Raw genomic sequence first — 120,783 nt, 5'->3', positions numbered from 1 at the left:
GGTAGTGATAAAGCGGGATATCAAATCCAAACTCTTCTTCTTTTCTTTCTTGAAGTTGAGATCACGCATATAACTTTAGGCAGTGTAATATTATACAGCAGTACAGCAAGTGACCTGGAGTACCATAGACTTCCTTTTATCCAACCATTGAAAATACAGAACATGCATTGGGTGACTACAGAGCATATTCCTATGCTGATCCTCCCAGTCTTCTCCTTCTTCCTCTGACCACTCCTTGTCATCCCACCACTAATCTCCTGGCTCTGAGCCTTCTTCCCTTGGGGTTCTCCAGCTGGTTCCTCCTGTGCTGGGCCTGGGGGAAAACCCCAAGCAATGCGGTTCAGGTCCGGCCCCGAATTCAAGGGTTCCACAAAGAGTCAGTCCAACAGAGTCAAGGCAGGAAACCAGGCTGGGTCAGGCACAGGATCACAGGCAGGTTCCAGCAAACAGCAACGTTGCTCCCGCAACCTGGGGCAGGGTCCGACAGCCTTTTATCTCTGTCGGGGTAATGGCCGGTCCTGATCCCCCGGTGACTCACCTCCCTGTCTCGCCTGAAGGTGAGCACACCTGCATTCAGGTCTCTCCTTCTCTCAGACCTAAGTCTCTGCAGCTTGGGAGATGTTGGTGTGTGACTAGGCCCAGAGGCCACCTCAGCCTCTCCTGACCCAAATGGTAGTGGAGTAGGTGTAAGTGATTGCCCAGCTGAGGTCAAAGAGGTAATCCCCTCATCTGGAGCCAGGGCAGGCTCAGGCCCCTGACTCGGCCCAGCTGGTGCTTGTTGCAGGGGAACCTGTGCAGACTGGGGCTCTTCAGAATCAGGCCCCAGACTTGGTTTAGGTGCCGCCTGAGGCAGAAGATCCGGTGCAGACTGAGACTCCTCTGGTTCCAAGTCTGAGCCCTAGTCCCAGGCCATCACACCTCCCACCATTCCTCTGTGTTCAACCAGTCCCTGACAGCGATCCCCAAATGGGCACCTCCTGTTGTTGCCCTGGCACTGTGGAATGCCTTTCCCTGTGTGAAGCAGCAACCACCAGCTCCTTCAAGGGTCCTGTGGAGGTTTATTGTTTTGCTCAGCTACTGCAGAACAAGGAGAGAGGCTATTCCCCACCCCCACCCAAGGGCTGCCATTGCTTCTCAATGCCACTTGCCAAAAGTGGGCAGGGCCAGAGACAAAAGCAGATGGAACAACTTACATGACCAGTGCTTTTTTTCTGGGCAGACGCAGGGGTACACATACCCCTAAACATTTTGTGAATCTAACAGGAGAAGAAACTAGGGGGGGGGGGAAGTTTCTTCTCTAGCATGGTGAATCGTCAGTTCCATTGCTACCCCTGATAGCGGCCTCATTTCTTGTCATGGTGTTTCCTAAGTCTCAGACGGAAGCGAGCATTTAATGTGTGAAGTAGGAGTTGGAATCTAGCACAGTGATTGGTCAGTTTTGTTGTTACCACCTCCGATGGCGGCTTCATGTCCTTTCCTGGTGTTTCCGAGAGAAATAGGGAAGACGTTATTGCACACAACCTCATGCCAATGTGGAAGTTACTGTGAGCTGTCAGCTGTGTAATGTGAGGTAATGCATGTTCTTTGTACTTTTGTCCATTTACTGTATTTCTTTTTCCCAGTTTGAACTATAAAATGGTGGTTTTCTTGAGTCACAATGAGAGTACAGTGGTACCTCAGGTTACAGACACTTCAGGTTTCAGACTCCACCAACCCAGAAATAGTACCTCGGGTTAAGAACTTTGCTTCAGGATGAGAACAGAAATTGTTTGGTGGCGGTGCAGCAGCAGTGGGAGGCCCCATTAGCTAAAGTAGTACCTCTGGTTAAGAACAGTTTCAGGTTAAGAACAGACCTCCAGAACGAATTAAGTTCTTAACCCGAGCTACCACTGTACCCCTAAACAATTTTTTTATAGAAAAAATGCACTGTGCATGAGTATCGCCTTTGTACAGTAGAATAGTTTCCACAGCAGCACACCCCCTTTGACCCCCATCCAGACAAGAGGCATGATCAAGAGTCCAGCGAGGCAAAAAGACTTGCGATGCGAAGGGGTGTGGCCTGAGGAGAGTTCTGCACATGCCCATAATTGGCACCCAAGCCTGAGTTTCCCCACTTATCAACACCGTTGAAGTAGGACTGAGTCCCCCGTGAAGTTGGGTTTCGTGCTTGGAACTCCAGTTCCAAGTATCGTCTTACTATCTTTTGTCTCAGGCGCCCAAGTCCCAAGCCTGAGAGGGCTGTAAACTAACACTTCAGACTGCATTCACTGGAAAGCCAGAGAGGTTCTTCAAAGTTCTGCTCATGAATGACCTCTGAGATACATGTATGTACGACAGCACGTTCAGAATCCCTTCGCAGAAGCTGGAAATAGCCAAGGTGACGGAAACGCCGAAAAGCATGTTGCTTATTAAAAATGTTCCCTTTTCCCCCTTCAAGACGTGCCAATAGGTGTTCCCTTTTGTTCCTGGTATTTGAGGATTGCAACAGTCTTCTTACATGTACAGCCAAGTCGGGCCCAGATGTTGTGTTCATATTTATGGGGTTCCCCCCTTTGAATAAATATTCCCCTGACATACCTAAGGAATAAGCGCATCATGTCATCTTAAATTAAGTTCTGCTGAACATTGTTATCTCTTCCCCACCCCTCAAAGTTATTTAAATTGCCAAGTTAGCTCACTCTGAACGTTAGCACACTGCCGGCATAGACTTTCTTGAGGGGAGAACTGTGGATTACTGAGGATCCCCACGGTACAGAAAGTTATCTTGTTATGACAAAGACCCCTTACCTCTTTGGGGACAGTGGTGGTTGCGGCCAAGTGCAGCTGGGGGGAGCCAGGGGGAGGGGGTCTGTCACTCGCACAGCTGGTTGATGTCATTATTGGCTTCAGCCAACCAAGGGGGCTTGTGGGATTTCCCACTAAAATTTTATTTGAACTGGCCAATCATGGTATTTGGAAGGTGGAGCTGAAGACAACGTAAATGCCAGCTGCTCCTGGAATGGCCAGCACAGTTGGCAATCAAACAACCCACCTGCCCAGCCCATAGGTTTGGGCTGCCTGGAGATAAACAGGAAGCATGGTCTTGATGTGGAATTAATTGGTCACCATATCTGAGGCCAGGACGGAATTCGCCTGCAGACAAATCGGGTCTTTCGGGTGGTGGGGTTGCCTATCTGATAGCAATTGTCACAACTTTGTTGGAAAAAAGGCATTGGGTTGGATCCATAGTCTAAGTCAGGCACCCCCAAACTCCAGATGTTTTGGGACTACAATTCCCATCATCCCTGACCACTGGTCCTGTTAGCTAGGGATGATGGGAGTTGTAGTCCCAAAACATCTGGAGGACCGAGTTTGGGGGTGCCTGGTCTAAGTTCTGGGCTGGGGAGAGAGCCCCACCCCCTCCCTAATTGGGATCGAAATTCAGGGGTCCAAAGTAAGGCTTCTGCCCAATGGTCCAGATGGACCCTAATGGCATCCTGGCAGGATCACCTCATTTGATCTGCTTCATGGGGAGATCCCTGAACCCAGGATTGACCCTGAAGAAGTAATCAATCAGCCGATGGGCCGGTTGATAAGGATACATACCCTGTGCCTATGCCAAAGCCTACTCACATCTGTAATCAATAAAATTGTGGCCAATGCTAATCCGACACTACTGTCTTGTCACAATTTCTGCTATTACAAATCTCTCACTTGGGTCACCAGCTCACTGCACTTGTAGTCATAAAGCTCATGTGTGCCTCAACTTCCCAGTCCAATAGAAGTCCACACCTCCATCCTTTTACATCAAGAGTGGGCACCTTTTCTTCTTTTGAAGGTTGCATTCCTTTGTGGGTAAAGATGGAGAAATCTGTGAATTTTCAATTTCTCTCACTTTCTCATTCTTCCAGCTTTTAAGTTCAACTCACTCCACGCATCAATTTGCAGTTTTTAACTTCTTTTTTAAAAAAACAAAAACCCCACACAGAAATCTGTATGCTTCTGGTTTATTTAATGCAATATTTGATCCTGATCTTGAGGCAAAAGTACTGAATGTACAAACGAAATGTCTGAAGCCAGCACTTCCTTGAACTTCCTTGGTATCAGCGTGTATGCCTGTGCGTCTTCTCAATTATTTACTTGAGGGTAATTGACTAGTTACAGGATTGCAGACTTTACGCTTTGTTATTAGTCTGTTCCCAGGGGTGACTTTGTAGGTACACAGCTGCCTCGCACTCTTGGCACTCTGGGCAAAAATATAAATAGCAGACGTTGCTCTTTGTCCAAAGTATTCAGAGACCATTTCTCAAGAAAATGCATATGGCATGAGGCATAGGGTGATGACAGATTGAAGTGACCCACATTTCCAAACCTGGAAGTGTAGTGCCACGTTTGTTGAGCTACTTAAATCAAAGATGTCTCAATGAAATGGTTTTAAGGAACAACAGCCTATGCTTCATTTCCAGACCTTATTTAGGAATGAATCATACAGTTGCAATGCAGGAATCTCAACTTAAGCATCCACAACAAATGGCCCTGCTTAAAAACCTCCAATGAACGAGGAACCACCAGTTGAAGGAGTCTGTTCCACTGTCAAACAACTCCTAGCATCCTGATGTTTGGTTGGAATCTGCTTTTCTGTAACATAAATCCATTGGTTCAGAGCAGAAGAAAACCAGCTTGCCCCATCTTCCATGTGGCAGCCATTCAGATATTTGTTTTTCACCGACATTGTGAGCATACTAATGCCAAGATTCAATTTTTTAAAACTAACCTGTTTCAAATGTTAATACAGTGGTACCTCGGTTTAAGAACTTAATTCGTTCTGGAGGTCCGTTCTTAACCTGAAACTGTTCTTAACCTGAAGCACCACTTTAGCTAATAGGGCCGCTGCACGATTTCTATTCTCATCCTGAAGCAAAGTTCTTAACCCAAGGTAATGTTTCTGGGTTAGCAGAGTCTGTAACCTGAAGCGTATGTAACCCGAGGTACCACTGTATACGTTGTTGAAATCTGGTTGTGAGTAGAGGACCCGCCACAAGGGCACATGTATTTTAGGTTAATTGGCTAAATAAGGCCACAACTTTATTGGTTACAGCATGTGAGTGGTATTGGCTTAGGCACTGGATCAAACTATCTATGCATGACTCCACCCCATTCACCGGGGAGTCATTTTAGGGTTAACAACCAGTGGGAGGAGCTTGTTGATGCAAATACAATTTGAAGCTTCCCCTGACATCACCGGGGGTTGTGCCATGGCCCTAGCCACCAGCAGGGCATCGGACAGGATCCACGACTGCCGGATCCCTTTAACGGAATACCCAAACAAGGAGGGGGGTAGGTGATGGCCACAACCTTCCTACAACACAGTACACATATTCCAATGCCTAACCACCAATACCAGAAAGTTGTGACGATTTGCTACTAGGTAGGCGGAAAAGAGCCTAGGACTTGCTGATCAGAAGGTCGGCGGTTCGAATCCCTGTGATGGGGTGAGCTCCCGTTGCTCGGTCCCTGCTCCTGCCAACCTAGCAGTTCGAAAGCACGTCAAGTGCAAGTAGATAAATAGGTACCACTCCGGCGGGAAGATAAATGGCGTTTCCGTGCGCTGCTCTGGTTCGCCAGAAGCGGCTTAGTCATGCTGGCCACATGACCCGGAAGCTGTACGCCGGCTCCCTCGGCCAATAAACTGAGATGAGCGCCATAACCTCAGAGTTGGTCACAACTGGACCTAATCGTCAGGGGTCCCTTTAGGCGGAAAACCAAGAGGCTGGTGCCAATTTGCCAGTTGGATAAAAATTCCTACCAGGCCCCTTGGGCAACCGACCAAAGTCCATAGCAAGGTCAAAAGCAATGACATGACCTAAGGGAGGGATCCGACGAAGCAGGGAAATGAATGGAGCCCCAGGGCTGCTGCTGCTGCGGCCGCTTAAGTGTGGCTAAATCCCGCCCACACACCAGCCCTATTGGCTGGCAGGAGGGCTTGGCGCAGCAGCTGGGAAGAGCTGACACAGGGGGCTGAATATGCCCCCCCTGCTGACGCGGGAACCGGCTCCCGCTCACAACCCCTCCCCTCTGGAAGGAGGAGAGGTCCTATATGGCAAAAGGGTGCACGGCGTAACATATATTTTAGCTTGGCCCAGGAAACTGGACTCTGTTATTCCTGAACCTCCCTGTACGTGTTTTCAGAATGCTACATTACATTACTGTTTGGTAGCTTTTCTGTTTGCAGCTCAGATTTTATGATGCTGTTTTATGGCTGCTTATGCAGTATTTTTGCATACTACTTAAGAGATCTTTAAATATTAAGCCGTTTCGTAATCAATGGAGTACAAGTATAAAACAATATCAAGTACAATAAAAGCACTAAAAGCTTCGGTATTCAAAAGAGAGAGAAGTGACAGGCTACTGGGTGGTGGGAAGGGAGAGAAGAGTGGTTCAGGAATTTTTGGGAAGCCCCTAAAAGCAATTGTCAAACAAAAGCACGCAGGAGGGGTGTGGATCATGGCTGGTGAAGTTTCTGGCAATGGGAGAGGACTGAGGGGTGACCTATAGAGCTGTGGCCTGGGGAGGCCCTTAAGGGCCTGGCAGAGTGTCCTGGAGGGCCACATACAGACCCTGAGCCAGAGGTTCCCTGTCACTGTTCTATGATATCAAGCACCTTTTCATGGGATCTTCCCTTTCCCCTGCCATTCCATTGGAAGAGGTCAGGACAGCGCTCCGGGTGCCACGATAAATAGCCAAGTGCAAAGGAAAACAAATCTCTCGGATTCTAAAACGAAAAGAAAAGCACACCCCTTGGCTATTAGTTGATAGGACTTGGCTGAGCTATCACACCCATCATCATAAATCAGGAACTCTAAATAAACTTGCAGAGTATTTTGCCTGAACAATGTCTCCATCATGGTTGTTGGTTGCACACATGACAGAGAACGAACTAGGCCCTGGGCTGTGCATCCTAGCACAGGGGTTTGTGAAGAGCACCACATGGAGCCATGTTTTCAGAATAAGCAAATGAGCACTGGCCTCTCCTCAGTCCAGAGTTGGGAGTTGACTTTGATTGCCGAGCTGAAAGGCCTCTATCCCCTCCCTCCTCCTGAGAGACGCTACTGTTTACTGGACAGTTGACAAGGCATTATAAACATCATGGGACATCAATGTTCACATCCTGTTGAGAAGGTAAGAACAAATGAAGGTTCCTTCTTGTCCAGCATCCTACCTAATCTCAGACATCTCCTCCAGGAAGCTCTCAAGATGGACATGATCCCTCCTGCTGTTGATCCTTCAGGGATTCATATAAACTCAGCTGAATACTGCCTCTGAACATGGGGATGCCTTGTAGTCATCATCACTCAGATAGCAAACTCAGGTGCTGAGAAGCACTGGCAGGCTAGGAGCCAAAATGGGCCACCAAGGTGTTTAGGACGCTCAGGATTGCTGCCTGAGGCCAAGGACAAGAATTTGGTATCCGTGACTCTTAACAGTTGTCCCTGTCATTGAAGAGTCACAGCTCAGTGGTAAGGAATAAATAGCTGATCTCCAGACTTCACAAGAAGGTCACAGGATCTTCAGGTAGGATCTGGCACAGATTCCTCTTCGAAACCCTGGCAGCCTTGTGTAATGCTGAGCTAGGTGGAATCAACAGACGGACTCAGCCTAAAGCTGTCTACCAGCTCCACCTGGTACGCAGGCTAAGTCCCTACCTGCCCGCGGACTGTCTCACCAGAGTGGTGCATGCTCTAGTTATCTCCCGCTTGGACTACTGCAACACGCTCTACATGGGGCTACCTTTGAAGGTGACCCGGAAACTGCAATTAATCCAGAATGTGGCAGCTAGACTGGTGACTGGGAGTGGCCGCCGGGACCACATAACACCGGTTCTGAGAGATCTGCATTGGCTCCTAGTACGTTTATGAGCACAATTCAAAGTGTTGGTGCTGACCTTTAAAGCCCTAAACGGCCTCGGTCCTGTATACCTGAAGGAGCGTCTCCATCGTTCAGCCCGGACACTGAGATCCAGCGCCGAGGGCCTTCTGGCGGTTCCCTCATTGTGAGAAGTGAGGTTACAGGGAACCAGATGTAGGCCCTTCTCGGTAGTGGCACCCACCCTGTGGAACACCCTCCCTTCAGATGTGAAGGAAATAAGTAGCTATCCTATTTTTAAAAGACATCTGAAGGCAGCCCTGTTCAGGGAAGTTTTTAATATTTAATGCTGTATTGTTTTTAATACTTGATTGGGAGCCGCCCAGAGTGGCTGGGGAAACTCAGCCAGATGGGCGGGGTATAAATAATAAATTATTATTATTATTATAAAGCAAATTTCTAGCTGACAGGCTATGAAGTTTCTGTATGTGTCGATTATCTGAATCCCATGCGAGACGGAAAATGCGCTTTTTAAAAATCTGTGCAAATTTCGTCGAGGAAGATTTAATGCCAATAATGCACGGCCTCCTAGGATGTTGAAGAATGTGCACATGTTTCCCTTCCCCCAAAAGAACTTCCATCACAATGTGAAACAGAAACCGAGACTTTGTGGTCATTCATTAATTCCTTCGTTGGCCTTGATTCCCCCACCCCACCCCCTTTTATAAAAAGGATAGGGGTTTTTCTGTTAGAAGAGAATATGTTGAATCACAGCACATAAATTTTAACTCTTGATAGATAGGATTGAAACTATTTTTGAGAGGACGGTGTGTTCAGTTCGCCTCCTGTTTCTGATTTTTAAAAATGCCTTTTCCGTAGAGAAAAGAGAAAACTCCCTACATTCCTTACTGAACTTGGTCTTTGATGTCAACTCCAAAGGAGAAGCACTAAGAAAGGTATCGCTTCTTAATGAATGCCTTTTATTCATAGCTATGCCAGCCCTTCATTCTCACAGGCTCCTTGCTTGCCTATAAAACTTGCTTTGCACCCTGTTCCAATGTCCTGGAAAGAATGACCACAACATCAATGTTTTCGGGGAAGCACTGTTCTTCCAGGTGCTATGGGCAAATGGCTTTGCTGCATAGCCAAGGCAATTTCAAATCGGTGTTATTGTTTTTTTAAAAAATAGAGTATTATGGATTTCAACTAGGGATGGGCAAGAAAGTTGATTTTCTTTCCATTTTGATGAGAAGCTACCTAAGGGAGCAGTCCCAAGCTCAGGAAGCTGGCATAAAGCACGCTGAAGTAACTTAAGCTTGTGTAAAATTAACACCTGATCCAAAGCCCATTCTGCAGCAGGGCCTAAGCCTGGCAGATGGAAAACAAGCCTTTAAAATAGTGTTATGGGCCAATTTTCCAGGTGACGTGACCAAACTGGATGGGCTTAGTAAGTCCTCCCTCTCTGATCCTGTCCTACTCTTGGAACAACCCTTTTGCGGACCAGTAAATCTAATAAATTGGCTGTTAGACTACGAATGGCTGCTCCTTGGGTTGTGTTGGGAGTATGGGTGCTTTGGTGGTCTCACACTTCAAATCTTACCTGCCTCCCCTCCATTCCTCTCCACCTGTGTCAAATTTTAGATTGCCAGCTCCTTCCAGCAGGGACCTGTCCTTTTCTACCCTAGAATGTCATGCACACCCAGGAAACTGTGGTAGCTGCAGTGGCAGAAAACCATTGCTCGCACAGCCAAGGTAGAGTGGAAATGATCAACACTGGTCCAAGAGCTTGACATTCGTTGTGATTCTTGTAATTGCTTTTACTCATTAAACATTAGTTAGTCACAACAGAAAGTGACATTCTGTCACTGAACAATGGGTCTAATTGCAGGGGGCAATCTCCATCTCTTGCTATTTGTTGAGATGGATGTCAGCTTTCCTGGAACTGCCAGTGCCCAAATGCCCATATAATGTTGTATGCACCGCAGTCTCCGAGCAGTAGAAGACTTCAGGGTTTCCAAGGTTGTTTCCTTGGAATGAAGGTCAGTGGAGACTGTGGTGTCTTCAGGATATATGGTTTCATTTACACATACAGTGGTACCTTGGGTTAAGAACTTAATTCATTCTGGAGGTCTGTTCTTAACCTGAAACTGTTCTTAACCTGAGGTACCACTTTAGCTAATGGGGCCTCCCACTGCCGCTGCACCATCGCAGCATGATTTCTGTTCTCACCCTGAAGCAAAGTTCTTAACCTGAGGTACTATTTCTGGGTTAGTGGAGTCTGTAACCTGAAGCGTCTGTAAACTGGAGCGTCTGTAACCCAAGGTACCACTGTATATACAAGCTAAACATGGGATGGAGAGGCTCACAGCATGTACACATCAATAGATCTTGCTTCTTCATTAGGTTTCCAGGGAGACCTCCATGCCATAGTTTGGTTTCCAGCTCAAAGCAGGACCAGCCTCTGTGTCTCCTGCTTCCAGCATCAGCCAAACTAATCTCCCACAGCCTCCCTTCACCTATGGTTCTCCATCCTAACATGATGTGGCATCCAGCCAAATGAGCTGGGGAAAGACATACCAGTTTGTCTCTCTGGCAGCAGGGCAACCTCTTTAAGATGCTGAGGGATGCTTAGCTGAGCAGCCATTACCTTAACAAATGACAGGTAAGTAAGGCTCTTCTACTAGATTCTAAACCTCAGGGACACAGAACCACAAGCACAGACCCAAGGATATCATCCAAACAGATCCCCCAATCCTATAAAGATATTGTGGGGTCACTGGCTATTATTGATGCATGGGAAATAGTGTTTCTGGGTGCAAACTGCCCCCTTCTTAGTTGTTGAACTATGTTTCTGCCCCACCAAAGTGGGGTTCTTCTGGTGGAAATGATGTCTGACTTGCAGCTCCTAAAATGTTAGGGCAGCCATCCCAGACCCAGTGTCCTCCAGATGTTTTGGATGACAACTCCCACTGGCCCTTGCTGTCCAAACATCTGGAGGGCACCATGTTGGGGAAAGTCTGAGTTAGGGATTCGAAGTCAGCAGATGAATGCCCACCAAGCTCTCCAGAGAAAACACCCTTTGGCCATCCTGCAGATAAGAGGGAAATACTTTAAACAAAAGATGCTCCAAGGCAAGCACTCCGGTGACATTTTGTTTGGAATCTGCCGTCATTTAAAGAGGCATCATGGGGTGGTGAATGGAATGGAAACGTGGATTTCTTTCGGCTGCTGGTGACTCATTAAGAATAACATCAGCTAAGCCCCTGATCGCCGAAGAATTGATGCTTTTGAATTTTGGTGCTGGAGGAGACTCTTGAGAGTCCCATGGACTGCAAGAAGATCAAACCTATCCATTCTGAAGGAAATCAGCCCTGAGTGCTCACTGGAAGGACAGATCCTGAAGGTGAAGCTCCAATACTTTGGCCACCTCATGAGAAGAGAAGACTCCCTGGAAAAGACCCTCATGTTGGGAAAGATGGAGGGCACAAGGAGAAGGGGACGACAGAGGATGAGATGGTTGGACAGTGTTCTCGGAGCTACCAGCATGAGTTTGACCAAACTGCGGGAGGCAGTGGAAGACAAGAGTGCCTGGCGTGCTCTGGTCCATGGGGTCACGAAGAGTTGGACACGACTAAATGACTAAACAGCAACAACAAGCACCTTTAACTCACATACTCGCTCCAGCTCCATTTCATGATAGCTGGAAGCTCTTGCTGAAAAGGGAGCATCTTGACAAATTGCAGGCATCTGAGGAGGTGCATCGCTTTAACACAGGAAACGGCCTCATCTAAGGCCAGGCGCTTTGTCAATCAAGCGCATGAATGTCCTGCCAGGGTCCCAGGGAGAGGCCTTGTCCACCACCTGCGACCTGATGCTTTTCATTGTTGGGGATTCACCTTGGCAACAACAACAACAACAACAACAACAACAACAACAACAACAACAACAACAACAACAACAACAACATTTTTTTATTTATACCCTGCCCTCCCCGGTCAGAGCCGGGCTCAGGGTGGCTAACACCAGTAAAATTACAATAAAAACATAATGGGGTGGGGACCAATTTAAAATACAGGTTAAAAATACAATTTAAAATGCAGCCTCATTTTAATAGTAGCCCATAGATCAAAACCATAAAGGGAGGGAAACTCAGACTGAGTCCAAACCAAAGGCCAGGCGGAACAGCTTTGTCTTGCAGACCCTGCGGAAAGATGGCAAGTCCCGCAGGGCCCTAGTCTCTTGTGACAGAGCATTCCACCAAGTCGGGGACGGTACTGAAAAGGCCTTGGCCCTAGTTGAGACCAATCTAACCACCTTGCGACTTGGGACCCGCAAAGTGTTGTCATTTGTGGACCTTAAGGTTCTCTGTGGGGCATACCAGGAGAGGCGGTCACGTAAGTACATGGGTCCTAGGCTGCATAGGGCTTTAAAGGTCAAAACCAGCACCTTAAACCTGTACTCCACCGGGAACCAGTGCAGTTGGTAAAGCACCAGATGAATGTGATCCCGCGGCAAGGACCTCGCGACTTACAATAATCAAGCCTGGAGGTGACTGTCACATGGATCAGTGTAGCCTGATCAGGGCGAGAGAGGTAAGGGACCAACTGCTTAATACAGCGGAGATGGAAAAATGCCACCTTTGCTATGGCTGCAACCTGCGCCTCCATGAGCAATCATTCCTTCCACAAACTTCAAGTGGTGACCACTGGATGTTTCCGTGGCAGGTGGTAGTGGGTGAGCTGGAGGTCCGCTGCTTGCTGGCAGCAGGGAGGGCAATGCCATGCAAAGTTGCCAGCAGGAGCACCAGGTGGGCTCTGCTGATGCATTTGCACTGCGCCTCCTCCCAGTAAGAAGCAGTGACTCTCCTGTTGGGCAGTTTTGTAAGCACCTCTGCCCTGACACTTGGTCTGCTACTAGTGGCTACGGGGGAGGGGGCTAGCCCATGGGGGCTAGCCTAGAACCCACTCACAAACCCCTTGGATATACGGAACTCATCTGAACACCCTCCTTCTGTTAGCTCAAGTTACAACAACGATATTTTTCCCAGTTACATACCCACAAGTGGGGCTTTTTTTTCCAGATGGAACTCTCCGGCACCTCTCGGGTGGGAACCATAGCCATTATAAGAGAACAAGGGAGGTGTTCATGGTGAGTTTCAGCACCTCTTTCTGTAGAAAAATACGTGTTATGTACTGAGTTGAATAGGATCCAAATTGCAGCAGTCTGATTGGTCCTAGAACAATAGGATTCAGAATGCAGCAGACTGATTGGTCCGCAGGAACCACCCAATCCAACTCCAGGTGGAAGTGAATCTGCAACCCGATTGGCCTACAGGAGAATCCCGGAATTATCCAATCACCTGGGGCCCATTGTGTGAATAATGTATATAAAGCAGACATTGTGGGGGAACTTCCATTCCTCCTCACCACTATGACCTGAATAAAGAGCATGAAATCCACACTCGACTCCGAGTATACTTCAATACCACTGCCCACTAATAAAACAAGAAATCAACACCTGTCCCATGCATATTTTGCCTTCTTGTTTTGAGGTCAAAAGATTACCCAGATTGGGGCATCACATGCATGAAGGGGGGCTGTGTTTGCTCTTCCACCACTAGCATTAAGGACACAGACCTAAATAGCAAATAGAAGCTGTGGTCTAAGGGAGACCTGCAGAATTTTTTATTTTTTATTTTGCAGTATGGAGTGCTTCTGTTTGGTATCTTAGACAGCCAGCCAGGCCCTCCAGCATATTATTCCATTCAATTAGCCTTTCCCACCCATTTTTTCCTCCTCCACCTGATCAACAGTTAGTCATTGCTTCCTTTCTTCTGAGCCCATGCAGTCTTCTTTGGGGTTTTCCCCCTACTTAGGGTTTTGCCCCCCGAAACAATGTTTTGGCCTTATGCAAACCTTGGAATTCCCCCCAAGCTTGCTGATACTTCCCTCCATGACATGGGTGGTGCCATTCTGGCAACACAAGCACTGGCGCTCACCTCAGAGCATCAGAAACGGAAGGGGATGATATATGGGCAAACCCAGATTGGCAACCTGTTGGCTAAATAGGCAGCTGTTCCAGATGCCTAGATGCATTTGCACCTTGATGAACATCCCCATTAGGCATCTTGGCTCTGCTGAATCACACCTGAGTAACGTGGAGTCCCATTAGCCCAAGGCTGATCAATCCCCATGCTTAAGAAGGTGCAACAAACACTTCCGCACAAAACGGAACTAGCCTACAGCGAAGCCTCATGAAATTAGGGTGAAACTGATGCTGGCATTAATTCAGTCAACTTGGTTTCCCACAAAATGTTGGAGCAATATATTATTGTTCCAGAGAATAATGTTATCTGCGTATCTCTTTGTTGCTGTTAAGTGATTCATTTCCTCCCTGGTTTTCTCAGCTAAGAACAGTGCAAGGGTGTGTGGAAATGTCACTCGTACCTATCAAAACAATTAATAAGCTTTCCTCAAAATTCTCCGGATATGAGGGGAAACCTCCTTAAAAACTTCACCTTGGTTGAAATCCAGTGGCCATTCCAGCTCTGTTTCTGCTCAGCACATTGAGAGACATGGAGATGTCTTGGGCTCTGTGTACACACTATGCCCTTAAAGCACATTCAAAGCTCCCTCCTCAAAAAGTCATGGGAATTGTAGTTTGAGAAAGATGTTGGGAACTGCAGCTCTGTGAACGGGAAATGACGGTTGCGTGGCAAGGTCCCAAACCCTCCCGGGAAATGGAATAAAGACACATGAAACTATATTTTAGGTTAATGGGTGAAAAAGGCCACAACTTTATTGGTTACGGAATGTGAGTGGTATTGGCTTAGGCAATGGAAACCACATGACTATATCTGAGTCCTGCCCATCTGCAGGAGTCTTGGAAGGGTTAACCACCAGTAGCGGGAGGCCTGCTGATGCACATCAACTAGGAACTCCCCCAGGGTCACCGCTAGGGGTCATGCCATGCCCCTAGCCCCCCGTCTGGGGCTTCAGACAGAGACCACGCCCCCGGATTCCTTTAATGGAATACCCTTGATTTCAGAGGTGTAGGTGATGGCCACTGCCTCCCCTCCCCTTCAACCTAATACTCTAATGCCTAACCACCAAACCTTACAAAGTCATGATGGTTTGCTACAAGGTAGGCAAAAAAACAAATGTATGGTGCCAATTAATTAATTTTATAATGAATGATTTTAGAGTGTTGTCTGTGCTGTACTTTTGTACTGTTTTATTGTTGTTAGCCGCCCTGAGCCCGGCTTCGGCTGGGGAGGGCGGGATATAAATAAAATTTATTATTATTATTATTATTAATTTTCCAAGTTGGAAAAAAAATCCTACCAGGCCCCTTGGACAACCAAGGCGACCAACCAAGGTCCATAGCAAGGTCAAGAAATAAAGAGCCTAACCTAAGGGAGAGAGGGAGGGAGAACTGACCGAGCAGGGAGAAAACAGGGGTGAGTCTTCGGCTGCGGGCAGTTTAAATAGCCCACGCCACGCCCCCAGGCCGTCTGGATTGGATGGCCTAAGGATGACATGGCCGAGGACCATCCAATGGCGCAGGGGCTATCCTGCCCAGTGTGCGTGGGGAGAGCTTGCTCCTAGTCTGCCATGTCATCTCCACGGGAACAGGAAATGGCATTCTCAGAGTTCTTTGCTTTGTTACTGTTTACAATGGTGCCTCTGGATGCGAACGGGGATCTGTTCCAGAGCCCCGTTCGCATCCTGAGTAGAACGTAACATGCGTCTGTGCATGTGCGGGTTGCGTTTCGCCGCTTCCGCACATGTGCATGACAACATTTTGAGCAACTGTGCATGCATGAGCAGCGAAACCCGGAAGTAACGCGTTCCGTTACTTCCGGGTCGCCATGGAGTGTAACCTGAAAACGCTCAACCTGAAGCATATTTAACCCGAGGTATGACTATTCAAATGCCGCCTTCCGGCCAAAAAGAACCCCAAGATTGCTCACAAAGAATAAACACACAAATGCAAACCATTAACATTCAGAACAAATTCTTAAACTTTAAAAAAAGTATTAAAAACCAAATGCATTCATGTTCCTGCCAAAAGGGCAAAGGGTATGTGTGTGTGTGGAGACATAATTTTTAGCGAGAGCGAAAGTAAATACCAGAGCTTTTTTTCTGGGGGGGAAAGGTGGGGGAACTCACCACGAAGTTTGTTTGCTTGTTTGTTGCTGGCCCAGTTGCAATGCCCCACACCCAGGCTAAACGTAAGATGTGATTAATAAACTCTAGCTGACAATGATCTTGATCAGAAATGGCCACAACTTTATTGATTACAGAAATAGGTGGATTCTTGGCTCAGGTATGGGGTGTATATCCGTTTCAGTCTCCTTGACAAAAAAAATATTATTTAATTTTTAAAAGGTAAGGAAACTCAGTTTCTCTAAGTTCCTGCTAAAAAAAACCCCCAAAACCCTCTTAAACACATCCTGATCTCACAGGGGCTTGAAGAAAAGTCTGCAAGCAGGAAAATTCTGCCCAGTTGTTATTCCCAGCAGTTCAGAAGCATGGTGCTCCCATTTACATGGAGCTAGGATTGCAACAAACACCACCAGCCAGAGGATCTGCAGTGCAGGATTGTGCCTTAAATGCATTGTTTCAATCTGTGTTTCCCATTTAATTTCTTCTGCGCGTTCAAAGAGACCAGCTGGTTGGGTTTTTTTGTGTGCCACCCTCCTCCCTTCCCATGTCTTAGCTAAAGTTTATTACGCTACAGGCAACACATCAAAGGAAATAGTTGGAGAGGCCTTGTGGAGAAAACCACAAGGGGCACACTATAACATTTGAGCCTTGGGAACAGTCAATATTTTTTCAGATCCTAGCAATAGGAAATATTTTAATTCTTGCTTTTTGACTTCCCTGGATATGTTTCTTCATAACACTCCACCCTTCTCCCCTCTGCTAGCAGTCGCCAGATATCTTATGGGTGGAATTTGAAACCACGTCCAGCTCCTATGGACAACTTCATATGAAAAGCCACAAAGGTGCAGGCTGAGCTTACCTGCGGTGATGATTTCATCAGGGGGATGACACCTACCTGGGATGGTGATGTCGTTGGGACTATATCAGGTCTACCTATGATCTAGAAACCCCAGATGAATCTCATGATGGGCAAGGCTCTTCATACCAGATGCTACTAGAATCACAATGTTGCACCAAGGTAAGCTAGATTCTGTACAAACGGACATATATATATATACAGTGGTACCTCGGGTTAAGTACTTAATTCATTCCAGAGGTCCATTATTAACCTGAAATTGTTTTTAACCCGAAGCACCACTTTAGCTAATGGGTCATCCTGCTTCAAACCACCAGAGAATGATTTTTGTTCTCATCCTGAAGCAAAGTTCTTAACCCGAGGTAATATTTCTGGGTTAACGGAGTCTGTAACCTCCAACAGGTTTTTTTTTTTTTTGTATTTCTATTTATTTATTTATTGAATTTATATACCACCCTATACCCAGAGGTCTCAGGGCGGCTGGCATAAAGACATCACAGTATATAATATAAAAATAAAAGCAATAACCCAATAATACTCAGACACACACACACACACACACACACAAAATAGAGCCACATTTTAAAAGGGTATGGGATGTTGATCAGGTCAACCAAAGGCCTGGTTAAAAAGGAACATTTTCCCTAGGGAGAGCATTTCACAGAAGGCCTGTTCTCGTGTTGTGCCCTTTGAAACTCTTGAGAAGGGGGCACACGAAGGAGGGCCTCAGAAGGTGATCTCAGAGTCCAGGTAGGTTCATACGGAAGGAGGGTTTCCCCAAGCCTGCTGCTTCTGCCTCCTCCTCCATGGGTGGTGCTGTTTTGGCTACATAAGCAACAGCACACACAACCTGAAGATTGGAAGGAGGGTGGGTGGGGTGGATTATTTCTTCTATGGAGCTCCTTGTACTTTGTGGCACGAGACTAGTTACCCAGGTGGGAATGTGCCTCTGGACCAGATACAGTCACCGCATCCAGTGGTGAATTTATGAGCACAACCCAGATAGAATGAGGAAGTCTTGTGGATGAGAAGGCTAGGAAGCAAGAAGTCCCTTGTTTAAATCCTGCCTCTGAATTCTGGGAGTCATAGTTTGTTAGGGGGTCCCAATTCCCCTCACAGAGCTGCAATTCTCAGGCGTGAAGATGAATTGGTTTTTAACCCACTCTGGGAAACGTGGCTGTGAATGGCATAGGAGCTTGGGGATTTAGACAGCCAATTGTGTTGAGGGTGGGAGCGGCCCAGGGCTTCAGAAATAGATATAAGCAGTTGCTTTGCCCCTGTTTGACTGTTCTATTCTGTTAGCCATCCGCTCAATAAAGTCTCTTGCTCTCACCACTGCGTCTTGCCTTGTAGAAACCCAAATACACATCACATTATGTACCCAGTAGGTTACTGCATTCCTCAGGAGAGCTGCTCCTCCAAGGGCCCAAAATATTGGAAGCTTGCTCCATCGCAACCTTGAAGCAGGGCTTTCACTGTAGTGGCCCCTGTTTTATGAAACAGAATACCTGTCAAGATAAAATGGGTGTCTACTACCTCCACTTTCCAGAAACAATGGAAGACATTTTTGTTTCAACAAAGCTTTTCCACCTGGATGAAAAGTTCTCTGCCATAGGTATTCATTCTGCATTGTTTTCCAACCTATCTTCAGTTACGTTTCGCACTGTTTAAAAAACTATTTTTAGCTGCTTTTGTGATATGCTTGTGAATCGCCTTGACACACGGGTGATTCAGAAACAGCAACACATATCCGTAACAACTTCCCATCAATAAAGCACATTCCTAACCCCCGGCACCGACTTGACATCATTTAACTGCACCAAAACAACTCAGCATAAAAGAAATTGTCTGTGTGCCATCCCATATGAAACGGCATAAACAGTCAGAGTACGCGGTGTGCCTATAAATGTAGAGCATGCAGTGACCTTTGGACCGCTCACCTTTCATCCTCCAGCTCAGGATGATTCTGTGCAAACAGATGAGTATTTATGTCCTAAGAGGAGGAGTACACATCTCACCTCTCAGAAACAAATCAGTAGGATTGCTGCAACAAAAGCAGGGAGAGAGTGCACAGAGCTGCGAGTGAGTTTGGGACCGGGGTGTTATTTGGATTCAAGCATGACGAAGGTCCCATTCTAACCTCCAAGGTTGCAAGGACAGCTGCACATTCTTGTGTTGCAAGGGGTTGGACTAGATGACCCTCAGGATCCCTTTCAACTTGAGTCTATGATTCTATGATCCACACTTCCGTTTGCCCTGCCACCTTCCTGCGGTTTAGCACTGAATCGAAGCAAACAGCAATCGGGTTTCCTGTGGATTGCCCTTCCTTCCAATAGATTGCTAAAGAGTGGGTTTTCCAGGGGAAAGTCGCTGGGAAAAGACAAAACCGTTTGGACCCATGCGAAAAGTGTGTACGAGCCCTTAGGTAGCAAGAAACTGGCGTCAGCAAGTCAGTGTAAATGAAGGCAGCAGGGCTGCTGTTCTTGCCTAAGCCTGGCAGAGGGAAAGCAAGCCTTTAACGTAGTGTTCTATTCCAGGTTGTCCAGTCACAGGATTGATCTGAATAGGCTTAGGACCCAGCCTCAGTTTCCCCTCCCTGGTCTTGCTGCCTCCACACACACACAATTTTGGGGGGACCAGCTTTGATTCAGTCAACTTCGGCTTGGCTGGCTGAACAACTTACGCCAGCAAATCTTTGGCTGAGCCAAGGTTGAGAATTGAATGCCGGAGATCTGCTGCATCTGAAGAAGAAGAAGAAGAAGAGGAGGAGGAGGAGGAGGAGGAGGAGGAGTTTGGATTTGATATCCTGCTTTATCACTACCCTAAGGAGTCTCAAAGCTGCTAACAATCTCCTTTTCCCTTCCTCCCCCACAACAAAAAATTTTTTTTTCTTCCAGTAGCACCTTAAAGACCAACTAAGTTAGTTCTTGGTATGAGCTTTCGTGTGCATGCACACTTCTTCAGATACACTTCTTCAGATACACTTCTTCAGATGTATCTGAAGAAGTGTGCATGCACACGAAAGCTCATACCAAGAACTAACTTAGTTGGTCTTTAAGGTGCTACTGGAAGAAAAAAAAATTTTTTGTTTTGACTATGGCAGACCAACACGGCTACCTATCTGTAACTCCCCCACAACAAACACTCTGTGAGGTGAGTGGGGCTGAGAAACTTCAGAGCCCAAGGTCACCTAGCAGCTGCATGTGGAGGAGCGGGGAAGCGAACCCAGTTCACCAGATCACGAGTGCATCGCTCTTAACCACTACTCCACACTTAAGCTTGGCAGATCTTGCCACCAGATTGCCCTGTAAGACGTCAACCTGAGGCGCTGTCACTTCAGGACCCTGAGAGAGGGGCAGAACTTGTAGCAATGGCCCTTGCCATCACGCTGAAGGAGAAGGCGCTGCTGCAAACCTACAGAGGTGGGTGGGTGAAGAAAAAGTTTGAGTGGGAGAACTTCATGGCTGCTAGTACAAAGCCACCTGCTTCCTCTCGATGTGCTAAAAGTGGCCAAGTGGTCATTTCCGCAGTTAGCAATTCTGCCTATGCAGGGCACGCTTCTAGGAAGGCCAGGTTGCCCTTCCCTTTCACCTTAGGAAAAGGCCTCTTTAGAATCTTCTTTTTCCAGCCAGTGTTCTGTAAAAGACACTGAATGTGACCAGAAAAAAGTGCTAGGCTAGGTTAGAGCTCCATCTTGTGTTGTCAAATGGGAAGAGAGCACACATGCTTTTAATGTGTAGTCTTTCTCTTTTCCAATCGATGCAGGAAACGGATGAGAACATAATGAAAGCCTGTAGAATCAGGCCAATGGCCCATCTAGTCTAGCATGCTTTTCTCACAGTGGCTAATGTAATAAACAGAAATCTGCCCTTATTCCCTTATGAGGGACACAAGAGCCCTTATAGAGTCCTTTGCGGGTTCTCCATCAGTCAGAGAAAATAACAGAGGCCAACCAGAGAATATTGAGAAGCAAAGCAGCTTGTAAGCCTGATATTTATTGAACTGTTGCAACAGGGTGCTCCCCTCACACGCAGGAAAGGAGAAGGGCCCAGGACCAAGGTGTGCCTGCCCTTATATAGACATTTTAAATTGCCCTGCTCAAGACCACCCCCAGAAACATCATACCTACATCACAGAAAGGGGTGTAGCTCAAGACCACCCCCCAGATACATCATACCTACGTCACAGAAAGGGCGGTCTACAACAGAAATCTGAGTGCGTTGTTTATCTCCTGTTTGGCAGGTTACCTGTTAGTAGTCACTTGATTGGATTACCTGGGGAGCCTGGCCAGTCTTTTGTAATGATAAATACATAGTTCCTGAGCCAGGTGACAGGCTCACCCTATTCATACACAGACATACCCTTAAGACAGGATTTGTGAAGGAAAAGACAATGGGGAGGCTTTTCCATTTCCCTTCAACTTTGCAGAGAAATATTTGAGGTCAGTTTGGGAGGGACAAAATGGTTTCAGGACCTTTTCTGTGGGGTTTCAGACATGTGGTTTATATATGCAGTTATGAACATTTATTATATATATAGAAGACCTTAATTTTTTTTTTATTTCACCAGCCAGATGCCCATTATGGGAAACCTACAAGTAGGACTCGAACACAAGATTTAAGGTCCCAGGTAGGGCTGGGGAAGACAACTGCTGGCTGGGTGGAAGAAGTCTGCGTGTGAGAGAGAATGAGAGGGAGGGGTCCTTTGATGGTGGTGGAAAGGGAGAGAGAAGGAACTGGAGGAGACTGGGAGGTAAAGGAGGCATTTGGAAGAATGAGGAGAAATATGGGAGAAAGGGGGGCATGTGTGTGACAGTTTTTAGGCCTCTGGAGGGAGAAAGCTGGAGGGAAGGAGGAACTGGGGCTGGGGCAGGTGAGCATGGTTGCAGAACAAAGGAGGCATTTTGAGGGATGATATGGGAAGAGGGAAGGGAGGAGGAGGCATGGGAATGGGGTGAAGGTACAAAGAGGGGGTGGCTTCAGAAATGTGGTTGAGAAAGTAAAAAGGGGCCTTAATATTGTTGCAGGAATTTATGTATAGGTGTGGGGGGGGGGTTGCCTCTCCAGCAGATATCATGCACATGCAGCCCACTACCAAAATCAGCACTTGTGACTTTTGTGATTTGCCCCCACAAAACACTTCATCACAGTTTCTTCCTATCTATTCAAAGGGCCTCTGCTGCACAATACCAACTGTAACAATTCACTGATAAATTTATCTATGTACTGGCTCACTGGGAAAACTTCAGAAATTCATATAGACATGTGAGCTCAGCTACTCAGCAGCCCCTCTGCCTGAGGGATAATCCCTGGCATCCTGATACCTGAGTGCCAGACAGGTAGCCATTCCAGAAATAACAAACCCAGATGTAGGCAAAAGGGTGTGATTAACTTGGCTGGGAAACAGGGAAATGTAAAGATCTCTTTTGTTACACTTGATGGGTGTTTGGTGGAGGGCAAGGGGAACCACGGGGCAGGGTCCAGGATGCTCAAATTACTGCCACCAGACCTCCCCTTTCATGATGTAACCATGATGTAGTTTACCTTCTCAACCACATTTATCATGTTTTTAATATTCTGTTGGGAGCCGCCCAGGATGGCTGGGGAAACCCAGCCAGTTGGATGGGGTATAAATAATAATTATTTTTATTTTTTAATAATAATAATACAGTGGTACCCCGGGTTAAGTACTTAATTTGTTCCGGGGGTCCGTTCTTAACCTGAAACTGTTCTTAACCTGAGATACCACTTTAGCTAATGGGGCCTCCCGCTGCTGCCGGGCCGCTGCTGCACGATTTCTGTTCTCATCCTGAAGCAAAGTTCTTAACCCAAGGTACTATTTCTAGGTTAGCGGAGTCTGTAACCTGAAGCGTCTGTAACCCGAGGTACCACTGTAATATACTGCCCTATACCGGGAGGTCTCAGGGTGGTTCACAGGACAGTGTGTGTATCTCTGTCTCTATCTCTACCTCTATCTCTCTATCCCTATCTATCGCCGGTCCAGTATGAGTAGTTTATTCTGTGCTTTTTCTGTGGTCTGTGGTTGGCTAGCAGAGTGAGCAGGGAGCTGCTCCCCACCTCAGTAACAACTACAAAGACACAGCAACAGGCGACACCTATCGCTTCACCTTAGGAACATAGTCTGTCTACAGTACCCTGACTGGTATTAGCTCTCTAAGGTTTCAGACAGAGGTGTCTTCCAGCCCTACTTGCAGATGTCTGGGATTGCACCTGAGACCACCGGCATGCGAAGCTACTACCTGTTCCCAATGGCTGCTTATGAGACTAGTGGATATGTCAATGTTTATGGCACAATAGCAGCAAGCCCAGATACTACAGTACACATCAGTAAGGAGGAAAAGAGGATGCAACCTTGGTACAGTGGTACTTCGGGTTACAGACGCTTCAGGTTACAGACTCTGCTAACCCAGGAATAGTACCTCGGGTTAAGAACTTTGCTTCAGGATGAGAACAGAAATCGTGCTCTGGCGGCGTGGCAGCAGATAGAATGAGGAAGTGTTGTGGATGAGAAGGCTAGGAAGCAAGAAGTCCCTTGTTTAAATCCTGCCTCTGAATTCTGGAAGTCATAGTTTGTTAGGGGATCCCAATTCCTCTCACAGAGCTACAATTCTCAGACATGAAGATGGATTGGTTTTTAACCCACCCTGGGAAACGTGGCTGTGAATGGCATAGGAGCCAAAACTACAGCTCCTATGATTCTTTGGGGGAATCCATGACTGTTTAAAGTGGTATTAGGTACATGTAAAGGGACCCCTGACAGCTAAGACCAGTTGCGGACGACTTTGGGCTTGTGGCGCTCATCTCACTTTATTGGCCGAGGGAGCCAACGTTTGTCCGCAGACAGTTTTTCCGGGTCATGTGGCCAGCATGACTAAGCCGCTTCTGGCAAAACCAGAGCGGCACATGGAAACACTGTTTACCTTCCCGCAGGAGGGGTACCTATTTATCTACTTGCACTTTGATGTGCTTTCGAACTGCTAGGTTGGCAGGAGCAGGGACCGAGCAACAGGAGCTCACCCCGTCATAGGGATTCGAACCGCTGACCTTCCGATAGGCAAGCCCAAGAGGCTCAGTGGTTTAGACCACAGTGACACTTGCGTCCAAAAAGTGGTGTTATAGTGCTTTAAATATATGAGGAGAATGTGGCCTAAGTTGCAGGCTACAAAACAAAAAGCCAACAACAACAACAAAAACCTCCACCAGCCTGGAGGTACATTTTCACTCGGTGTATTTCACAATACAGTGGTACCTCGGATTACATATGCTTCAGGTTACATACGCTTCAGGTTACAGACTCCACTAACCCAGAAATAGTACCTCGGGTTAAGAACTTTGCTTCAGGATGAGAACAGAAATTGTGCAGCGGTGGCACGGTGGCAGGGGGAGGCCCCATTAGCTAAAGTGGTGCTTCAGGTTAAGAACAGTTTCAGGTTAAGAACGAATTAAGTTCTTAACCCAAGGTACCACTGTATAAGGCAAGGGGGAGGTGTGCAGCTGGAGAGAATCCTCTCTAGCTCAAACAGCACTTTTCCAGGATCAACAGCTGCAAGTTGATTCTTATTTCGGGGAACAGCTGAAGTGCACTTGGCACTCATCTAACAGCTCCACTTGAGGCGGCTGGAAAAGGGAGTTTGACAAGGTCCTTGTCTGCGGTTCAATCAAGTTTCTATCACTTGAGCTGAGAGGGGGCGTGCTTGGCCGACAAACTCCTGCTTGGAGAGAATCACAACAAACTCTTCATTCACGGGCTGGAGGCGTTTGCAGCTAGGGTGGCGCAATAATGAAAAGCAGCCACAGGAGAAGATAGTGGCTGCAGGAATCCACGGGAACCACAGTTCCTAGGTTGCGGCTGACCACGGGGGTGCTGGCAATTGTAATCCAACAACATCTGAAGGGTGCCACGTTGGCAAAAGCTGCAGCAGGGAAAGCCTGAATGCTGAGTTTATTGGAATGGCCAGCGTTCAAATCCCTTGGAGCCAGTCACTATCTCTGGGTCTACCTCACAGGGGTGAGGGCTGCCCAGCCTCTACCTGAAGACCTCCAGGAAGAGGGAGGCCTAATTGGTAACTAATCCCATTGCCAAATTTCTGGAAGATTCTGCTAGCATTCATTCAAAGTTTGTCCTCCTGTAACTTAAGATCCACTAATTCGAGTCTGTATCTTTTTCTTCTCCAGTATCAACAGGAGGTTCCTGCTGTGGAAAGGCCGTTAAGAGTCTCATCTTCCATCTTGCAATTCCGAACTGTTTCTAACTAAAACATTAAAAAAGGAAAGGAAAACGCTTTTCTTGTGCGTCTTGAATTCCTGAGTAGCTTCAACCACCAAATATTTGGGTCACCTTTTAATGGAGCTCAGAACATGTGTGCGTAGTGTGGAACATATAACGAAACATCATTTTTATACAACACAAAAAACAAAGTCAGTGTTTAGAGTTCTGGTTTTATAAATTTCTTTGTGAGCATTCAAAACTTGTTTTTCACAAGACTGGTGGTTTTGGTTTTTTTTTAAAAAAAAACACCACCAGTCCAACATGCATATGCACACACACACACACACACACACACACACACAGAAAGAGAGAGAGAGTAGGGCTGGAATTTTTAGGGATTTTTTTTTAAAAAAACCCCCAACAAACCTGGGATATGCACAATGAATTAAATATACAAATCAGGAAAATAAATGGCAACTCCGTCCCCTGGTGGTGCATTAGCTGTGACAGCATTAATGGCAAACACTCACCTTGGCAATTGAGGCATAAAAACACAAGAAGAATCAAAGATCAACTGTGTGCTGTGTGAAAAAGCTCTTTCTTTTGCCTGTCCTGAACCTTCCTATCCACTGAGCTCCTATCCCATGGCTTGGAAAGCTCCTACAAGTTCTCAAGTTTCCTTTCTCATTGGCACAATATGCCACAAGCACAAATGCTTCAGCAGCAGCAGGATTACAAGGTGGGAGAGTATTATTTAACTGGAGGGAGAGGCCTTGGCAGTTTATTTTCCTGGCGCTCCCAGGCCAAACAGGAAATGCTTCTGCTGAACCATCCAGGCTGGAGGCAAAGCAGATGAAAAGGTTAATTCCCCTCTTCCTTTTGAGAAAGTCTCCCCGCAGCAGCTGTGGTTCAGTTAGTTGAGTCACAAATCCAGTTTGAACCTCCTGACAACAGAGCTCCCTTTCTCCTCACCCAACTTACTAGCCCAGGTTTAAGGTGTTTGTGACTCAAGTAAGGTACAAACGACTTCGCAAAACTTCAGAGCCAGCTTCAAAGGCAAGAGGGAAACCTGAACGCACCAATCAAAGAGAGAGGGGGAGATTCCGTCTTCGCCAATACAGTCATACCTCATGTTGCGTTTGCTTCAGGTTGAGCGTTTTCAGGTTGCATCCTGCGGAGACCTGGAAGTACTGGAAAGGGTTACTTTTGGGTTTCGCCGCTCGCGCATGCGCAGAAGCTCAAGATGACATCACGCGCATGCACAGAAGCGGCGAATCGCGACGCGCAGATGAGGGTTGCGTTCTGCTCATTTTGCGAACGGGGTTCCGGAATGGATCCCGTTCAGAACCAGAGGTACCACTGTACATTTGGATCTCTTCGTCTCCTTTCCGGTACCTTTTGTCTGTGAAAAATATGAAGCTGCCTTATACTGAATCAGAGCAAAAAAAGGTAAAGGTAAAGGACCCCTGGACAGTTAAGTCCAGTCAAAGGCGACTATGGGGTTGCGGCGCTCATTTTTCAGGCCGAGGGAGCCGGCGTTTGTCCACAGACAGCTTTCCGGGTCATGTTGCCAGCATGACTAAACCGCTTCTGGCGCACAGAAGACCGTGACGAGTGCCAGAGCACACGGAGACACTGTTTACCTTCCCGCCGCAGTGGTACCTATTTATCTGCTTGCACTGGTGTGCTTTCGAACTGCTAGGTTGGCAGGAGCTAGGACAGAGGAACGGGAGCTCAACCCATCGCAGGGATTCGAACCGCCGACCTTCTGATCAGCAAGCCCCAGAGGCTCAGTGGTTTATACCACACCGCCACCTGTGTCCCCTGAGTCAGAGCAGTGGTCCATCTAACTCAGTATTTTCTACACTGGCTGGCAGCAGCTCTCCCAATATTTCAGTTGAGGGTCTCTCCCAGCCATACATAGAGATATCGGGGATTGAACTTGGGACCTTCTGCATGCAAAGCAGATGCTCTAGCACTGAGCCACAGCCCTTCCCTTGACTTGTGAAGCTGTTTATTGCTTAGGTCCCTGCTCCAGTCAATAGGACTCTGCCACTTCCTCTCAAAATTGCACTCCAAACCCAATTACTACCTTTATCTTGTCTAGGCTGCCATGCCTAGACTGGATCCAGCCTGTTTCCTATCCAGAGCCCCTAATCCTCTACCAATTGCCCGTGTAGGCTGCATTTTCCCATTTCAACATTGGTTTCAGGCAGTGGCGATGCCTTCCTTTGGTTCGTGGTGTCTCGCAGCACAACAAAATGAGGCGATGTAAAGAAGTCAAACTGGAGATCTGGGCTCAGTTCCATTCACATGATCTTTAAGAAACTTTCATTAGAAGAAAGCGTAAATGCCACACTTACAGAAAGCATAAATGGGTTAAGAACTTGTCCATCCAAGTGAAATAGTGCAAACGTTTATATTCAAGGGAGTAACCTGCACAACAGTTAACCACAAATATACATTTTTTCCACACTGAGAACAATGCTTTGGAGGTGCTCTGCAATATAAATACATGTTGCTGAAACAAAATTTATCAATGCAAGAAGCTATTGGCTTTCAAAGTCTAAAGCTGTTTCTGAGAAGTGCGGGAGTCTGCAATATAAATTAGATAATATGAGTTTAGACATTGGCACTTTCCAGATCTTACCTGCAAAAGTTGGAAAGGGACTCCATATTGTTGCAGTAAGACACACAGGACCAGGAGAAGTAAGAAATAAAATCCAAGTTTATACAGCCCACACAGAGTTGAAACAATATGCCTGTTTTGTGCGTGGATCATATGAACTACAGTGCTAATCAATACAGGTATGTATTTTAAAACTGAATATAACTATTTCCCTTGAAGAAACACAAATCGTTTCAAAAAGGAATTTTGATACACAATTTAAATTCAGAGCTGTAAAAAATATTTATATTATCAGTCCAACAAATACCAGATAGAAAGAGCCCGACTTGAGATCTATATGGTTATTGAATTAGCTAGTTGTCATGATTTCAAATCCAACCAATTAATATTCCTGGCTTGCCTTTTTTTTTAAAGTACACTTCCATTCTCTGCTAATGTTAAAGCTTTGAGTACATTGCTTACCTAAATTTTTCCTCTTGGGCAAGAAATTTTTTCTCTAAAATGCTTTGAAGATTACAGGTGAAAAGTACAGTTTAAAAACTAAAGCTAGAGCCTTATATAAGGACTGAATGAATATTAAAAGACTCCCCCCCCCACCTTTCCATAAATTACTTTCTTTTTAAAGTAATAAAAAAAGGGGGAAATCAACTTTCTGAAAAATATTACATTTACTGCCTGAATAGATATCAGTTCAAGAGCATTAGGAGAACCCACCTAGCATGGCTCCTGAGAAATTGTTAAATGATTTCAAGAGACTTCCACGGAAATCCCACATGCCTTTGACAGATCTCTGGAATGGAGCTGCCAGTTCATGAAAAGAGAGCTAAAAGGGGCTCAGAGTGGTGGCACTTACAGATGTGAAGATGAAGGGAAACAGGGAAAAATTAATATGGGGTTGGGTAAGTTTCCTCCCTGGTTTTTCCACTGGAGAAACTGGAAATCTGGGGAAACATTGATAGAAAAGTTTACACCTTTTCTCTTTCAGAATGGTGAGCTATTTTTATACTGTTTTAGAGGAATACTACTGAAAACCTCCTAGACTCAAGATTCAAAGGCAGCAGTTTGACACTACCCAATGGCCTCAAGAATTTGACTGCAAAACACAACTCAGGGCCAAACCCAGGGAGTAACCCTAGTCCAGCACAGTCCCCACCCCACCTTTTGCCAACCTACAGATGTTGTGGAATGACAACTGATAGGAGCTGGACCAAAACAACATCTGGAGGGTACCAAGTTGCCAAAGGATGCCGCACTGAAATAAATGGAGGTTGTGTTTAGCTGCTGATGTTGGCAGGCCTGCAAACACAGTTAGCTTTCAGGCGGATGCTCGGCGGGTTATCGTTTCATAGCTGCCTCCCTGTGTTTGCGTGTGTGCGAGAGACACAGCCCATCTGCAGAGATGTTTGCTTTTCTTGCAAGCAGATGTTTAGCACCAAAAAAAAAAGTACGCAGTTGTCTGCCGACGATAACCCTATTCCATCACTCAACTTTATAATACTATCTGTAGCAGAGGATAACGCTCCCGGGAAATCAGTTAACATAAGCAACTGAAAACTGGAGAAATAAACAAGCAAGTTTTCCCCCACCCTTGTCCAAATATATATATTATATATATATTATATACAAGCATATATAATTATGACATAGACTTCTTGTGTATGTTTGTGTGTGTCAACATCTTAGAAAAATATAAATGTGTTCCAAGCATCCTTTGCAACTCCACAAGTAGTACATCATTTGATCATCGGAACAAGTACGCAAACGAGACGGGATGCCCTTTAGCTGCCTTGTCGCTTCTAGTGCTATAGCTTCCATCTTCGTAGAGCCAGGGTAGTGCTGCACCCATAACACACAGTTGTTGCAAAGGCAAAGATCTGCAGAGGGAGGAAGAAAGCGCCAGGTGAGTTTTCCTGTAGAAAATTGGCTGTTCCACTAGATTTCAAATCCCTCTTTCCTCCCAGTCAGAAACTCAGATATAAAAGCTAATCACCACATGGCTCCTTAAATCAAGGTTATGGTTGCCACAACAGAATGCTTTTTGCAGTGAGATTTATTATTATATTATTATTATTATTATTATTATTATTATTATTATTATTACTACTACTACTACTATTATTATTATAGTCATACATTGGATCTCAAACGCCTTGGCTCCCAAACAAATCGACTCTCGAACGATCAAAACCCGGAAGTGAGTGTTCCGGTTTTTGAACTATTTTTGGAAGCTGAACAATGCTTCAATGAACAATGAAATTGAAAAATCTACATAAGACATTCAAAACCCCCTAAAAACTCTGAAACCCCATTTTAAAATACAATATACTCCTACAGAGACTCCTTATACTGCGTTTAAAACCAGAATTGCATTTGTGTAGAAAGTGTTTCTCAGACCTGGCCTTTATAACCCTATACCTTCTTCCAGAAGGCAGAAGCTGAAAGAGATCATTTCCGGGGTGCGTACTATCCTGCGCTATCTCTGCAGCTTTCTTATGGGACCTGGAAGCATAGGTTTGATCCAAGGTGGGAAGAGTGCACCCAATTATTCTCTCCGCAGTCTTTACAACCCTGGACAGCATTGTTTTTTCCCTGACCGTGCAGCTCCCAAACCACACACACGGACCATAAGTTAATACACTCTCAACAGTACAATGGTAAAATGCCATCAACAGGTCCTTTGAGAGATTGTTTTTCCGGAGGATTCTCAGAAAATATGCTGTGCTCTCTTCATCAGGTCTTTGCTGTTTTCTCCCCAGGTTAGGTCATCTCTCAACTCCATTCCCAGAAATCAAAACACCGAGACCTGTTCCGTATATTAATCAACTGGTTCCCCCCCCCCCATTATGTTTTATTGTAATTTTATTGGTGTTAGCTGCACTGAGCCTGGCTCTGGCCAGGGTATAAATTATTATTATTATTATTATTAATAATAATAATAATAATAATAATGACCCCAACATTGGCCACAGTGGCTTGCCTACCTCAGTGGAGAGCTTCATGCTCCGGCACCGGGGGCGGGGCAGAGAGCAGGTGGGGTCGGGGCACACCGCCTGCAGGGGCGTGGAGCCCAGCGCGGGGGGGGGGGGCAAGGAACAGCCGCGATGGCACCCTACTGGGATTATGCTGCCGGGGACGGTGCGCTCCCCCCCCCCGCACTCCTCTTCCTCCGCCAGTGGCCCACCTCTTTCTCCAAGCTTTAGGCAGGAGTCCTGCTCTCTCTTCCCACCCCACCCCTCACGTAAAAGGGCACTTAAAACATCATCACTTTAAAAGGAAATAATGGGAAGAGCAACACATTTTTAAAGCCCTGCAAAACTGCGCCAATTGGGTTGGTGGGATAGTAAAGTATTCCTCAGGTTTCACAAAGGAAAAGTGTGTGTGTGTGTGTGGAGAGAGAGAGAGAGAGAGAAATCTTGCTGGGAGATTCCCTGCATAACATGTTCTTTGATCTACCTGTTCATCAACGCCATTAAGGTGAGTCGCCCTAAAATAATGTGGATGACATCAACTTTGGTTATATAAGTTTGGCATTGATTCTCAACCTGAAACCACTCCAAGGGTTAAAGGGAAAACGTAGTCCAGGTTTCTTTCTAACGTTGGGACTGTGCTCCATAGATTGCTTAATGGCTTTGATGTCTCCCTAATGCCTTGGTAATAAAGCAAATCTATCTGAGCACCAGCCCCACCAAGTTCAAAGTGTATCCTTACGTAAGCATGCTTAGCAATGCAACCCAGGTTTTGTTCTTATTAAAAGATAACTAATCCCTGATTGCGAATGATATCCGCACCTTTTGGGTCACAAGGAACCAGGGCAGTGACTCAAGTGGATGTCCAAGCAGACATTGAGGATTTAGCCTTACTATATGTTTTAGACAGGTTTAACTAGTCATGGATCCCTGCAAAGAATCTTGGGTGTTGTAGTCTGGTGAAATATTAGTATTCTCTAGTATGTCATTCTCAGAAACATTGCAAAAGGAGTACTTTACACAGCACATTTCAGATGTTGTGGGACTCCAAGTCCCAATGGCCAAGGATGATGGGAGTTGTAGTCCAACAGAATCTGGAGGACGCCATGTTGGCTACCCCTGACTTATAGCTTCCAGGGTTTCCTGGAGAGGAGAAATGATTACTAATCTGCACTGTGTGTCCTCAAAGAAAGCACATCGACTTTAGGGGTGGATTGAGGACTGGAGTACTATAGAAGCCATAACGGGAGGGAGAAAGCTCAAGAGGACCCGTTGAAGAAACAGACAAGGGACAGGAGGAGAACCATGGATAGTCATGTGTCAGCGTTTGGATGGCCAAGCATCGCCAGAAATGGCCCGTGTGCCAAGCATGAATGGGGAAGGGGGCCCAAGAAGCCTGGCTGGACATTAGAGAAATGCTCCAGCCCTCCCCACAGCCTCTCAGGGGAAGGAGTGTGGCTCAGTGGAGAAGCACATACTTTCCTCAGAGAAGGTCGCAGGTTTAATAGCTGGCACTTCCTGTTAAAGGGATCGTGTTATAGGAAGTGGTGGGATAGATGCTGGAGGGTTGCTGCCTGTCTGAGCAAGGTGCACTGGGCTTGATGGGCAAAGAGCATGAGCCAAAATAAGGCAGCTTCCTATGTAGCTAAGAGGGTCAGTCGCAACTCCTAAGGGGGCACAGCTCCTCTCCCTGCCCTGCCCCCAATTTAAGCACTGCAAAAGTGGCACAGGCAGCAGTAGTGAAGAGCAGTAGCTTGACCCATAGGGTAAGCTCAGCATCAATTCAGCTCCACATTATGGATTTCCTACTCACTCTTGCTCTGTTAACCTGTTTTGCAGCTTCGTAAACCACAGGCAAAACCACCAGGGTGTGGTGTTCTTTCTCTTTCTCTTTCTCTTTCCCTCCCTCCCTCTCATCCATAGCACTCACACTTGCCAAAAAAAAGCCTGGTCATCACTAGTCAAGACTTCCCAAACAAGGAAGTGTCATAATCCTGACACTATACAGCAGGGACGTCCAACTTCCAAGAGACTCACAGTATTTAAAAAAAAACTGGCAGTGATCTACCCATTGTCATTGGAGGATGGACCAGAGTTATTGAGCTTTTTTTGAGAAGCTAAGGTTGTTGAGGGACGCGGATGGCGCTGTGGGTTAAACCACAGAGCCTAGGACTTGCCGATCAGAAGGTCGGCGGTTCGAATCCCCGCGATGGGGTGAGCTCCCGTTGCTCAGTCCTAGCTCCTGCCAACCTAGCAGTTCGGAAGCACGTCAAAGTGCAAGTAGATAAATAGGTACCGCTCTGGCGGGAAGGTAAACGGCGTTTCCGTGCGCTGCTCTGGTTCGCCAGAAGCGGCTTAGTCATGCTGGCCACATGACCTGGAAGCTGTACGCTGGCTTCCTCGACTAGTAAAGCGAGATGAGTGCCGCAACCCCAGAGTCATCCGCGACTGGACCTAATGGTCAGGGGTCCCTTTACCCTTTACCAAGGTTGTTTTAGGAAGCAAAAGTTGTTGAACTTTTTTTGGGGGGGAGGGAGATCGACCTGGGGGGTGGCGATCGACCTGGGACACCCCCGTGATCTACCAGTAGATTGCGATCTACCTGTTGGACATGCCTGGTATACAGCAACTAAGATTCTGACAGAGAGCAGAAAGAACCAGCTGCATCAGGAAAACCAGCAGTGCAAGCCATGGAGGGGTTGAACCCAGGTTTAGGCCTGGACTCCAAGCCTGAGCTGCAACCTCTCCAACCCGAGGCCCTCAAACTACCAGTGGCGGAGCGTGCTTTAACTGCACCTAAAGCGCATGTGTGTGCCCAGGGAGGGGGTAGCAAAGCAGAAGGAACCCGCTGCATGACATACCAGCTCTCACCGCCAGAGCGACACCAGGCCTGTGCCACTTTGTGAAGCTTTGGAAAGCGGCTAGGAGAGGGCAGCCTGAGAAGAACGCCATGCGCCCCTTGCATGTAGCTTTGCCCCCAAGGAGCTGGGATCGAAGGGCGCAAGGCTGTTGCGTCCTTCTCGCTCCGCCCTCCCTGAGCCAGCCCTGCTTTGATCAGATTCCAGCCTCACAAGATAGAACAGGGCTGGCTCGGGAACAGTGGTGTGAGCAGCACGCCCCCCCCCCAATGCACCTGGGAAATCGCCCTGGCAGCCTCCCCCCACCTGCAAACCACCAGAGACACCAACCAATAAGTCGTTCTCCCCTGAGAAAGCTGCCCCTTGCACACTGAGCACCTCAAACTCCCTGATGCATTCTCAGCAGGCGATGCCCAAGAGTGCTTTCCAATTAATAATAATAATAATAATAATAATTTATTATTTATACCCCGCCCATCTAGCTGGGTTTCCCCAGCCACTCTGGGCGGCTTCCAACAAAACACCAAAATACAATAATTCATCAAATATTAAAAGCTTCCCTAAACAGGGCTGCCTTCAGATGTCTTCTCAAAGTCTGGTAGTTGTTGTTCTCTTTGACATCTGGGGGGAGGGCGTTCCACAGGGCGGGTGCCACTACCGAGAAGGCCCTCTGCCTGGTTCCCTGCAACTTGGCTTCTCGCAGTGAGGGAACTGCCGGAAGGCCCTCAGCGCTGGACCTCAGTGTCCGGCCAGAATGATGGAGGTGGAGACGCTCCTTCAGGTATACTGCAGGCTCTCTACTTAAAGTGGGCAAAGCTTGGGTAGGGTACTCCCGGCCTAGGACCCTCATACCTACAGGACCGCCTCTCCTGGTATGCCCCACAGAGGACCTTACGGTCTGCAAATAACAGCATCCTAAAGAATCCGGGCCCCAGAGAGAACAGATTGGCCTCAACCAGAGCCAGGGCCTTTTTGGCCGTGGCCCCGGCCTGGTGGAACACTCTCTCACAAGAGACTAGGGCCCTGCGGGATTTGACATCTTTCCACAGGGCCTGCAAGACGGAGCTGTTCTGCCGGGCCTTTGGTCAGGGTTCAGTCTGACTCATTTTCTCCTTGTATAAGAACAAGCACGAAGGAGGTTCCCAGCCCGCTCACAGGTGCTTATAATATCAGTGGAAAACAGTTGGTAACCGCCTTCAGTTTTAACCTGAAGATTGCCACTTGTCCAGTTTTAATTTTAATTTGTTTGAATTAATTGTGGGATGTATCTTAATGTATTGATCGCTTGTTTTTATGCATTGCCTTGCTTGTATGATGTTAGCCGCTCTGAGCCCAGCTTTGGCTGGGGAGGGTGGGATATAAATAAAAAATATTATTATTATTATTATTATTATTATTATTATTATTATTCCGGCCTGAAAAAGATTAAATGTGGGCCTCCCCAGGGAAACCTCCAGGACAAAGAAGTAACTGCTCGGACACAGAGCTTTAAAGCGTGGACCACTGTCTAGGAACACAACACAAAAGGGTAAGCCCTCAAGGCATTGCAGTACAGTGGTACCTCGGTTTACAGACGCTTCAGGTTACAGACGCTTCAGGTTACAGACTCCACTAACCCAGAAATAGTACCTCGGGTTAAGAACTTTGATTCAGGATGAGAACAGAAATCGCGGCATGGCGGCAGCGGGAGGCCCCATTAACTAAAGTGGTACCTCAGGTTAAGAACAGTTTCAGGTTAAGAACGGACCTCTGGAACAAATTAAGTTCTTAACCCGAGGTACCACTGTATCCCATCAGAGTCCTCTCATGGTCAGGAGAGGAAGACAGGTCCAAAGGAGAGAGAAGAGGAGGGAGAAACTTGTCCCCTCTCCCTTTAAGGATGTGCCTTTATAATACTTACGGCAGCTGCGATGCTCAAGTTGTATTCGTGTTCACTTAGAAGCTTCTCAAAGCTAGTGGTACTGATGTTCCTGGTGGTGTCGAAATTGACGGTGTACTTCACCGGGTGAGAATGCAAAGAGGTGGTTGCCGCTTGCAGTAGAAAGGTCCCAAAATAGCAGACAAAGACACCTGCGTGGTAAATGAAATCCTGAAAAGGAACAAAAATTAAAATAAAGAGTCGGTTCGAGCGGAACAATAAAATAAATAAAAGCAGGATTAATATTTGTTATTAAATTTATACCCCACCCCTGCTCCACAGAGCTCAAGGCAGAGGCACGTGCATCTTGATTTTATCCTCACAACCTCTGAAAGGCTGAAAGACAAGGACTGGCCCAAGGTCACCCAGTGAGCTTCAGGACTTGAGCCTGCCAGGTCCTAGTCAGACACTCTAACCACTACTCCACACAGCCTTTGTCTTTTGAAGCAGGCAGGGCGCCACACATGGGTTTTTCCTTTCTGCAGTAGGCTAATTCCTACCCACCCACCCCCACCCTTCTAGGGAAGCAAGAGGCATTATGCACACCCCTCAGCCGTCCCAGTTTTCCTGTGAAATACTGAAATTACAGAAGCCATCCCGGCTTCTGATTGGATGGCAGAATGTCCCAATTTCTCCCTCTCAATCCCTGCTACCGCTGAGTTCAGGAAGATCTTTCAGAGCTGTGCTCTCGCATGAGCCTGCTGACTTGCACGGAAGCACAGCACCGAAAGGACCCATTTCCTGATTTTCATCTGAAGAATGTTGGAGGGTTGGTTATCAGAGCTCAAGGACACATCCCAGCCAAGCAAATATACTTGGGCGTCCAGTGAGGGCTGTGGCCTGAGAAGAATTCTAAGGGCCAGAGACAGCAGCCTAGAGGGCCACCTTCGGTGAAAAAAATACAGTCACGGAACCAAGAAATTACACAAAACAAAACAAAAGAATTGCTGTGAAAATCCCTGAAACGAGATGTAATCGACTATAGAATTGAATTAAATAACAAAAAATTAAGGAAAAATTAACCTAGAATTAAACAAAGACTTTATGAGATGCCGGCTACAAAACTCGTTTCACTGAACCAATCAGTTTCCTCAGAAGGAAATAAAGAATTTTATTAACCTGAAATGGTTTTAAGTGATTTCAAACAAACTCAAGAGCAGGGCTGAAACGCTTCCTTGAGTTTACAAAAAAGGTATAAAAACCTCAATGACAAGTTTTAAACATAGCCCTATTTATGAGAACATTGTAAACCTTAAATGATTTTAAATGATTTCCAGCAAACTAAAGAGCAGGGCTGAAACGCTTCCCTGAGTTTACAAAAACGGTTTTTAGAAACACTTACAAAGGAATAAGAGATAAGCTGTTTAGGTTTCAAACAAACTCAAACTTTTGGCCCACAGACCCAAAGTTTCCCAACCTTGATTTTTATGGTAGAAACAAAACAGGAATGAACTCAGGACCTAACCCTGTGTTACAGGGGATATTGACTGCTGTCAGCCAATGTTCCTTTGGCAACCTCTTGCAAAAGGAAAAATGGGATGTCGCTGTGCTTAGGGTTTTGGTAGTTGCTCACTCCTGCAGCAGCTACCAAACAATATTGTCGGTAAATGCCAAATGTGTCCCAAATATTTTTTTCCCCACCTGGGAAAAGATCAGGGATGGCGTAGGCTGGCAGATTTCCTCCTAACATTTAGCAAACTCCTCAGGTTTGCTTCTTTAGTTTCTCTCATATGAGTGAACAGCTGCTGTTCAACCCTACGGAGAAAAAGTAATGTGTACTGCATTTGAGATAGTTGGAAGGAGAGTGTGGCAAGATTTGTGGTTCCAGTGAGTGGAAATGCAGGCTGTGTGTGTGTGTGTGTGTGTGTGTGTAAATATGTACATAATGTGCCTCTGTGTGAAATCTCACAGAGAACCACTGCAATATCCTCTTTGAATATAAGGCCTTCCCTTCTCACACAGGCACCCACGCCGTCCATCATATAAAAGGGCATTCTCCTGGAGTATGATAGATGAAGCCACAAGGCAATTCACAGAAATTCAATTACTGTTCCTGTCATAGGAACACACAAGGGAACCAGGATCCTTTGAGGAAACAAGCAGCACAATAAGCAGTTTGTAGTGACCATGGACTAAGGACCACCATTCATCTCCTAGGCTTTCAGATGTCCACTGGGCAACACCTTTGCTCAAACTTCTGGCTGATGAAGGGACCACATACATCCCGTATGAGTAGCCCAGTGTGCGAAGGTCTTTGTGGGTGTTTTCAGAAGGTAGATGATCTCATTTCCTCTACCCGCCTGGAACTTCCTCTGCCCCTTGGCAACCAGTACAATAAAGTTCTCTGTCACTGGTAGAAGAACGGAAACCTTTGCCAGAGGGAAAGGCGTATTATTGTTTTTTTAAAAAAATATTTTGGGGGTCCAAATTCAATAACCCACACTATTTTTTCGACACAGACAAAACCAGAAAACCACTGGAACAGAACTGACAAAATGAGGACCCACCCAAAAGGGTGTTGCATTGTGGGACAATTAAAATGGCAGCCGTGCCAGCAAGCCCACTGCTTCTTTCTCTTGATGCCCTCGACACCTCTGGATCACACCCACTAGCTTCCCTACGCCACTCAGCTGTCTTGCCCCTCACAACTGCTATTCAGGGGCAGAGGAAGGAGTGTGTGGTGGGTGTGGGCCACCCCAGGTGTGACCAGGGGTGACAAATGGCGGGCGCCACTCACCGTTGGGCCTGCAGCACGCCCGAGCCACACATCTCTCCTGGGAGAGACATGGTGGCTTGGGGGCACGCAGGCTCCGTGCTGCCCAAACAGTCCGCCCGCTGCCTCCCCCCCAGCTGTAGGGCGGCTGAGTGGGAGGAGGCAAGCAGACTCTGGAGGCCCTGTAATGTTCCCCAACCCTATGGCCGGCTTGCCCTGCCCCTGGGCACACAGCCCCAGGCGCCCGTGCGGCTTCCTCCGCCACTGCTACTACCTCCTCCACTCTGTAACGGAAACAAGGAATCCCAGGTGGAATCTACACACATATAAAAAACATTCTGAAAATGCTTTTTTGTGCATTTTATAAAAAATACATTGAATTTTCCATACAGCTCACCATCAACTGCCTAGTGTCACATTGGATATTGCACTTAAAACATTTTATTCACAGCTGTATAGCAGAGTCCCCAGACTGCCAGAAATTTTTGCCCCTATTCCCTTATTTTTTCCAGTTGCACCACTGAAGAGACTCCATACTAGGACAGACTCTACTGACAGCTCCAATCTTCATAGAGAACAGCTCCCTCACCAGGATTGGCTCCCACTTCAGTGAAACCACTCTAAAGGAAATGTAAGGTAAAGGTACCCCTGACTGTTAGGTCCAGTAGCGGATGACTCTGGGGTTGCGCGCTCATCTCGCTCTATAGGCTGAGGGAGCTGACATTTGTCCACAGACAGCTTCCGGGTCATGTGGCCAGCATGACTAAGCCGCTTCTGGCGAACCAGAGCAGCACACGGAAATGCCATTTTCCTTCCCGCCAGAGTGGTACCTATTTATCTACTTGCACTTTGTTTGACGTGCTTTTGAACTGCTAGGTTGGCAGGAGCTGGGACCGAGCAACGGGAACTCACCCCATCATGGGGATTCGAACCGCCGACCTTCTGATTGGCAAGTCCTAGGCTCTGTGGTTTAGACCACAGCGCCACCTGCGTCCCTACATAGGAAATGTAGGTCCTTTTTTAATTTATGCAAAGGAAATGTAGGTTTGCATAAAAAGGATTCTGGGATAAGAAATTAGCTGCTTTTTTTTTTTTTAATAAGACCTTTTGCAGACACGGAAATGACAGGGATATGCCCTATAAAGCGTGGGATAAACATAGGAAACTGCCTTACCCCAAGTCAAACCATCTAGCTCAGCATTGTTTACTCTGGCTGGCAGCAGTTTTCCAGGGTTTCAGGTAGGAGAAGGCGTGCCCAGGCCCACCTGGAGATGCCAGGGATTGAACGCACGGTCTTGTGCATGCGAAGAAGATGCTCTACCATCAAGCTGTGGTCCTTCCGTCATTAACAATGGATGAATGGGAAGACGTATAACCACCAAACAAACAAATGAGGATGAATGCGCATTGCTGTTTATCTTCTCCGCAGACAAATAAAAACAAACGCTGAATACAGACTAGGCCTTCTCTAAGCACTGCATGAGCTTTGTGCAAGCGGTTCAGGATGAATGCTCAACAAACAGGTTGTATGGAGGAGCCCAAAGTGTGCGATGAAAGGCAATATGGCAATATGGCTAACTCTTTGCTGCAAAATTGATGCAAAGGCCCGACGTAATTTAGGAATGGTTCCCTGGTGTGGGACATACAGCAGGCAGGCCTGGACCTGCATTAGCTGACACAAATTAAGCGCCTGGTGTAAAACAAAGGTCAAACGAGCAAGCAATTCTCCATGGCACTGCAGACTGGGGCGTGTTGTAAAGGTGAAGCCTGAGTTCTGCAATAGAGCCATGGGCCTTTCTTGTTTGCTGTGCAAGCAAGGAAAGGATGAATGCAAACATACGCGGAGGTGTTTGTGGCTTTCCAGATCAAAAGTGCTTTCAGAGTGCTCCCACTCTGCGCACACACAACAGACAAAGAGATGAATATAATGCCACAACAACACCGAAGGAACGCCCAAATAAACCACCAGGGTTCCATCTCTGCAGGCATGGCATAAACATTGAGGAGTAGGCGTTGACAAGCCTATCCCCAGCTGAAATCTGCTTCCATTGAAACTAATGGAATTGTTCACTCCCGGGAGTGATAGAATTTCTAAGTGCTTCGATTTGGGTCTGAAAGGTTTAAAATCTCTCTAGTGGCCCTGTAGCATAGTGCGGTCTTGAAAGCTGCTCTCCTCTGCTAGTTTGCACAGCCTCCACAGAGTTTCTGGGTTGCCGCCCATATTAGTCCTACTCTGAGTAGACTCACTGGAATGAATGACCATAAAGTAGTCAGTTTCAATAACATGCCTGGGTCTGCTCTGAGCAGGAGCAGCATTGTAGACAATCCAGTGTCCACAGTACTTCAAGAGCAACACTATGTGCCCTCCAGATTGTAGAACCATAGAATTGTAGAGTCTGAAGGCACTCCAAGAATCATTTAGTCCAGTGATGGCCAAACTTGGCCCTCCCACTGATTCGGGACTACAACTCCCATCATCCCTAGCTAACAGTACCAGTGGTCAGGGATGATGGGAATTGTAGTCCCAAAACAGATGGAGGGCCAAGTTTGGCCATCACTGATTTAGTCCAACCCCCTGCAACAGAGAAATCTCAGCTAAAGCATCCATAATAGATGACCATCCAACCTCTGCTTGAAAAGCTCCATGTTACTTGACTCCAGCTCTCATCATCTCCCAGCTCGTGGTCAGGGATGAAGGGCATTACGGATGCAACATCTGGAGAACATCACCCTGGCTACCCATCGGGAGGGTTTGACTTCCTTAAGAGCAAAGCATTTTTGTGGACCTGATCAGATGACATAAAACTGCATCAGCAGTCAATTTCTATCCACCCTCGTTCCAGAATATTAGCATCCCAAGCAATCATGCTCACAGCCATAGCAATATAGCCTTCCCCAAACCTGGGTCTCCAGATGTTTTTGGACCACAACTCCCATCATCCCCAGCCAGTATAGGCAAATGTCTGGGATGATGAGAGTTGTAACCTAACAATGTTTGAGGACCCAGGAAGGCTCCTTTAAGTCTTCCTGGACATCAACTAGCCAGCCAAGGGCATGCATGTTCCCTTATGGCAGCATCAAGTTATGACTTGCATAAGTATGAATGAATCATCACAGAACAATCCCCATGGAGAGGAGAAGCCAGTGTCATTTTAAATGCACTTTTCCCAGTTGAGAGAGTTCACACATTCAGCAAAGAGCCGTGATGTGATAAGTGATGAACTCACACTTGTGAATCAGCGGTGATGTGCCGTTTACAGGAAATTTTGAATTGGAATATGGTAATTTGCACTGTAAAATTTTCACTTTGAAAGGGTGGTTTCCTCCCCCGATGCGTTAGAAGAGAGGTAGCCAATGTTGTGCCCTTCATACGTTGTTTGACTACTAGAAGCGATCTAACGTAGCATGTTTATTTTACTTGTGCTCAGCAAACAAAGCTAAAAGCTTTAAAACGGCCAAGACCTGCCTAGCACTGTATCTGCAACGGACATCTATTCGTTACTGATGAATACATGAAGTGGAAAATGTTCCGCCCCGCGTAACTGCTAATTAGTCGCGAAAGATGCACAACTTTTCCTCCTAATAAAGCAGAGATTTACAAAATGCTAATGGGAAAGTGTGGCCACCACATTGTCACCTTGGAGCTATTTGCATGCATCATAATAAACTAAATTGTTTCAGCATTAATTTATGCATTTGTTGAAGAAATCAGGTGCTCTAAGACGCAAGGAGAGTCTTCTTTCCAATGTTGCAGTAGGGGTTTTAATAAAAAAAGGCATGTCCCCTGCCCTCTCACACAAGAACAGATACTTCTCTTAAAAATTGAAGTTACAGATAGGTAGCCGTGTTGGTCTGCCATAGTCAAAACAAAAAAAGTTTTTTCCTTCCAGTAGCACCTTAAAGACCAACTAAGTTAGTTCTTGGTATGAGCTTTCGTGTGCATGCACACGAAAGCTCATACCAAGAACTAACTTAGTTGGTCTTTAAGGTGCTACTGGAAGGAAAAAACTTTTTTTGTTTTTAAAAATTGAAGTTTATCATCCATCATCATCATTATCATCATTTTTAATTTGTATACCTTAATTTGTATATCTTACAATACTAAAGGCAGTTTACAAGCTGAAGAAACAAAAAATGGACATCTTATAACAATCTAATGCAATACAAAAATGCAATAATAAAACATAACTTCAAAATAGGTAACCGATATAAAAAAAGTAACATTCAACAATCATTAGAATAGTATTAAATAATAATATCCATGGCTTTGGGAGGTACATATACAAAATAAAACATCTATATCTATACCTCTAAGTCTATGCCTATATCTAACTATCTGCTTCGATTTAACTGGAGGGACATTTTAAGTAATTTCTGATTGCTCCTATGCATTACTGCTGCAATGCTATGCATCCATTACTTGGGAGTGAAAACATACAAAATATTGAGCTGTAAATGTTAAGAGCCCTAGGGGGGCTAAAAGGTAGGTAAAGGTAAAGGACCCCTGGACAGTTAAGTCCAGTCAAAGGCGACCATGGGGTATGGTTCTCATCTTGCTTCAGGCTGAGGGAACCAGCGTTTGTCCACAGACAGCTTTCTGGGTCATGTGGTGGGCATGACTAAACTGCTTCTGGCGCAATGGAACACCGTGACAGAAGCCAGAGCTCATGGAAACACTGTTTACCTTCCCACCACAGTGGTACCTATTGATCTACTTGCACTGGCATGCTTTCGAACTGCTAGGTTGGCAGGAACGGGGACAGAGGAACGGGAGCTCACCCCGTCACGAGGATTTGAACAGCCGACCTTCCGATCAGCAAGCCCAAGAGGATCGGTGGTTTAGACCACTCTCTCACCTGTGGGATCCCAGGACCTGGGAGAACAAGGTTCAAAACTTACTGGGTGGCAGTGGGCCACTCTCTGCTTCTTATCCTAGCCTACCCCACAGGGATGTCGTAAAATGCAGAGAGGGGTGAACCATGTATGTCACCACCTTCAGTTCCTTGGTGGGGTTGAAATCAAATAAATAAAATGTGTTTTTTCTAGCTTTGTTGTTTTGTACCTGCTAACAAACCTGAAACTGCATCTGCAAATTGGGTCCAACTTTCCAGAGAATGTTACAGCCCCCGAAGACACTGCTATTAACTGATTTCTATTTAATAATAACAACAGCGACAATGTGCTGCCTTTTAAATGCTTACCAAACGGTTCCAATCAATTGCGATTCTTTCTCTGTAACTGAAGAGGAAAACGCAGAGGAAGGAGATGGAGGTGAAGCAGGCCGTCACCGACACAAACATCACCCAGCCCTGCAGCAGCGGCAGAGGCACGTGGGTGGCGGATACTAAAATCCAGACAAGTGCTCCGAACAGCTGAGAACACAAAAGGAAAACACAAAACAAAAGAAGGTCTTGAAACCGAAACGTATGTGCACAATAATCACACTGTATTTACAAAATATGTGTCGTCCCGGACTTCAGAGAGTCACCGTTTGCCAGAAGTGAGGCTTCCCTCACTTCCTGGAACATTGCCACTCCATTCTGAATATAGGAAGCAATAGCTAGACAACTGATGTGGGCAGCACATGCCATGCACTAGGTTCAAGGCTTTTGTGTTGATAGACAAAGCCCTGAACGATTTGGGCCCAGGATACCTAAGCCTAAGATTTGCCCCCTCAAAAATCCACGCCTGGAGCCATGGGCCCTCTGGCATTCCCCACCCACCCACTAATCCTCTGGTTTAAGGTGGATGCAGTAATCTCCTGGCCAGGGATCAAATGACACAGACTGCAGGGTGGTCATTCTCAGGCCCTTCGGAAGGGCAAAGCGAATGCTTGGAAGAGGAAACAGGGAATACTTTGTAGGACTAAGCCAAAACGGAACGGCTCGGTTTTTTGCTAGCGCTTCTGCACACCCTGAAAAGCACACCTTTCCCCCCTGTGATTTTTTTTCCCAGGGAAGGCAGGAAAGGGTGCAGCAGTGCCTGGGTGTGCATGAGAAGAAATGTCCCTGTTTCCAAGTGAAATATACTCAGAGTCGCAAAGTGATTTCATGCTCTTTATTCAGCTCATAGTGGTGAGGAGGAATGAATGAAAGTCCCCTCAAGGTATCTGCTTTATATACATTATTTACACAATGGGCTGCACATGATTGGCTAATTCCGGAATTCTACTGTAAGCCAATCAGGTTGTGGATTCACTTCTATCTGGAGCATGATTGGGTGGTTCCTGCCAACCAATCATATTGCTGCATTGTTCTAGGACCAATCTGACTGCTGCATTCTGAATCCTATTGTTCTAGGACCAATCAGACTGCTGCAGTTTGGATCCTATTCAACTCAGTACATAACACCCCTCCCCTCTAAGTTCCAGTCCTGCCCGGGAGGTCGCATTCATAGTCCTCGAGGTACGCCGGTGGCCTACGTGTGCGTTGCGGCCTGGGGTGTTCCCTGGTCCGGGGTTCAGGTTCTGGCTCATGTTCCAAGGATGCTGGCTGTGATGGGCCTGTCTGGTCTGGTGCAACCGGCTCGCTCAGTCGTGGTTCTGGTTCCGGTGTCCTTTTGGCTTCGCGGGTCCTCTCTGTATTTACTGATTCTGCCTCTCCTGCTGGCCCCTCCTGCTCTATGGGCCTCACTGCCCCTCTGTTCCCTTGGGACTCCTCTGACCTTTCCTCCTCCTGGTTTTCTCCCGGGAATCGTCGCCGTATCTGGTCGCAGTGGCGGCGCCAGCATTGCCCCCCATCCGTTAGCACCTCGTACGACACGGGACCAGTGACCCTGGTGACTGTGGCGGGTACCCATGCTGGGCCTGCCCCAAAATTCTTTGCGTACACTGGGTCCTGGGCCTCGAAGGTCCGGGGGTTCCTGCCTTCCCCCACCACTACCTCATCCTGAGCTCTATCGGGGTGAAGGCGGTCCAATCTGATTGCAAGGCGCCGACCCATTAGTAGTTCAGCGGGGCTCCGGCCAGTCGTTGAGCTGGGGGTGCTGTGTTGTGCTAGGAGGAATGTGGCAAGGCGGTACTCCCAATCCCCTTGCGTCATGCGGCGAAGGGTGTCCTTGGTGGTCCGCACCATGCGTTCTGCTTGGCCATTGGTGGCAGGGTGGAATGGCGCCGAACGGATGTGGCGGATGGCGTTCTGCGCTGTGAAGGTTTGGAATTCTCCTGACGTAAATGCAGTCCCGTTGTCTGAGACGAGAGTGTCAGGGAGCCCGTGGGTTGCAAACAGCCTGCGTAGTACCCGGATGGCTGCGGACGTAGAAGTTGACGGTACAAGTGCGACTTCCAGCCATTTGGTGTAGGAGTCCACCACTATGAAGAATGTTTTCCCCTGAAAGGGGCCAGCGAAGTCCACATGCAGGCGTGACCATGGTGCTCGGGCGGACTCCCAGGACTGGACTGGGGCCCTTGGGGGATCTGGGCGGGATTCTTGGCAGGCCTGGCAGTGTTTGACCCAGGCCTCTATCTCTCCATCGATCCCCGGCCACCACACATAACTCCTGGCAAGGGCCTTCATTCTTACTACCCCTGGGTGTGTCTCGTGTAGGGCTGTGAGGACCCTTTTGCGGAGGGGCTGGGGAACAACGACCCTGCTTCCCCATAACAGGCACCCCTTGTGGGCCGACAGTTCATGTTTGCGGGTTGTGTAGCCGGCGAATTCTGGCCCGGGGCTGCTGCTGGGCCATCCCCTCCACACCCAGTCCAGGACGCGGGAGATGACCCTATCTTTCTTGGAATGGTGTGCAACTTCTTGTGCCTGAATGGGGCGGTCGGGAAGCAGCTCCAGGCTCATAACCTCTTGTGCAGGTGCTGGGTCAGGGCCTGTTTCCGGTAGTGGTAGCCTGCTGAGGCCGTCCGCATGGCCCATCGCCTTCCCAGGGCGGTGAATCAGTGCATACTGGTAGCTGGCAAGGAAAATTGACCACCTGAGGACACGAGGAGACAGCACTTGGGGGGTCTGCTTTTCGGAGGCAAACAAGCCAAGCAAGGGCTTGTGGTCAGTCACCACGGTGAAGGGCCGCCCGTACAAGAAATCATGGAATTTTTTTACTCCCTTCACGATTGCCAGACCCTCCTTGTCGATTTGCGAGTAGTTCCGCTCGGTTGCGTTGAGTGTCTGGGAAAAGTATGCCACCGGTACCTCTCTTCCATCCGGGAGTTGGTGTCCCAGGACAGCGCCAATGCCATAGGGTGAGGCGTCGCATGCTAGCACCACCGGCAGCCTCTCGTCGAAGTGTGCCAAGACCGAGTTTGAGACAAGCAAGTCCTTGACTGCCTGGAATGCGGCCTCCTGGTGCTGGCCCCACACCCAAGGGGCCCGCTTGTCCAGGAGTCTGTGTAGGGGCTCCGCTACCGCCGCCTTGTGGGGAAGGAAGGAATGGTAAAAGTTCAATAGTCCCAAGAAGGCCTGAAGTTCAGTCTTGTTCTTGGGTGCTGGGGCATCACAAATGGCCCGTACCTTGTCCCCAGTCGGGTGGACCCCTTCTGCGTCCACCATAAATCCCAGAAAGTCCACCTGAGGCACTCCTAGTAGACATTTTTCCCGCTTCACCTTGAGACCCGCCGTCTGGAAACGGTGCAGAACGGTGCGGAGGCGGTCCTCAAACTCCTCTGGTGTGGGCCCGGCAATCAACACATCATCGAAGAAGGGGGTGACGCCAGGAATCCCTTTAAGGAGAGAGTCCATTAGATTCTGGAATATGCCTGGTGCCACGCTGACACCGAATTGCAGCCGCTTTACCCTGAACGCTCCTCTGTGCGTCACAATCGTCTGTGCCTCTGCTGTGGCCTCATCTACTGGCAGTTGTTGATATGCTTGGGCCAAGTCCAGCTTGCCAAAAATTTTCGACCCAGCCAGGGTGGCAAGGACATGGCTGACCACTGGCACTGGGTATGCATGGGCCGTGAGGGCCTTGTTTATGGTACATTTGTAGTCTGCGCAGATGCGGACCGAACCATTCGGCTTGACGGGTGTGACGATTGGGGTTTCCCAGGGGGCATTAGGCACCGGCTCCAGCACGCCTTGCTCCACGAGTCGGTCCAATTCCTCGTCTATACGGGGTTTCAGGGCGAACGGGACCCGGCGGGCCTTGAGCCTGACTGGTCGTACTGCGGGGTCAAGCTGTAGAGCAATGGGGGGGCCCGTATACTGTCCCAATTTCCCATCAAAAACCCCCGGAAATTCCTTGCATATGGCGTCCACGTCCACTTGTAAGCTCGTGTGGTTCACCCCGGTGACGGCTAGCCCCAGTGGTCCAAACCATGCCAATCCCAGTAAGCTAATGTAGGGGCCCTTGACCACAAGCAAGTCCAGTTGCCGCGTCCGCCCTCGGTATTGCACCCTGAAGGTCCCCACCCCCATTGTGGGGACCTTACGTTTCTGGAAGTCCCGGAGGGTGAATGGGGCCGGCCTGAGTTTGGGACCCCCAGTAGGACACAGTTTCCTTAAGGTCCTTGCCGAGATTATGGATAGAGTTGAACCCGTGTCAAGCTCCATGCGGCATGGGGCCCCCTCTATCTGTACCTCTACATAAATTTTCTCTACGTTGGGGTGGGGCAACTGGTATACCTGGAAGTCCGTGAGCTCCGTCGAGTTGCCTTGGTGTGTTGGGCCCCGGGACCTGGGGCTCTTGGATTGGTCATCTGATGCCTGGCGTCGGGTGGGCCGAGCTCGACACACCCGGGCGATGTGTCCCAATTTTCTGCACTGCCTGCACTCTGCGTTGCGGAAACGGCAGGTCCTCCTCTCGTGACTGTCTCCACAGCTTGCGCAGTTCCCTGCTTCTCGTCGAGGCAGCTGTGGTATGTGGGCTGCTTGAGTGCGCTGCTGTACTCGGTGCACCTCCTCCCTGTTGGATCCTGAGTCGTCGGTGAGGTCTTCGTGGTGGACCCTCGGTTGGGACGGCTGGCTCGGCCGTGCCTCTTGCGTCGACCTCTCGGCAGCTTCCGTTGCCAGGGCCTCCTCCAGAGCGACCTGGAACGTTAGGTTCTTCTTAGCGTAGAGGCGTCGTTGCAGCTTCTCATCCTTCAGGCCACCGACGAGGCGGTCACGAAGCATGTTCTCCAGCTCTGAGAAGTTGCAGAACCGGGCAGCTTGGCGGAGAGAGGTCACAAACCCAGTTATGGTTTCCCCAGGGGCTTGCCGCTTTGCATAGAAGGCATTTCGACGAGCCACCACAGAGGGCTGTGGCGAAAAGTGCCCCTTCAGCTGTTCCATTATTGTTTTGTATGGAACAGTAGCGATGTCTTCGGGTGCAAGGAGAGCCCGGGCGATTTCAAACGTCTCCTCTCCGCAGACGCTGAAGAATATCGCCCTCTTCTTGGCGTCTTCTTCATCGGTGACCCCTTTGGCTTCTAGGAGGAAGGTGAAACGGGAGGCATACGCTTCCCAGTCTCCAGATGCTGGGTTGAACGGCGAGAAGCTGCTGTCGGTTGCCATTCTGAGTTCCTTGTGTCCCGGAGCTGAAGCCTGGATACACGGTGCGAGGCAGCGGTGCGGCAGGTGGCGGTGCTGCGGTGCTGTGTGTGGCAGTCAGCTCAGCGGGATCCCACCTTCGTCGCCAGTGAAATATACTCAGAGTCGCAAAGTGATTTCATGCTCTTTATTCAGCTCATAGTGGTGAGGAGGAATGAATGAAAGTCCCCTCAAGGTATCTGCTTTATATACATTATTTACACAATGGGCTGCACATGATTGGCTAATTCCGGAATTCTACTGTAAGCCAATCAGGTTGTGGATTCACTTCTATCTGGAGCATGATTGGGTGGTTCCTGCCAACCAATCATATTGCTGCATTGTTCTAGGACCAATCTGACTGCTGCATTCTGAATCCTATTGTTCTAGGACCAATCAGACTGCTGCAGTTTGGATCCTATTCAACTCAGTACATAACACCAAGGCAACTGGACCAATGATCCTTGTCATGCTGTGAGAGGAATCGCTGCATCCTGCCAGGGAGCCTTGCCTTGGCTGCCTCAGCAACGGAGATACGCTCGTGGGCTATGTGGAGTTGGGGTGTCATCGTGCTCGCTGTGTGATCCCTGATTGGTTGGAGAAAAGAGCGGAGCTGAAGGAGCAGCAGGGAAGGGGGAACCCGCCAACTGCAAAGAAGGTAGGGCATTTTGGTGAGCCATTTCCACCAAGAACACTTTTGCAGGCAGAAATTAAGCGCAAACCCATTGTATTACATACTTCTATCTCTCTATTCCTCCAGGGAGCTCAAGGAGGCATTTGCAGGGTTCTCAGACAGTCTCCCATTCAGGTGCTAACCACACCTGTTTAATTTCAGCCAAACTGCGTGCTCCTTCTGTCCATACTTGCTGTATGTCAGAACTGTCCTGGGTTTGTTAGGCCTTAAAATAAACTTCTTAATGGTAAGAGCAGCTTCCCAATTATTTAGGAGGCTGGTGGGCTGTACCTCACTATAGGTCTTCAAGCCATCAGTCAGGGATGCCCCAGATCTGTTTTTCTTGTGTTGAGCAGGGGGTGGACTAGGTGGTTTTTGAGACCCCTGTCAATTCCATGGCTCTATGACCAGGTGTGGGGGAACATTTGGCTCTCTGGCTGTTGCTGAACAACTCCCATCATCCCTGGTCAATGCTGTCAAGAGCTGTTGGGAGTTGTAGTTCAGCACTGCCTGGAGAGCCAAGGGTTCCCTGCACTGCAGTAGACACTGTCCAGTCCACTGAGCCAGTGTGGTGTAGTGGTTAAGAGCAGTGGGCTCGTAATCTGGTGAACTGGGTTCGATTCCCCACTCCTCCACATGCACCTGCTGGGTGACCTTGGGCTAGTCACACTTCTCTGAAGTCTCTCTCAGTGTTTGTTGTGGGGGAGGAAGGGAAAGGAGAATGTTAGCCGCTTTGAGACTCCTTAGGGTAGTGATAAAGTGGGATATCAAATCCAAACTCTTCTTCTTCTTCTTCTTCTTCTTCTCCTCCTCCCCCTCCTCCTCCTCCTCCTCCTCCTCCTCCTCCTCCTCCTCCTTCTTCTTCTTCTTCTTCTTCTTCTTCTTCTATGATCTTGCTTGGATAATTTACTAACTCCGCCACCTATCTGCATGATCCTGTGCTCCTGTTTTACGCCTTCTGTCTAACTTGGGCTCTGCAAGGCGTTCGCTTCCCAGTCGCTAAATATTTATGACCCTACTAAGCAAACAAGGAGGGAATTTACTTTCGATCTCAAAGAGGGAAACGCTGTTCTGCTCTTAATCACTTGCTTATTCTGGAAAACTCTAGGCACATACAAGATAATCCTATGCATGTTTACTTGGGAGTAGGTCCCAGCGCATTCAATGGGGCTTACACCCAGGTTATTTGCATAGGAATTTGCAGCTTTGGATTTCAAGCAGGCAATCTTGCTCCATATCCCTGCATCTCTACCAAGAGGGAGCAACACAAAAGTCAATTCATTTCACAATTGCTCCCTCCTCCACTTCCCTGTCTCTAAGGAGTTACAATTCTGGAGTGCAAAAGACAACTGTCCACACAAATAACATATGGATTGCTTCAATATACAGTGGTACCTCGGGTTAAGTATACTTAATTCGTTCTGGAGGTCCGTTCTTAACCTGAAACTGTTCTTAACCTGAAGCACCACTTTAGCTAATGGGGCCTCCTGATGCCGCCGCACCGCCGGAGCACGATTTCTGTTCTCATCCTGAAGCAAAGTTCTTAACCCGAGGTAATATTTCTGGGTTAGCGGAGTCTGTAACCTGAAGCATATGTATCCTGAAGTGTATGTAACCCGAGGTACCACTGTAGTCTAGACGTACTTTATTTACTTGTGAACCAGCAAGCGTTTTAATGTTTTTTTAATTCCTACAGCAAACAATTAGCATGCAAACTTGTTCAGGAAACATGAATTTTAAAGAGAAGGGAGAGAACAGATTGAAATCCATTACTGAAATTATTTGTGTATGTGCAGCGGTGGGAGAGAGTTCAATGAATCTACCCTACAATTAAATGGCAGGTTTTAAGAGAGGGAAGCCTGTGACTGGATTTCCAGTTTGGCTTGTTAGGCAAATGGTATATGATGTCCATTTTGTGAATCACATTCTGGATTTAAAGCGCCTTCATGGGCTACCATTAAACTCCTTTGGGGGGTGGGCAGTGTTTGTCTTCAGCAGGTCCAGGGATGTGGGTAACAGGGAGTGGAAGCATCGTGGAGCTGAGCGCATGAGGAAGAATGAAGTTCAGGAAGGTGCATGCGTGATCCCGAGAAATAATGAGAGCAGGTGAGACTAGTAGGGAGAGGTGTTTCTGTAATGTGGGTGTGTCTGAGGAAGCTGTAGCAGACTGGGTACATCCACACAGGTGAGAATAAGAAAATAAACAAGGTTGCCAACCCGGTTTTTTGGCTGGGCTCCTATGGATTTTAACAGCTGCATAGAAGGAAGAAAATTTTCTCGTTGCTGCGGGAAATGCCAGCTCTTGAATTTTTGCATGCCGTTACAGGAGCTGTGCCAGGGGAACTCTGAAACTAAACCTGGCTTAGCAGTGTCTATGATAGCACAGAAGAGGTCTGGAGAACCTGTGGACCACCTGCGGATTTCCATCGTTCTCAGCCACTAGCTATCCTGGCTAGGGCTAAGTCCAACCACATTTGGGCAGGCAGAGTTCGCTATCCATGGTACAAGAAGGTTGCAATCTGTAGTTGCGATGAGCCACACCCAAGACTGGCTGTCACCACACATTCTGCGGCTGCTTTGACAACAAGCCAGTTAACCTTGAATGGAACGGGTGTATGAACTGGTCAGGATGAGAGAGTTGCGGTGGAGGGATGCAACACCTGTTGAAATTTCCTCTTCTATGGAGTGCCCTGTCTCTTTTGCACCTGGCCACCTTGGGAAGGCTGGACAGGGGTGGGGAAGGGGGAGATTTGTGGGGAAGGGCCATAGCTCAGAAGCAGAGCTTTGGATGCATGCATAATGTCAGAGGTTAAGGTCTTGGCTCCTGGTTAAAAGATCTCTGACTTTTACTTTGAGACCCTGGGAAGCTGCTGCTATTCAGACAGCGTGGGGCTTATACAGGCAGGACAGGAAGCTTTTAACTAAGATGGCATGGATCCAAGCAAGACGTGTAGGGTTGGGAAGAGAAATAAGTATTAAGTGAGCAATTAAGGGGGCTCTAGGAATGAAGCCGTGTTGCATGATTTAAACCCATAACTGGCCCTAATGCAGCTATCATGTCAAAGACCAAGTAAACATGGAACATCGATTGAAGACTACATAATTTTAAAAAAAATCCAAATCAAGGAGGAAATGCGAGAAGCTGTAGCTAGGAGGGACTTCGACGGAATAGATGAACACAATTTTAAGAAGTGGTTAGGGAATCTCATGACTAACAGCTGTGTTTGGTAAGCGGCAATCGAACAGGTACACCTTTCACCCTGGTGTCAGTTTAGATCTCTCTCTCTCTCTCTCTCTCTCTCTCTCTCTCTCACACACACACACACACACACACACACACACACTCTTGTATTCCATGGAAGAACTCAAGGTGGGGATCCATCTTGCTGAATTCCAGCAAACTATGTGCCCTGGTTTGAGAGGCGAAGAGGGGCAGGTGTGGGACAGACATGTCACCTGGTGCATTTTTGCTAGGGAAGTGCTAGGAAGAGAAAAAACATGCATGGGAAACCTATATTTTTCAACCAACGTTAAAAACTGCAACTGGTGGTGGTGGTTGTTTTTTTAGCGCCCAGCGAGGCAACACAACTGCATAAAATCCCCTCCGGCACAATCCTGGCAGAGAGATCCCGGAGTGCTCCCTTTCTGCCTCCCACTTGTTGCTGCCGCCCCGATCGCCTCTCCTCCCACCCGCGCTCCACCACTTACGATCTCCAGGCAGATGAAGGCCCCCGAGTAGGTGCGCAGGATCTCCAAGCCGGAGGGCAGGGTGATGCGCGGCGGCGGGTAGTAGGCGGTGGCGTTGGGGGGCGGCGGCATGGCGCCCCCTCGGGAGGAGATCATGGTTCCTCCGGGGTAGGTGGGGGGGGGGGTCCCAGAGCAGGGATCGAGCGATCGGGCGAGAGGGAGGGAGAGGGAGAGAGAGAGGCAGCAGAAGCGGCGGCGGCAGCAGCAGGAGCCCCTGACGTGGCCGCGGCCAGGTAGGGAAGGAAGAAGGAGGGACCAGAAAGGGAAGCGCGGAGGCGCAGGTGGCGGGCCGGGAGAGTGTACTCGCTGGGCGCCGCCCCGCTGATCGCCCGCCCCCTTTCGCCGATCGCCGACGCGGCCTTGGCGCCCACCTTCCCGCGTCCGGTGCCGAGCTAGAGGGGGCTCCGTCTTGATCAAGGCAACGCAAACACACGTGCGCGCGCATGCACACGCACACGCTTCTTCTTCTTTAATCAGGGCAAAGCGTGTGCTCGGCGCTGTACAGGCTGACACAGACTTGGCCTGCGTCAATCTTGGCCGTCTTTAAGCACCGAGTCCTTTTTAAGGGGTTTTTTTCTGGAGGGGGCATCCCTGGTGCCCGATTTGTGTTGGGGGGAAGGCTAGGAAAGAAGGAAGGAAAAAGAACTTTGCACTTTGCACACGCTCAGGAGCATAGGAAACTGAGTCGGACAATTGTCCCGTCTAGCTCTGCATTGGCCACATTGAGTGGCAACAGGGATCTCCAGGATTTCAGGCGCGGATCTCTCCCAGTCCAACCCGGAGACCTTTACACGTGCAAAGCTGATGTTCTGCTCTTGAGCTAAGGCCCCTTTTTAAAAGCATTGTGCACCCTTGCTTGGGAGTGAGACCGATTGAACTCGATGGGGGCTTACTTCTGAGTAGGGAAATGCTGTTGGAGTGACTCCCCAGCTAAGTCATACTCAAGAGCAGACCCCTTGAAATCAAGACTAAAGTTTCCGAAATGCACCAATTTCAACAGGTCTGCTCTGAGCTGCAGCAAAAACCAGCCAAGAACCTGGTGGTACTGTAGAGATTAGTACAAGTTTTATTGCTGCCTGATAGCTTTCATGGCTTTAATCAGGTGTGGGTAACCTTTGAGCCTCCTGATGCAGCTCCCATCATCCTTGGGCATGCTTGCTGAGACAGATGGGAGTTGTAGTTTAGCAACATCAGGAAGGCCAAAGGTTCCCCACCCCTGGCCTAGATGCATGGAGTGTTGGCCACCATTGATATGTGAATATATGCATGTTCCTGTTGTGTTAAAAGTAAAGGGACCCCTGACCATTAGGTCCAGTTGTGGCCAACTCTGGAGTTGCGGCGCTCATCTCGCTTTATTGGCTGAGGGAGCCGGCATACAGCTTCCAGGTCATGTGGCCAGCATGACTAAGCCACTTCTGGCGAACCAGAGCAGCGCACGGAAATGCCATTTACCTTCCCGCTGGAGCGGTACCTATTTATCTACTTGCACTGGCGTGCTTTCGAACTGCTAGGTTGGCAGGAGCAGGGACCAAGCAATGGGAACTCACCCCGTTGCGGGGTTTCAAACCGCCCACCTTCTGATCAGCAAGTCCTAGGCTCTGTGGTTTAACCCACAGCGCCACACGCATCCCTCCTGTTTTGTTACTATTGTAGTAAAATAGTAACCTCTTACTGTTTCGTTCTCTTCCTGTTCCAATTGTGCCTTTGAAAGTGGGGTGAAATAGCCAAAGATGTGGGAAGAGCAGCCAGCCAGGAGTCTGAACTAGGTTGTCCAGATGCAAAAGAGGACAGGGATGATGCTACAGATGAGGGAATTTGCATCTCGCCTCTTGCATCTTGTGTATACAGCTTGCAGGATGTGTAGTGGTTACCTGGTATCCACATGGATGCTTCTTCAAGTATGCACCTGAGACGGGGGAAAGATGCTCGGTCTGCCCCTTTGCACATTACAGAAGTGGGCTTTTGCACATTCCTAACAATGGTGATTTGGGAGTTGTCATAGATCCATGCGGATATATGTGTTTCACGTTCATCAGATACTATTCAAGGTTCAGCAGCAGAGCAGAATTCCATCACTCCACCCATAATTCGAACGAATGGGGGAAAGTCTTTTTGTCTATACTGAAGTTAGGTTTCCAGGATCTGCTTCAGACTGCAGACCTTTCTGTGTGTATGGACGAGGCGATAGGTTCTCCTTATGTCCTTATGTTCCAGCAAGGAAAAGCGCTCTGCAGGAGCAGACTTGTGAGCTCACAGGCATTGCAGACGCAGGTATGCCTCTAGCATGGGTAGGCAAACAAAGGCCCGGGGGCCGGATTCGGCCCAGTCACCTTCTAAATCCAGCCCGCGGACGGTCCAGGAATCAGCATGTTTTTACATGAGTAGAATGTGTCCTTTTATTTAAAATGCATCTCTGGGTTACAGTGGTACCTCGGGTTACAGACGTGTCAGGTTACAAACTCCACTAACCCAGAAATAGTACCTTGGGTTAAGAACTTTACTTCAGGATGAGAACAGAAATCATGCTCCGGCGGCGTGGCAGCAGCAGGAGGCCCCATTAGCTAAAGTGGTACCTCAGGTTAAAAACAGTTTCAGGTTAAGAACGGACCTCCGGAATGAATTAAGTTCTTAAGCCGAGGTACCACTGTATTTGTGGGGCCTGCCTGGTGTTTTTACATGAGCAGAATGTGTGCTTTTATTTAAAATGCATCTCTGGGTTATTTGTGGGGCATAGGAATTTGTTCATTTCCCCCCAAAAAATATAGTCCCCCCCCAAGGTCTTTGCGACAGTGGACCTGCCCCCTGCTGAAAATGTTTGCTGACTCCTGCTCTAGAGACTTACAGGTATTCATCCAGGCTCTGTTGATGAAGCAGGATGCATCTCTTTATGCAGATGCAGACATGCATCCCTACCCATGACCACCAGTTCTTACATGCAACTCTTTGGGTCTTTGCATCAGGTAAAAAGGTAAAAGTAAAGGACCTCTGGATGGTTATGTCCAGTCAAAGGTGGCTATGGGGTTGTGGCACTCATCTCGCTTTCAGGCCAAGGGAGCTGGCGTTTGTCCACAGACAGCTTCCCGGGGTCATGTGGCCAGCATGACTAAACTGCTTTTGGTGCAACAGGACACAGTGACAGAAACCAGAGCACACAGAAACGCAGTTTACCTTCCTGCTGCAGTGGTACCTATTTATCTACTTGCACTGGCATGCTTTTGAACTGCTGGGTTTGCAGGAGCTGGGACAGAGCTCACCCCGTCACGCGGATTCGAACTGCTAACCTTCTGACCAGCAAGCCCAAGGGGCTCAGTGGTTTAGACCACAGCGCCACCTGTGTCCCACTGTCTTTGCATTAGAGCAGCAGGAAAGGGACACTGTGGACCTTCAGATATTGTTGGGTTGCAACATCCATCGTCCCTGATCATTGGATAGGGAATCCATTGGAGTCCCACCAATTTCTGAAGGTTTCCCATGCCTGCATCTGAATCTTTTGATTTCTACAATCCTGAAATGCATCACACCGTTTGTTTTTTCTGCATTGCTTGTTTTCCCCATTATTATTTTTTTAATTATTGCTTGTAAATCCTTTTTTTCAAAACCACCCACCCAGCCTGTGTTTGCACTTCCTCCAGCCTTATAAAAAGGCAGGTGGAGCAGCCATGAGGAGCCGCTCCATAAATGCAATGCCAGCCATTTGCTCCACTCACAGAAGATTGTAAGCCATTTTGCGCAGATTGCAAAAGCATTATATAGATATGTACCAATGTTTTGATATTGTTGTGAGGCTGTGGGTTGGGGCAGTAAGGGTCAGTGGAACCAGAGGTAGCTTTAACAGCCCTAGCGTAGTTGCCAAGTATCTTCTTTTTCTTAGGGGAATCAGCTGATGGTTTTCAGTGGATTGGAAATAACTGAGAACTGGATACCTTTCTCTTCGCGGATCTCTACACAGGGAAGAAACGCTATAAATAAGTCAGAAATAAAATAGTTATAACAAAAGAAAAAAAATGCTTTGGAAAATCACATAGATTTATTTTTTTTACTCTCCAGCACCATCTGGTGTTGCATGTTTATAACGCATTCAAAAGTTGTTTTTGACTAATATAGCTGAGTCCTCTCTCTTTTCTTTCCACCCTTTGCTAAGGATGATGTATAATATAGAGCAGTGTTTCTCAAACTTGGGTCTCCAACTGCTTTTATTGGACTACAGTTCCCATCATCTCTGACCACTGGTCTTGCTAGCTAGGGATGATGGGAGTTGTAGTCCAAAAAAAGCAAAAAAAGCTGGAGACTCAAGTTTGGGAAACACTTATCTAGAGGCACTTCCAGGCTTTCGCTATTTTCAGGTAGGATTCAACCACATAGCAGCAAATTAAGGTTGTGCAATTATGGTTGACTCATGCACAACAAATCTGTTTTATCCGAAAGATTGTTCTATTTGTGGCAGGAAAATGCATTGGAGAGCATGGGATAATGCTTGCTTTGATCTGGACTGGACTGGTTGACATCTATCTGCCTTGGGAGACAATGGAGGAGTGTGCCTTTAGAGGTGAAGTCAAAGTGTTGAAGAGTTACAGCACCGACATGTTTTGTTGCAGCTGGGGCAGGTGAAGGCATCCGGCTGTGCTGATACAGGTGCACCATGGCATTCCTTTCTGCGATCCTCCCAGCTGTCATTCCTTCTCTGGTCACTGCTACACAACCTGACCGATCATCTCCAGGCGCTGAAGAATCTCCCCCACGAACAAATCGGAATGAATGCTCAATAAACAGGCTATCCGGAAGCACCGTGGGTTGTGCTTGTGATTGCAATTTGAGAGAGAGCGACAAAGGCTGAGTTTGGGCTATGTGGGCAACTTAGAGTGTTGACTGTCTCTCTGGAGATCTGATGTGGGGGCTGTGGACTTTGAAGTGTTCAAGCTGTGCCTCTGTTGCATAGGCTGTACATAACCTATATATTTGCATATACAGTGGTACCTCGGGTTAAGAACTTAATTCGTTCTGGAGGTCCATTCTTAACCTGAAACTGTTCTTAACCTGAAGCACCACTTTAGCTAATGGGGCCTCCCACTGCTGCCGCACCACCACCATGCAATTTCTGTTCTCATCCTGAAGCAAAGTTCTTAACCTGAGGTACTATTTCTGGGTTAGTGGAGTCTGTAACCTGACGCGTCTGTAACCCGAGGTACCACTGTATATGTTGTGTGGATGCCTGGCTATTGTCTTCCAAAGCAACTACTCTATTCCAAACTTAAAAATGGAAAGTGTGATGCTGGTGGCAAAAACAAAAGAGGTTTAAAGACTCTCTCAAGGCAAATCTTTAAAAATGTAGTATAAACACCGACAACTGGGAAACACTGGTCTGCGAGCACTCCAATTGGAGAACAGCCTTTACCAAAGGTGTCATGGGCTTTGAAGACGCTCAAACTCAGGACGCAAGGGAGAAACATGCTAAGAGGAAGGCACGCTTGGCAAATCCACACCGTGATCAACTCCCGTCCGGAAACCTATGTCCCCACTGTGGAAGGACGTGTGGATCCAGACAGTGGCGTAGCGTGGGGGGTGCAGCGGGGGCGGGCCGCACCGGGCGCAACATCTGGGGTTAGGGCAAATCCATGGGTTAGGGGGCGCAAATCCATGGGTTAGGGGGCGCAAATCCACGGGTTAGGGGGCGCAAATTACTTGCCTTGCCCCGGGTGCTGACAACCCACGCTACGCCACTGGATCCAGAATTGGCCTCCATAGTCACTTACGGACTCACTGTTAAAATCGTGTTTATGGAAGATAATCTTACTCAGCTACGAGCGATCGCCAAAGAAGAAGAAAAAGAAGATATATTTGCAAGCATTTAAAAACACCAACAAGCCTCCAGTAGTAGTAGTAGTAGTAATAATAATAATAATAATAATAATAATAATAATAATAACAACAATTTATTATTTATACCCCACCCATCTGGCTGGGTTTCCCTAGCCACTCTGGGTGGCTTCTAGCAAAATATTAAATACAATAATTCATCAAGTATTAAAAGCTTCCCTAAACAGGGCTGCCTTCAGATGTCTTCTAAAAGTCAGATTGTTGTTTATTTCTTTGACATCTGATGGGAGGGTGTTCCACAGGGCGGGTGCCACTATCTTCTAATGGATGCCACACCTGGGTAAGTTTTGTGTCCTTGGAACTTCTTGCTACTCAGAGAGCTGGAATGAGTGTTTGTCCCTCTTTCTCTCTCTGTGTATAATGCATATACTCTGCCTAGCCACATTCAACAAAATGAAGGGAAATGGGATTAATTTGAAAGCCTTGGGCTATTTTTCTCATTAAATGGAATGAAAAAGACTCCTGGAAGATAATCAGAGGCCTGTTCTCCAATCCTGTTTGCAGCACTCTGCTAGGGTTCAGGAACCTCCAACAGGATTTCTCATTTTTGTACCCAGTATACACATGCACACCCTAGTGGGTGTGGCTATAATAAGTGCCTGTGACTGTGTATCAGGTTTCAAGATCCTTTAAAAAAAATCTTTATTCATCTTACTCGTGTTGTGCCAAACCAGCACACCACATTCTGGTTGGACTGCATAGTTGCAACTATCTATGGAGTCATGTTGCAATTTCCAAGCATGAAAGAGGTGCTTGGTAGTAATAAAAATGATACAGCATAGGTCTGATCCTGAACTGGGATAGGAATTACCCTGACGTAGAAACTCTGGTTTCTGGTGTAGGAGGGTTTCAGAGATGAGCCGCCAACAACGAAATTGTGTCAATGCTCGAAAAAGGATTTAAAGGAGCTTGCTCCAGACTAGATGAGGCTTTGCTCTGCTCTAGCAGGGCTATTCTTATGTTTTTAAGCAGAGGCTGTAAAATACACTTATGTGTAGATAAAAGGCAATCCTTTTGGAGCAATAATAATACTTATTATTATTATTATTATTATTATTATTATTATTATTATTTACTTATATCCCGCAAATCTGGCTGGGTTTCCCCAGCCATTCTGGGCGGCTTCCAACAAGAAATTAAAAATACATTAAAACATTAGTCATTAAAAACTTCCCTAAACAGGGCTGCCTAGATGTTTTCTAAACATCAGATAGTTGTTAATTTCTTTGACATCTGATGGGAGGGCGTTCCACAGGGCGGGCACCACTACCGAGAAGGCCCTCTGCCTGGTTCCCTGTAACTTTGCTTCTCGCAGTGAGGAAACAGCTAGAAGGCCCTTAGAGCTGGACCTCAAAGGAGCAATAGGATGGGGAGAATTAAAGGAGCATAGGATGGGGCTTGATCGTCTGGAATGCACTACTGCAAAAGCACCACTCAGAATGCATTCAGACCAGGCACAGACAAACTCGGCCCTCCAGGTGTTTTGGGACTACAACTCCCATCATCCCTGACCACTGGTCCTGTTAGCTAGGGATGATGGGAGTTGTAGTCCCAAAACATCTGGAGGGCCGAGTTTGCCTATGCCTGATTCAAACATTGTGATTATTGTGTTTGTTTCCTGGTTAGATTGCTGCCACTTCTATTCTGGTTTCTATCATTCTGTTTACACAGCAGTGCCTGCTGCATTATGGAACTGCGGCTTTTTGATCAATATGCCACCATGTTGCCCTAAAATTCATTCCAAGTGAAAATCCATTGTACCCCACTGGGTGGGCTTGGTGTGATGCAACAGCGGGCATCAATCTCCACCGTTCTGTGCCTCCATGAATCACCCATGGGAAATATCTGTATGCTGGAATACCACCCTAAATTTTGTCGCATGGCGGGGTGCATAAAAGCAGTGGGGAAATTGCAGGACAAAACTCCCACGATTTTCCGGGTTAACCAAGTTGCAAACTCCCCCTGCCCTTCCCATTAATATGCATATGAGCACTAAATGGAATGGAAATGAAATGGAATTGAGTGCTGCCTCAGTGCACAGCTATGGTGTTGCCTATGTGTTGGTTGCATTGATCAGTCCCAGTTTATTGAGAACAACAACAGCAAAAGGGTTGCTCCAATAGAATTTAAATTCATGTTTGCAGATTTTCAGCAATAATGCTTGCTGGATCATGTCCTTCTACGAAGGAAGGCAAGTGAGGAATGTCATTAGACAGGTTTCCCTTGCAGGTGGCAGCTGTTCTGTGGTCCTCTGCTGGCACACAGCAGCTGCAAGTCTTTTTCAACCGGGCATTTAAGCTAGGAACACGCTTGGGGCATTCAGACCCTAGTCCCATGCAGATGGTGTGTTCCAGAGAAACTGGTCCTCCGTGCTTCTATTCACAGCTATTTAATTTCAGTTTTGTGCTCCTGAAACTCAGCAGGGCTGGAGTTCTGCAGCAGTGAAGCGGCACAGCCACAAATCAGTCCCTGACAGATTTTGCTTTCGTCAAAGATAGCCGTCTCATCAACGTCAAAATTTACGGCGACCCAGTACCCTGCTGAGATTTTGCAGACACCTAAAATGAATAAAGGGATGCAGGTGGCGCTGTGGGTTAAACCACAGAGCCTAGTACTTGCCGATCAGAAGGTTGGCGGTTTGAATCCCCGCGACGGGGTGAGCTCCTGTTGCTTGGTCCCTGCTCCTGCCAACCTAGCAGTTCGAAAGCATGTCAAAGTGCAAGCAGATAAATAGGTACCACTCCGGCAGGAAGGTAAACGGCGTTTCTGTGCACTGCTCTGGTTTGCCAGAAGCGGCTTAGTCATGCTGGCCACATGACCCTCAAGCTGTACGCCGGCTCCCTCAGCCAGTAAAGCGAGATGAGTGCCGCAACCCCAGAGTCGGCCACGACTGGACCTAATGGTCAGGGGTCCCTTTACCTTTAAAATGAATAAAGTTCACTGTGACTGTAACTTCTCTTCCTTGTACATACAAAGTGCACTGTTTCGTTTAACCCAGCTGTGGGGAAGCTTTGGCTCTTTCAGATAATGCTGAAGTACAACTGTACAACATCCATCAGTCCATGTTGACCCCCCCCCCCCGGAAAAAAGGACCTTTTCACAATGCAGATTGAAGGCATGGGGACCCTGATCTGGATTGCGACTGCAGTGGGCTGGGCTGGGTGGAGAGCAAAGTTTTAAAGATGCCATACAAAGAGCTTCCAGAATTTCTTGGTGGGGGGGGATCATGACTGTTCTTTAAAAGCATGGTGGACATGCGGGTGGTGCTGTGGTCTAAACCACTGAGCCTCTTGGGCTTGCTGATCAGAAGTTGGCTGTTCGAATCCATGTGACGGGGTGAGCTCTGTCCGTTGCTTTGTCCCAGCTCCTGCCAAGCTAGCAGTTCGAAAGCACACAGGTGCAAGTAGACAAATAGGTACTGCTGTGGTGGGAAGGTGAAATAAACTCAGAGTCGCAAAGTGATTTCATGCTCTTTATTCAGCTCATAGTGGTGAGGAGGAATGAATGAAAGTCCCCTCAAAGTATCTGCTTTATATACATTATTTACACAATGGGCTGCACATGATTGGCTAATTCCGGAATTCTACTGTAAGCCAATCAGGTTGTGGATTCACTTCTATCTGGAGCATGATTGGGTGGTTCCTGCCAACCAATCATACTGCTGCATTGTTCTAGGACCAATCGGAATGCTGCATTCTGAATCCTATTGTTCTAGGACCAATCAGACTGCTGCATTTTGGATCCTATTGTTCTAGGACCAATCAGACTGCTGCAGTTTGGATCCTATTCAACTGAGTACATAACAGAAGGTAAACAGCATTTCCATGCACTCTGGTTTCCATCACAGTGTTCCATTGTGCCAGAAGCGGTTCAGTCCTGCTGGCCACATGACCCGGAAAACTGTCTGTGGACAAATGCCGGCTCCCTCGGCCTGAAAGCGAGATGAGCGCTGCAACTCCATAGTCGCCTTTGACTGGACTTAACCGTCCAGGGTTCATTTACCTTTACCTTTTGTTATATATGCATGCCATATGAACTTCAGCAGGAATGACTTCTACACAATGGACACGATCCTGCTCAATTAAGCCCTTTTTAAAGTCCTGTTGGTTTCAGTTGGAGAGTTCTTAATTCAGCCTGTGTTTAACCTTCCGGTCAAAATCACCGAGGCTGTATAGGACTGGAATGTTTGGCACTGGGATGCCAAATGCACACTCAAAATTAAACACAGGCTTAAGTGCTGAATCATCTCTTAAGAATGGACATGCCTTTGTACAGACCTGTGCACCTTCCATTATAATATTTGTTAAGGGTTTCTCTGTTGATCATTGTTTCTTCCTGCTAAACAGGACTCTGCAAGTCGTTCCAAGATTCCACCCTTTTAATGAAAATCAAGAGAGTAAAACACGGGCTGTGAAACTGCATGGTGCAACATCGCAGTGAGGAAATATTTTGGGGATGGCTAAGGGTGTGGCAGGAAGGCAGGCAAGGTGCAGCAACAACACTTGAGGGGAATATGCATTTGCTCTGCCCTGGAGTTCTCACATACCACACAAATCTAGCATCAATACAGTGGTACCTCGGGTTAAGTACTTAATTCATTCCGGAGGTCCGTACTTAACCTGAAACTGTTCTTAACCTGAAGCACCGCTTTAGCTAATGGGGCCTCCCGCTGCTGCCGCACCACCAGAGCACGATTTCTGTTCTCATCCTGAAGCAAAGTTCTTAACCTGAAGCACTATTTCTGGGTCAGTGGCGTCTGTAACCTGAAGCGTCTGTAACCTGAAGCCTATGTAACCCGAGGTACCACTGTATAACCATCACTGAACTGGAAGACCTCTTGGCTATATTTAACACCAAGGAATGAGTCCCCCCCCCCCCCAGCATTAGTGTGTTCTTCAGGGTTGCCATCGGTCCAGTTTTTCCCGGACAGATCCGGAATACTGTAGTCGGCAGCAGTGTCTGGGCAGAAATCAGGAAAATTTCCGGGACAATCTGGACGTCGGCAGTGCAGTTTTGTGCCATTTCCCCATAAAAATAGCTTGAGACTGGCAGCTTTTAAAGCAATTTTGTCCAAAAAGCCCAACAACTTTGGGCAAAAAAACCACACACAAAAACACAGCTCAACAACTTTTCTGTCCATATTTTCGCTGTTTGAAATATGGCAACCCTAGTGTTTTTGAGCTTGAACACAGATTGCAGGGGTACCATATGTATTTCTGCCGGTGCTGCCCTCCAGTTGTTCTGGACTACAGCTCCCATCAGCCTCTGCCAACATGGCTAAGGGTCAGGGATGATGGGAGTTGTGGTCTACAAGTCTACAACATTTGGAAGACACCATGTTGACTACCTTCATGTACTGAGTAGAAGATACTCCACAAAACAATTGCATCTAAACTTCTTTGCCTAGGGCATTGTGGAGGATGCTGTTTCACTGTTATTTGCTCAAAAGGAAAAAGAAAACAGGGAGGAGGAGGAGAAAGAAGCTGTGCTATTTCTGCCATTACCCCAGGGACACTTTTGGAGAATTTCTCATTTTCCTGCAGAAATTTGGTGAAATGGCCCCTTCAGTTCCTCTGCCCAAAAATAGGATACGAATTTTGAGAGCCAATTCACTCACAGTTGTTTCTGCTGTTTGTGAATGACTGTATTTCATTGGTATGGTTGCAGAAATGAGGCGTGTGATTCACTGGAACCAAAGGCTCTGTGCAAAACTGAAGAGCCTTCACCCTTGTTCTTACTCTGTCCCCAAACTGACAGCCTTTGACGAAAGAGGCAGCTCCTGCATTTGAGCAACAAAGTGTGAAGCTATATCCGAAGCTATTCATATTGGTGAACGCATCAGAGAGAGCTTCCAATATTTGGATGGTAAAGGCCTTGGTTATATATCTTAGACTTGCTCCATGATCCTCTAGGGATTTACCTTTGGCTTCACTGCTCTTGGTTATATGACCTGTGAAAGTAGCCCAAGGCTGAAATCTTATGCACAACTTACAAAAGGAGCTCTCGGATTTTCTGCTGAGGAAACATGCTTCAGATCCAGTTGCAATAGGCATGGACAACTCAGTATCCAAAGACAATGTATTAATTTCTCTCCCTCTTGTGTTTTCTTGGTGCGTCATAATGGGGTCCTTCTGATTAAAGGACAACTAGACTTGGACAGTACTTGGTCCTTTGCTATTTTGTCACTTTTGCAAGCCATGGGGCCGTTCCTATCTTCTCTTTCATCATCTGTACTGCCAGTGGTGCTAATTTGGCAGGCAGATGCCCGCTACTAGTCAACACCCATCCCAGGAAGCTCGTGACGCAGGTGATATCTCCTGAACTAACCTGTGAATCAAGTTTCTCTGCTCATTTAAACTCACAATTATTGTGATTCATTAACTAGCTCTTGGCAAAAGTCCCTAAGAAGAACAGGAAACTAATAACCCATTCCCCACCCACGAGGGTTGGAATTAGGGATGGATGAGTCTGTCAATCTTGGTTTCTCTCAGTTTCTCATTTTTCCAATCTTGATTTCTCCACATTTCCACATGTTTCTGCAGTTTTGGTTTTTTGAAGTCCTTGTGAAAATTGATCAGGGTTTAATCATGATTTTTGCCAAATACAGTGGAACCTCAGGTTACGTACTGTTCTCCTTATGAATGCTTCGGGTAACAAGCTCTGCTAACCCGGAAGTAGGTGCTCCTGGTAGCGAACTTTGCCCCAGGATGTGAGCAGATGTTGCGTGCCAGTGGCGCGGCCGCAGCAGGAGGCCCCATTAGCGAAAGCTCACTTCAAGTTAAGAATGGTTTCGGGTTAAGAACAGACCTCTGGAACGAATTAAGTTCGTAACCGGAGGTACTGCTGTATAGACATTGTCAAAGCAATTTCCCCTAACACATTTTTTTGTGTTATTTTCACCAGTATATAAATATGCACACCTTTTTTTGCCAGTATATGTGCATTTTTGTACACATCACTTGGTTAGAAAACTGCGCCGCAAGATTCGGAGAAGTGTGAATTTTGGGAGTGCTTCAGTTTTGCATCTTGTTTTGCAAAAGGCGAAGTATGTTGGTTCGCCTTGAAATGTGAACTGAATAAAATTTCTCCTCCATCTCTAGTTGGAACAGGGAGACGAGTGGGAGGTGGGTGCCTGTTTTTTAGGTGATTGTAAGAAGAAGAAGTGGGATTACTATAGAGGACAACTTATCATGCAGTACATCATAGTGCACCATGCTATAGTCTTTATTGTGTCTTAACCTTCACAACAATTCTGTGATATAGTACACGGCATGAGAAATGAAGCCCCAGGAATAATCTCACTGACATTGCACTGAAATTTATCAGAAGCAGCCAGGCTGCTGTGTCGGAGGAAGGGTAAAGTCCTAAATATACTTATGCTGGAACCAACATGCAGGGGAATGAGTTCCAGTTGTAGTGGTAGAACAGATTGTGCTACAGCCAGTAAGGGATAATAATTTTGATTGCTTCCGTGTAGAAAAACAAAATCAATCCTGCCTCCAAACAGAAAACCAGACCTTTACTTGTTACACTGGTTCTCTATTTGCTGGAGTTCCTAAAATACAATAATTAAGAGGGGAGCAGAATTCATAAGCATTCACTCCACCACCTGCTCTCTGAAGCTGTATTCTATTCTCATTTTTCTATATGTGTAGACCAAGCCTCAGTCCTATTGAACTCGGTGGGATGTACCCCCAAGAAAAGCTGCTTAGGACTGGCCTGTAAGTATTCTGAGGATCGGTGCCATATAAGGATATGCATACGTTGAGGATGCCCTTTCTTCTATCACTTGTGGCTTTGGCACACATTGTGTTTGCCAGTGGTTGTCTATTATCAGGCCTGTGGATGAGCTCCAGATGTTGGAAGCAAGGAGAAAGGACGAGAGGCAACAGCTTAGGATGCTGTGTCTGAAGATAATGCGGAGACCTAGCAGAAGGCCCAGATCTCAAGCTCCAGTACTAAAAGATTTATTGAGTAGTAAATATCCAAATTATAGTGTCATCGTTAATGTCCCTCCAGAGTTTGTTGAACTCCAAGGGCCATCAGCCCCAGCCAACATAAGGATGAGGGGATTTGGAGTCCAACAATTTATGGAGGGCCACCAGTTCTGTATACCTGGTGTATTGGAAGCAGATTCCTCTCCTAGACTCTTAGTTCAATAGCTGACCAGCACAGGGTGATCATAGGGTGTGCCACAGACTCCCTCTGGCGCCTACTTTCTCTTCTTTGGGAATTCGCAGACAAAGTACATCGTGTGATGGCACTCCGTGTCATTCCACTGCCCGGTGCTGAGCATTTCCACGCAGTCTTCCTGCCCGGAGGTGTCCTGAGGTTCTCCTTCCTTCCAATTGCTGTAGCTCTGCAATGGAGTACGGTCGGCATACACGAACTGCCCTTCGTTCTCCATGTCACTCAGGCCAATGAAGACTCGGAAGAGGCCGCTTTGGGACACATAGTCAGAGATCACGGCATTGGCAGCCTCATCCTTTGGCATCGCCAGAACCCCATCTCGAATCCTGCAATGAGTGAGCGCTTCCTTGTAGCTCTTTTCTTCCTGCACGATGTAATAGTATTTCTCCTCTGTTTCCCTGATACCTGCTAACACTTGGGGAAGAAAAACAAAAAGCCCGTTTTAACAAAGCAGACTTTTTCAGGATATCCTCAAAAGCCCCGAATCATTATTGTTGTGATTTATTAAATTTCTACACAACCCTGCATCTGAGGATAACAGGGAGATTTATAATATAAAAACGAAAAGATACATATCAATCAATCAAATATTTATTACGATCATAGAACAGCATAAGTAGGGTGGGGAACAATCATTTAAAATCTGTAAAACATTTCGGAAAGCTAAAATTATTAAAACAGAAGGTATATATAAAAGACTATTAGATTCTAAAAAAGACTAAAAGAATGTAAAAGAAGGGTTAGAAGCATTAAACGGATGTGGAAGAACATAAAAGGTCAGTATATAAAAGGCTATGGTATAGTCACAAACAAAAGCAATAAATTCTCACCCACAGTTTAAAAGGCCATAAGTTGATTAATTAGCCAAAGGCGTGGAAGAAGAGGAATGTTTTTGCCTGGCGCCTAATTACATTTTTTATGCCACCTTTCCCAAATGGCAGTTTTAGAACCAAGGAAATGAAACATACCATTTTTCACAAACTTGATGGAACTCTTGAGCCGAGCAACGTTGATGTCCAGTTGTCCAACGACTTTGCGATATTTCCCGCAGTCACAGACAGCACCTAACCCCATATAGGTATATAATCAAATAGTCTACCCAAAGCATCAAAGTGGGTAAGCATTACATAGCTGTTTAAAACAAATATACATATGATAAAGTCAGGAAGGACCTGGGTGTGGTCTGATGCCCCACACAACTCCCAGGAAGGAGTTTTCCCCATGCAAGCTGCTCTGAAGGTTCTCACAACCCGTTCGCCTGAGTCAGTTTGGGGTTGCAAGGGTGATGTCCAAAGGAAAGGAGGAAAACCCCTGTTGCATGAATGGAAGTCTTTGTGCTGATTTCCACTAGTGAAATGCAGTTGAGTCTATCCCATAGAATTGCACCAACCATTTGCAGCACCCAAAGCATGGAGACATGTTGGCTAACCTTTAACTAAGATTAAAGGGGACATTTGAATTATGGTGCTGGAGGAGACTCTTGAGAGTCCCATGGACTGCAAGAAGATCAAACCTATCCATTCTGAATGAAATCAGCCCTGAGTGCTCACAGATCCTGAAGCTGAGGCTCCAATACTTTGGCCACCTCATGAGAAGAGAAGACTCCCTGGAAAAGACCCTGGTGTTGGGAAAGATTGAGGGCACAAGGAGAAGGGGACGACAGAGGATGAGATGGTTGGACGGTGTTCTCGAAGCCACCAGCATGAGTTTGACCAAGCTGCAGGAGGCAGTGGAAGACAGGAGTGCCTGGCGTGCTCTGGTCCACGGGGTCACGAATTGTCAGACACGACTAAACAACAGCAACAAAGGGGACTTTTGCCACGCAAAGCCAAACTATGGCTCAGAAGCATGAATGCAGAAGCATACAGGCTCTGGTAAGGGAAATAGAGGCCGTCTCGCTCCTCCCATGCCGTTTTGGTACAGTGCCACACTGAGCTAAGCCATAGTTTGTTGTAGCATGTCGTCCATTTTCCCAGCCAAACCATGAGCTGTGAAGCAGAGGACAAAGCTTGCATTTAGAAGCAGTCTTGAGACTGGGAAACGTTATAACACAAGGTCCTCATTTGTAAGACCTCCTTCCCTACTGACCCTCTTGGGCACTAAAATTGGCAGAAGGGGCCCTTCATGGTAGTTTCACCACACTCAGAATTTCGTGGGTGGGTGTGTCCCTGGAAAAGGCATTCCCTGTGGCAGCTCCTAAATTGTAGAATTGCCTCTAGACAGGACAATGCATGTGGCACTTTCAGTGTGGAGTTTCTGTTGTATGGTGAGTGTGCACCTTTTTAACCTCATCCTTTGACACCTGATAATCATGTTTTTAGGATCCAGACTCATTTTGTGACTGCAAATTGTTTCAACCCCTTTTTAATATTGCATTTTTAAATTGCTGCAACCCAATCCGGGACCTTATGGCGAAGGGCAGCTAAGAAATTGAAATAATCATTATAATGCTTCTAAGTGTGTTCAGTCAAATGCACACGGAAGCCCCCTTTTTGTTTAACACTGGAAGGTCAGGGGTAGAATGTGCAATGGGACAATTTGGACGTAACTATCCTGGCTTATTCAGCCATTGCTTCTTAATTTAGGAATGAACATCGTGCTGGGAATGAGCTGGGATAAGGCTCCAGCTAACATGTCCACACTCTTCTCTTTTACCCACAAGGTAAAACAACTCATGTTAAACAACAAGGTTAAACAACTCATGGTTCCACATTTTGTCAGGGGACTATGGTTTGTTTAAACTCTAGTGAGGGTGCAAACCTGACTCGGAAGCCAAAGAAGCCCTGTTCAGGTGCTCAGTCTGAAATGCGAAGGGCCCTGAAGGAATGTGCAGGGCTAGCTCTGCCCCTTTGGTGACACTGTCCTGAGGCTACACGTGATTGGGCAAGTCTGAAGGAGGCTACCATCACGGCAGAGTTATCACAAAAACCCTGATTGGCCAGAATTCCTGCCCCCATGTTGGAAATTCTGTTGCTCCTTTCAGATTCGGCAAGCGACACACTGGATTGGGAATACTTCTAGTGTACTTGATGTCACTGAGAGGCGCAGAATTAATCACACACGTTCCAACGGGCCTCTTTGCATGTTTGGAAGTGAAAGCCCGAATAGGGCTAGTTTGATTCTGGTTTGTTCTCACAAATGTTTGGACGTAACAGGAAACCGTGGCTTCCATAACAACAGCAGCAGCAAACAAAAACTTCCACTCTCCTCTGGTATGTGAAGGGGGGCGGACCTGCAGACATGATGCTCATCACAGCATGTTCACATAATGGAAAACATGCTTTTTCATTATATATGAACCAGGCCTCTGACTTGAAACACGGCAGAACTTTTAACGTGGGTCTGTCTCCCGCAGCAGCCCAGCGGCGTTAGTCAATGTTTTGGCAAAAGCATGTTTATTGCCGCTGTGTGTCCTCTGTCTTTTATAGGTTTCAGCGTGATTATTTTACAGTCGTGTTTTTAATGCAAGCTGCCTCAAGCTCCTGTGGGAGTAGGGAGGATAAAAATACTTTTTTTTGTGGGCTGGGAAAATAGGCAAGCTGTTATGGAGGAAAATGCAGGAAGTGCATTTGCTTTTCTGCCACCTGCAATCTCAACCTGTGTTCTGCTGACTTTTGCTGCTCTGTCTGCTAGAGTCAGGTGAGGCTACAGGAGAGCAAGTAATTTCTTTTTTTGTGGAGGGTGGCTTTTGTCCACTGTTACTGACCACATGCTACAGCAGCTGTGAGGAACCTTTGCCCCTCCAGATGTTGCAGCTGAACCACAACTCCCATCAGGCTGAGCAAGCATGGCCAATGGGCAGGGATGATGGGAGTTGCAGTTCACGTCAGCAACATCTCGGGGAGGTCAAAGGTTCCTCACTCTTCCTCTGCGGCAGTGCTTCCCAAACTTGTGTCTCCAGCACTCGCATCATCCCTACCTAGCAAGACCAGTGGTCAGGGATGATGGGAATTGTAGTCCAAAAGCAGCTGGAGACCCAAGATTGGGGAACACTGCTGTAGAGTTTTTGGTACTGACGACTCTTTGGTAACTGTCCTCTCTTGCAGCTGTTTTGTCATCTTGTCATCATGTCATCTTGCAGCTAGAGCCTATTAGCATACTGTAATTTCAAATACACACAGTTTATCACAGCCATGCATTCGGGATGAATGCTTGTTGCAAAATGCTGAAGGCCTTTTCGCTGGACTGCTTTAGTCCTCAGCACGTGCTTCAGCTGGGCTGGCAAGAAACACCCAAAATATTCAACCTTGCAAACTGGCCTTGGATTCTGTTTGGGCCTGGCAAAAAAAAGGCCAAAACGAAAACACCCCGGCAACCTGTACTCCTGAACTCTTTCTAATTCCCCTGTTGAAAGGAGAAGGATTAGAGTTACGTTACGCAAGATCTTTCCTTTGTTTGCATAGTACTCTCTCTGCTTTAGGGAGAATGTCAATATGTGCTTTAAAAAATAATTTGGTGCCCTTAAGAAGGAAAAAAACTGGATTTAGAACAGAAAAGCCCTTGTATGACAAAAACAAAAAAGAGTTATGTCTTTCTTTAACAAAAGTTTTCAGTGTGTTAAGATAACAGAAATCAGGACTTAATGTGTGCCAGGTTTTAATGTTGCATCACTGACCTGGGGTTTTGTATATAACTATTTATTTATTTATTTATTTATTTATTTATTTATTTATTTATTTTCTATCTCTCCTTTTTCTCCACAATGGAACTCCAGGCGCTGAATTATTGGCGGTGCCATCACTGGCTGCTGCCTGGTTACTGCTGAACCATGACGGGGCCTTCTTGGTGGTGGGTTTGTTTGTGGAATGCCCTTCCCGGTGAAGTGTGTCTACTTCCCTCATTAAAACCCAGAAGGGATTCAAACACAACCCTGTTCAACCTAGGCTTTTAATGGCGGAAATATACTGTCCCCAGCAAGCCTTGAAATTATTAGCTGTGAGGGTGCGTGGATGTTTTAAAAATGCTTTTGGACATTCTTAATGCTTTTAAATGATTTTTATTGTTTGACTGCTTTGCTGTTCACTGCCCTGGGAGGAAAGGAGTAATAGAAACTGAATAAATAATATTTAGTCGGGCCCATAGGAGCCAACTCTGGGGGGCCGAAGAGGTCTTCGCCCTCCCCCCAAAGTTGATGGGCACCGCCATTCATATGTTGTGGGTGCTCTGCGTCATGTGATCGATTATGCAGGGTGGGACATACCTCCCCCCACCCCGTTATTTTATTTAAGTCGGCACCCCTGTTTGGACCCAGACTTGCTAAACTTGGGTCAAAGTCCTCTCAACTCACTTTCCATTCAAAGTAGAGAAGGGGGGGGGAGTGGAACCCTACTGTTGTCGCTGCCTCCAACACCCTCTGACCTTAACCCCTGACCTTTGCTTTTACAACCCAAGGATCTGCAAAGGGACACCTAATCCTACAAAAGCACATTGTTCCCCCTTGCAAACCATCATCTCTTTGTGCAAATGTCAAGGAACAGGGCTTGTGTGGTGTCAGGGGTGTTGGTCACACCCCTGGGGTGGGGTGGCCTCATTCCTCCTCCACAGATATGTTGCACCTTTGGTAGGTAAAAGGTAAAGGATACCTGGACGGTTAAGTCCGTACGGCGCTCATCTTACTTTCAGGCCAAGGGAGCCGGCGTTTGTCCACAGACAGCTTTCCGGATCATGCGGCCAACATGACTAAACCACTTCTGGCACAACAGGACACCGTGACAGAAACCAGAGCACATGGAAATGCCATTTACCTTCCCACCGCAGCGGTACCTATTTATCTACTTGCACTGGCGTGCTTCCAACTGCTAGAAGAGTTTGGATTTGATATCCCACTTTATTACTACCCTAAGGAGTCTCAAAGCGGCTAACATTCTCCTTTCCCTTCCTCCCCCACAACAAACACTCTGTGAGGTGAGTGAGGCTGAGAGACTTCAGAGAAGTGTGACTGGCCCAAGGTCACCCAGCAGCTGCATGTGGAGGAGCGGAGACGTGAACCCGGTTCCCCACATTACGAGACTACTGCTCTTAACCACTACACCACACTGCTAGGTTGGCAGGAGCTGGGACAGAGCAACAGGAGCTCGCCCCATTGTGGGGATTCAAACCGCCGACCTTCTGATCGGCAAGCCCAAGAGGCTCAGTGGTTTAGACCACAGCACCACCTATGTCCCTAGTTGAATAATACCTCCATGGGCATCATGAGAGGGAGATTACTGTTGTGTGCATGACCTGCTTGTGGGCTTCCCATGGGCATATGGTTGGCCAACGTGAGACCAGGATGCTGGAATGGATGTTCTCATGATGCTGGGTGGACTTTTGGTCTGATCTATCGGGTCTCTTCTTATGTTTTCAGATCAGTGTACAACACAGTGCGCACAATGTGCATGATGCAGCATAGCAGCTAAGAAACAGAAAAACAAATCAGAAAGCATCACCCTTTCCATGATTTTTGTTTGAACTCACCCATCCCACCTTGACTAGAGAGATAATAATACTCATCTGCTTCTCCGGACTATCAAAGGATTAGAAGAAAGCACTTTATGTGGAGTGGTTTGAACATTTAAACACACCATTGAATGGCTAAATATTATAACACACTCAGTCAAGTGTGGCGTCCTCACAAGCTAGATAATTGCAAAAGGGGTGGGGAGACAGCCTGTCGGAAGGACAAAGCACTGGAAGAAGAAGAAGAAGAAGAAGGAGAAGAAGAGGAGGAGGAGGAGGAGGAGTTTGGATTTGATATCCCCCTTTATCACTACCTGAAGGAGTCTCAAAGCAGCTAACATTCTCCTTTCTCTTCCTCTCCCACAATAAACACTCTCTGAGGCTGATAGACTTCAGAGAAGTGTGACTAGCTCAAGGTCACCCAGCAGCTGCATGTGGAGAAGCGGAGACGCGAACCCGGTTCCCCAGATTATGAATCCACCGCTCTTAACCACTACACCACACTACACACAGACACACTACATCACACTGGACAAATGCATACACTGGAGAGGGGCTGTGGCTCAGTGGCTGAGTCTCTGCTCTGCGTGCAGAAGATCCCAGGTTCGATCCCTGGCATCTCCCGGTAGGACTAGACAAAAGGTCCCTGACTAAAGACCCAGGATTGCTGAGGCCTGTAGAGCTAGATGGACAGAAGCTTTGTTGTTGTTTAGTCGTTTAGTCGTGTCCGACTCTTCATGACCCCATGGACCAGAGCACGCCAGGCACTCCTATCTTCCACTGCCTCCCGCAGTTTGGTCAGACTCATGTTTGTAGCTTTGAGAACACTGCCCAACCATCTCGTCCTCTGTCGTCCTCTTCTCCTTGTGCCCTCAATCTTTCCCAACATCAGGGTCTTTTCCAGGGAGTCTTCTCTTCTCATGAGGTGGCCAAAGTATTGGAGCCTCAGCTTCAGGATCTGTCCTTCCAGTGAGCACTCAGGGCTGATTTCCTTAAGAATGGGTGCGTTTGATCTTCTTGCAGTCCATGGGATTCTCAAGAGTCTCCTCCAGCACCATAATTCAAAAGCATCAATTCTTCGGTGATCAGCTTTCTTTATGGTCCAGCTCTCACTTCCATACATCACTACTGGGAAAACCATGGCTTTAACTATACGGACCTTTGTTGGCAAGGTGATGTCTCTGCTTTTTAAGATGCTGTCTAGATTTGCCATCGCCTTTCTCCCAAGGAGCAGGCGTCTTTTAATTTCGTGACTGCTGTCACCATCTGCAGTGATCATGGAGCCCAAGAAAGTAAAATCTCTCACTGCCTCCATTTCTTCCCCTTCTATTTGCCAGGAGGTGATGGGCCCAGTGGCCATGATCTTCATTTTTTTGATGTTGAGCTTCAGACCATATTTTGCGCTCTCCTCTTTCACCCTCATTAAAAGGTTCTTTAATTCCTCTTCACTTTCTGCCATCAAGGTTGTATCATCTGCATATCTGAGGTTGTTGATATTTCTTCCGGCGATCTTAATTCCGGCTTGGGATTCATCCAGCCCAGCCTTTCGCATGATGAATTCTGCATGTAAGTTTAATAAGCAGGGAGACAATATACAGCCTTGCCGTACCCATTTCCCAATTTTGAACCAATCAGTTGTTCCATATCCAGTTCTAACTGTAGCTTCTTGTCCCACATAGAGATTTCTCAGGAGACAGATTTCTTTAAGAACTTGCCATAGTTTGCTGTGGTCAACACAGTCAAAGGCTTTTGCCTAGTCAATGAAGCCGAAGTAGATGTCTTTCTGGAACTCTCTAGCTTTCTCCATAATCCAGCGCATGTTTGCAATTTGGTCTCTGGTTCCTCTGCCCCTTCGAAATCCAGCTTGCACTTCTGGGAGTTCTCGGTCCACATACTGCTTAAGCCTGCCTTGTAGAATTTTAAGCATAACCTTGCTAGCGTGTGAAATGAGTGCAATTGTGCGGTAGTTAGAGCATTCTTTGACACTGCCCTTCTTAGGGATTGGGATGTAGACTGATCTTCTCCAATCCTCTGGCCCCTGCTGAGTTTTCCAAATTTGCTGGCATATTGAGTGTAGCACCTTAACAGCATCATCTTTTAAAATTTTAAATAGTTTAGCTGGAATACCATCACTTCCACTGGCCTTGTTATTAGCAGTGCTTTCTAAGGCCCATTTGACTTCACTCTCCAGGATGTCTGGCTCAAGGTCAGCAACCACACTACCTGGGGTATACGAGACATCCATTTCTTTCTGGTATAGTTCCTCTGTGTATTCTTGCCACCTCTTCTTGATGTCTTCTGCTTCTGCTAGGTCCTTTCCACATTTGTCTTTTATTATGGTACAGAAGCTACCCCTCAGTATAAGGCAGCTTCCTATGTTCTCCTCCACCAGGGATGGGGAACTTGTAGCTCTCTTGATGCTGATGGACCACAACTCCCAAACCCTCCCAAGTCCCCCAATTTTCCTGGGACAGTCCTGGAATTGAAAAGCCATCCCAGCTTCTGATTTGATCCTAGAATGTCCCTATTTCCCATTCCAGTTCTGACACTGCTGAGCTCGGGGAGGAGAAGGGGCTGGCGCTTAGCCTAAGCGGTGGCGAGGGAGCATCCCTGTCAGGATTTATGACCTCCCTCTCACACCAAGACATGGCAGGCTGGCAGTTTTATAACTTTCAGATTTATTGGTGGCGCTGTGGGTTAAACCACAGAGCCTAGGACTTGCCGATCAGAAGGTCGGCGGTTCGAATCCCCGTGACAGGGTGAGCTCCCGTTGCTCGGTCCCTGCTCCTGCCAACCTTGCAGTTCGAAAGCACATGAAAGTGCAAGTAGATAAATAGGTACCGCTCCGGCGGGAAGGTAAACGGCGTTTCCATGCGCTGCTCTGGTTCGCCAGAAGCGGCTTAGTCATGCTGGCCACATGACCCGGAAGCTGTACTCCGGCTCCCTTGGCCAATAAAGCGAGATGAGCGCCGCAACCCCAGAGTCGGTCACGACTGGACCTAATGGTCAGGGGTCCCTTTACCTTTACACAGTAGTTTAGTCAGAGCACACAGCTCAGTCTTCCTCACTAGATGGGTCAGTTGAGCCCACTGAAGGGTGGGTTCTTTTCCAACAGGATATACGCCATTGGCTGCTCCTCCTTCTGTGGGCTTGACGCCAAGCCTGGACTCTGCCCATCCTCCTAGTACGAGGAGACTAAGGAGCAGATTGTCCCGTTCGCCCCTCTTCCCCTGAGAACATGTCTGAGAGCCATGGCCCCTCTGCCTGCCTTATGCTGTCCTGAAAATTTACAGCCTGCATTCCCGGATGGGAGGTACTCACTTCACTCTCTGCATGTGAAGAAAGCAAGCCTCCATCTATTTCTGCCTGCCACCCCCCTCAGTCCTCAGAGCCCTCGCTGTCACTCTGGGAAGGAACGTTCCTGACAATCCCCTTGCCTCTCCCTGGCCATTGCCGCTGGCCACCTCCCGTGGGCAACTTGTAGCAGTTGCTGGCGAGTGGGCAAGGAGGAGGAAGAGAAGCTGTAGCCACTGAGGCCCAGCCCTACGACTATGAGGACCAGGCAGTGGGCAGGAAAACAAGGGAAGCAGAGTGGAGCACAAGGAGTCTTGATTTTATTTTAAAATGCTTTGTGTGTCCGCGTCTGATATTGTCTCTTTCTAAAGTTTACAGTGGTACCTCTGGATGTGAACGGTATCCGTTCTGGAGCCCTGTTCACATCCTGAAGCGAACAAAACCAACGTCCGTGCGTCTACATGTGTGTGAGTCGCAATTCGCCGCTTCCGCGCATGCGCGTGAGCGTCTGCACAGGCGCGAGCAGTGAAACCCAGAAGTAACGTGCTCCATTACTTCCGGGTCGCCGCGGAGCGCAACCCGAAAATACTCATCCCGAAGCTACCGTATTTTTTGCTCTATAAGACTCACTTTTTCCCTCCTAAAAAGCAAGGGGAAATGTGTGTGCGTCTTATGGAGCGAATGCAGGCTGTGCAGCTATCCCAGAAGCCAGAACAGCAAGAGGGATTGCTGCTTGCACTGTGCAGCGATCCCTCTTGCTGTTCTGGCTTCTGAGATTCAAAATATTCTTTTTCTTGTTTTCCTCCTCCAAAAACTAGGTGCGTCTTGTGGTCTGGTGCGTCTTATAGAGCGAAAAATACGGTACTTCACCCCGAGGTATGACTGTATTTGTTGGTGTGTATTTTTCAGTTGTGGGGCGTGAGAAGTGTCTCTATATTCACCTGAGGAATGCTGGACGGTATGAACTCTCATCATCACTGACCATTGGCCAGGCTAACTGGGCTGATGGAAGCTGGGTGGCCAGATTGGGAGAGCTACCACCCTGGCTTACACGGACCTATGGAATCACTGCCCGCAGACAGGAGCTGTTTGGGAAGCCAAAAATAAATCGAAACGGCCTACCTGCTTTGCCCTTTCCTCCAGATACACCAGATAACCCCTTCAGTCCTTTGTCACCTGATTAAAGGAAGAAAACACAGGATGTACACATAAGAAAACAGAACTGCTCTGTTGAGTAATGTTTGCTGAGTGGGTTTGAGAGATGGACAGGGCTAATAATAATAATAATAATAATAATTTATTACTTATACTCCACCCATCTGATAGGGTTGCCCCTGCCACTCTGGGAGGCTCCCAACATAATAAAAACACAGCAAAACGTCAAACATTAAAAGCTTTCCCGATACAGGACTAAGCGGATGTGCCAAATTAAACAGGTCTGCTTCAACCCTACCGGCCCGTTTGGATGGGAGTAAGTTCCACTGAGCACAGTGAGACTTATTTCTGAGTAAACACACATGGAATAGCTCTCTCGGGCTTTTGTTTTAGTGGACAAAGCTGCGAGCTTTTAATAGCTGACCCATTAAAAGTTCAGAGGCTTTGTGGCTGGACGGTGCCTGGTACTGCCTTCCTGCATGCGTGAGCAGCAAGTAATGGAGACAGATAATAGTTTTCCGAAGTGTTGATGGGGTATTGTGAGAGAATCACAATTGCTTGCGATGTGCACACACACACACAGCCACTTCTTGGGATCTCGCTATAGTTTCCAACTGAAGAGTTCTGAAGCATCCCGATCCAAACCTGACATGTTGCTAAATGTGTCATGACTGCAAACCACACCTGTGTTTCTTAAAATATTAATAACAGGCTCTAGTGGGAAGGTTTTTTGTGTGTTTTTTTGCTGGAACCTTAGTGTGTGGGGTGGGGAGATCCCCCCCCTCAGGCGAAAAAAAATCCTCCACCAGTTGTTATTAGCCCTGGGGTAAAAATGTCCCATTTGCCCAATAGGAGTATTTATTTATTTATTTATTTATTTGTCATTTCTTTAAGGTATTTTGAACCTGCCCTTCATCAGAACTGACCTCAGGGCAGAGTACAATGGCATTATGCCATGAGATAAATCTCATTAAAATGATTACAAACCTGAAATCTGTGAAGTGCAAAAACAGGTAAAAACAGCTGTAATTAAAATCAGAAATTCTTTTTTTTAAAAAAAACACAAAAAACAGCACCCCTACAAATCCTTGCAAACTACAAACAGGCGTCATTCATTCCTGAAATTAACAACCTATGAATGCCTGGGCAAACTAATAGGCTTTCCGCTTGATGCTGTTGACATGAAAGATGATTTAAGTGCCAAGCGTACCTCTAAAGGCGTCCCCCAAGGAAGATGGCACCACAGATGCACAGGTGTTCTGTAGGAAATTGCCCCCCACCCCAGTGCATACTATTCATTTATTAAGAAAGACAGATGTGGTTTGTTGTACCTGCTTAGGGCCACGTCTGGTTTGTCTCCGACATGGGGATTGTCAATGTGGTGCCTGGTGGTATGAGGAAGCTCAGTAGCAAGCACCTCTTATGGTACCTGCAAAAGCTTTCTGTAAATATTCCCTCACAAATTCACAGTATGTGAGAAACTGTTTCCTCTTCCTGCTCAGTTCTTGCCTGTAAAGGGCAAGCAGGGAGGCACATCTGGTATGCGTTATAAGAATTTTAATGTCTCAGATACAGAATAAAATCCATAAATGCACACATATCTAAATATATGAACCATGTGTCTGAAATAGTATGGGGGAGCAATCCTGAAGTCATTTTGACTCATTTAACCTCAAATATTCCTCTGCAAATGGGGAAAGCCTTCCCATTGACTTTTTGCTTGCAAATCCTGTCTTTATGGGCGTATTTGTGTTTGAATAGGGTGAGCCTGGGAACTAAAGTATTAACCATCACAAAAGAATGGCCAGGCTGCCCAGGTAATGCAATCAGTGCCCATTTTCAGGTATCCTGGCAGGCAGGATTTCTGCTGTAGACCGCCTCCTTCTGTGAAGTATGATGTTTTGGGGGGTGGTCTTGGGCTACAGGGTGGACAATTTCAAAAGTTGTTCAGGGTTCTTCTCCCTCCTGCGTGTGGTGAGTGGGGACCCTGTTGCAACAGTTCCCTGAATAAAGATCAGGCTTACTAGCCACTTTGCTTCTCAATATACTCTGGTTGGCCTCTGTTATTTTCTCCTACCTATAGGGAACCCACTTAAGGACTCTATAGGGGGTCTGGAATATCCCATAAGGGGGCAGAATACATGGAAAATCACAAAATTCAGAAAACAGCAGGACCTCTCTCGGGACATGCCACTCTAAAGTTACCACTCTCCAAGAGAAGAACTTCAGAGGAATACTTCAGCTTGAGGGTGCTGAACGGGCATTGTTAGCTAGTTTGATTCTATTAATTCAGGATTCAACCGATACCAAGAGTTTCTTTCTGACCACAGGTATTAAATTAGCACACCGAAGCTAGCAAATTGGGTCCTCCCTTAAAGAGGGCAAGTATTGCGGCAAGACCTGGACAACCGACACCCTGTGTTGTGGGTGGGTACAACTGGTTAGCCACAACACCCAATTGGTAGGTCCCTCGAAGCTGGGTACAATCTGGCCAATGGAATGCAGTCTAAACAGTTCAAGGGACCTATTTATGCCCATGCACGTGACCCAGAGCTTCCTCTTTCAGTGCATGCATTCGGAACACCCGCCCACCTCTCCCTACTTTTAGGGCTTGTTGCACTTGACCTTGCCATGCCGTCATGTGTCGTGTGTCGTTGGGACAGGGGCATGGCAGGAATTTTCCCCACTTGGCTGATTGGCTGTTGTCATTTGGGTTTCACCTGCCAAGTAGCAAATCGTCACAACTTGTAAGGTTGCGGATAGGCACTGGTTCAGGTGATAGGGATGGGAGAATGCTCTCGCCAACCCTATGTGAAGGGTATTCTATTTAAAGGAATCCAGGGACTTGATGGTTTGGTCAACCCCTGTGAGGGGGTTGTGCCCATGCCTGAGTCCAGGTGGGCATTTGGGTGGCGGAGATAGCCTGTTTCCAGCTTTCCGCTTATCCAGGTGTTCACCCTTGGCTGACCTATGCTGGAACCCTGGGTCAGCGCTACCTGCATGGCAGGGAGCTAGTCAAACCAGAGCCTTTTCAACCAGACACTTTCTGTAATCAATAAAGTTGTGGCCTAAATTCTGCCAAAAACCAAACCAAAATTTTGAGTCAAGTGTGAATTTATTTAGGGGGGAGGTTTCTGGGTCTGAACACGCAAAGAGTGTGTTATTGTCAATCACTGGTGTCATGAATGGTCACTGTGTGCTTGAATATTGCATAGAAATTCCAAAGAAATGAATAAATGAATTCATATAAGATGTATTTTCGAAAACTTTTAGGCAACCCTGGTAAATCTCAGGTCTTCTACTCTGCCAGTCATGGGTTGAAGGCATAAGACCTAATGTAATTCACGACTTTCTTTTTTCTTCTTTTCTTTGGCAATAAAAGCCATCTGTTTAATTTGGGAAGCGTAAATAGCAGATGTTCCACATTTTGCTCTGCGCCATCACAACACATTCCAAAAGTATTAAAGGCAAACCTACCCTTTCTGCCAATCGGTCCAATTTTACCCATGATCCCTTGGTCGCCGATATCGCCAACCGCTCCTTTGTCTCCTGCAAAGGAAATACAAGTTCCCATTTTATTCATTCTCACGCCATTTTCATATGACCTTATGTAACTAGATGACCCTACCACCTTCTTCCGAGAGGACTGCTGTTCTTGTTAATAGCTGTGTGACAGGCAGAAATTCATCAGGGCAAATCTTTCCCCAGTGCAGTGATGGGAAAGATTTCCCTTGTTACATTTCTGATTGTCACTCAGAGGCCCTTTAAGGGGTGGTGGTGGCAACAAAACAACAACAACACTGTTGTTTTTTTAAGAAGTGGGGACATTTAGTTTCCTCCAGCAAGCCAAGGCTTCAGCCATGATGCTGAAGCCATCTGTAGAGCTGAAACTGTGAACATTCATGCCTTCCCTTGTTTCCCAGCTGAACAGTAGGTTTCCCATATGCTCTGAGAGCCCAATCCAACAGAGGGACTGTCTTTGATTCACCGGCACTGGAGGTTCTGAGCCGACTGGCAGCAGATGGCTCTGCGCACCCGCCGCCGGCACTCTTGCAGAAGAAACAGTATGAAATTTCAAAGCTTATTTGCCAAACTAAAAGTTCCCAGTTGAGGAGCCTGGAGGCATCTTTTTCTGGTTTTGTTTTTGTTTCATAAAGCTTTTTTTTTTAAAAAAAAAAAAAAAAGCACGCTGCTGAAACCAGAATGTGACAGTCTTAATACACAAGCCCCTTTAGGAATGTAATTCTCAGCACTTACTGATTACCAGCAATGTGCGCGCCATAATGATGATGCTCAGGTGTGTGTGTGTGTGTGTGTGTAAAAGGAACATTGCCAATGGCCAAGGTTGATGGGTGGCGTTGGTAGATGTAAAAGCATCTTGATGACACCAAGTTGGGAAGACTGTTATTCATGTCTCCTCGGAAGCAAACCCCACTGAGATTAAAAGTGTCTTGAGCCACCCTTTGCAAAAACTGGATAAGTGTGGATTTCAAAGGATGGCTGTGTTTCTGTTCATGTATGGAGCGGGAAAGGGAGACCTTAATGCAGGGATGGTTGCCCCACTCCATGGCAGCGCTATGTCTTTTTAACATATACTTTAAACCCCAGGTGCACTATACAGTGGTACCTCGGGTTACAGGCGCTTCAGGTTACAGGCGCTTTAGGTTACAGACTCTGCTAACCCAGAAATAGTACCTCAGGTTAAGAACTTTGCTTCAGGATGAGAACAGGGATCGTGCGGCGGCAGCAGGAGGCCCCATTAGCTAAAGTGGTACCTCATGTTAAGAACAGTTTCAGGTTAGAAACGGACCTCCAGAACGAATTAAGTTCTTAACCCGAGGTACCACTGTACTTTAAAGTAGTATCGTGCCACTTTAAACAGTTATGGCTCGTCCCCTGCAAGAATCCTGGGAACTGTATTTTGTTCAGGGTGCTGGGAGCTGTTAGATCTCTACCCCCCCCCCTCATAATTTCCAGGGTTTCCTGAGAGGAGGGGTTGATTGCTAAATCACTCTGGGAACTATGCTCCGTGAGGCTGGCGGGGGGAGATAGGGGTCTCCTCACAACTCTCAGCCCCTTTAACAAACTACAGTTCCCAGAATACTTTGGGGGGAAGACAAGACTGTTTAAGAGCTGTATGATACTGCTTTAAACATATAGTGCAGACGGGGCCTTAGTTTCACAACACATGAGAGGAATGTCCCAGCGTCTTCCTTCAGCGTCTCCTAAAGCTGCAAACCACGTGAATAAATGAAGCAGGCCTGTTTTTGTAGAGGCGGCAATTTAGGTTCTTTTAAGAGCCAATAAATGTGTATGGCAGGCAGCCTATCTCCCCCCACCCGACGTCAAATCCCATTTTTGCAATATGAAGCAGCGTCGCACCAGAGAGTGTTTTATTATAGCTGCGTATTGAACGTATTTCAGTCGTAAAATCTTATTGATCAAAAACCTGAAGCGTTTAGGCCATTATAAATGTGTGGACAGAATTTATACGGCCATTATTTGTGCCCAACTAGCTGTCTGAAGTACGAAGCAATTTTGCCGCGAAATTTTACGCTGAAGTCCACAGCCAGCCTACGGAGCTGGCATGGGGGCCATTGGTACAATAAATGGCCTGTTTAGCACCTTATGTTCTTTGGTCACCCTTTGCCCTATTTTATCCTACTTCCTAATAGCTCAAACTGTGGCACCTCCTCCCCACACCTTGATGTGTAATGTATTTGATGGGTGCTCCCTTTCTGTATCCACTGTGGGGCATCCCAGCTGCTTCCTCTAAACAAACTGCTTTCTCATCCTGGTGTCCTTCAGACGTTGTTGGCCCAGTGGTGTAGCATGGATTGCCAGAGTCCGGCGCAAGACGAGTATTGCTCCCCCAGAGATCAACAGCTCTACAGAGTCAGAATCAGCTTCCCTTTGCAGATATTCTGGTGTGGCGGGGACGCTCATTCTCCCATGGCACAAACTTCTCCTCCTATTCCATGTTGTCGCTGCCACTGCCAGCAGCACCAGCTGCCAAGGGGGTGACAGAGCAGGGTGGGGCTCTTCGGTACCGCCTGCTGATAGGCTGGAAGGAAGTGTCAATAGCTCGGCAACCTACCCGAGTGGCAGTCGCAGCGCCCCATGAATGTCAAGCACACCAGAGAGACGGATGGGGGGTTGGTCAGGAGTGGGTATCTTTCTAAAACCCTGCAGAGGGCACCCTAGCAACTGGCTGTCACCCAAATCCATTCCTCAGTCCATCCATGCAAACATTGGGAGATTTACTGTGTGAGGGGGAGGGTGCGCTTTTTATTATTTTTTTTTATTACTATTTTCTCTCTTCTTTTTTCCTTTTGAAATTTTGCACCCCTAAGAATTTTGCGCCCAGGGCTACCATCCCTGTGGCCCTGCCCACACGATGCCAATGGAAGGCACCAGGATGGTGAAGGCTGCTCTCAAGTCTCAGTAGGCCCATTCAGTTTGGCCCGTGGAACTGTCCTCCACAAGCCCTGCCCACCTGCCCCACACCAAACTGACATCAGATGTGGGACAGCCATGGCTGCAAGGGAAACATCTGGGAGACTTAAAGTGTGCTTGATTGTTCATCAACAATCAGGACTTGCTTTTGGTGCTGAATTTGAGCATCTCACCCACTGAAGGAGGCCACTGATAATTAAAAGCCAAATGGCTGCTGTAAAAGAAATGTTTTTGCTGGTGCATAATGACAGCATTATGATAATGATGCATAATGATCAGAAGGCTGATCGCCAAATAATTGATGCTTTTGAATTATGGTGCTGGAGGAGACTCTTGAGAGTCCCATGGACTGCAAGAAGATCAAACCTCTCCATTCTGAAGGAAATCAGCCCTGAGTGCTCACTGGAAGGACAGATCGTGAAGCTGAGGCTCCAATACTTTGGCACCCTGATGAGAAGAGAAGACTCCCTGGAAAAGACCTTGATGTTGGGAAAGATGGAGGGCACAAGGAGAAGGGGACAGAGGACGAGATGGTTGGATAGTGTTCTCGAAGCTACCAGCATGAGTTTGACCAAACTGCGGGAGGCAGTGGAAGACAGAAGTGCCTGGCGCTCTGCTCCATGGGGTCATGAAGAGTCGGACATGACTAAATGACAACAACAATGACAGCAACGATGGCGCCAGGTTTGGGGAGAGCATTCCACAAGCAGGGAGCCACCGCTGAAAGGTCCCGTTCTGATGTTGCATCCTAATGCACACAGAAAAGGGCCTCAGATGATTATTGCAGGGTCAGAGTTTATTCTTTTTTCCATTAATCCAGAGACATTACTGAGCACTTGTGAGAGCATTCCAAAGACAGATTGAATATGGGAAGGTGGAGGGCGCCCAAGACATTTTCAGGGCACAGCAAATAACCACGCGCACCTTTACCTTTGGATCCTGTGGGGCCGAGTTTCCCGTGCTTGCCCATTTCTCCTTGGTCTCCCTTTTTTCCTTCATCTCCTTCAAAAACAAACACACAGAGTGAGTGGGCAGAGAGGGAGAAAACAGACACTATGATACAAGTCATATGATACAGCTCACCTGCCCCACACCTGATGTCAGGTGTGATACAGGTAAAGGCATAGCTGCAAAGGAAACAATCAGACGCCTTAGAGTGCTGTCTTAATTCTTGCATGCCAGCATACTGTTTAAGGCAAAGCTGTCAACTTTTCCCTTTTCTTGCGAGGAATCCTATTCGGAATAAGGGAATTTCCCTTAAAAAAGGAGAAAAGTTGACAGCTATGGTTTAAGGTAGAGGATTAGGGCAAACAGAGGAGGTGCCAACCCTGCTGGCAGTGTGTTAGCCAAGTTGTTATTGTCAGCAAAAGAAAAAAGACTAAACTATGACCACCTTGAATTTATTTTTTTGTCGGTGGAAAACTATCCTCTCCAAAGAACATTCTCTCAACACAGAGTTTGAAGATGTACCAAGAGTTGACTCTTGCTGCCCTCTTGTGGTGTCTTTTGTTGGTCCAAAACTCACCCATTTCCTTTTTCTAGAGCTGTGTAAAATTATTCCTTGAAATTCTCCACCCAGGGGTAGATCTATTATGAACCTAACAAAGTTTAACCTTCAGGGGCTCTGATCTCAGAGGGGGCCCATAAGTGACTTTAGTCTGCCTACAGCTTGACTTCACCCCCAAAGGCACAGTCCTCCGTTGTCTCCCGAGACCGACAGATGCCAACAACAACACCAGACCCAGTTTAAGTCGCATTGAATCGAGAGATTAATTTTTGTCTTTGTCTATATTTCAACAAAGGGACACGGGTGGCACTGTGGGTTAAACCACAGAGCCTAGGACTTGCCGATCAGAAGGTCAGCAGTTCGAATCCCCACGACGGGATGAGCTCCCGTTGCTTGGTCCCTGCTCCTGCCAACCTAGCAGTTTGAAAGCACGTCAAAGTGCATGTAGATAAATAGGTACCACTCCGGCAGGAAGGTAAACGGCATTTCCGTATGCTGCTCTGGTTCGCCAGAAGCAGCTTAGTCATGCTGGCCACATGACCCAGAAGCTGTACGCCGGCTCCCTTGGCCAGTAAAGCGAGATGAGCGCTGCAACCCCAGAGTCGGTCACGACTGGGCCTAATGGTCAGGGGTCCCTTTACCTTTACCTTTATATTTCAACATTCCCAAAGCTTGAGAGTCGGTAGCACAGATGTTGTAAAGGTGTGGCAATCTGTCGTGGAACAACCCCACTGAAGAAGATAACGGTGGTTACCCAGAACTCGTTGCTGGTTGTGAAGGGGTCTTCACAGAACTGTGGAGTTGGAAGGGACCATGAGGGTCATCTAGTCAACATGACAGTTCAAGCTTCAGGGGCCCCCAAATGTAGGTCTGCCACGGCCTGCACCCACTTTGCTGGCAGAAAAGTAGGAGCAGGAAAGTAGTAGAACTCCATTTCTCCAGGTGCATAATAAATTATCCCAGTGGTGATCCTTATATCATGTCTGGTGGGGATGTGATAAAATTAAATAAAAAAAATAACTGGGGAAATATACACAAGGAACTGAAATTTTTTAAAAAAACAACAATTGGTAGGAAGCTAAAAACATTCCTTTTAGGAATTATAACAAATGACATCCCCAAAGACATGAAGAGAATCTTTTTATATGCAAGGTTATTGATTGCAAAAAATTGGAAATCAGAACAAGTACCAACAATGAAAGATTGGCAACATTTTTTTTGAAATGATTGCATTAGCAAAAATGACGGCAACAATTAGAACGCTATCTAATCAAAATCTCAAACAGGAATGGAAATGTGTAGAATAACACATGACCAAAAGATGCTCCAACAAGAATATATTGATATGTATAGGCTGAATTCACAAAGTTAAGTTTTAAGTTAAGCTAAGCAGATATATAAGATTGAATGTTTAATTATTAAGATACAAAATTACAATCTCAATAATAAAGTAACAAAATAATAACAAGGAAGTCACGCACGGGTGGAGGGAAGACACAGGGCAAGAAATAAGAAATGGATAAAATGTTGGTACATAATGAAATGTGAAAATGTGAATTTACGAATATAATGTATATGTATCACTGCGTAAAGATCTCATATATGTATTGCAACATTAATAATAAATAAATAAATAAATAGACTAAATAAATAAATTATCCCGATGGTTTCTGAGGGCAACTGCACTGCCAAGAGAGGCGCACACACACATACCCCGCTCATCTCAACACCAGTATGCTACTGAATACCTTTTCCTGGGGTAGGAGGGACAGTGACATCGAGGGAGTACTGTTGCCTTTGGGCCTTTGCGCCTTTGTGCCTTTGGCCAACCCAAGGCATAGAGGCTGCACAGATCAGCTGTGGAGAGAGGCCACATTCTTGTGTTATGCACTTGCGTGTCTGCTCGAGCCAAAATCAAGGTTAACCTTCATTACCTGCTCTTGGGGCTTCTGTAGTTGGAGGGAAAGACCCAGGCCGAAGCCACAAAGATCACCAGCGTGACTTTGGGCCTGCACTCTTTCTCCGTCAGCCTAACCTACCGACCTCACAGGATTGTTGTGAAGATAAAGTGCAGGGAGGGTGGGACTTCTGCGCCTTGCACCTGCACCAGAGGGTCTCAAGCTATCGTCTGTAGAACATAGGTGGCCTGGAAGTCCCATTCTGGTGGCATGTGGAAGGGTAGTCAAAGAGTTGAGAATAACCTGTACTTGGCTCTGAAGCTGATTTTGTTTTTTCCTGACTCAAAAAGTTGATTTCACAGGCATCCTTGTTACAAGACGACTGTTATTAAAATATTAGTAGGCAGCTGTCTTATCAGAGCGTTGGTTGATCTAGCCTGGTGTTGACTACACTGCCTGGCAGAGACTCTCCAGGGTTTCAGACTGAGGAATATTCCCAGCTCTAGGTGCTGGTTTTGATTTTTAAAGCCCTTTGTGGCTTAGGGCCCTCGTATTTACAGGACCGCCTCTCCTGGTATGCCCCGCAGAGAACCTTAAGGTCCATGAACAATAATAGTTTAGAGGTCCCGGGCCCTAAGGAAGTCAGATTATCCTCCACCAGGGCCTTCTCAGTGATGGCTTGGACCTGGTGGAATGCTCTGTCCCATGAGACCAGGGCCCTGCAGGATTTAACTTCCTTCCGCAGGGCCTGTAAGACAGAGCTATTCCACCTGGCTTTCAACTTGAACAAAGCCTGATCTTTTATTCCCCTTCCTTCCCTCCCCCTCCCCTTTTTATGAAGATTACCCGCTCTGGGATCCCACAGCTAATTCTCCCCTGGTCTCCACACTGGCCCAAATAGGACTAATTTAGCCAGTTAGCCCTGGTGATCATCTAATGTTTATTGGATGGATTTTCCCCCTAAAGTGATTTTTGAATTCTGAATTTATTGTTCTTCACATTTTATGCTGTATTTTATGCTGTTTTTTGTTGCATCAATTGTTTTAAATTTGTTGTTAGCCGCCCTGAGCCCGGTTTTTGAACCGGGAAGGGCGGGGTACAAATATATATATTTTTATATAATTTATTATTATTATTACGTAGCAATACCAGAGATTGAACCCAGGACCTTGTGTGTGCAAGCCAGATGCTCTTCCACTGCAGGTTGCAGAACATGGATTTTCTCGTTGCAGAATTTGGCACGGAATTCGGATTTTTAATTAATTTTTTTAATTTTTTTTTAAAGCATGGAGAACACATAGGTCAGAAAAGAAGGGAGTGATGACAGAGACCACAGGAACAAGAGTCCGGCCAAGAGTCATCGAGGATGTGGGGTGAGGTCCTTCTGCACTTCCAACAGGGAGCTCAGAATGTGGCAAACTCCGCTTCAGACTGAGCTCGCCCTTTTCCAGAAGCAGAGCTGTCCAAGTGCCACTATTAGGTCTGGAAGATGGTCAGCAGCAGCAGCGGTGACCACAAGAAACAGGGCTTGGAGGCACTGACTGATGTCAAGGAGTTTATAATTGACATTTGTCAAAATAATGAAAGGCGAGCGTTCCAAAACACACCACATAGCTGCAGGGTGAACTCCCATTATTCCCCTTCAAATTGCCTTCCATTCCAGTTACTGAACACATAGGACCCAATTCAGATTCCTTTGAAGTTCTCAGCAACAAGCCCGCCAACCTTGGCAGAGGTCACCCATTCCTTTTCTTTTCGACGCGGTGAACCGATCGTGCAATTACTTCAATATGTTTCCGGAGTCGCACCTCTCCTACGTCCTCAGGAGGGTTTGACGAAGACACAGCATGTTGCAGTTTGGATAGTGCTTGAACAACAACACGACTCCTTCAACATGTTCTAAGGGTGTTGCCGCGCTGGTTCATGCAAGGAGTCATGAGGCACCATTAAAAATGGAGGAAGATATTGTGGCAAATGTGCTTTGGGTGATGCCATGCATTTGTCAAAAGGGGGCTCTGGCTTGTGAAATAAATTGATTATAGTCTTTTGAGGATGCCGTATGAATGTAAGAAAAGCCTTTCCGGATGAGACCAAAAGCCCATCTTGTCCAGCATCCTGTTTCACACAATGGGCAATTGTTTATTCCATTAGATGGTGCTGATGATTTTATTTTACTTGTACTTTGCTCATCTGACTGGGTTGCCCCAACCACTCTGGGTGGCTTTCAGCTTATATAAAAGCAGAATAAAACAACAAACATTAAAAACTTCCCTATACAGGTCTGCCTTCAGGTGTCTTCTAAAAACAACTGATGAACTCCTTTTGCCGGTCCACAATAGAAAGTGTCCTTTCATATTGTATCACAGTGTGGTATGCTGGCTTGATAGCCACGGACAGAAAGTCTCTATAGAGGGTGGTGAATACAGCACATGATATCATGGGCTGTTCCTGGAGTCCGCTAGATGACATCGCAAGGGATTGTTGCCTTAGGAGAGCGAGAAAAATTCTCAGGGATGACTCACACCCAGGTCATCGCATCTTTAATCTTCTACCCTCGGGCAGGAGATATAGAAGTACAATCAGCCGTACCAAAAGGCTAAAAAATAGCTTCTATCCGTGGGCTGTTAGGCCGTTGAACGAAAAACAGCATAGCAAAATTGACTTGTGAGGTGGTGTGTTGTTTGATAAGAGACTGAGTGTTTGGGGGGGAGGCTCGTTTAATTTCATTGTACACAGGTTGTACAATGACAATAAAGGTATTATTATTATGTATCGTTCTTTAACCCCTTGACATCTGATGGGAGGGCATTCCACAGGGAGGGCGCCACTACCGAGAAGGCCCTCTCCCTGGTTGCCTGTAACCTCACAGTGAGGGAACCCAAGGTGGTGCATCTGTGGTTCTGATGCTGTCTCCCATCCAAGCCCTGCCCATACCCAAACCTGCTTATCTTTAAGAAGGTGGTGGTCTTATTTGCAGAAGGTCCCAGGTTCAATCCCCGGCATCTCCAGGTAAACCTGGGAGAAACTCCCTGACTGAAATCCTGTAGAGCCACTGCCTGTCAGTGCAGACAGTCCTGAGCTTGATGAACCAAGGTAGAGTTCTAAACTGCTTGGGTGGGACCAAGCTACCTGAAGGACCACTGCACTTTATGTAACCCTGTGAGAGAACTGATGAATGTTAACAGGGAGAAATGTAAAGTATTGCACTTGAGCAAAAAAAATGAGAGGCACAAATACAAGATGGGTGACACCTGGCTTGAGAGCAGTACATGTGAAAAGGATCTAGGAGTCTTGGTTGACCACAAACTTGACATGAGCCAACAGTGTGACGCGGCAGCTAAAAAAGCCAATGCAATTCTGGGCTGCATCAATAGGAGTATAGCATCTAGATCAAGGGAAGTAATAGTGCCACTGTATTCTGCTCTGGTCAGACCTCACCTGGAGTACTGTGTCCAGTTCTGGGCACCACAGTTCAAGAAGGACACTGACAAACTGGAACGTGTCCAGAGGAGGGCAACCAAAATGGTCAAAGGCCTGGAAACGATGCCTTATGAGGAACGGCTAAGGGAGCTGGGCATGTTTAGCCGGGAGAAGAGGAGGTTAAGGGGTGATATGATAGCCATGTTCAAATATATAAAAGGATGTCACATAGAGGAGGGAGAAAGGTTGTTTTCTGCTGCTCCAGAGAAGCAGACACGGAGCAATGGATCCAAACTACAAGAAAGAAGATTCCACCTAAACATTAGGAAGAACTTCCTGACAGTAAGAGCTGTTCGACAGCGGAATTTGCTGCCAAGGAGTGTGGTGGAGTCTCCTTCTTTGGAGGTCTTTAAGCAGAGGCTTGACAACCATATGTCAGGAGTGCTCTGATGGTGTTTCCTGCTTGGCAGGGGGTTGGACTCGATGGCCCTTGTGGTCTCTTCCAACTCTATGATTCTATGATTCTATGAACTGAGACCTTCCACAGAGGCCCTTTTCATGGTACCTTCAGCTATTGGTAACCCAACAACACACAAGAGGAAAAATGGGGGTGGGGAATAAGAATGTTATGTTTCTGGATAATATGTTTTGTTTTAATTTTGGAATAAAAAAGTTTTTTTTAAAAAAAAAAATTATCCATGCAAGGCAGCTTGGTGTGTTCATATGAAGGAATCTTGTATGTGAGGCTAACTGCAGTTTGGAGTTGAGGGTGAGTGAGATCAGGGAAGCAAGATGGGATGAAAGGGTTAACCGACCCTCCTGCAGCTGCTTTTAGGTGAAAAATGAGACCTGGATCTTTTCTGGCTTGATCCTTAACGTGTTAATAATCTCCCAAGTACTTCTCAGTGGATGAAGTACAATTTTTCACTCATTTCTTCGTCCTCATAGCATTCCTGAGAATTAGGCTAAGACAATGGAAGTCACCAGACCATTCAGGTGCTCTGGACTCCTGACCATTAGGTCCAGTCGTGGCCGACTCTGGGGTTGCGGCGCTCATCTCCCTTTATTGGCCGAGGGAGCAGGCGTACAGCTTCCGAGTCATGTGGCCAGCATGAATAAGCTGCTTCTGGCGAACCAGAGCAGCGCACGGAAACACCGTTTTCCTTCCTGCCGGAGCGGTACCTATTTATCTACTTGCACTTTGAGGTGCTTTCGAACTGCTAGGTTGGCAGGAGCTGGGACCGAGCAACAGGAGCTCACCCTGTCGTGGGGATTCGAACCGCCAACCTTCTGATCGGCAAGCCCTAGGCTTTGTGGTTTAACCCACAGCGCCACCCATGTCCTCTGCAGCATACCTGCATTAAATACCTGAGCTTCCTTTATGACTAATGTACAAAAGACACATCAAACCAGGGGGACGCACCTTATTAGAGTCTCGGTCATTTTATTACTTTGATAAAGAATTTAATCATGTCACAATTATTGTATGAGCCTGGAAAAAAGCTGCAGAGGCCAAGGTTGGTCTTGCCTGCAGGAAGTGAGAGTAGCACATTTAATATTGAAATAGGCCTGTTGATATGAAGGTCTGCAGTACAGGTATCTCTCGTGGCCACCTGGGGGCAGCCTTGAATATCTATTAAGCAAGGGGTTTCATCAGTCCTTTTTATTAGGCACTTTTTAATTCCAACCATATCTTCTCAGAAGCCAGCCCTATTTGATTCAGTGCTGCTGCCTCCCAGGTTAGTGTGCTTAGGACAGCAGCCTGAGCCATTTGCTCTTATCAAGGACTGACTTTTAAAGCCAGCGTGGGCCACTGAGATTATCAGGCCTGCCCTGAGTCATCCTTGCAGTGTATTTTTAGCCCACGACTTTTATCACAACCGTAACTTCTGGGTGAACACACAGAACTGAGGAGGAAATGCACCTTGTTTAGCAGCTTGCAGGGTGCTTTGCAGAATAAAAACGTAAGCAAAAGGCAGGTCCCCTGCCCCAAGGAGCTTACAATCAGAAACTGGCAGGGAAGATGCTGTTCAACGTCTGAGGTGTTGTGCTCCTCTTGGGGCGGCGTGGAACCTGGAGCACTTACGGGGAATGGGAAGGAAATTCTAGTTTTGGTATTGTATCTCGGTCTTTACAAGACTGTTTGGTTGCATTTATGTTGTATTTATGTATACACTTAGGTAAAGGGTAAAGGGACCCCTGACCATTAGGTCCAGTCATGACCGACTCTGGGGTTGCGGCGCTCATCTCGCTTTATTGGCCGAGGGAGCCGGCGTACAGCTTCCGGGTCATGTGGCCAGCATGACTAAGCCGCTTTTGGCCGACCAGAGCAGCACACGGAAACACCGTTTACCTTCCCGCCAGAGCGGTACCTATTTATCTACTTGCACTTTGATGTGCTTTTGAACTGCTAGTTTGGCAGGAGCTGGGACCGAGCAACGGGAGCTCACCCCGTTGTGGGGATTCGAACCGCCGACCTTCTGATTGGCAAGTCCTAGGCTCTGTGGTTTAACCCACAGCGCCACCCGTGTCCCTTATGTATACACTTACTGGGTTTTAAAATGCAAAGCGGTTTAAAAATGCGTTTCAATAAGCAAAAAAATAAACAAAAGTATGAGGGTTCCATGTGTACCACAGTGAGACAGACTAAGGGAGCGCTCCTACTCACGAGGAGTTGGCGTTAAGCAAGTAAGCCAGGATAAAGTTGTGCCAGATCCAAACCCCATTCAGGAGCAAGGCTGCTGCTGGCTACGCAGTTCCAAGCCTCTCAGAGCGAAAACAAGTCTTTAAAATAGAGTTTGGCTGTAAAAACACCCTATTTGCCAGGTCATGTGACTGAGCTGAACAGAGTTAGGATCCTGCATAAGCCCCACTGCTTGGATTTGATACTGACATATTCCCAGAATGGTCCTTTTTTTTGCCAAGATGACAAAGCTGTGCTGGTGTATCTCTGGAACTGCTCTTGCTATTCAGAAATTTCTCCTCTTCTTGTTCAACTGAAAACTACCCCAGATCTAACCCTGCCCTGTGGGGAAACAGTGAGCACATATCTTTGCCCTCTTATTTTTTATCTGCATGACAGCCTTGTGAGGTAGTCCAAGCTGGGGCAGACTGATTCATGGGGTTCCCCAACAAGCAGCGTAACTGGGCAGGGATTTCCAACCTCAATGTTTCATATGCTAACCAAATAGCCACTGCCACCACTGTGCTGCACTAGCTTTTTTTATACGGTGGAAGTGAAATCATAATCACAGAACACTGCTGGAACTGAGGCAATGTGGGAAAGAGAATAGTTGACTCTCTCCTCCAATTGGGTTGGCAGGATAATTAACTACGTACCCCAGAATTTCGGGTCCCCTATAAACCTGTGCCCAAGTTTTGCAGTTGTTTTGCAGAGGAAAAAAACCCATGTTTCGCAGCACCCCACAAACTGGGTAATTGATACATCAAACACAGGGTTTGTAGTCAACACCATCAGTGTCCAAATCACTCCAAACCTGTGCCAACAGTTTTGCAGCAAATGTCCCATATTTTGCAGCAGACCACAAACTGAGTAACTGCTCCTCAAACCAGGGGCATAGCACTGGCGTTAATTCAAGTTAAAATATTTCCAACTACAGGGGGCGGGGAGGTGCTTAACCCTTTATAACCCATACAAACACTACATCTTTCTTCTGCTCCATTATAATTTACAGTACTTTACTTTTCCCCAACCAGATGTTTAGATCAGGGATGAGGAACTTTTGTCCCTCCAGATATTGCTGGACTCCAACTCCCATCAGCCCCAGCTAGCAGGACCAGTAATCTGAGATGATGGGAGTTGTAGTTGAGTGAGAAAACAAGACCGGAGGGCCACCTGCTTCCTACCCCTGGTTTACATAATAAAACACTGATTAAGCGTTGTACAACTGACATTTGAATTATTCTTCCACAACAGGCATTGTCTATCAGATTAAAATGCAAATAAGTCTCTTGCCTGCTCTGCAAAGGATTGCCAACTGACTAGCAAAATGCCTGAGCTTGGACCTTCAGCGGCACCAAATCTGATGCACCAAAATATAAGCTCTCACCATGATTAGCTGCAGAAGCCTGCAAGGTCTTCTGCTCTTAAAGGCACAGTTGCAGAAGCAGCCAAAAAGTTGGCAACCTTCCTTCCCCAATCCTATGTGACACAAGAGCTGGGGGGAGAATCATAAGCAGTGCGTTGGTTTCCCCTGAAGCACACACTGCTGTGTCTCTTCGGCAACAGCAAAGATGTTTAGCACACAGAAGGCTCACCTTTCGGTCCTGGTAGAATGGTATGGGTGGAACAGATCTCCGTCGCTGACCGGTTGTCGTCATCCAAACCAAAAATCTGCACTAGGAGGACAAGAAAAAGCAACAGGGAGGTTTTGTGTTTCCAAAGTTGGTTCTTCATGCTGCTCGCGCCGTTCAGCTCCACAGGAAATGCCCTTCCTCGTTCCAGCCTTAATAATTGCTAAAATAAGATTTCCCATATAACTCTGGAAAGCAAGCTCAATTGAAGATCCCGCTTGATTAGAGCTAAATAGAGAAAGGCCATCAAGAGGCCCTGTGTGTGTGTGTGTGTGTGTGTGTGTGTGTGTGTGTGTGTTAGCATACACTGTGCAATATATTTATGCAGCAGTGACAGTTGTTTATTAAAGTTTATCTCTTGGCTGTGAAATAATTAAGTGCACTGGCCGGAGGAGATGTCTTGAATGCACAAGCCGGCCTCTGTATTTGCCTGCTGGAATCTGAGAGCTGATTTCTTATGTTCGTCAGAGAAATATAATAGAAAAGGCATTAAGGCAGCCATTCTAAAGACACTGCCTGGAGAGTAATCCCTGTTGGAGATAATGGGACTCCAGGATGTGTAAACACACCTTGCACTGTAAGGCTGACACGGCCGTCTCTACCATTGGACAGAGAGAGACATGGGCACTTCAGAAAAAAGGATGCTGGGGAGTCAGGGAGCAGAATGAGGTGTTGGAGGACAGAGCTGCCTATGCCATTGTCTGCTAAGGTGACCTGCGCCTCTCAAGTGCAGTGGAAGTCCCATTGCCATTCTGCCACATCTGTGCACGGAATGTGAGAGAGGCAGTGCCATCTTGCTCTTTGCCTCAGGCTGCAAAATGGCTTGGACTGGTTCTCAGGGGACTCAGCTACATTAGTCAAAAAACGACGTTTTGAATTCGTTATAAACATGCAACACCAGATGGAGCCAGAGAGCAAAAAAATTCTATGCAATTTTTACATAGCGTTTTCTGCCCCTTTGTTATAACGATTTGATTTCTGACTTATTTATAGCGTTTTTCCCCCTGTGTGTAGATCCACCCAGGAAGCCCTGCTGAACTCAGACCACATCTGCACAATATGTTTTAAGCGGTATTTGTGGGGTCTTGTCATCTGGGCAGCTCAGGACCTCCATACACACTGCCCAGGCTTATGCCCCAGGGAGGTGCTGGTAACACAGCAGTTTGCCTTCACCCCCAGAGGCACATTCCATTGCCTCTTGAGACAGATGGATGCCAAGAACAACACTTTAATAGTCATAGCTTCCACTGAAGAATCCTGGGAGTCGTAGATTGCTAAGCGTGCTAGGAGACCCCTATTCCCTTCACAGAGTTGCATTTCACAATCCCTCTAGCCAGGAGATTCTGGGAATTGTAGCTCTGTGAGGGCAATGGGGAAACTCTCTTAACAGCTCTCAACACCGTTAACAAACTGCTGTTCCCAGGGTGCCTTGGGGGAAGCCACGACTGTTCAAAGTGGTATTATAAATAGTGTCACTAGGGACTCAATAATATAATTAGTTCCTTGTTCACAGGACCAGCATACAAAAAACAGAGTGTGGTGGCTGCTTCAGGCAGCAGATATTGGTGGTCATGACAGGGTATCAAATTGACGGTCATTTAATTCATGGATATATAATTTCTATTGCCTGAGAAGTGAGGGGAGGCGCTTCTGCGATTTTGTGCCTCAGCTGCCAAAATAACTTGACCGGCCTTGGATGTGATGCCCCCTTAATGCCCTCTTAATGCATGTCTGTTCCTCAGACAGCAAAATGTCTTGAGCCAGGCCTGCCTGTTCACATTTCCTCTGTAATTCTGCTTGTGGGCTATTTTCTCCTTTAGAAGCATAAAATGGAGACTCTGTAGGCACAGAGTCCAACCAAATAAGGGCCAGTGGAGATGTGATGCTGTTTCTGTTGACATATGAAGTACAGTGGACGCTCGGGTTGTGAACGTGAGAGCCAGTGTGGTGTAGTGGTTAAGAGCGGTAGTCTCGTAATCTGGGGAACCGGGTTCGCGTCTCCGCTCCTCCACATGCAGCTGCTGGGTGACCTTGGGCTAGTCACACTTCTCTGAAGTCTCTCAGCCCCACTCACCTCACAGAGTGTTTGTTGTGGGGGAGGAAGGGAAAGGAGAATGCTAGCCGCTTTGAGACTCCTTAAAGGGAGTGAAAGGCAGGATATCAAATCCAAATCCAAATCCAACCCTCATCGCTGCGTCTGCACACGAGCGGGTTGCGATTCAGCACTTCTGCGCATGCGCAAAGCGTGATTTAGCACTTCTACACATGCACAAGCGACGAAACATGGAAGTAACCAGTTCCAGTACTTCCGGGTTCGGCGCGGTGTGCAACCCAAAATCGTGCAACCCAAAGCGTCTGTAACCCAAGGTATGACTGTAGTGATGATGGAAGGTGGGAGGGAGGTTTTCCCCATGTGGGGAGGAAGTAACATGTGGCAGAGGACTGCTATTTTTTGTTCAGTACAGAGGTTTTCAGCCGTTTTGAGTCCACGGCTCTCTCCCTACATTCTTTCTGTGGCACTCCTGTGGGGCTCAGGAGCCCAGTTATGTCACCCCCTGCCTGCTGAACTGGCAGCCTCTCACCCTTTTTCAAACACCCTCCCTTGTGGGGTGCACCCTCAGCCCCCTCTCCTTGGGAGCCCTCTGAGCAGTCGCTGCAGCCCCCCCCCCCCCCCGGTCTCTGAGCCGCCTCAGCTCCTGGCAACCAGCACCCCCTGGCCAGCCCCAGAGGCACCAGTAGCCAGGGCTGCTGTTTAAAGGCAATTTAGTTAAATATGTTAAATTAAATTAACTGGAAAGCTTGCAAATACCAGATAGGCTTAGGATTAAAATATGCAATGTGATGAATTAATATGTTTAAAGTTGAATTGTAAAGAAAGAAAGATTTTAAGTGATCAAGTTAATTTTTTAAGAATTTAGGTTTTGGGAAACTGTCAAAATGATATACAATGAAATTCAACCAGGGGGAATACGAGGAAGTCACTTAACAATGTTATGAAGTTTGGTTTAATTACGGTTGAGATGTATGTTTGTCTGTCTGTTTGTTTGTTTGTCTGTCTTAAATTTTTTTTATGGAAAATTAATTTTTAAAAATGAAAAAAAAAAGTAGCCAGGGCTGCTGCAGCAAACAGCTGTGCAAGCCTTTAGGAGCCAGAGATGTGAGAGGGCAGCAGAGGAGGGAGGGAAGGAAAGAGGGACAGAGGCCAGTGTTGCCCATGGCACCCCTGACCATCATTCAAGGCAACCCAGGGTGTCATGGCACACTGGTTGAAAACCACTGGTTTAGTAGATTTCTATCCTGCTTTCCAACTGGACTTGTCAAAACAACCAACACCAGCAAAGCGGATACACCAAGAACCACATGCTCACAAAATACAACAGGCCTAAAAAGGTTGCCGACCCCTGCTGTAAGGTAATCGATCTACACGTCCCAGCTTAGTTTGTTAAAAGGCAGCTCTTTCCTGTGTCAGAGCTCTTAGATCTAAGTTTAAAATAAACGCTAACTTCCACGACCCGATAAAGCTCTGAAGAGAAAAACTACCCTGGGAAAATATTTCCTGCTTCGTTTTCATAAATATTTATGCAATTCCTTCTGGAGCACCCGTTTCGCCTTGAGAAAAGTGAACACACGTCTTCCTGTCGCAGAGTTAACTGTTTAGATTTGAAGTGGTTTGCTTAGGTTGAGGGGAGATTTAGGGGCAAATGCTAATGCCCACCTTGAACAGGTTCAGAAATTTTGCGATGGTGCTGGAAGGCTGTTGCGTGTGAGGGAATCTAATAATAAACATGTGTTATTTATTCATGTTCACATTTTTATCCCCTCCTTTTTCAGTTTATGGTAGATAGATAACAGTGCAAGAAATACAAAGACAGCATAAACATTAAAGGGGAAATCCTCTGGGAAGACTTGTCAGAATCAGCAGCTTTCAGTGTGGAGGATCTCCAGCTCAGATGGCCGATTCCCAGATTCACCAGCTTGGATCCTGCTTGTGGGTTTCCCATGGGCATCTGGTTGGCCGCTGTGATAACAGGATGCTGGACTAGATAGGCCTTTGGCCTGATCCAGAAGGGAGGGTCTTTTTATGTTCTCATACCCCCGAGAGCCGAAGAATTGATGCTTTTGATTTATGGTGCTGGAGGAGACTCTTGAGAGTCCCATGGACTGCAAGAAGATCAAACCTATCCATTCTGAAGGAAATCAGCCCTGAGTGCTCACTGGAAGGACAGATCCTGAAGCTGAGGCTCCAATACTTTAGCCACCTCATGAGAAAAGAAGACTCCCTGGAAAAGACCCTGATGTTGGGAAAGATGGAGGGCACAAGGAGAAGGGGACGACAGAGGACGAGATGGTTGGATAGTGTTCTCGAAGCTACAAACATGAGTTTGACCAAGCTGCGGGAGGCAGTGGAAGACAGGAGTGCCTGGCGTGCTCTGGTCCATGGGGTCACGAAGAGTTGGACATGACTAAACGACTAAACAACAACAACCCCTGAGAGCAGCCACTTTCTTTTGTGCCATGCCCCATTGGATCCATTTTGCGACTGGCACCCACAGCACTTAATTTGTAAAATCAAATTAAACAAGACTAACAGAATCAGATGCCCAAGGCAGACACCTCACTCTATCTAATGGTGGGGCCAGCTCAGTTGCTGCAGTTTACCTGGCCACCGTTGGGCTAGGTTGTCTGATGCAGCAAAACAGTTCTTACTTTCTGATTTACCAGATCAGAGAGATTGGCAGGCTAGCGAGTGAGCCTTAAGCAAATACAGTGGTACCTCGGGTTAAGAACTTAATTCGTTCTGGAGGTCCGTTCTTAACCTGAAACTGTTCTTAACCTGAAGCACCACTTTAGCTAATGGGGCCTCCCGCTGCCACTGCGCCACTGGAGCACGATTTCTGTTCTCATCCTGAAGCAAAGTTCTTAACCCAAGGTACTATTTCTAGGTTAGCGGAGTCTGTAACCTGAAGCGTCTGTAACCCGAGGTACCACTGTACCACATTCCATTGGAGGACCACTGAGCAAAACATTTTGGAAATGCCCTTGTAGTACAGAGGTTAGCAGAAGATAGGTATGAATCTAATGGCAGATCTTTGGGTGACTTTTTTTTGGGGGGGGGAGTCTTTTCCACCTGGCTCTGGCTGGTGGATCTAGTTGGGTTAAAAACCCAAAAATGTATCCCACAAGCCTGAAATGTGTCCACCCTTGATATAGCAGATGTAGCTTCAAAATGTTTCCTTAAGGGTCAAATTAATATGATACAACAGCAGATCACAGGAGAAGCTCACAGTTAAATCTGTTTTCCAGCTATGTATCACAAGCCAAGATTTCATTAGGTCCCACAGGGACAGTAATTTTCCTTCCACTGGAAACCAAAGAGGAGCATGTGTTCAAAATCAAATGAAGGAAAGCTCCATTTGATGTATAGCTGGGGTTGGGAACCTGTGAAAATCCAGATGTTGTTGGACTACAACTCCCCTAATGTTGGACCATTGGCTTTGTTGGCTGTGGATGATGGAATTTGGGAATTCAACAACATCTGGAGTACCACAGTCTCTTGCTATCAGGCCATAGGGCAAGGGGGGCCTTTTTCATAAGTAGTTCCACTTATATGTCCTTCAACCTGCCGGTTGATGCAGCAAGCTGGGACGCCTGCAAGTAATTTCTCTGCTGCTGTTTTGTGTGGCCGGCCCTACCATTAGGCAAGGTGAGGCAGCCACCCTCAGGTGGCTCAGTGTGCCTTATGCCAGTCATACATCCCCTTAACTAGCTTGCGGCCCTTAGGTGCACTGTGGGATGCCATCCCATTCAAGTAAATTTCAAGTGCTAGTCCAGTCAGCTTCTACTCATGAAGGGGGGTGGGTGGGGTGCAATCTTGCCCTTTGCCTCAGGCAGCAACATGGGAGTAAGGTGCAGGCTGAGGGGGCCTACACACCACCATACATTTAAAGCACACGACGAAGAACCCTGGGAACTGAATTTTCTCTGTCACAGAGCTACAATTCGCTGCTCCCTTAACAAACTACAGTTCTCAGGATTTGGGGGGTGGACGTCATGTGCTATAAACAGCCCCCTAGGTATGTAATGTTTTGTCTCCATATCCCCCTGATAAGCCATCCCACCACATGCCTTTTGAGGTCCCTCGCAGCACCTTTGAAGATCTCATGACTCTATTTAAAGGTTAGCCGATGAGTCCCATGTTCCCAATTCTTTGGAGTGCCAATTTGTCCAGCACAGAGTGTCAATCGCCTCCCCGCTCCCCAAGTTCTTCTCTGTCTTGGTTCTGTGCATGCATTTTTAACATTCAGCAGGCTAGGTGCCCAAAGAACGCTGCTTTGTAGGCAGATACACAAACGTTCTTTTTTTAATGTCAGCTTCCATACCCTTGCTGACCTCCCGCTGTTCCCGAGTATGTTTGGAGAGGGGTGGCCCTGTGGTTGAATTTCTAATTGGCTGTGTGCCACGACTGGTGCTGGGAATTACATTTTGGTGGTGTGAGGCGGGATAGGAAAATGGCACAGGGATTCCCAGGGGGCATGGCATCATCAGCACACACACCGCGGCGTTATGTGCTGGAAGACGAGCTATTTCTGAGCATCCATGGAGGAAGCTTGTAATTACAGCGCTCATTCAGAAGGTCACACAGAGGTCAGATTGTGGCACCCTAAAAGACTAACACATTTTACTACTACACAATCGTTTGTGGACCAGGATCCACCTCATTTATTTGTTTGTTGCTCCTCCTGGCGACTCATTAGATGACCTTGTTGAGGACTGGAATAACCAGCTCTTGGCAGCCATTGATGAGATCGCGCCTAAGCGCCCTCTGCGACCCCGTCGAAACCAGGCACCTTGGTTTACTGAGGAGCTCCAGAAAATGAAGCGGGATCTCAGACGGCTAGAGCGAGTATGGCGACGGACTCGTGACGGAGCCTCAAGAACATCTTATAGGACGCTTATGAAAGCCTATGAGATGGCTATGAAAGCTGCTAAGAAATCTTACTTTGCAGCTTCCATTGCATCTGCTAGCTCTTGCCCGGCACAACTTTTTAGAATAATTAGGTCAATAACATCCGTAGGAGGACAACCAAATTTAAGCACAAATTTGACCCACAGCTGTGAGGCATTCGCGAGCTTTTTTGCAGAGAAAGTCCTGTTGCTCCGCCGTGACCTCCCTGCCAATTTAGATACAGTGACTGAACTGGAGGCCCCTCGACTGACTTCAGGTCCAGTGTTGGACCATTTCGATCGGATACTCCCTACTGATGTGGATAGATTCCTCCAAGTTGGTAGACCCACCACCTGCCTCCTTGATCCGTGCCCGTCTTGGCTGATTAGGGAGTGCCCAGATGTTGCGCGGACCACCCTGGTTGAAATTATCAATTTGTCCCTTGACACGGGGACATTCCCAGGGGAACTGAAGGAAGCAGTGGTGTGTCCACTCTTAAAGAAAACTTCATTAGATCCCTTAGACCTATCCAATTACCGCCCAGTTTCAAATCTTCCATACCTGGGTAAGGTAATTGAGAGAGCGGTTGCTGAACAGCTTGGTAGGTTTCTGGAGGAAACATCGGCATTAGATCCATTTCAGTCCGGTTTCCGTCCTGGTTTTGGGACGGAGACGGCTCTGGTTGCCCTAACAGATGATCTCCGTAGACAACTGGATCGAGGCGGGTCAGGACTGCTGATCCTTTTAGATTTGTCAGCAGCCTTTGACATGGTAGATCATGATCTTCTGGACCACCGCCTCGCAGACATGGAGATACAGGGCATAGCCTGTAACTGGCTGTGCTCTTTTATCTCTGGTCGGGGACAGAGGGTGGCACTAGGGAGGGAAATGTCGTCGCGCCACTCCTTGGTGTGTGGAGTGCCGCAGGGCGCAATTCTCTCCCCGATGCTTTTTAACATCTTTATGTGCCCCCTTGCCCAGATTATCCGGAGCTTTGGGCTGGGCTGCCACCAATATGCTGATGACACTCAGCTCTATCTGCTGATGGATGGCCACACCGACTCGGCCCCGAACACACTGACCAGATGCTTGGAAGCTGTGGCTGGATGGTTTCGTGGGAGCCGATTGAAACTAAATCCTTCGAAGACAGAGGTCCTATGGCTAGGTCGGGATGGCATGGGGATGAGGGACCAACTCCCTTCTCTTGCGGGGGCCCAATTAGTGCCATTGCCTTCCGTTAAGAGTTTGGGTGTAATCCTTGACGCCTCCCTTTCCATGGAGGCGCAAGTTACAGCAACAGCCAAGGCGACATTTTTCCACCTTCGCCGCATCAAGCAGTTGGTCCTTTACCTTTTCCGCCCCGACCTGGCCACAGTGATCCATGCGACAGTCATCTCCAGGCTTGACTACTGTAATTCGCTCTACGCGGGGCTGCCCTTGAAGCTGTCCCAGAAACTCCAGCGGGTACAGAATGCTGCAGCGAGGCTCCTCACGGGGTCTCTGCCATGGGAGCATATTCACCCAGTGCTTTTCAAGCTGCACTGGCTCCCGGTGGAGTACAGGGTCAGATTTAAGGTGCTGTTTTTGACCTTTAAAGCCCTTCACGGCCTAGGACCCTCGTACCTACGGGACCGCCTCTCCTGGTATGTCCCACGGAGAGCCTCAAGGTCCATAAATAACAACACCCTTGTGGTCCCAGGCCCTAAGGAAGTTAGATTGGCTTCAACCAGAGCCAGGAACGCTCTACCTCATGAGACCAGGGCCCTGCAGGATCTGATTTCTTTCCGCAGGGCCTGTAAGACAGAGTAGTTCCGCCTGGCCTTTGGCTTGGAGCCAATTTGATTCCCTCCCTCGCTCTCTTTCTTTTTTCTTTTCCTTCTCCTCCTGCGATGAGGCTACATTTTAATATTTTAATGTTCCATTATTTTAATGTTGTATTTTATTTTTGTTTTTAAGTTGTAATCATTAATCTTGTTTTATTATTGCTTGTAAGCCGCTCTGAGCCTGGCCTTGGCTGGGGAGGGCGGGGTATAAATAAAGAATTATTATTATTATTATTATTATTATTATTATTATTATTATATCCAGTGGTACCTTGGTTCTTGAACCTAATCCTTTCTGGAAGACCGTTCGACTTCCAAAACGTTTGAAAACTGAGGCGCAAAGGGCTTCAATTGAGAAAATTGAAAAACATGCAGCAGGAGCCGTTCGACTTCCGAGCCATGTCCGAAAATGGAAGCATTTACTTCCAGGTTTTCAGCTTTCGGCTTCCGAGATGTTCATCAACTGAGACGTTTGAGAACTGAGGTGCCACTGTACTTCCATTTGTCAGAAGATCTCAGGGTGGTTTGCAAAACAAAATACAAAACAAAACACAAGTAAATAATTAAACCAAAATAATAACCCCTCCCTTGCCACAGACTCATTTAAAAGGCTGTATAATAGTAATCGGGACACGGGTGGCACTGTGGGTTAAACCACAGAGCCTAGGACTTGCCGATCAGAAGGGTTGGCGGTTCGAATCCCGATGGGGTGATGGGGTGAGCTCCCGTTGTTCGGTCCCTGCTCCTGCCAACCTAGCAGTTCGAAAGCACGTCAAAGTGCAAGTAGATAAATAGGTACCACTCCGGCGGGAAGCTAAATGGCATTTCCATGCACTGCTCTGGTTCGCCAGAAGCTGTACGCCGGCTCCCTCGGCCAATAAAGCGAGATGAGCGCAGCAACCCCAGAGTCAGTCACGACTGGACCTAAAGGTCAGGGGTCCCTTTACCTTTACCGTTATAATAGTAATCAGCCAAAGACCAGTTGAAGAGGAACATTTTCGCCTGGCACCTGAAAATATATAATGAAGGCGCCAGGCAAAACTCCATGTGGAGAGCATTCCACAAACTGGAAACCTCTACAGAAAAGACATGTTCTCAAAAAACAAACAAAACAAACGAGAGTACTTTCTGCTGGGGATAACCCAGACTGAAATTCCCAGGTGTCAGAAAAGGTTATTCATGTATTCAATAACTGCAACCCGTGTTTTGTTAGCCATAAAATGAAACACTAGCGAGGTCCTAACTAAAGAGGATTGGCAACTCAAGTTGATAGAATATGCACAACTTGCAGATTTAACATACAGAATAAGAGAGCAAGAATAAGAGAGCAAGAACATATGTTTTAAAGAAGACTGGAAAACATTTCTTGAATATATGGAAAATAACTGTGTACAGCTGAAAACGCTGGCAGCATTAAAGTTAAATTCAACAGAGTGAATAATTCTTGATGGATGTAATAGTGGAAAATTGATTTGAATGGTTATATAGTAAAATATTCAGGGATGTAAGACATGCAAAATGAACCAAGGGAAGGGAAGAAGGGAAACCACAGGATATTTTAAAGTTTGTAAAATGTTTGTTTGAAATTGTAAAACAGAAAATTTAATAAAAAAATATTATATATAAAAAAGACACATTCTCATGTTGCCACCCTCTGGACCTCACACAGAGAAGGCACATGAAGAAGGAGCTCAGATGATGAAGGTGAAGTCTGAGGCAGTTTGTATGGGAAGAAGCAGTCCTTGAGGTCAAAACCAACACTTCGAATTGGGCCTGGAAGTAAATTGGCAGCCAGTGCAACCAGGTCAGGATCAATGAAATGTGCTCAAACCATCTCGTCCCAATGAGCAACCTGGTTGCTGAATTCTGCACCAGCTGAAACTTCTGAAATGTCTTCAGTGGATGGGTGGCAGATGTAAAATTGTGGTGGGTAGCTGTAAGTAGTTAGGTTCATAGGGAAGTGAAATGTCAAAAAATTACAGATAGTGACAATTCAGTTTTAGCTACTGTGTGGCAACACTTTTCAGCAGCAGTGTGATAGGTAATAAACTGATCACAGCAGCGTTAACTGGCAAAACAATCAATGTGACTATGCAGATTAGCATCTGTAGGCTGGCCCAAGACAAATTGGCACCTAAGGTGGATCCCAAGACCCTGATGTTGGGAAAGATTGAGGGCACAAGGAGAAGGAGACGACGGAGGACAAGATGGTTGGACAGTGTTCTCGAAGCTACCAGCATGAGTTTGACCAAACTGCGGGAGGCAGTGGAAGACAGGAGTGCCTGGTGTGCTCTGGTCCATGGGGTCACGAAGAGTCGGACACGACTAAACAACAACAAGGTGGATCCCAAAATGGCAGCCCCTTCCATGCCAGGGGAAAAGGGGTGAGGAAAGATCTACATCAGGAACAAGGGGGAAAGAAATATCAACATCAGGATCTCGTTGCCCCTGGGAATCCTGCCGCCTGAGGAGGTCACCTCACTTTGCCTCATGGGTGGGCCGGCTCTGAGTCAAAAAGTAAACCATGGTCTCTGTTCAGACCTAAATAAGTTGTAATTCAGCAATGCCATGCTGGGGCCTCCCTTTGGAATTCTCACGCCAGATAGCAAAGGAAAAGGCAGTTGGAGGCAGTAGACTGGATGCAGGGTTATGCATGAGACTGAGGTGATGGCAGAACAGCAACGGGAGAAATTATATGCAGAAGGGGAAATGGCAGGGACAAAAGATGATCAGGATGGATAAAAGAAAATACTTCTTGCGGTACATAATTAAACTATGGGGTGAATATGCTCCTACAGGGGGCAGTGTTGGCCACCACCTTGGATGGATTTCAAGGTGAATTAGGCAAATCCATGGAAGATAAGGGTGCCAACAGCTGCTAAGAATGGTGCCTATGTTTTACCTTCACATTATCTCTTAGAGATCTCCAGTTCCTATGACTGAGCTTTTTCACGAAACCACTGCAAGCCTGTGGCGTGGATCTGACCAATCAGAACATTGGATCTGTGCTTTGATGTGCATCCAGCTACAGAACTATTGTTGACCGTGTCCTGTCAATGGCCATATATGTGCAACGAAACCCGTCCATGCATCTTCAGCCACATTTCTGGGCTTGGAATTCTTCCCCAAATGCCGCTAGGCAATGCCCACATATGGCTATGGAGCGGCACACTCCACGCCTGGCGGGTAACGTGGTATGAAGCCTTCGCGCTAGTGTGGTAAGCCAATTCCTGTAGGGTGCCGATCTCCACCAGAGATGGATTTTGCTTGGCAACCGGCAGCGAGAGCAACCAATTGTGGCTCAGTCGTTCTCCGGCCTCCGGCATGCTTCACAAGCAAGCACAGCACCAGAAAGAATTTCCCCAAGTGTGTGTGTCTGTGTGTGTGTGTGTGTTCTCCTCTACAGAGTATCAGCTACAACCGGCATGAGTCAGTAACCCGCAGAGTCTTTCCCCATCATGTGTGGGCAACAGGATACCCACCACAGCAGAGCACTTTGGTTTCTCTCCATCGCAGCGTCATTAATGTGGACTTCTTTCATATGGACTGGGCACTCTGACAAAGGGTATCTTTATCCTCTGTGGTAGCATTCCAAATTGATGTAGCAATACATGGACTTTGAGACTTATATGGTCAGGAATGAGAAGTCAGCTTCCCTTGCCTTTAAGCATTGCTTTTACCAAGCGATGCACAAATATTTTACTGAAAGGACCTTCACAACATCTTCTGTCTTTGCCCCCATCCTCTAACCCGTAAATATGTGTTTCACGTCAACTCAGAAGACCAGTGGACTGTTTGATAACTTGGATATTCCTGAGAGCAGCCTGTCTGAACCTTGGGTCCCCGGAGGTTATTGGACTACAACTCCCATCGTCCCCGACCGCTGGCCCTTCTCACTAGGGATGATGGGAATTGTAGTCCAACGGCATCAGGCAACCCAATGTTGTGAAGGCTGCCCTAGAGTTTCAGATTGATTGTTCCCACTCTAAAAATCAGGGACAGTAGAATTGCAGTACCTCTCCTAATTTCACCACACCTTTAATGGGATGCAAAATTGGGGGAGGTTTTTTTGGAGATGGGGAGGGGCATGACGAGGGGCAAAGTGTTTGTCCCACTTAGGGGTGGTAGCTTCAAATTCCCTGCTGCTATTGAGTGACAGTTTTCTTCGGAATCTCTTCCAGCCAGAAGACACCAGGGGAAAGGAAGGAAGCAATAGTTCCATTTCCTGCTTCTGTCCTCCCTCTAGTTTCAGAATAGCACAAAACTTCCTGCTCTTGGCATAGGCAAATCTGTCAAATTCGGTTTCTCATTTTTCCGATCTCCACATTTCAGTTCTCCACATTTTCACAGCAGTTTGCAAACTTATTTTTTTAAGTCCTCGTGAATATTTGTTAGCATTTTAGTGCAAATTTATCCAAATACAATATACACTTTTTTTTTGTATGAACTTTACCCTAATATATAATGTATTTTGTACTACTAGAAAACAGTTTTTTATTTCACTGTGAGTGAAACTAAAGACAATTTTTTCGCTGGAACTTGATTAAAATTGATTTGACTGCCTGAGGCCAGATGAAATTTATTTTTAGTATTTATTTGTTGAAATTAAATACCACCCGTCCTCCCAAAGCAGCCCAGGGCAGCAAACCAACAAGTGATAAAACAATCTTTGAAACATCTTTAAAACAATTTCAAGACAGATTAGTAATATGATTTAATTTATATACTGCTTATATGCCAAAATGGCTTCGAAGTCATTTACAACTATAAAATCCATCCATGATTAAAATACACAGTAACTTTAAAAGACCGTCAACTCTTCATATCTATAGTTATATCTATATCTATCTATATATCTATATATAGAAATAGATATATATAGCTATATATATCTCACAGAGAGAGTAATAAACAGCAACAACAAACAAACAGCATTTTTTTTGACCTGGACAGACACTGGAGTTAGTCAGTTGCATGAGTCATTACGGAAAGAAATCAATGTTGAGATGGCATGGTCCCTTAGGGCATGACTAGTAGCTGCATGCAGCTTGGGTAAACTTTCACTGCCGCATCAAAACAAACCCTCGAGCCCGAAAGGTAACCACTGAAACAGCTACTGCTCAGCCAAATTATAGTGCTTTTAATTGGAGCGCAACATAGAGCAGTGTGAGTCACCCTACCGTTACTTTTCAGCAAATACCACTGCATTGTGGATAACAGCTTCAGTGTGTCCCAGTGGCAAAGACTCGACAGACCTTGCGGAAACAAACCCTGATCCAAATAGAAGTTCCCTCACTTTGACCAACCTTTACTCATCACAGCTACTAGTAATTCCTAGTGGTCTACACATATCCAGAACTGGAGGTCTGTAGCAATGAAAGAAATAAGTTTATACACACAGAGAGAAAGCCAATTGTGATTCATAGGAAGACACAACAAACATTGTGAATGGAACAATCCAATAACACTAAAAAATAACATCTCAAGTTAGTGAGCCATTACATTGACATGGTTTTATACAGGTGTAATATGTTTTCAAATTTATTCCAGTCCAATATACATCTTTCCCAAAGTTCCTTCTCGAATATATCTTGCCCATAACAGGCTGAGGAGGTTCCTGGTATGTCTAGATAGGACTGAGAAAAGCTCCCAGCCTGACATCAGAGCACTTTTTTGTTCCAGAGCTTTTCCCTGCTCTTTACTGCTGAATCGGAGCAAACAGCAATCCACGGTAAACCTGAATTGCTGTCCGTTGCGCTTCAGTTTTAACAAGCGGGTTTTCATGGGGAAAGCTCTGGGGTGAAAAAAAGGAGTGTTCTGACACAGAGCTTTAAAGTGCAGACCTGTGTCTGCTTTCCTCTTTCTTTCTTTGGCGATCACTCGTAGCCAAGTAAGATTGTCTTCCATAAACACAGTTTTAACAATGAGTCTGTAAGGGACTGTGGAGACCAATTCTGGATCCACATGTCCTTCCACAGTGGGGACATTGGTTCCCGGGCAGGAGTGGATCACGGTGTGGATTTGCCAAGTGTGCCTTCCTCTTAGCACGTTTCTCCCTTGCATTCTGAGTTTGAGTGTCTTCAAAGTCCATGACACCTTTGGTAAAGGTGTTCTCCAACTGGAGCGCTCGCAGGCCAGTGTTTCACAGTTGTCAGTGTTTATACAGTGGTACCTCAGGTTACATACGCTTCAGCTTACATACGCTTCAGGTTACAGACTGCTAACCCAGAAATAGTGCTTCAGGTTAAGAACTTTGCTTCAGGATGAGAACAGAAATCGTGCTCTGGCGGTGCAGCGGCAGCAGGAGGCCCCATTAGCTAAAGTGGTCTTCAGGTTAAGAACAGTTCCAGGTTAAGAACAGACCTCCGGAACGAATTAAGTACTTAACCTGAGGTACCACTGTAGTACATTTTTTTTTAGATTTGCCTTGAGACAGTCTTTAAATCTCTTTTGTTGACCACCAGCATTACGCTTTCCATTTTTAAGTTCGGAATAGAGTAGTTGCTTTGGTAGACGATAATCAGGCATCTGCACAACATGAGTTTGGATGAGTGCTTAGCCATGTTCATTCATTTCAATGGGTCTACTCTGAGCAAAAGCTAGACGAGTACAATGCCAAATAAGTGGACTGACCCTAGCAGATGGAGACATTCATTTGGAGCATATGTGAGCCTCACCCTCTTTTCTGTTTCCCATTTTAGAGAGATGCTTTTGAAGCTCCTCACTGTCTGTTTGAGATTTGTCCAAAGCTTATGCCAGCTGAGCAAGGGCTTGGTAGGCTTCAGCATCCAGCAATAACATCGCCATCATTTAAGAATCAACTCTTTCATAGAAAAAAATATTCTCTAAATGGCCTTGTTTGGAAACCACTGAAACACATTATGATGGTGAAAGACGTGCTCCTTACACTCAGTAGGCCTGGTCTGTTTCTACTTTATCTTTTCGGTTAGGAGGCCTGAGGTCCAACCATTTTTGCTTACTGCTGCAACTTCTCCCTTTCGACTTGTTCCAAAGCTATTTGCATTGGTGGCTTTCAGTTTTCCACTGGGTCTCTCATGTGGTACTACCAAGACTACCAAGAGGTTGCCTGTCCTCAATAAACTCCCTACTGTTACTCTACGCAATGTCTGGTTTTCGTTCTTTTTTTTAAGAAGTGGATTTGATGCTCTCCTTTCGTGATGCAGTTACCCGGTGCAGAAATGTGTACAAAAGTGTGCATATTGGAGGAATGCTAGTTTTAAAATACAGATAATGATAACAACAATGCATTCCATTAGGCAAAATTGCATACACAAAATGTACGGAGTTGCTCAGGAATTTTTGTGAGGACATACACACACATTCCAAATTAATGTATAAATTCAGCAAATTGAAACTAAGGTTGATAAAACATAAAACTTTGAGAAAGCTAAATTGACATAAGATTGTAGCTTAAATGCACTTCACAAAAATACAGACAGGAGGGAGAAAGATCTACCACAGGCATAGGCCCACTCGGCCCACCAGATGTTTTGGGACTACAATTCCCATCATCCCTGACCACTGGTCCTGTTAGCTGGGGATCATGGGGATTGTAGTCCCAAAACATCTGGTGGGCCGAGTTTGCCTTTGCCTGAGGCCCTGGGAAGCTGCCCTCTGCCAGTTAAAATAGACCAGAGATGGGGAATTTGTGGCTTTCCAGATCATGCCGAACTCCCAGTTCGCCTCAACTCCAGCTACCTTTTCCAACCGTTGGGGATGGTAGGAGTTGTAATCCATCTAGAAGGCCACAGGCTCTCCATCCCTGATGAAGACAATGCTGAGCTAGATAAACCAGTTTCAAACATTTCCTTCTTTCTACTCCTCCTGCTCATTCCCCTCCCTAAACCCTTCCCCTGTGTGCTTCTCTCCTGCTCCCTCGATCCCTGGCTCTGAGACTGGGAAGTATCCCAGCTAGAAGGAAAATGGTTCAAAAGAGAATTATGGGAGAATAGCTGCTGGTGGGAGAAGGCTTAGCACTCCGCATCTTGCCCTTCTCCCCTGCAAATGCCCCTCTCTTCATAGAATCATGGAATTGTGAAGTTGGAAGGGACCCTACTCTAGTCCGACCCACTGAAATGCAGCAACATGCAGCTGTCCCAAACAAGGATTGAACTTGCAACCTTGGTATTATCAGCACCACACTCTAACCCATGGGTAGGCAACCTAAGGCCCAATTGCCTTCTAAATCCGGCCTGCAGTCGGTCCAGGAATCAGTGTGTTTTTACAGTAGAATGTGTCCTTTTATTTAAAATGCATCTCTTGTGGGGCATAGGAATTCATTGATTCCCCCCCAAAATATAGTCCAGCCCCCCACAAGGTCTGAGGGGGGAAGAAGAAGAAGAACGGGAGGAGGAGTTTGGATTTGATATCCCGCTTTATCACTACCCTAAGGAGTCTCAAAGCAGGTAACATTCTCCTTTCCCTTCCTCCCCCACAACAAACACTCTGTGAGGTGAGTGGGGCTGAGAGACTTCAGAGAAGTGTGACTAGCCCAAGGTCACCCAGCAGCTGCATGTGGAGGAGCAGGGAAGCGAACCCGGTTCACCAGGTTACGAGACTACCACTCTTAACCACTACACCACACTGGCTCTCCAGTGAAAAAGTTTGCTGATCCCTGCTCTAACCAACTGATATTGTATTTTCACTCTAACCAACCACTTATATTAAGTAGAAAACACAGCACTAGGAATCCTGAGTCTGCTGCATAATGTCTGGGACCAGCCTGAAATATGTGTGTGTGTCTTCTTTCTTTTCAGAAATAAAGAATTTATTGCAAACAGGACATTAAGGCCCCTGAGAGTCATCTGGATGAATCCCAGTTAGAAGAAAGTTCTAAAAGCATCCTTATTGACACAGCACATGCATCAGAGTTAAGTTTAGGTCAGAAGTTCTGGAGGCCAGTGGAAAATGCAGAAATGTAGGCCGGCCTCCAGACAAGATGTCCCAAAGGCCAATTGCTATGAAAAACAATGTATTCCCAAACAAGAGTGTGTGTAAGCAGCTATCCGCAATTGTGGGTGGGGAATCGGTAAATTTGTGCATGGGTTTGGCACACTCATGGGATACCAGCAAATGCCTCCTGGGTGGAGATGAAAGTGTCATTGAATTCTACTCAGTACTGATCCAAAGCAGATTCTAATGTATAGTTAGCAAAGTAAAAACCTAAACACGTTGCAGGATTCCAAAAAAATAGACCAGAGGAAATTTATATTTCATCCAACAGAGCTCTACTGCTTCTGAAGGCAAATGAGCATAATGGTCACAAATCCAATACAATCAGGCACTGTCCATAAGAAATCCAGTTGCGGCAGACTTAACTTAAACTTACAATGACTTATAATAAGTCTAAATCTTAACACTAAGCATACTATGTACAGAACACCACACCAGACGGAAAAGAGATAGAAAGAGAAAGTGAAACCCAGGCTCGTTCTGACCCTACTTTTATAGTCAGCATATAAGAGCACCAGTTTAAATCAGCTGTACTCAGCTTCTCTAAAGCTATAACCCAAACATTACGAACCTTCTGTTTGTTTCTTTCACACAGAGAAGCTTCCAAAACCATCTTGAATTAATTAGAATAGGAAAGATCTCTACACATCAGATCAATACTTTCTGCACTAAGAATGCAAACTGACAGAAAGGATCTATTAATTTTGGTTCTCTTCATTTCTCATTTCCCCAGTCTTAAATTCAGTTCTCCACATTTCTGCAGCAATTTGCTTTTAAAAAAAACAACAACAAAAACTTCATGGAATTTCTTCAGCATTTTAGGGTGAATTCAATCTGAGTGAAACATTTTGGTATGCACTTTGGACTGATGCTGACGTTTTTACTAGAGATTTGTCCTAATATCATGCATTTTTGTATGTTATTTTCACTAATCTGTTCATTTTTTGTGTACATTTCCCCCTAATATAGGTATGGGAGGGGGTAAAAATTGTTTGGAGAACTTCATTCAGGAAAATTCAGCAAAGGGTGGATTTCAAAGAATGACTGTGTTTTGGTTCTCATACTGTTTCAAAAAGTGCAGATTTGATAGTAAAGGTAAAGGTCCAGTCGTGACCGACTCTGAGGTCGCGGCGCTCATCTCGCTTTATTGGCCAAGGGAGCCGGCGTACAGCTTCCGGATCATGTGGCCAGCATGACTAAGCCACTTCTGGTGAACCAGAGCAGCGCACGGAAACACCGTTTACCTTCCCGCTGGAGCAGTACCTATTTATCTACTAGCACTTTGACGTGCTTTCGAACTGCTAGGTTGGCAGGAGCAGGGACTGAGCAACAGGAGCTCACCCTGTTCGAACCGTTGACCTTCTGATCGGCAGATTTGATAGTGTGCTTTAAATACACACTGAACTGATCCCCCCACATACACACATCACAGCTGTCAACGTTTCCCTTTTTTAAAGGGAAATTCCCTTATTCCAAATAGGATTCCTCGCAAGAAAAGGGAAAAGTTGACAGCTATGCCGCACATCCCTACCACCTGCTTAAAACACCTGCAATCCTTCAGATGTTGTTGGACTGCAAATCCCATCAACCCCAGTTTACCCTGGTCAGTTACTAGGGATGCTGTAAGCCGCTTTGAGACACATGTGAAAAGTGGGGTATATGCCCTGCTCTGCCCCTCTATATTTCAATCACTACCCCATATACTATTGGCAGCAAGAGATGCATTCTCATGCTAATCCTCTTACTAAAAAAGCAACTTTCCCAGCAAGAACTGAAATGTTCCCAGCCAGAATGACAGGCACAACGTTTCTTCTTCCCTGCTATTATTTGAGCATTACCAACTCACTGGAAAAAGAAAGCGTAATTCTAAACTTCATTTTGGAAAATCCACATCATCTGTGGAACGGCAATGTGGACGATCCCTTCCTTTCTTGTGTCTGAATTTGGTCTTTGATGAGAGTCTCTGTGCAAGCCCTAGAGATGTGCCAAGTAAGAAGAACTGGCCTTTGGGAAAATGCCTCCACAGACATCAAAGCTCCTTTTCACGGAATGGGGCGTGATGTTCGCTCTCGCTTTTGTTTTTCCTTGAAATTATAGAGTTCAAAATTTGCTTTTCGCCACGGCGAATTTTCATCAGACATCGGATCAGTAATGCTCTTTCCGTAAATGGGCTGGGCTAAGGATACAGACTGTCTGCAGCTATTACATGAACCTCCCCATGTATGGCGTCCTCCTTCACCCATCAGACACTACTGCAGGCAATGAAGGCTTATTGCAAAACCACAAATTTTGAATTCCTTTCTCGGCAAGGCCCACCAGTTTTCTTTTTTTAAAAAAATAATATTTTTATTAATTTTAACATATAAATTATAAAATGTACCACAAAACTTATCACTTATACAATCTTTTTGGACTTCCATCAGCACCTCTGATGATCCACCATTTTAACCACTTCTTATGCATTTCTTAACTTTATACAGTGGTGCCTCGCAAGACGAAAAGAATCCGTTCTGCGAGTCTCTTCGTCTAGCGGTTTTTTCATCTTGCGAAGCAAGCCCATTGACGGATTAGCGGATTAGCGCTATTAGCGCTATTAGCGGCTTTTAGCGGCTTATCGGCTTAGCGGATAAGCGGCTTAGCGGCTTAGAAAAAGGGGGGGAGGAAAAAAAACCCGCAGGAACTCACAAGACATTTTCGTCTTGCGAAGCAAGCCCATAGGAAATTCGTTTTGCGAAGCACCTCCAAAATGGAAAACCCTTTCGTCTAGTGAGTTTTCCGTCTTGCGAGGCATTCGTCTTGCGGGGCACCTCTGTATTGCCTTTACATCTCTTAACAAATCATCCTCCCCCTTATCCATTTTTACAACACTTCTAATAATACTCCTCACAAAACTTCTTGCAACCCTACAAACGTCGTCTGTTCTTCACAATTACTTTTCAAATAGTCCGTAAATTTACTCCAGTCTTCCGTGAACTTCTGGTCTCGCCGGTTTCGAATCCTTCCTGTTAGTTTATCTAATTCTGCATAGTCCGTTAACTTCATCCTCCATTCTTCAATCGACGGTAACTCTTCTTGCTTCCATTTTTGGGCCAATAATATTCTTGCTGCTGTTATTGCATATAAAAAGAGCTTACATTCCTTTCTATTTAAGGCCCACCAGTTTTCGATGGTATGGTTGAGCAGTTTGGGACAGGTGTTAAATCTTTTGTGGTTTTACCTTTCTTTTGAGCGTCTGGTTTGTATGAGGCAGCTGTTTTAATGTTTTGACACAGTATAAGGCTGATTTCTCTGTATCCCCTCACCCAACAACTGGAAGCAGTGTATCGAAGAGTCAGCACTCATCCCAACTTCTCTAGGGAGGCTCAAACTCTCATATATATTTTTAATTTGGTTTTTCAAATTAAAATTTTACAGAGATATACCAAACATAAATCATAAAAGCAAGATTCAAAGGAATCTCCTGGACTTCCACCCTCCCCTTTGTGGGTCGTTTTATTAATCATTTCCTCCTGCATCTTTTATGATGATCCAAATCTTTTACATCTCCATTGTGTCTAAAATTCACCATTAAACTACAAGCAATATTCCAATCCTACTCATGATTTTAACGGCTTACAATGGTCTGTAAGATAAGTTATAAATTTTCCCCATTCCTTATTAAAACGTTGGTCTTCCAGTCCTTTTAGTCATTTCAGCATAGTCCATCAACTTGATCTGTCATTCTTCTCTGGTAGGGACTTTATCTTCTTTCCATCTCTGGACCAATAACATCCGTGCAGCCATGGTTGCATACATAAATAGTCTTTTCTGCTCCCTTGGGATTTTGGCGCCCTGAAACTCACATTTTGTGTCCTGGCCTTGGTGATAAGGCCTTTTCTTCCCTGTATGGGGCTCGAACCCTTGACCTAAGAGGGCAGCGAGTGTGTGTGTGCTGGGCCCGGGGGTTAACCCGAGCAGAACAGTCCAGGTCCGGTCCCAAATGCAAGGATTCTGCGAATAATTAGTCTGACAGGGCCAAGGCAGGAAACCAGGCTAGGTCAGGCACATGGTCTCAGGCAGATTCTGGCAAACAGCAACGTTGCTCCCACAACCTGGGGCGGGGTCCGACAGCCTTTTATCTTTGTTGGGGTAACGGCTGGACCTGATCCCCCGGTGACTCACCTCCCTGTCTTGCCCGAAGGCAAGCACTCCTCCTGCGAGTACTCAGGTCTCTCCTTCTCTCAGACCTCAGTCTCTCCAGCTCGGGAGATGTCAGTGGGTTACTAGACCCAGAGGCCGCCGCAGCCTCTCCTGACCCAACTGGTAGTGGAGCAGCTGTATGTGATTGCCCAGCTGAAGGGAATGAGGTAATCCCCACATCTGGAGCCAGGGAGGCTCAGGCCCCTGACTCAGCCCAGCTGGTGCTTGTTGCAGGGGAACCTTTGCAGACTGGGGCTCTTCAGAATCAGGCCCCAGACTTGGTTCAGATGCCGCCTGCGACAAAGGATACGGTGTGGACTGAGACTTTTCTGGTACTGAGTCCGAGCCCAAGTCCCAGGTCATCACAGTGTCTGTGTGTGTGCGCACTCTGCAGGTGTCTTGCGCAGTGAGCAGTACGAATGTCATGTTGTATGGCCTATCCTTCCTTCCCTTTGTGTGCTGCGTGCTCCTGAAACAGTGTCTGTGAACAACATAAGAGGAATCGAACCCTTGGCTTGAGAGATGCCTGGGGATGATTAGCACGGGGACCAGTCGGTCTGGCATCTTGCATGGTGTTTCTGCGGTGATGGAGGTGAAGTGGGTGTGGGTGTGTACCTCGTCTTTATGAGTTCATTGGCTCCATATGTGGGTGGCATTGCTGGCTCAGTCCCTGATTGGTGGGCACTGGCAAAGTTTACAGAGACGCCTGTCGTTTTTGTGCTGTTTTTTGTATTTTCTACTTGTGTGACCTTCTGGGCTGAGCACACATTGGATACATGGCGTAATATCAGCATGGGATTGTCAAGTGTGCTCAACTCTTAGTTGCGTTGGTGCCTTAATTAATTGCACACGATGCTTGATTAAAACTTGGGGTCCTAATAAATATGACCAGAGGATTCAGCAAAATGCAGTTAACACAAGCGATGGGCTGGAGGGGGGGCGGTTCGTTTTCACGGATCAGCTACTCGTGTTACATTTTCCTTGCTCCTCTCCAGGTTCCTGCGCCAAGTTATGCAACATTTCTGCAGTAATAACCGAAACCTGTTTTCATTTAAAAAACCATCAGCCCACAAAATCCAAAACACAGCATTGAAATTGTACACGTTCTGTCCTAAACAAATTTGAGCATTCAGATCTTACTAGTGCAAGCACATCCTAGATGTTTCCCCAAAAACATGGGAGTCAGTTATCTGGGAAGTGATACTCATCAGGTCTTTCTTGTCGAATTTGCTCTCCCTGGCACAGAATGGTCCTGAGGCTATGCAGAATAACTGAATATCCAGTAAGAACCAGGGGGAGAAATCCAATTCTGTTTGCATTATAAGGAGAAATTTCCTAAGTGTTGCTTTTTTGAATATGTGAACCGGAATTCGAATATTCTTCCAAATTCACATCTCTCCAACCAAACAGTGTGTTACGAAAAATGTGTATGTAAGGGTAAAAAGTGCATAAAATGCACATATTAGTGAAAGCAACATACAAATATGCATTGCATATTAGGCAACGTTACTTGCAGAAACATGTTAGTCAAAAGTAGGAGAAATTTGCATTAAGATGCTGGAAATGTTCAGGAGAAAGTGAATTTAACAGATTCATCCATCCCTAATAGGCAGTCCTTCCTTGCCTGTTTGGAAGGGTTATTTACACCTTTTCCCAAGTACACAGGAGCTTTTCATAGACAGGTGGCTCCTGTCCAGCTGAGAGAAAGGCCAGTTATACTGTGTGTCGCTGCTGATGCAAGGCTGGCTCCCAGAGGACCTCTAGAAGAGGAGTATGTCAGATGACTAGAAGCCGGGCAGGAGCTCAGTACAGCCTGGGCTTCACTGAGGCCTGTTTCTATCAGCCAGCTGATATTTCTCATTCAGTGAATAGTTATCTTTCAATTGTTTTGCCTCAACCACAGCTTCCTGACATAGAAAGAATGCTATAACCCTGGGTATGATATGAATGATACGCTATGCTATATTACAGAGTTGTTGTTGTTGTTTCAATTTATTAGTCACTCGACTCATAGAAAGGCTGTAAGCAACGTAGAACATTTCGAAAGCACTGGCATAAAATCAGAAAAATAACAATACATCCCAAGACAAAAACCGTATGGCAAACCCTCAGCAGCACAAACATACCAGCAATAAGCAAAATCACGATAATCCATCACAACACTAGGAGAGAGAAAATACTCGGGACACAGGCCCCTGGCACATAGTTGCATAAATTTTGCATATGCTAATTTATGTGTATACACACAAATTAAGGTCCCTGAGTGGCTGGGGTCTCTCCATGTTACTTTGTTTTTGCAGCATATTCATCAGTCCTGTCAGCTAATTAAAAAGGAGCCAGAAAGGTTTAGGGACCCAAGTAGATGGAACCTGGAGCTCAGTCGTCCCCCCTCTGGGACACCCCCTAAAAATGTAGCCCCTGACTATAATGGGGGGGGTTGTTTATTCTGTCTACTCTGGAGAACAAAATATTAGAGCTGCCTGAAAGGGTAATTCCATTAGGTAGATAAGATCTTTGAGTCCTAAAGGTGGGGTTTACATTAAAATGATAGAAATGGACTTTGTTCTAAATGGGAAGTATTACGAGACAGAAAAATCGGGAAGTGAAATACCGTTTTGTCTCTCACAATGCTTGCTACTCAATCTCTGTCTGTCTGTCTGTCTGTCTGTCTGTGTCTCTTTCCTTGTACAGTGGGTTTCAATTGAAGGCTTTTGCTTATTCCAAGAGGATCTCAGTTTGCATACCCTGCAACACGCCAAGACGAAAAACCGGGATACAGTGGTACCTCGGGTTAAGAACTTAATTCATTCCGGAGGTCCGTTCTTAACCTGAAACTGTTCTTAACCTGAAGCACCACTTGAGCTAATGGTGCCGCCGTCGCACGATTTCTGTTCTCATCCTGAAGCAAAGTTCTTAACCCAAGGTACTATTTCTGGGTTAGCGGAGTCTGTAACCTGACGTGTCTGTAACCTGAAGCATATGTAACCTGAGGTACCACTGTACACATCTTCCGAGGCTGTGTTCCTGCATGAGTCACATGACCCGCATGAGATCACGGCCCCCCCAAAAAGTGGTTTTTCGGAGCAAGATCACAACACCCAAAATGGCTACTGTGCTCTCATGAAGGGACGGAGGAAGGCGGTGTGGTAGGGGTGGTCTGCCCCAGGTGTCACCCTGGGGGGGGGGGTTGACAAAATGTCGGGCAGCACTCACTGCAGGGCCTGCAGCGTGCCTGAGCCATGGTGAGACTCGGTGGCTTGGGCGCG

The 120,783-nt window shown here is 46.7% G+C and overlaps 2 protein-coding genes across 2 annotated transcripts; both read right to left on the bottom strand.

The window, feature by feature from the left end:
- Positions 1-27,394: 27,394 nt before the first annotated feature.
- MAL2 (mal, T cell differentiation protein 2) lies at positions 27,395-53,148 on the bottom strand. The gene is made up of 4 exons (XM_083622352.1): positions 53,012-53,148; positions 43,381-43,551; positions 35,449-35,637; positions 27,395-29,598 (listed from the first exon to the last, which is right to left on the bottom strand). The coding sequence occupies exons 1-4, from the start codon at positions 53,144-53,146 to the stop codon at positions 29,527-29,529; spliced, it is 567 nt and encodes a 188-aa protein (XP_083478478.1). The 5' UTR covers positions 53,147-53,148; the 3' UTR covers positions 27,395-29,526.
- Positions 53,149-66,124: 12,976 nt separating this feature from the next.
- COLEC10 (collectin subfamily member 10) lies at positions 66,125-95,909 on the bottom strand. The gene is made up of 6 exons (XM_083622306.1): positions 95,561-95,909; positions 85,388-85,459; positions 81,479-81,550; positions 77,969-78,022; positions 68,083-68,178; positions 66,125-67,528 (listed from the first exon to the last, which is right to left on the bottom strand). Exons 1-6 carry the CDS (start codon positions 95,697-95,699, stop codon positions 67,137-67,139), a joined length of 825 nt encoding a protein of 274 aa, XP_083478432.1. The 5' UTR covers positions 95,700-95,909; the 3' UTR covers positions 66,125-67,136.
- Between the last annotated feature and the right edge of the window lie 24,874 nt (positions 95,910-120,783).

The sequence above is a fragment of the Podarcis filfolensis genome, assembly GCF_964270895.1.
Source record: "Podarcis filfolensis genome assembly, chromosome: 7".
In the NCBI taxonomy this organism is placed as follows: Eukaryota; Metazoa; Chordata; class Lepidosauria; order Squamata; family Lacertidae; genus Podarcis; species Podarcis filfolensis.
The sequence above is the reverse complement of the archived record's forward strand: the minus strand, read 5'-3'. Positions and strand labels throughout refer to the sequence as shown.

Bases quoted from the DNA above. Each gene is read 5' to 3' on its own strand.
- MAL2 (XM_083622352.1), bottom strand. From the start codon at position 53,146: ATGATCTCCTCCCGAGGGGGCGCCATGCCGCCGCCCCCCAACGCCACC. The intron at 43,552-53,011 runs GTAAGTGGTGGA...TTGTGTTCTCAG, and splicing joins CCTTCATCTGCCTGGAGATC to CTGTTCGGAGCACTTGTCTG. The intron at 29,599-35,448 runs GTAAGTATTATA...CTCCCTCTGCAG, and splicing joins ACTTGAGCATCGCAGCTGCC to ATCTTTGCCTTTGCAACAAC.
- COLEC10 (XM_083622306.1), bottom strand. From the start codon at position 95,699: ATGAAGAACCAACTTTGGAAACACAAAACCTCCCTGTTGCTTTTTCTT. The intron at 68,179-77,968 runs GTAGGCCGTTTC...ATATGGGGTTAG, and splicing joins TGGAGGAAAGGGCAAAGCAG to GTGCTGTCTGTGACTGCGGG. The intron at 67,529-68,082 runs GTATGTTTCATT...TTCTTCCCCAAG, and splicing joins CATCAAGTTTGTGAAAAATG to TGTTAGCAGGTATCAGGGAA.